The sequence below is a fragment of the Paroedura picta genome, chromosome 7, assembly GCF_049243985.1.
Source record: "Paroedura picta isolate Pp20150507F chromosome 7, Ppicta_v3.0, whole genome shotgun sequence".
NCBI classification, from domain to species: domain Eukaryota; kingdom Metazoa; phylum Chordata; class Lepidosauria; order Squamata; family Gekkonidae; genus Paroedura; species Paroedura picta.
Genome location: NC_135375.1, coordinates 47,778,443 through 47,922,621, shown reverse-complemented (window position 1 = coordinate 47,922,621; position 144,179 = coordinate 47,778,443). Strand labels below are relative to the sequence as shown.

At 40.9% G+C, this 144,179-nt stretch overlaps 2 long non-coding RNA genes across 2 annotated transcripts; one reads left to right on the top strand and one right to left on the bottom strand.

The window, feature by feature from the left end:
* Nucleotides 1-67,796: 67,796 nt before the first annotated feature.
* LOC143841784 (uncharacterized) lies at nucleotides 67,797-140,674 on the bottom strand. Its single transcript, XR_013232825.1, has 3 exons — nucleotides 140,526-140,674; nucleotides 70,163-70,276; nucleotides 67,797-68,610 (listed from the first exon to the last, which is right to left on the bottom strand). It is a non-coding gene; the product is annotated as an uncharacterized LOC143841784 (long non-coding RNA).
* LOC143841783 (uncharacterized) lies at nucleotides 97,268-120,818 on the top strand. The gene is made up of 3 exons (XR_013232824.1): nucleotides 97,268-97,355; nucleotides 115,733-115,905; nucleotides 117,581-120,818. It is a non-coding gene; the product is annotated as an uncharacterized LOC143841783 (long non-coding RNA).
* Nucleotides 140,675-144,179: the final 3,505 nt, after the last annotated feature.

Sequence of the window (144,179 nt, the reverse complement as noted above, 5' to 3'; positions counted from 1 at the left end):
ACGTGACCAACTTTGTGCTGCTGACATAGGCTTCCTATTTTCGTAACTTCTTGATGAATAACAATCCTTTCCTTAATCCCTTTGACTTTTTTTATACCAAGCAAAAGGAAGAAAGTATCTGGCCCCCAACCCTTGTGCAGTGACTCCATGCAGGAAATTCAGGGAAATGTGCTTCTTCTTTGCCTTCATCCATATAATATCTCCTTGCCAGCATCTTTAAAAAATAATGTTCCTTGGAAACTCAACCACTTTCATACTTCCCAATATTACTGTGCCAGTTCTAGAGTCAGTAGGAGATATCTGTGTAGGAATTTCCTTTAAAAGGATAGATATGGATTAACCTGAAAGCCATCCCAGGTAGGATTATCCATACAATATTAATTCATTGTTCTTTCATCCCAGAAATTCTTGATTTAAATTAATAAGGATGAATTCATAAATACATGACACAGTTAACTATCTCAAGCTGTAAAATGAGGATCCCAAAATTCAAGATTTCTGAAAAATTCCAGATCCATATATCATATCAGAATTGAGAATCAGGATTTTTTAAAAATACCCCTTCCCCCCAAAATCAGGCCCAATAGACTCAAACAAACAAACAATGCCATTTTTACACACCCTTATTACGAAGCTGACTATTGCTGTTAGAGCTAACAATATTGACAGCACTAAACTGCCCCTGCCAAGTGAAACATGGAAGTCATCCATGAGGGCTACAAGGACAATCTCAGTCCCAAATGCAGGCCTAAAACTGAACTGAAATGGATTGAGAGCTGATGTCTCATCAAGAGGTATCTCATTGAATCCAGAGGCCACAAGCTATTAGCATAGTTCCTTTTATTGGGATCCCAAGAGGCAGGTAAAACCACTTGATATAGTTCATTTACATAGGTCACACACTTCACTTGGGGGCCTGGCCCAGAAGCCAACCTGCCTCCATGGTATAACCATGACCCATTATGCACGGGGGTTTTAGCGCACATTCAGGGTGGAATGGCGGCGACTAAAATCACTGATAACGCACGGAGCCGGCTGCAACCGGCCGCAGCTTCGGTGCATGCCGCCGAAAAAGCTGCGTCAGTGAAACGCGGAAGAAAGCGCAGCTTCCGGGTGACCGGGGCGCAACCAGAAGCGGCGCCCGGATCGCCGCATGCATAATCGGTTACTCTGAGTTTTGCCGCCGTCGTGCCCCGCCCCGTACATAACCGGTATGCGTCGCGTCTTCCCCCTCCACGTTTTCCATGTGACCTGAAATCGCCGTTTTGGCGGCCGTGCATAATGGGCCTAAGTGAGACTTGATGTCTCACTTCAAGTTCATGTCACTTACCCTTCTCCTATGTTGCTGGCACTGCCCTTTGGAGCTCTCACCAATGGATGCCCTCACTGCATTCCAAGGAGCTCTCTAGCAACTGAGCTTCCTCTCCCCATGCCCTTTCTGATTCCATCTCCTTTTTTTGTCCATGCTCATTGACTCACTTTACTACTGGTAAGGGAAGAATTCATAGACAGGTGATTGACCTCTCACTATATCTCACACTTCATCTTGAAACCTTAAATTGGGGATGTTGCACATCTGATCCACTTTTGCAATCATAGGATAGTCACAAAACAGGCCTGATTGATACCAGTCAGAAATATGATTCTTATTGGATAAAATTAGTATACCAAATTTCCCCCAGAAACCTGCTGTCATCTGCCAATCTCTTCTGCAGTTTGAAACTGCCATGCATGAATTACCCCTTATTTTTGATTAGCTGGAACAGATTTGCTCATTATCTGTAAACCCCTCCGCAGTAATAATGCAGTAAGGGCAATGTGGGAGGAGAAAGGGGCAAGGCAAGTCCAGGATAAAAACTCGAAGGGGCCAATCGGGAGCTGCAAAGTGGCTCCCGATTGACCCCTCCGAATGTCAGTCCGGGAGGTGAGGGGGTCGGGGGAAGAGCCTTCACAGCTGGGAAAGGAGCAGGGAAAGGAGCATCAAAGAAACGGTGGCACTGCTCCTTTCACCGCGCCGAAGCTGGGACATCGGGGGGGGGAGGGAAAGGCTTTGGCGCGGCAAAACCAGCAGGCCCGCCGCATCGGAGACGCAGAGGGCCTGCTCCTTTTGCCATCCCGAAGCCAGGGGGGAAGGCAGTGGGGCTGGCACAGTGGAAGGGGCCTACTAGGAGCCCAGCAAGGCTGCCGGGGCTAGCAGGGCCCAGGCTAGTGCCCATTGTATTACCTCTAGTCATAAATAATATGCATTTGGGATTGTATTGTTCTTTCAGTTTAGCTCAGCATGCAATGTGAATCTATGGATAACCTGGTACCAGGGACAGGAGAAAAGTTTCTAGTTTGAGGTGCTCATAGAGAAGGCACACTAATTTATGCAAACAAGCAAAAGCAATAATAAACAAAGACATACTATGGAGAGAAGAAGCACAGGAGAACTGAGGAAAAGAGCATAAACCTGAAACAGTGTGTGTCAAAAGGAAGAATGCCACATTATTCTCTGTGGAGTGGCAAATCTGCAGCGACAAAGAATAACGGAATATTTGAATTTCCTTACTGAATATTGAATTGCAAAATGTAATTAAATGTGTGTTTTGTATGAATGAAAGAAGTAGCTGTTATTCGAGCTAAGAGTGAAATAAGAAAGAAAATGCTATGTGTAGAAATAGAGAGAAAATTTGAGAAAACAACCATCTTATCTCTAAAATTCTGTTGAGGATACTTCCAGAGGGTTTGTATAATTAAAGTGAGAAATGCAGTATTATATAAAGAAGGCAGTTTTGGGGGTTGTGTTGGTTTGTTGCAATACTGTGATTCTAGAAAACTGCTTTTCTGACATGGTCTACATCTACAGTAATACAGATTACATATAGAAAATAATACTCTGCATATTATTTCTACTGCTGTACTAGGTTTAAATGTGGTGAAAACCTGAAAGGTTGTGCTTGTATCCATTATTAAATTTGGCTAGAGGTAATAGCTGAAACGTAATTCTTGACAATTTCAATTAAAAACTGTTCAACTCTTGATAGAACATTTTTTGTTCTCTGCAACAAGTACATGTGTTTAAAGAATGGGATTTATGTTCCCGCTGTTCATTATTTATGGCTGTAATTTAAAATTTTTCTTTCACTTTTGGTAAAGTATACTGCTTATCATTAGCACTACGTATGGCTAAGTGCACCCAAAGAGTTAGGGAGCACAAGGGTAATGTGCTTGTGGATGGCATCAGTGCTTCTACCTATGCAGGTGTGTTCACTTTCTTCTATGAGACACAAAATCTCTCTTGAGGCTGTGCAGTCAGATATGAGCTAATCGAGACCCAAACTGAAAATGGCCTATTGATTTCTATAAATAATCCAAATTTTAAAAAATGAAGTCAGCAATATTTGGAAACTTTTATTTCTGATAGTTATTTTGGCACCCGTTGTCTGGTTTAGATCCCAAAATGTTCCAAAATGGGGGTGGTTGGAGAGAGAGAGAGAGAGAGAGAGAGAGAGAGAGAGAGAGAGAGAGAAAGATATGGGAGTCACTCACTAAATCTGTAACTGATGAGAATGTTTTCTCATCAGGAGAGTTGCCACCAATGTCCAATAATACTCTAGCACAGGGGTAGTCAACTTGTGGTCCTCCAGATGTTCATGGACTACAATTCCCATGAGCCCCTGCCAGCATTTGCTGGCAGGGGCTCATGGGAATTGTAGTCCATGAACATCTGGAGGACCACAGGTTGACTACCCCTGTTCTAGCAGATCTCAAGAGGGACTCCAGAAAATGTGAGAAAGTGCCTGGAGAGAGTTTTCAAATGGCTGGCTAAGAAGCTTAAACTTATGTTCACTTTACCATTCTAAACTGGAAGTTACTCATTTTTGGCCTGATAACAGTGGGATGAGGATTTCATACTGCATTTTTTTCCTTGTTAGTGAGCTGTCTCTGAAGTGCTATGGTTATTTGAAACAATGCCACTTCCTCCCGCCCCCCTGTTTTTTTTGCCACGCAATTATGCTCAGAGGTGTTTTTTTACACATTCTAAGTTAAGCACTATAGAGAAACCCAGACAGGGTTTCTCAGTACTACAGCAGAACCACGGACATAACTTGACTCCATTGACTCAGAATATTAAACAAAGCTCCAAGGAGGCAAAAAAGGGTGTGGTGAAAGTGACATTGTAGGAAGCATTTTAAAAAGCACCACATAGTAGTGATTCAGAAATACAACAAAGGAGGTAGAAAGATAGCAATTGTCCACATACATTACATGCCTATCCACATATTGTTGAAGATGGCACTAATCAGCTGTTGGGAACACATTGGCATCCCTGCAACAGGATTTAGTCCCTGACGCACATCTCTGATAATAAGGTGACCACTTCCCAGACCGATGACATTAACATGTGCATAATCATATCTGTCATTCTGCCAATTATTCCTTTGTACATTGTTATAGTAGTGTGGGATTGATTCATGGGAAGTTATCAACATGACCAGTACATGCAAATTGGCCCTCCAGTGTAAAAGGAAATCCAGCCTATGGTTGCAGCATTTCCACATTTAATGCATATTATTTATTGTAAATATTTGTGTCTCAGTTGTGCATTTTTTAAGATGAAAAAATTGAGACAGTAATATGAATAGTAAAGTAGGAAATATGAAAGTGTTAGAGATGACATACTTAAGAGGATTGGTCATTGGAGGAACCCAAGAATAAGGAGGAGGAGGAGGAGGAGGAGAAGAAGAAGAAGAGTTGGTTCTTATATGCCACTTATCTCTACCAGAAGAAGCCTCAAAGTGGCTTACAATTGCCTTCCCTTTCCTCTCCACACAACAGACACCCTGTGAGGTAGGTGAGGCTGAGAGAGCCCTGATATTACTGCTGGGTCAGAACAGCTTTATCAGCGCTTTGGTGAGCCCAAGGTCACCCAGCTGGCTGTATGGTGGAGGAGCAGGGAATCAAACCCAGCTGGCCAAACTAGAAATAAGTACTCCTAACCACTACACTAAGCATTCAAACCAGTAATAAACAAAGCACAAAGTCACTAAGAGGGAGAAATGAGATGTGGGAACAAAATCAACATGAAGATATAAGAAACATCACTACTTGGCAGCAAAGCCCCCTCAGGCACCAGGTCATAGCAATGAGAGTTCCAAAACTCTGGTACCACGATTGTGAAAGTATCATCCTTTGAGGTAGTAGCAGTGGCAATTGGCAGTAGCAGTAGCAGTGGCAGTAATGGAGGTATTCTAATAAACCCGGACTCAAATCAAGCCCATACATTGCATGATGTTACCAGTTTAAAAAAAAAAAAAAAGGAGGGTGTGTGTGTGTGTGTGTGATTTAATGTTATACAAGTATTTATCACTAGAAAAAAGCTGGCATGGCTACTAGGTAATTGGAATACAATACATATCCACCATCTTCAACTTGAAGTGCTGCGGCTGATCTCATTTTCTATCCACTTCCAGCAGCCAAGCTTACTTTTCAGCTTCCTCTATAGTGTTTTATTTATTGTTCCATTCATGGCAGCAAAGAACCATGAGTTGTACAGTTGATTTCAATTTTCTGCTTCAGTCATTGTGCTCAAACACTGGAAATTATATAAACAAATATATTTTTACTTTATTCCATGCATTTTCAAATGCTTTCCCCCCTTTGATAGTGGCTGGTGTTAAATGATAGTACGTTCTCTCTCCCTGAGAAAATGCATTACCGGTTGGTCTTCACTTTCCATTGCTTCAGTTTCTTGCTAGTTTTAATAGCAATTTGATGCTTGAGGCTTTTAAAATACATCTATGCTTAATATCTACATTTTGCATATATTTTCACTCAAGGGGAAAAAAAACCTACAATACATTGTGTAGTTATGGTGCATTAGACACTTAACCTCTTAAGAATGAGAGCTTTAAAATTATAAATCCTTTGTATCAATAAAAGAACTGGCTCTCAGTAACAATATAGTAAAATGGAATAACTGGTGTGTGCAGGTCAATGGTCTATTCTCTATTTTTGAATGCAGAGTTGTTCAAGTGGCCAAGAATTGAAGTTTGCTATGGAATTGTTATTCGTCGATGACAAGGAATACTTGAGTGTTATTTAAAATGTTTCATTTATCTACCTGTCACATTTTTATCCCTCTCCTCCTCCAAGGAGTTCAAGGCAACATATAGGAATCTTCCTTCCCTCTGTTTTATCATCATAACTTTGTGTGATAGGTGAGACAAAGAGGGACAGACTGTCCCAAGGACATCCATTCCTTAAGCTCTGGGGAAGGATAGGCTGAGTGCCTGCAGAGACAGAGGAAACTGGCTATTTCTTTCTAGAATGCATGCAGTTGGCTGGAGAACATGTTAGAGGCAAAGGCTTCTCCTACTCTAATAAAGGGTTGGTCAAAACCAAGAGAGACATGACATTATGAAGGAAAAAAATCTGCAATCTGTGAGTGACAACTCAGTGAAAAGCAAATATCTCAGATCTCAGATCTCTCTTATTTCATGCAATTTTTATTTATTAAATTTCTATGCCTCCCTTCCCTTATGATCTCAGGGCAGTTCACAACATCTGTAAACTGTTCAAGAAGCGGTATAAATAATTTGCTAAGGCTAAGGATGGTGGGCTGAGTCCAGGATAGGAAACAGGGGCTTTGGCCCCCTGGACTGACTATCGGAAGGGACCCTCTCCAAAACAAACCAGAGTTCCATCCAGTCAGCCCAGCCAGGGGCAATCTGGAGACATCGCTGACAGACTGCTCTGACCACCGCAGGGAGAGGAGGTCAGTAGTGCTGCTAAGGGGAATGAGAACAGAGGCTTGGATAGGTTGTGCCAGCTTTTTTCACCCCAAGGCTGTCCTAACTGTCATGTCCAACTGTAAATTGCCTCAGAACACTGACATAGCTGGCAGGAGGCTGGTGAGTGCGCTCCTTCCCCCTCCCTTGAGGCCTGCTGCAAAGGAGGAGGCTGCAGTGGTAAATTGATGTTATAATGATTATCAAGATATAACCAAGTGTGTGTAGGGATGTTCTATGGGCCTCAGGCCTGGTGAAACAAAAAGCAAAGACTTACCATCAGCCGCCATTGATGTGGCGTAGGATCGGGCAGCAAGAAGACATGTGGGGGGGGGGGAGGTTGTATGGTGGCAGGATGGGCGCTGTGTGAGAGCATCGTGTCCACAGCGTTGGCGCCTGGACGTGGGCTTGTGGCACTTTAAAATGTGCCATGTGGAGGAGCACTACCTCTTGCACCAGGATCACCGTCTGAGCAGTTTCCTTCCCACACATCCTGATTTGTTGGCTGTTGAGTTTGTCTGTATGGCCACTGGATATCTATATATTGCATTTTGTCTCCCTCTCCCATGCTGTGCCAACACTCCTGGGAAGTAATAATAAAGCTGTGGCCTTGTTTAAGCCTGGAGAAAAGGAGGTTGAGAGGGGACATGATAGCCCTCTTTAAGTATTTGAAAGGTTGTCACTTGGAGGTGGGCAGGATGCTGTTTCTGTTGGCTGCAGAGGAGAGGACACGCAGTAATGGGTTTAAACTACAAGTACAACGATATAGGCTAGATATCAGGGGAAAAAATTCACAGTCAGAGTAGTTCAACAGTGGAATAGGCTGCCTAAGGAGGTGGTGAGCTCCCCCTCACTGGCAGTCTTCAAGCAAAGGTTGGATACACACTTTTCTTGGATTCTTTAGGATGCTTTGGGCTGATCCTGTGTTGAGCAGGGGGTTGGCCTGTATGTCCCCTTCTACCTCTATGATTCTGTGATTCTGTGAAATGTTTGCATGTCTTCCTTGAGCCCAAAATGGGGTTATGTAAGCTGCCTTGAGCCTTTGGGGGGAGGTGGGGTATAATTGCAACAACAACAACAACAACAACAATAATAATAATAAAAATGCCCTACTGCAAGTCAATGCTGCCTTGCAGGCCCTGAAGAACTGCTTTAGGTACCACATGGCACTGATCTTGCTTGGAAGGGTGTTCCACCAGACCAGAGCTAGGGCTGAAAAGGCCCTGGCTCTGGTTGATGCCATCTTTATTTCTCTATTGAAATGTACTAGACAAGCTCTGTGGTACCCCACTGCTCACATCCCCCCAATCTGATGAAATATCATTGACAACTACTCTCTGGATGTGATTTTCTAACCAGTTCCCTATCCACCTAACAATCTAAAAACTCAGTCTGCAGTCCTCCAGTTAACCCATCAAAACATCATGGGGAAACTTGTTAAAAGCTTTTTCTGACACACATGAGATTACACTCTGAGTACTGAACTTAATGATAGTGAAGAGTGGTGACTTTAGGAATTTGTCTCCAAAAAGGCAAAAGAATAAAATTTACACATTACAGATCCCACTCAACCATTGAGCTATACATTATAGAGAGTTCTATATTTCTATATAGAGTGTATTATTATAATCTTGACCTCTGAGGAAGACCCGGAAGGGTCAAAACACGTTTGGTCCTTGGTGCTGTTAGTTCGGCATAGTTTTTAAGAAGTTTTTATTCTGTTTTTAATTGTGCACCATAATAAACAACCAACAAGTTTTACATTATTTTTATTGGTCAGTTCAACTTTTGAGTTCCTACCTGTTAAGGTTGGGTTTTGTTCCTTTTTTGGTTTAGCGAAACTTGTTAAAAGCCTTTCTGAAATCCAGGTAAACAATAGCAACTGAATTTTCAGAATTTAGTAAGACAGTAATTTGGTCAAAGAATGAAACCAAGTTGGTCTGGCAGGACCTGTTGGAGACAAATCCATGTTAGCTTTTATTCTTCTAAAATTAGAAGGGAAAAAAAGAACCTTTAAGCCAAAAGATATTGCTTTAATTTTTTTTCACATTAAAATTATGGCTTGTTTAAATCTATAAAATTTTGCCTAAAATGTAAAAAAAAATGTTGAATTATTTAACATTATATCAAAAATAATTTAAATTTGTTTGTTTTTTTTAATGGAGGAAGGGGGCTCAGTCCACAAAGGCAAAAAATACTCATGAAAATCATAATGTGGCCCTGAGAGGAATCCCAACACTGTTCTTCTTCAAGTTTTCTACTATTTAACAAAATCATTCCAGTCCCCTAAAGTTTCTCATACCTATTCTAGACATCTCACTGGGATTACTACCTCTGCATGGGCCATAGTACTTTAGAGAAACTACCCAGAAAGAGCACTTAATAGTTATCAGGCTGGAGCACAATTGTGCTTTTTAGTGTGAAGGCTGAGATTTATAATAAAACAATGGGACGAGAGTGAAAGAAAAAAATCAATCACAGAAAATACAGTGCTCATATTAATCTCTTTGGAAGTATACAAGAAATAAATTATCTGTGCATTCTACTGAAAAGCTTATATTGGTTTGAGATCTCTCTGTTGATCATTAGCATCAGATATCTGTAGGCCTGGTTACAAATGAACTGTGTAGGTTAAAACAAAAGGGGAAAATGTGGCTTTGTTGAAGCAGTGAAATAACAATGTAGACTGCAAAGATGCTTGGATAAATAAGTACAATTTATTTACCCTGACGCTTTGCTTCTTTCATCTGATTAGAAAAAGAAAAGATGCTGATTTCAAAATGAAATCCTTTTATCTTTGCATCTCTAGCAATATAAAACATATCTTTATTATAGCAATAATGCTGAGCAATGATAAAGACATACAACCCATAATGAATACAAATGAAAGGTAATAGTTAGCTAAATAATTTGTGTTCTATAGATGTATGAATCCCTAATTTAAAAACTCAGCAAAACCAAATGGAATATCAATTGAAATAACTTAGAGCAAAAAAGATCCAGTTTGATGAATTGGGCTACATTAAAGAGGTTTCACTGCGTTTTACCCGTCGGCCATAGAAGAGATAGAACTTTCATGTTAAAAAAGTAATATTTTTATTCTCAGAAAAATGAAAAATTAGAGACCACTTCTTGAGGGAAAAACTTTGCACTAAAAACATTGGTTCCTTTAGAGACAATTTCAACATAAAGGCTTTCATACTAAGCTAAGGGAAATGAATTCAGAAGTTCATTTTCCATGGCACTCTAAGGAGGCAGAAACAAAATAAAACTCATACTAAGCCCTTGGCATTTCTGTCTCTTTTGGTTTGGGAACCTAAGAGGTTGAATACCCTTTGCTGTTCATCTCACATGACTAAAGAAGTAATTAAGAACATTGCGTGTCTTTTTCATATTCAACCCATTTACATTTTTAAAGAATATCTAGGAAGAACTATATCCTCTTTCATTCCTCAGTAGTGATTCGTAGTGTATATATTTAATACAACACTCATGGACATGAAAGGCTTTCTTTAGTAGTAAGCCATTTTTTCATGGAACTTCATTTTTTCACCATTGAAATGAATAGGTGTATGCTAGGTGTATCTTGTAAATGATTAGTGTGCCCAGCATATAAAACACATATATTTATTCAACCTCTTTCATTTTGTACAAGCCAAAATTTTGTGATTTTTATTTAAAGGTCACACACAGATAAGCACATACAAACCTACTCTTATGTAATTTATATCAAAGTCACTCTTTCTCTGTGAAATTATGACTGAGACTCAAAGGTCTCCTTGACCCATTATGCATAAACTGGGAAAGGAGGGCCATCACCAGCATGCCAGTGGCACTAATCCCAGTTTACACATGATGCCAGCACCCCCCAGGCCCCCTCCCTGCCCTGACCCACATTAGGGCCTCTGATTGCCCAGGGCAAGGGAACACAGATCCTTCTGCATTCCCCATCTTGCACAGTGGCCAGCTAAGGCTCAGCCAGGACAGCCCGGTGCATATGAGAAGAGCTGGGCCTTTGACACAAAATACCCTGTTGGGCTCCACAGTGCTGTGGAGCCATATGGGGCATTTCTACATGCCCACAATGGTGGGAAAACAGCATGCCTCTATCCCACCATGCTGTGGAGGGACCCCTGTGCCCCCCATACCCCTGCTGCCACCATCATCATGAAACATGGTGTAACTTTTCCACAACCGAGTTGTGCATGTGCATGCACAACTCTAGGGCCGACCATGTGTGCCAGGGAATGTTGTCCCTCATGCATACACAGGAAGCGGCAGGGCATGCTGCCCCACCGCTAGGAACAGCATCCTGGTGCAACCGGCCACGTTCATAATCTGTCCTTTAGGCACATTAAAAGTCTGTGCTTGTGCAGTAGAATTTATCCTTTGAATTAATATTGTTTTGAAAACTCCTAGGCTTAGAATATGAAAATTATCAGCTTGTCAAGTTCACATTCAATACAGGTGAGTGTTAGTTCTTCAGTTTGATATTCAATATGAAGGGCTTTGGTGAAAAGAAGAAAATGTTTTCCTCCTCCTTTCCATGTCTGTGACCAGAATACTAGATAAAGGGATGGGAAGAAGGTGACAGATGATCTCCATATCACAATCCACACCAGGGCAGCAGTAGGAATAATAGAGCTTTGCTAGAGGTTTGAGGAATTCATAGGAAAGAGTTCTGCAGTGTTGCTTGTATATTTTCAGAACTTTTCTAATCTGAGCCAGGTGAAAGTCATCCATTATCACTTTAAATAACTAGGGTCCCCTGTCATATTGCTTTTGTAGATCTCCTCACTTTCAGAAAAAAGTTTGCCATGTAGCACTAGAAAACTGCTGTTTGACAAACTCCATTGGGTGTGTCTATTTACACAGTGCTTTGTCTCCACAGTTATTTTTCTTTTTACCTCACTGAATTCATAGCCACTATTCACAATATTGGCATGGCATTCTTGTATTTGCTAAAAAATTTGGTTCAGGCATTCAAGGTGGGAATCCTTACTGTGATTGCTGGTTTGGGACCATTCCTGGTTTGGGACTAAAATCTCTCTGTGTGTGGGTTTCCCCCAGGTTCTAGAAATTTAGGATCATTATTTTCAAAGGAGAGCCATCCTGAATCAATCTGAAAGTTATTCCCTGTCATGTAAGGAGATCATAGTCTGACGAAGAGTGCTTATGGTAGGGGTATGGGGTGTGGGGAATCCAAGGGTTAAGCCACAATATATGTTTACATGTCTTTGGGTTCACCTCTTTGACCAGAGTCACAAATCACCTCTAAGAAAGTCTGTTTAAAAGCCACCTCTAAGAAAGTCTGTTTAAAAGCCATAGAAACTGATTTTACTGACAACAAGCTGTACGGACAAATGGAGAAGGTTCTTTCTTGCTGTCCATGAAGCCCTGCATACTGGCTATGAAGAAATCAAATACAGTGTAAGACTAGTCCCCACCCTCCAAAAAAAAGGGAAAAAAAGAGGGTGTTGTTTTATATTTGCATACAAGTTATATTGTGTGTGTGGGGGGGGGGTTGTCTGATATATAATTTTTTTTTAGCAGAGATTATCTTATATTCGGGGTTGCCTTCCTTTTGAGTAAATAGGGTATGTATTGTCCATATGTGAAGTGATTCGGAAAGGTATCTGTGGATGTGGATCAGCCATTCTGAATCACAGTAAGTTTCTGAATAATGAGTCAGAAAAGAAGAGCTGAAAGACAAAACAATTTTGATTTATGTTCAACAATTGGAGAACAAATTTCACCTGCAGACTTAGCACCACCTGTCTTTTTGAAGCCTTGTGGACTATATGACTGGAGAAAAGCTTGGAAGGATGGATGATTTTGAAACTTCATTGTTCTTCTTTATAGTAATCAAGGACCCCCTTTCCTTCTATTTCTATATTCTATAGTAGTACTTTTAAACTCTATAATGGATACTATAGAAATACATAATGGCCATTTTCAAACTGCCTTTGCATTCCATTTTAGTAACTAGCTGCTAATGGATTTTTTTCTAAATCAATTAAAAGTCCAGTGGCAATTTGAAGACCAACAAATATTTATTTAAGGTATGAGCTTTCATGTGCATGCACACTTCCTCAGATACAATATTCAGACAGATCTATTTAGTAGCCCACTTGCATTGGGTTAACAACAAATGGTTAAGCTGTTTTATAGGGAAACCTCTTTCTAATGGCTGTTGCACTTCTTCCCTTTGTTGTGTTTCTGATGCACTGTGGAGTGCTGTTTAAAATGTCCATAGTACTTCCTACAGTGCTGCTTTTTTCCCACCTTTTTTTCTTCTGAGGACTTTTTTTTAACATTCCAAGTTGTGACAATGGAGTCAAGCCATCTCAGTAATGCCACTATAACACTGATGTGCTTTATTGGTTTAGCACTATAGCACTCAACTTAGAACATTTTTTAAAAGAACAACAACAAACACTGATGATCATGTAGTGAAAAAGTGTGTGTGTGTGTGTGGGGGGGGTGGCAGTGTTTGAAATGACCCTCGTGCTTCATGGATGGCTTATTAACAGAAGGCAATTCATTCTACTCAAAATCAAACCAACAACAAATGACATCCAGTTTAGAATTGTAATGTGAAAATCTTCAATATTTTCCATTTTAAACAGACAGTTTCTTGTCAGGCTGCCTAGCAGCAAGTTATGTGTCTTATGTGCATAGTCTGACTGCATGCAAATCCTCCAGCTGTGTTTATTAGTAGGTAGCAGTTTGTTATGTTGTCAAGGTGCCAGCCTGTATTATGACTGGCACCTTTGATGTAAAAGTGGAATGATTGCTTTTAGAATCAGGAAACTCTTAGCTGGTTATCTATTACTGTGTGTTTTATTTTTATTTTTAAGCAGTTTAAATAAATGTGTTTTGCCTAAAAATTCCTACAAATGCGTTCAGGTATAATCTTTGCTTACTGAAACTGCCTTATACTGCATTGGCCCATTGCTTTATTCGGGCTTGCATTGTCAGCACAGATTGGAAATGGGTGTGACTTAGTGAGAGAGCAGATTATTCTAGCCAGCAAACTTTTATAAAAAAAAAAGAAGAAAGACCTTTTCCCCACACCGAGATCCTCTCACAATCAGAGTAGACAATACTGAGGCAGTGGCCTGACCTAGTAAAGACAGCTTCATATATTTACTTGATCAGAAGCAAGTCATCACCATTTCACTTAGAGATTTCTCCCAGCTTTGTGACCTAAGATACTACTATGTGAAGGTGCTTGTGACTGACGTGTGACCCAAATGTATGCACCCTCCCATGTGCTGTCCCACTAAACCATGGTTCCTGCAGCAAAGAAATATATTTGTCACAGTACACATGTGGTTTATAATATGGTATTTTTATGTATGCATGTGACATCATGTGACTTATGATTAGTAAACTTAGTAAAGAGGTTTCAAGGCACTTAGCTTCCCAGACATTATGAGAATTAGCAGCCAGGACTCACCCCAGCTGCCATTGATGTAGTGGGAGGCAACCAAGGATGATGTTGGTAAGCAGGGGCCTCTGGAGAAGACATGGCCCTGCAGCAGGCGTGGGAGGTGGAGTGCTGGAGTGTGTGTGCCTATAAAGCCACCATGTGCTTCTGCCTCAGCTGCCTCAGCTGCCCTCCCTTCCACCTGGTGTTTGGGATTTGTTAGATCACATTTTAGGAGGTTATATTATTATCACAGTTGCGGTTTAAGCTTGGTTGGAGCCTGTTGTCAAGGGTTCCAGTTTGCACACTGGAATACCTGGGGGCTGGGCATCTCCTTAAAGATATTGGCAGTGATACAAGTCTGGCTTATCCGGCTGGAAGGCCAGGGACTGATAGCCAAGCAACCTAGGGGCACCAAAGTGAGGTGGATGCCTGGTGGGCCCTGATATGGTCACTTCCCTTTGATGGAATCCAGATGCATAGGGCCCGCTCTCCTGGCTGGGATGAAGTGGGCCTCAGAGCCTCCTTGGACCCTTGGGTAAAAAGCCAGATGGCTGAGTGGTCAAGCTCCATACCGCACTAGGGTTCTCTTTGGGAGGCATACAATAAATGGCTGTGGTGATGTTTATGCCAAAAAGTGAGTCAAGTCATTATTGACAAACTGTCACCCTGCTAATCAATGGTCTTCACCCTACCATTCCACACCAATATTTTTTACTCAAATACAAATGACACCATGATAAAAAATGAACATTTTGTTTTCCATGAGTGTATGCTATAGTGATGGACTGTTAAGAATTAATGCCTAACAGAGTCTGAGAACCTCTGAGCGACAGACTATTCAAATGGAATTCTGTTGAGAGCCAGTCAAAGAATGATATTTGGGAACTAACAGTTGAAGCAGAGACAGGTAAATACACAATGGACTGGGAAGAAGATCAAGACAGTGATTGGATCAAACAGGATCCTCATTAAAGCAGAGAGAGAGAGAGAGAGAGAGAGAGAGAGAGAGAGAGAGAGAGAGAGAGAGAGAAATAGCTTCTAATAAAGAAAAGTGATCTCTGCCCAGAAGAAGCTTCTGGAAAAGAGGAGTGACTCCTGGTTTGTGTATATAGATTTTGGGAACTTGGTTATATGTTTCTGCCTTCTAAACTTTATGTATCAATGAAATTTAGAAACTGAAAAGAAAGCCTTTCTCCTCAAAGTTTTAAAGATCTTGCTTCCTAGCAAGAAACACTTCCTTGTTGGCAACAAGTTATCTTTGTGTGACTACACAGTTTGTGTGACTACAAAGGTACCTCAGTTTTATTATTTGTTCACCTTATCCATACTGAATGTGATTGCACCTGACCTTTTCTCCTCCAATTTAAATAAAACATTTTGTTTAGTTTGAACTTTCACAAGCCTCTCATGTGCCATTTCAAAAGCAGAATATAAGAAGATGATTTTGTCTCAGCCCTCAGTTCCCTGGCCCGGCAAAGACAGACAGACAGATAGATAGCAGCTGGGTGGGAAAGCCATGGACAAACTAATAAGAAGAAAATAGATTAAAGGGCTGCTCAGCAAGAAACAGAAGGGAAAATCCTGCATGCACGGAAGGGAAGAGGGTGAGATCATCATAGCTGTCATGTCAGAAAGAAACTTTTTTAAAAATCTCAAGTTACTTTGTTTTATATACTTCACATCAAGATGCCAATTCAAATAGAACTAAAGGGGTATCCTTATTCATACATGAAGAACCTAATTAGAAACCACTCACTTGCTTGCCTTCTCAATATCTGTTTTGTGTTTTTCTCAGACTGTTGTCTTTTCTAATAACCTTTTTCTGTTCTTTTGTCTCCTTTACATTCACAGGATGTCTCAGTCCAAACAAGCTTCAGCCACTCTCATTATTGGCTGGTGAAGTGATTCCTTAGCCTCCCTGATAAGGCAACATCATCAGCATACCTGAGATTACAGCATCTGCTTCCCTTCATTTAAATTCTACCATTGTAACCACCCGGATCAACATGCGTTTCCATTCCAGTGTAAATTCCTAGCAGATGCAGGCCACCAACCCACCATGTCTAACTTCTTTCCAGAGGCTAAATCACTTTGTGGCTCTCTTTTTTTGGCTGGAACTGTTACTTCCATATGACATTTAAAGCAGAACAGCAGGTGACAATATTTTAAAAATAATGAGAGACAGATTGTTTTAGGAATTTTGTGGTATCTCTCTAAGGTTTAAACACAGGTGGTGGTTTTATATTCTTCTTCCTCTTTTCATAATTAATATCAGATGTTTAAAAATGCTTGTATTTTTCATAAGCATAGACTTGTCAATGAAAACATTTGTTTCTAAAATGACTGAGGTCTGTTACAGGGTAATGTTTATTAAAATAGTTCTATAGTACCTTTTTGAAATGTTAACAATCACAGTTTCCTTCCTCCAAGGAGATTAGGGCAGCATGCAGTGTTTGTTTTCTGCCCCTCCGGTTTATCCTTACAACAACTCTGTAAGGAAGGAAAATCCAAGAAAATGTTGCCCAAGTGGGTTTTATGACTGTAAAGATTTTTCTCGCAAAAGCTTTCAATAGAGTACCTCTAAGCAGTCTGCATGTCAGCAACCTTAAACACATGAAAAGCAATAAAAAGCACAGGGGATTATAAAAGGGTTCTAAATGTGAACAAAGTTTGGCACATGGCATTCTCTGGGAGTTTCCCAGTGAACAAATGGAGAAGGTGTTTTCATGAAATGTTACAGAAAGGACCTCCTATGATGTGAGTAGAAAGAGCAAGATCTCCGAAGCAGACCTCAGTAATAAATTGCTTGTGTACGGAAAGCAGCTGAACTAGCATTACCACTAAAAGGCAATTAATACTATCTACCAACTCCTAGAATACACACGTCGTATACTACATATTTTCTTTCTGTAATTCTAATGAATCTTTTTGTTGTGAAAGAGTGAGTAGTGTGTGTGTGTGTGTGTGTGTGTGAGAGAGAGAGAGCACTAAAAGCAATGATAGTTTATCCCTTTATCCATCTACATCACTGAACAATTTATTTTAAACAATCACTTCCATTGATTTTGAAGCCAGAGATTCAAAACACCATCAGTTAATTACATCTTGTTTTTGAACTATTGTGTTTGCTTGGACTTAAATTATTTCTGTTTTGTTTTCTGCTGCTGTGTCTCATAAAATAACAGGACTAACAACATATTAATTATTAATCAACAAATCAATAACAGTGGAAATATATTGTCAGGCTATTACTCTGTCAATGCTTTTTTTTTTTTACAGAGTGCCATAAGAAGAAACAAAACAAAAATATAAGCAGCTTGCAATGAGTTTCAATGATAATGCAGGCAGCCAAAGAAAGAAAGGGAAAAGTAGTGCCCAGTGGAAGATGAGGATGTAGAAATGAAGAAATACTAATTCAAAAACTACTTTAGAAATCAGCAACTGATCAAATGAGAAATTGTATTTCAATATGAAGCTCCTGAGTTAGGGATTATGAACAATTTAAATACTGTCTCTCCCCCTTTTTCACAAGGACACTGTATCTTTTTGTAGTTCAGTATTAAATGTTAATATATTAAATAAATATTAATTTCATAGAATCATAGAATCATAGAGTTGGAAGGGGCCATACAGGCCATCTAGTCCAACCCCCTGTTCAACGCAGGATCAGCCCAAAGCATCCTAAAGCATCCAAGAAAAGTGTGTATCCAACCTTTGCTTGAGACTGCCAGTGAGGGGAAGCTTACCACCTCCTTAGGCAGCCTATTCCACTGCTGAACTACTCTGACTGTGAAATATTTTTTCCTTATATCTAGCCTATATTGTTGTACTTGTAGTTTAAACCAATTACTGTGTGTCCTTTAATTTAAATTATTCAAATGCTGTCTTAAATAAAACTGTTTTCAGCCACTTCCTGAAATGAAGGGGCCAGGTGCACTTCCATTGGGTAATTGTTCCATAATTGTGGTGCTACCACCAAAATGGCCCTTTTTTGTATGACTACCAGATGAACTTCTAGGTGGACTGGTCAGGGCAGAGTTGACCTTGGAAATATATTTTTGAATGCCACCTTTTATTGAATCATGAGTCTTGATACTTTGATACTTTTAAAAATTAGTCTAGTTCCTGATTTGGGGGAAAGGGACTTTAGAGAGGCATGCTTTGTGTTACAACTTTTTGGGGGAAATTTCTGGCATTGCCCGCTCACTTGTCCACCTATTCGTTGCTCCAGGCTATTCTCCATTAAAAAAAAAATTCCCATCCCCGGGAACAAGGGAGGCAGGTGTGAGGGTGGGACGTTTGAGTTGGAGATAGCACTTCTTCGCCTCCATACCTTTCTTTGGCTGGTGTCCTGCTGGTTGTCCACTGGGGGATAGCGCTTTTTAGAAGAATGAATCCACTTTATGTGATTCCCCAGCTAGTGCTTTAAAATGGCTGATGTAGTGAGCAGTTGGCTGGCCAGACGCGGGAGGTTGATGACATCATGTGGAACAGCCAGAAAATAGCATCTTCATAAGGTAAGCATTTCACTGTACGTATTGCATGCAGAAAAGCCCCAAGTATTAAATATTGTATTGATACAAATTCCACCATTTGAAATGTTATATATTCCCAATGACGATGTTCCTTGCATGTACCATGAAAAAATTCCATTCTATACTACCCTGAGCCACATGGGAGGGCAGTGTATAAATAAAAGAAAAGAAAAGAAAAGAAAAGAAAAGAAAAGAAAAGAAAAGAAAAGAAAAGAAAAGAAAAGAAAAGAAAAGAAAAGAAAAGAAAAGTGGCCTCTGATGAACATGCACAGTGAGTGGTGCTTTTTATTATGCAGACAATATTGTTAGCTCACATTGCTCATGCCTGCTTCCATGGACAGTTTAGCAGTTGGTCTTCCTGAGGGTAGACATGTCACTGTTCAGTTACCTAGTCCTGGACTTTGAAGTGAGAGCATACTTGTGCCTGCAACTTCTCTCAGACTGTGCTGGGAAGTTGAAGTGATATGCTTGGTACCAACTTGGTGTAGTGGTAAAAATTGGTGGCTTCTAATCTAGCGAGCTGGATTTGATCCCCCCTCTTCCACAAGCAGCCAGTTGGGTGACCTTAGCCTAGTCATGGTTCCTTTAGGTCTCTCAGAGCAATCTCTCTGAGTTCTTTCAGCCTCATCTACTTCACAGGGTGTCTGTTGTAGTGAGAGGAAGTAAAAACTGCTTTGAGACTCTTTTGGGTAGCAAAAATCAGGGTATAAAAAGCAATTTTTCTTCTTCCCAAAATTAAAAGGAAACTGGAAAACAGCAGTGCCCTTAACCAGATGGATTGGCATGAAAATGCCCCACCAAATGCCCCACCAAATGCCCTCCCCAATATAATTTGGAATTTACCTGCACCAAAATACCTCTACAGAACCCTGATAGGAGTGCAACACAGGGACCGTTTACACACTGGGAACTTCACTGCTCCAGCTCCTGTACAGGAGCACAAATCAGAGGTGAATGAGTTGCACCGGGCCAAATGCTCCCCTTTGCGGGTGCAGGAAGGAGTAGGGCAACCATCCATGACTAAAACTCCAGCCTGCAACCTGGCATGAAACCTCCAGTGCATAAACGGTCAGGGTGATATTGGCAAGTTTACTCACTGAGTCATCAGCCACCACAAACCAAAACTACATGCTGAAATGAAAACAGCAGCACAAAACTGTTTTTCCTCTTGATGGAGATGAAAGGGTAGAGTATGAGAGCATGACCCATGTGCCCAAAAGAAATTAATAGAACTTACAAGAGCACCCTAAACAATGCAGTGAATTTGCTCTGAAACATTCTTCTTTACAGGGGTGAGGGGTGGGAAAGTGCATGCCTCTGATGAAAGGCAGCTGCAAAATCTAGGCTAAGGATCCTGCAGTGAGGCAGTGATGGTTGGTGGGTACTACTCCTGCTGAGAGAAGGGCCAGGTTGGACACAGTCCCCTGCCCCTCAGTTTCTTAGGGCACCCCTAGGAAAATAGCCTGTAAGGTGTCTCTGAGTTTTCCCTCAGGTGACAAGGGAAACATGTAATTGTGTACACCGCTGGATTTAGTCCCCTAGTTGGTAGACTGGGTGGATAGGTGTTATTGACCAACTGGTGGTTTGCCAGATACTGGAATCATGTCCAATGCTGCACTGGTGCTCCTATTATTATACTTTTTAAAAAGGGTGTCATTGTTCTCCTGCATGTCAACATAATCTACTGATTATTCTTCTCTTTGTTGTCACTCTCTCCCCTTCAATCTGAAATTAATACCAACAAACACATCAAAATCAAAGGACAGTGACGAGGAAAGGGGCATTCCCAAACAATTAAAAATGGTAGGTGCGGGGGAAGAACCTGATTGCATGCATTTCTGCATTGGGTGGTGTCATGGCCCGTCACCAGATGGTGCCTCTGCACCAATGCCAGAGCCTGTTCTGCCAGATCCCTCAGAGGAGGAAGATGAGGAGTTGGGGCAAAGCAGCAGGATGCTGGTTAAAGAGGCAAGCCCTAATAGGGACACACAACCAGGTCCTAGTGAGGCAGGCATCATGCCCTCTGTGCCAGCAGCACCTCAGCCTGCAGCAACACCCCTTCGCAGTCCAGACTCATCCCCAGAGCGCAGGAGGGAATGCAGAAGAGCGGAGTTGAAAGTGCGCTGTCAAAGTCCTCGGCTTAGGGCAAGGGAGGAAGCTAAGTGGGGCCCAGGTGGGGCTGATTCAATGGACAGAGACTGAGTACCAGGTGCAACCACTTAGCCTGTCAGCTCAGCCTGCATTTAAGCACAGCAAAAGTGCTTCTCAGTGTGGGTACAACTTGTGCACAAGCCCACCCATTGCCTTGACCTGGTTCTGGATTACCTACACCTCAGCAAAGCTCTGCCTGACTGATTCCCGGCTTGATGACCCTTAATACAATGACTGACTATGAATAGGTATTGTGGACTTGATTTATTCCTGAATGACTCTCTGGCATCGGCCTTGGTGTGATTAACAACTCCCCCTTCGGTTCTTCTTTGAACGTTGGCTGTCAAGGCTTTGGATAAGACCTAGACTGGACTTTTGACTGCTCTCTGGTATGTACTCTGAACTTGGTTGACTCGGCAAGCATGCATTCCTCTGGACTAACCCTGTGTGTGCCCGGCTAGGGCAGCATAGGTAGCCTTGAATTATACCCATTAGATCCTACCTTAAAAAATTGATAACCGGTATTCTGGTGATTCCTTCGCTGTGGGGCAAGTGAGGGGACAATTTAGGACTGCATCCTAAATTTCAATGTGGAAATGGACAAAAATCTTGACAAATTAAAAATGCAAACCTAAATTATATTCTTAGTAAAGAACCAATCTCTTAGGGATTCATGAGCAGGCTGTATCTTTGGGATCCTTGTAATATGTTGTATTTTCCCCACATCCTACTTGTCATAAAGATGGGCATTTTATTACTGTACAACATGTCATCATTTTTAATAGGAAAATTCTCTGCTCATAACTTATGCTGCACCTTAAAAGACTTAAACCAGCCCTTTCTAGGTTAGCATTTCAAGATTTCATTGGCAAGCCAAACACCTATAATGACTGTGCTTTCATTTGATGAACGTGATGTTCTTCCAACTCACCATAATTACATCGTTCTCAGAGGAAGCAATTTTAATGTTCTCAGAGGAAGCAATTTTAACATAGTAAACAAAAGAAAACTTGCAGTTACAACATACAAGTACTAATACTGTAGCCTTTTAGTCCTTTGACGTTTTCCGTTGTCATGGGTACATTACTGTGCAGGTGCATAAAGGATTAAACATAGTTATCAGCTTTTTCATATTTTTTTCAGACAGTTCAACAGTCAGTCTCGACATCTATCAACAGGTTCAAATTGCAAGGCTGGACAATAGTGAAATATCTAAATGTTGCCAAGACTGGATAACTCATCAGTTAAACATCCTTAGACTAAATACAGCCTTAGAAACATTTTATAAGAGTTATTTGTAGATTAGAGTCAGTGATGAGGTTTTATCCTTCTTTAATGAAAGGAAAATGTCACAAAGATCTTTCAGAAAGTTTTTTAAGCTTGGTATTAGCAATGTTGTTATAGGATTGACAAAATAATGTGTTTTTCCCCCTCCTGATTTTAGGTAGCACGTTCTCTTATTCCTCATTGAAAAGCAAAACAGTTTAAGGTAAAGAGTATTCAAAACATTTTGTGAACTATCTCCAGTGAACTATTGGTGAACAAAACTTTGACAGAAGGACTACGAAGTCTAGGTGCTCCAAGGACTTCTTTAATTTTAAGAGACTGCAAAGAAGGGTTTAAACTTCTCTTAAGGCACTACTTCAGTGTCAGGAGAAATTCCAGCTGGTGAGATTTTAATATCTGAAAGTTCACTCAGAGTCCTGAGGGCCTCTCATTATTTTTAATAGACAACATTGCTTACTTACATTACATAAGACTTCATACAGCTGAGTCCTTTATACAGGAGAACAATGGAATCAAAGTGTTTCACAAACATAGACATGTAAAGAAAATTACCACCATATGCTATACATTGACCTGTCAACTTCCTGAAGAGGGTATGGGATCCCCCATCCCAGTTCTTGTTTCCTATCTGCACAACATTAAATGGGGGGGGGGGATAACAAAAAAAATCACCATCAAGCTGACAACATAAGAAACTCCAAAGCAGCTGATGATTCCTAGAAGGGGTGTTATGTCATGTCTAAGATTTCTCCAGAAGTAACGTCATACCATTGTTGATGGTATTCCCTCCCACACAAACACATCTCTGTGTCACAGAACTCCCACTCATTGCCAGGTCATTGAGGTCTATTTGCTAGCTCAAAATGTAGCTTTGGATTGGACAGAAATATATCTTGTCCATCTTTTAAAATTTATACTGGCTCCTAGTTTGCTGTTGTTCTGCTTAGTCCCCCCAAACCCAAAATGTTTTGATACCAGGGTATGAAAGCTTACATGTTGTTATATCAATCATTTTATTGATTGATTGGTTTGATTTGATTTCTCTTCTGCTGCTCCTGGCCCAGCTGGCCTGCAGGGGCTCACCACCATTAATAGCTGTACAAATTCAATAACAAAGCAATAAAACATCATTCTACATTATTATTTATATACTGCCGTTTCTGAAGGCTCCAGAAGGCTTATGTATTACATTATGTATTATTCTACATTTCTCTACATAAAAGAGCATTGGGTGCTTATACTAATAAATACATCTCAAACACTCCAGAATCATCATCTGATTGTTATAATGTGCAGCAAAGACTCACTGTAGTTGCCGGTTGACGCTGCAGAGTGCTGGCTGGAGGCGGACGTGACTATTCCAGCGGTCCAGGTGTGCTACATGCCTGCAGCACGCACAGTGTAAAAGAGAGAGGTAGGACCAGGGCATCTATAAAGGCACCACATGTGTGGGTCCCAGCCTCTTTTCCAGGATGCCATGGAGCATCTTCCCACCCACCCACCCTATGTCAATGTTTGAGGTGGATGTTTCTCTATTAATATTTTGTCACAGTTGCGGGTTCGCATGGGATGGAGCCTGTTGGCAGGGAGTCCAGTGTGCAATCAGACTCTCTGGGGTTCAGGGCCTCCATAAGAGGTGGCATGTAAACGAGTACAGCATACCTGAATGGGAGGACATGGGCTTGTTTTGTCAGGTGGCCTGTGGACAGCCAGATGAGGTGGTTGCCTGTTGGCTCCCTCGCATAAGTCACTTCCCTTAGGGTGGACTTCAGTAGGCAAGGGGATCTGCTCTCCCGGCTAGGAATGGTGTGGATCCCACGGTGCCTCCAGATTCAGTGGGTTGTGGTGCATTCTGCTGACTGCTAGGTCAGGCTCCCTCTCCCATGCTGCACCAACGCTCCCATGGGGAGTTATAAAAGCTATGGCCTTGTTTATCCCATCATTGTTGTGTCACATCTTATTCCAGCCCCAAATGCTCTCCACTCACTTAAGATTTACTTCACAAATTCTGCTCTGTTCTCATCAGAATAGAAAGAACAGTGAGTGCCAGTGGTGTGGCCTTAGTTGTGGGATCCCCTTTGCACAATTATTTGCTAGGGGATGAGCATGTGCTTCAGGTGCAAGGGAAAAACATTTCCACAGGCTCTTCCACAATGTCTTTGTCTTTTGGCATGACATTGTTCAACCATAAACAGATACGCAAGCTGTGATTTTCCAGTATCTTCCTCTTTCTGCAGCCGACGGATTCCGGACATTTTATCCCAAGGGGTTAGCAGACTATTTTGAAGAGCGCAGGAATCTGCCATGAAAGGGGAAACTTACAGAAAAAGTAACTTATTTTACTGCAAATGCTATTATTTCATTGCAGGAGTTGCATGGCTGAGTACATTTTTAATATTTTTCTCTTCTTTTTCTGCTAATATTTATTATACAATCCACTTTTTTAAAAAAGTGTTCTAAATTGTTTTTTTAAAATCTTTAATTATTGTGTTATTTTAGCCATGTTCTGTTCTTATTTTCTGGTCCATTCATTCCTTCATGCTATTGATATGTTATTATCATATAGTTTTTAAATGGTTCTTGGAAATTGCCTGAGGAGTCTTACTAATGAGTTGGGGTATAAATGGCATGAATATATAAAGTCAAACTTCTTTGTCTTCCTTGTTTGTATTTGAAAAAAACTACCCCCAAAAAATCTTTCTGTATCCAAATGAAACAAGTCCCATTGTATGTGTATTATAATTTGGACCATATTCTGTTTCGGAATTGTTCCAGAACATTTTTTGTTCCGGTGGTTTCTTCTGGTTTGGTCATTCTCTTTTTTAAAATTGCATTTGAGTTAGTGGGAGCGTATGTATGTGTTCTTGCAAAAGCCAACAATTTGGGGAAATTTCATAGTGTCAGATATTCAATGGTTGTTCTTCTAGATTGATTTATTCCAGCTCTATAATAAAATATTTACTGTTGGAATTGTTATTGATATATTGTTGTTACTGTTATTAATGTATAATGTTCTATGTATCCCACAATGTTCCCATTTAAACCGCCCTGGGCCATATGGGAGGGTGGTACATAAATTTAATAAAATAAAATAACATAAAATAAAATAAATAAAAACCCGTTTAAGCATTAAACTCTAAAGCATATTTTCTGTTATTTTGTGAATTCTGCTATTAAATCAGTCACTTTGCTATAGAATTGGAGACTCTCCTGTGTTCTATTGAGTTTGTAATGCCACAAGAAAGGTAGTAATGTGGTGAAAGTCCCTCAACATTATCCACTTTTTGTTATTTGTAGTGAAGAGATTTTTTCTATTATATTACTACAAGCTATTCTATTGTATTACTACTATTATATTACTCCTTTCTGGAGAAAATTATTGAATATTTTTGTTTAAAAAACCACATTGTGAGACTGTAGCAGACTTGTTCCAAGTCTGTGATATCTTCTGTTTTGTCTTTCTCATTTCTGATTCTGATACATCATACATACTAGCAGGGCTTATCCACCATCCTGTGGTGAACCCTGGACATATGACTTAATTTCAGCACTGTCACCAGACCATAGAGAATTATCCCATTGACATTGTTATTAATCATGGGAAAGAATATCAGTAAAGATTCCAGGTTTCATAGATATTGTTGCTTGCTTGACAATAGCACCAGTAAAAAAAATATAGAGTACTAGAGTGAATGAACAAGCCATTAAATGTTATCAGCTGCCTCTCTAAATATTTATCTTTGTTATAGGTTTTGCACAGATGGAAAACTTTCATTTGTGGCAGCAGAACTGCCAGACGTTACACAAGGTTTTGTTTATTCTGTAAACAACATATTGCATATTGGTTAGAGGAAATAAAAGAAGGGAACATTTCACTTCATAGCCATGCTAAAGGGGGGGAAAACCATTCAAAACAGAAGATTTGCTTTCTGCCTTTGGTACTCAAATTAACCAGTTTTCCTTTTCAAGCTTAAACTGACGTCATTTGCAGTCATTTTCATGTAACATTTTAAAAATCAGCTATATTTTAGTGACTTCAATACACACCTCATTGTTCAATTTTTAAGGAGCAGAGGTGGCTGAGACCATGCATGCTTATTTAGAACTGGGACATGGAATACTGGTTGCAGTCTGAACTGGCTTTATGATATCAGCATGTAGCTACATTTGACTGGACTACACAGTGTTGTGATTTAAGGGGACAACTTAGGGCCAAGGTATATGATATTATTTTTTCATGAGCTGCATATATTATCCGCAAAAGAAGGCAGAGACTTACCACAGCTGCTGATTGATGGGCAGTGGAGCAAGTGCCAGTTGGAAGAGGCGTGAACAGGGAGCATGCTGGTTGGCACGCTTGCAAGGAGCAGAGAGGCAGGGTATAAAAAGTGCCACATGCACTTGCCAGGCCTCTTTCACTCCTGGAGCGGCTGCGATGGAGAGCTTTTCCCTCCCTCCTACCCACCCTGTTTAATGTTGTTAAGGTTATTTGCAGTTCAAATGTTACAGTTGTGTTGAATTGCTAATAGTTCTTTTATCATCACAGCATGTGGGATGGCATAGGGGTAGCCTGAGTTTTTGGGAGGACTGGCCTGCATCCCAGACTCCCAGGTTGTGGCTTCCGTAAGAGGCAGCTGGGTGCAAATGGCCTACCCTTGTGGGAAAAAGCTTGGGGTTCATGCAACCGGGTGGCCCAAGGTAGCCCAATGGCAGGTATGTGCCCCTAGTGGTACCTTGGGTGGGACACTTCCCTTGATAGGGACCCTAGTGGCCAAGGAGTCTGTGTCTCCAGTTGGGAGACAGGGGGATTCCTTGGTGGGCTACTAGGGTTGGGAAACAAGAGGACATGGTGAGCTGACCACATCACTGGACTCCTCCTGATGCCATGGCAACACTCTTGGGTTGAAATAAAGCTGTGGCCAGTTATGCCAAAATATAAACAAAGTGTGATAGTCTTTCTTGGGCCATTAATGTCCGCCTGCCTGTCAATCCAGCACTCTTCCCAAGGTCATACAGCAGCTACAGGAAAGGTTACTTTTAAAACCCGCAGAAGCCCAATTGGGCTCACGACAATCTCAGTGGGAGGTGGGGCTCCTGTCTCCCTTCCATGCCTTTTTCCTGACTTGAAAACACCTGAGTCATTTGCATAAGTTTGGAGCTGCACATAGAGTATTCCAAGTATCATTCTTTAAGTGACAAATTCCATATGGAGGGATAATTTTGCAGGTTAATGGAATTGAGTTAAAAGCAATTAGGTGATGAAATCAACCTACAGAAAAGGAGGCAAAATAATATTAACTTTTTTATCCTGGAGGAGAGAAGATGGTATAAGAATGGAGAGGAATGTGAAGTAACAGTGTGTTCCATGTACTGAGCGATGATGTATTCCAATGGATTGGATCTGATACACTACCAATGTGAGGTACTAACAGAAGTTGATTTCCCCCCATTTCCTCACAATAACATGTGATTTAATGAAGAAATAAAGTAATCATTGGGATTTGGGCATGAGAGCTAAAGAGATCAATTTCATTTGCTTCCACCATGTTGCATCACTCTTGGTCAGTAGTTTTTTGCATATGAAAATGCCCTCAAATAGTTGTTGTTCATAGGTGGTTACTGGTAGAAAAAAAGATAGAAAAAGTTTAATCAATCTATCTAGATGGCCTGTATGGCCCCTTCCAACTTTATGATTCTATCTAATCTATCTAATCTATCATGTTTAAACTCCTATACCGCACACTCCCAAAGAACTGGCTTGGAGTGGTTTACAAAAAAAGAAGAGTCACATAATAACCAATAAAACATATTGTAAAAAACCCTTAAAACAGATCACACACAAAAAGATGGCAGTATTCAGCTGACTAAATATAAATCCCATCCTGTGCCTCGGAGCACCGAACTTGGTGTGGATGGTTAAAAATGGCTAGTAGTCAGAATAGTATGGTATGAGCTCCCAGCACTGTCTAATACCATGCAAGAAGAAGAGGAGGCTAGGAAGGATGGGGAGACCCGGTCACATACTCTGGGGGCCTTACATGGCCTCAACCGAACACTTGGTGGAAGAGCTCCATTTTGCAGGTCCTGTGGAACTCAGGGCCTGCAACTCATCCACCAGGGATCTCATTCCACCAGGTAGGGGCCAGGACCAAAAAGGCCTTGGACTTGGTCGAGGTCAGACATGCTTCCTGAGGCCCTAGGCCCTTCAGCAAATTCATTTATTCTTATTTCTTATGCTGGCTATGTGATATACATCCAGAGAAAATAAAAGAGTTTGAGCTCTGTGCTGTTTTAGCAATATTTTAGTCACTCTCCATTTCACATATGTTTGACCCACTACCAACAGCAAGAAATAACATTATATATGATGGAAATGCTTAACAACAGATATCACCCAGGTTGCTTTTTACTTTAAATATATGAAATATAAAATTACCACCATGATCTTGAAAATTCATCACTAAATGACTGGTTGAATATTGTCCAGCTAGCCTGTGGTGGCTTACAACAAATATAAAATACAATAAAAACAATAGAACACAACCTTAACATCCCCTCCCACCCTCCTCAATCACCCCACTCTGAACCCCAACCACATGGATAAAGGCATGGTTTGATATTAATATAGAGACAGGCATGCATTTCCTGAGGACTCAAGGGGGACATTAATCAAAGATATTTGTGTGGCATTCCAAAGTTCCTTACATCCTGACCATGAGTAATTGTTCCAAGTTCATAGGACTACAACTGAGACTATAACTCTAAAAATTTAGATTGCTCTGGAAATCCATAATTAAGAGCCCAGAGAAGGCACATATCCGGGCAAATGGCAGCAGGTCTAAGTCATGTCTGCCTCCGAAATTAACTTAATGACCTATACTCATACACGGATAGATTCAAATGAGTAGCCGTGTTGGTGCTACCGTGTTGGTAGCACAATAAAATCAGAGTCCAGTGGCACCTTTAAGACAAACAAAAATTTATTCAAGGCGTGAGCTTTCGAGTGCAAGTACTCTTCCTCAGACTGTGATCTTCTTACATGACAGGGAATATATAGCAAAAATCGATTCTGTTACATCAGTAGACTGTGTCACAATCAATTACAGCCAATGATAATCCTTTGTAAAAACAGCCAACCAATCCCCTAGAATTCAGTGTACTTTACAAAGAGAAACCAAAATGCTTCTATTAGAGATCAAAGGCTATCACCTCCCCATATGTTGCTTGCTCCATACAACTGTGAGACATTCCTCCCAGGGAATTGCCTTGGCATAGTGACCACCAATCAGAGTGTAACCCAAATTTCAATAGACAGATGGAACCTGAAATTTTAGGCATTGTCCTTCCCTGAATTAACCTTCCATGTCCTGTCACAGCAGATAACAATGGAACTAAATGGCTTTTAGTAGATGGCTACCTATAAATTGCTGGTGTAATGTTCCTGCCCCAGGAACAGATTATATATGGCAAGGGCCACACAAAACCACTGCCAGAGTGCTGTGGCAGAACAGCGTGCTCTACCATTTATGGGGGACACATGGGGGAGGCAGTAAAGAGTGCAAGCTGGTACACTGCTTTCTGCATACCTGTAGGAGACACATTTCTGTGACGGACTAGCTCTGCACTGAAATGTGTCCCTCAAGGGAACACTGCTGCAGCAGAATGCTTCTTCTGCAGGGGAGGGTGTCATTTTATAGGAAGGTGGAATTGAGTGAGACCACGATCCCACCTTCCTGAAAAATAGCACCCAAAGCCCCATATTTGGTCTCCCCCAGTCACCATAGCAAAAGGAAGGTCAGGCCTTCCAGGCCTAGCTCTTCCTCTGTGCATGGGCCTGCTCCAGCCTAGCCCCCGATGGCAGCCATGTCAAAAAAGTGAATGCTGAAAAATCAGCCATCGGAGGCCCTACAGTGGATTGGGGTTGGAAGAGTAACAACCTCCCCTGTTGTTTCAGATCATAGTGTCCAAGAAAGCTCTGGATTGGACCACCACACCACCCTGTGAGAGAAAACACAAGAGAAATATGAAGGGGAGGAAAGGAACAAAGGTCCCTGGCTTATATGTGGAGAAACAATTATGAGGATATATTTAGTTTATGTATGCTAATATATAGGTTTGGTTCATCTTGACCAGTGGTCTCCATTCTTTTAGATACAGAGAGCCCTGCTCAGTTGTCATTCTCTGCTTCTACCGTTATTCCAGAAAACTCTTTCAACTACAGCTAGGTTTCACGTCAGAATGAGGAAAGTACAAATATGTACTTTTTGTGTCTTTTTCTTTACTTTTCATGTATTGTCACATTGATTATTTTCATTTATCCCATCTTATTACTGGAGTACGTTATTCATGTATTGCTCTTCAGGCATTTTGACACAATCCATAGCATTTATATGAAAACGGCTCTAAAAATAATGTGAAAATTAAAGGTGAATATTTAGCACAGGAAACAGAAAATGGCATGAAAATCAAAGCTCATGGGTTTCATATGCACAATGGAGAAGTGGAAATTAAGAAAGAAAGAAAGAAAGAAAGAAAGAAAGAAAGAAAGAAAGAAAGAAAGTTCTGATTACTTAAGCCTAAAGCTTCAAATTAACAATATGTTTTTGTGTCAGGAAAAAGTCTTGAAGAACAAAGAGACAAAAAAAAGAGAAAAGAAAAAGCATGGTTCTTTGTATGCTGGATTTTTGACTGCTCAGCCGTGAAAATGCCATGTGTTTGTTCCCAGTGAAGCAAACACATGATACGACCTCATTGATGGCTCAATTAAGTGATAATGATGTTGCAACAATTTATCATTGTATCTGTGACAACTGTTGCTAGTTCATATTGAAATCCCTCCCCCCAAAAAAGCAATTAGTGAATAAAACAGATATCTTTGTTTCTAAAGCAAGTTGCCATGCAACAGAAACAACAGAATTTGGCTTTTTCATTGGTTCATATGAAATGGTTATATCTTGTCATCTAAAAAACATGTAACAAAGTAGGAGTTTTGTAAAAAAAAATCAGCCAGGTCTGGCCAACTACAGACAATTATGTAGTACTATTGTTTCACAGACACATTGGGTCAGTGTTCAGATACCAGGACCATTTCCAAATTTGACATATACCTTATTTCTGCCTCGCTTTGCATTTTTATTGGATGCTGCACATTGACCCTGTGCTTTCCACATCTGAACTTTCTTCCCCTTGTTTCTCAAGCTGAAAATTTCCATGTGGACTGCTGAAGAATAAAAAGAAACAGCTGGGAGGCAAGGAGTAGTTGTCCCAGCCTCTCAGCTGTTTCCCACAATTTTTCTACAGTCCCTTTGAGCCAGACTGCAGAAGATGAGCAGTCTCCCCACTTCACAGCTGTTTCCCTCAAATTTCCCATGTCCTGAAAGTGTCCAACGTTTTTGGAAGTTAAAAAAAAGCATTTCTGGAAGTTCCTGGATAAATTAAGAAGGAAAAGATCTTTTTTTTTAATAACTTGCTGTTCACTATCCAAAGGACTTTCAAAGTCACTTACAAACACTTTTCCGTTCCTTTCCCCACAACAGACACCCTGTGAGACAGGTGGGGCTGAGAGAGCTTTAACAGAACTGTCCTGGAAGAACAGCCCTAAGAGAACTGTGACTGGTCCAAGATCATCCAGGTGGCTGCATGTGGAGGAGTGGAGAAACAACCCCAGTTCTCCAGATTAGAGTCTGCCACTCTTAACCACTACACCCTGCTGTCATATTAAGGATGCCGAAATATACCCCAAAATATCAATACAGTATTTCTGTACCCCCCAAGTTGTAACACAATGACTTCAGGTCATGTCAGTGAGGAAGTGAAGACAGGATGCTGTGGCATGGTAACCATGCTATGATATGTTCTAGTTCCCTGAACATTAGGGTCCATTCCGCATGACTTTAATATAGCACTAGTCTTGCATTTTGTTTTCGCCACTAAAACTACGTTCCACATCACATCGTGAGCAATCTGCAACACTCCTGCAACACTAGTGCGAAAATCGCTTCGTTGTAGCGATTTCCAGGGAATCCAGAAAAGTGGATTCACCCTCAGAAAATCGCTACACTCCTGCCAACAACCTGCAACACTTGCGAAAAAGACGTGTGCGTTCTCAATGTAGCAGTTGCAACAAAGTTCCTCCCCCTGGCTCTCTCCTCCGAACTTCCGTCGAAGCGGCCATTTTTTTTCCTCGGAGCGAGCGGGGAAAGCAACGAACCGGCGAGGCTTCATTCACCCAGCGAGGCTTCTCCAGCTACAAGTCCCTCCACAGAAGTGCTTTAAAGCTCCCCTAAGTCCACAAGCACAACACAGCCCCCTGTTTACTAGTTCCCTTAAATTTTGCCCAAAAATCGCGCCCGTGCTGGGGGGTTTCCACATGGGGGAGCGTGGTAATGATGACTCGCCAGCTCACACACCAGCTAGATGGATCTCTACGTTAGGAAGAATCAAGGCATATACGTTGAAATGTTTTTTGTTTTTTTTTAACTGAACTATGCTTAAAGGGAAAGGGGCTTTTCGGGAGCATGATAACAACCGCCTGTTGGCTGTTCATTTGATTGACGGCCAGGGGCGGGAACAAGCACAGAAAAAAATCGCTTTCTTTCTAGCGATTCCTGTGAGACCGGAAATCTGTGGGGAACGAATGAAATGCTACTGGATTCCACTATAAATGAAGGTATGCAGAACGCCAAGATTCCACTATTTAAAATAGTGTTATTGCTTTGTGAAACCAATTGGCAACATTGGTCCTTGTGCGGAATGGGCCTAGGATATACCGGATGAAATGCATTTGTCATGCTGAAGCCATCTTTCATAAGGAAGGTGAACAACCTTTTTTAAAAATGAACACCAAGTTGTTTTGTGATTCTTCTCAATATATAATTGTTGTCATAAAAAAACACTGGATTCGTTACAAGGAGAAAAACTAGCAAGGTGGAAGTGTTGTGTCTCAAACAATACATACTTCTAACTTTAGCTTGTTGAAGAGACTTTTCATTAAATAAAATTTAAGTAGGGAGAATTGTAGAACATGCCATCATGACTACATTCATCCTCACCCAAGAACTAGCCTGAGCAGTCAGTTATTCTGAGGTTTAATTTGGCAATTTGCATTTATGAAAACCTAGGCAGATTGTGAGTGGGTGGGCAGGAAGGGTTATGCCAGTGTTTACTTCTTGTGGCCCTTTCTTGCAAGCCAGGGAATTCCCAATTGCCACTTGGTGGTTGGGAGGCAAATATCCTCTGGTTTTCTTGGAGAGGGGCATCACCTGAACATGAAATTGGGGTCACTATAGGTGGGCAGGTAGTCTTGAGTTTCCTGCATTGTGAAGGGAGTTGGACTAGATGCCCCTGGAAATCCCTTACAACTACATGATTCTATGATTATTAATTGGGGTATAGTGGAAAGTAAGGAAATAATCCCTTCAATAATGAAAGATTCTAGTTCTGCTGTATCTCTAGGAAGCAGGGTGAAGCAGCTAGAGCAGCAGCCCCCAACCTTTCTAAGGCTGGGGACCACCTGTGGGGGTAGGGGGAGAGGGCGGCCCGGGGCGCTGCACATGCATGGCAGCTCTGCACAAATGTGCATGTGTAGAGCTGTCGTGCGTGTGTGTTTGCGCCCCGCAGGGGTCACAAATGCTCATGTGCAGCAGCTCTGCGCAAACACTCATGCATGGAGCTGCCGCACATGTGCATTTGTGCCTGCCAGCAGGATGCATGCACGGAGCTGCCATACACGTGTATATGCGCCTTCCGGCGCCTGCCGGGGGTGCAAACACATGTGTGGCAACTCTGTGCATGTCTGTTTGGGCCCGCCAGAATGCCAGCGGCCACGTCTCCCTCTTCCCCCCCACTGCAGTGAGAAGCTTGCCAGGCCGCGAGCGAATCATCCGCCAAAGCGGCTGATTCACTCAAGGCTCAGTGAGCTTCTAGCTGTGGGGAGGGGGGGAGGGTGGCACGGCCAGCAGCCTGGTTCCAAAGCTTTCCAGGCTACGGCCCAGAGGTTGGCAACCCCCGAGCAAGAGTACTGGTCTGGGATTTGTGAGACCTTAGTTCAAATCCCTGCTTGACCATAGAAGCTTGGATCAGTCACACTATTTCACAGTCTAAAGCAGCGGTCCCCAACCTTCTAGTAGTCGGGGACCGCCTCTGAGGGTTGGAGAGAGCCGGCGGCCCGGCCGCCTCTGCCGCTCGCAAATGCGCGCGTGCAATTGTTGCGCATGTGCGTTTTCGCCACTAGGTGGTGCTAACGCGCACGCGCAGAGCTGCCGTGCATGCGTGTTTTCACCAGCAGGGGGCGCAAACACGCATGCACAGCAGCTCCGCGTGTGCACGTTTGTGTCGCTGGCGTGCCGGAGGCCGTGCCTGCTTCTTCGCTGCGGGGGGGAGGAAGGCGCGGCCGCTGGTGGCCCGGTACTATGGCCTTTGTGGCCTGATACCGGGCCGCAGACCGGGGGTTGAGGACCCCTGGTCTAAAGTACCTCACAGAATTGTTCTTGTTAGGAAAGAATTAAGAAGAGAGAATAAATTTATAAGACACAAGTATCCATGAGGAATAAAAAGACATATAAATCAATAAATAGTCTAACAAACAAACAATAGCATATTCAATAACTCAACAATTGTTCCCTACAGAAATTTATTTTGTATCATAAATTTTCATAGTCCACTGATGAGACTATGAAGATCATCTTAGTGTTGGTAACTGCATCTGTAAAAAATTCTGCAGGTCATGCTTTTTAGTAGGGCTGTCCTTTCATCAGCTGAAATTAAACAATGCCAGAAAATCATAACAGTTTTGTTGTCAGACAAAACTCCTGCAATTGAACTTATACATTCTTTTGTATCCTGAAAAATACAATTTCTTTGAGCAATGAAGTTCAAACCATGATAAAGAACTTGGGGGCATATTACTTTTACAGACTTACATTTTGCATGTTATAATTCATCATTCACATTGAGATTCAGACTACTCCTTAAGTTTCGGCTCTAACAGATGTGGTGTTCTATTTCTAGACACTCAATTTTCTTTTGCTGTTGTTTCATTCAGATCTACTTTTTAGACATCTAAAACTAGGATGGACATTATATTTGGAATAGGTTCACTGGTAAAAAAAATAGGAAGACCTTTCTTTCTTTTGGCTTGGCTCATTCCTCTTATTTTCTAACTCTTTCGTAATGAAAGAGCTGCCAGATGAAAGCATTACTTAGTGGGTTTTTTTGTACGGAAGGTCAGCAAATGTATTGCTGGCACTTACCATAGATCTTTTCAATAATCAGATAAATGGAGAAAAAATTCACGTTATTTAAATAGAAGAGATGAAGATTTAGCCATAGTGCAATTCAGGAGACATATTGCAAAGGTGCTTTGGCCATTGAAAATGCTGACCTCATGTGCCATGGGTATAATTAGAAACTGTTTACAGATGGCATGAAATACTGAACAAAACTGGTATTTTTTTGTATTTTTCATACCTCCAAAGACAGATTCACAGTTCAATCCTAAGAGATGGGCACAACCAACAAAAGGAGCTGGCTGACCTCCACACTGGCACACTTGAGTTATGCAAGTAAAAGGGTTGTTCATGATGACACAAGGAATGACTGCTGGTGAGTGCAGTTCCACCAGCATACCTACTCCACAGCTATATGGCAGACTGTTGGAGTAAACCACTGCATCATCATAAATGTGGGTGTGGCACTAATTCAGTGGCTCCCAAAGTTTTGAGTGTGGGAATACCTCCCAGAACAGGAGCAAAGTTGCACCAGCCAAAATAGTGGCATAGCCCATTGGCAGCCATTATAACCCCAAATTCAGTCCTCTCACACAGCTGAAGTCATGCCCAAATAGCACAAGATATTAAGTGTGCACCCAGACAAAACCCCCCTCCATGCCAGCTGCAGCCCCCTTCAACATTTAATCACTCCCCCACCCTACAAATTGATCGAGGAGGCAACTTCACAAAGGCAAGACACACTGCACAGAGTGCTGTCTGACAGGGTGAGTGCACACACAGCTCATTGATGGACAGAACATAGAATGGGTACTTTGCATTGCTGGCTGAGCACTTGGTAGAGTCACACCACAGGAAGGGCAAATTTTATACTACATGGGTGACCTCTCCCAGATGTTGGCACCAACAGGCAAACCAGCTCCTCCACTGGGATCTCAAGGGGCAGCCATGCATCCTACTCCCAACCCTTATTCCCCTGGCCAACAATAGTAGCCATGAATTGCAATGGATATGGCATATCCCCTTCTGAAACCTGGCAGCCAAAAAGACCAGCAACACTTCCTTAAATGCGCATGGAGCCAACAGTTGGTGAGTAGGTATGTTGGGCCCCACCCACGATAGCTTCTGGGGAAAAGCTTCTGGGGAACAGTAAAAGCTGTGCACTGTCCTGCTTACATTGCAAGTTATCAACACCCCTCTTGCACCAACCTATGTGTTGTTCAATTTGACATACTGCACCAACCCCTCTTCCTTATAGCTGATGACATTGTGCCTCTCCCATTATAAAAGGGTTCTGGCAGGACACTGATTTAAGTAAAGAGGTTGAGAAACTAACACCCAGGGGGCTGCCACGTTGCATAGGGTTGCGAGACAGGAGGCTACCATCACTTCATGGAAGCCTTGCAGGATTGATGATGGTCCTTAGAATGTTTATGGCTTCTCCAGCAACTGTGTTCCTCCATATACAGGCAGAGGCATCACCTCAACCTCCCAGCCCAAACACTACCATGTGGTCTCTACACAGCATATACCCTGGAAGCACCCTGACACATCAAACCCCTGGTCATTCATCCATCCATCAAGAAGTCATCCCTAACGGCAAAGGACAGAGAGGGCTAGCACTCAGAAGTGCCATAATCTTACATTAACCAATCTGTTATCTCTTGATCACTTTATTAAGATTAACTTTATTAAGATGATCTGGGACCAAGGGACCAAGCCCTATGAAGATAGGTTGAGGGACTTGGGAATGTTCAGCCTGGAGAAAAGGAGGTTGAGAGGGGACATAATAGCCCTCTTTGTATTTGAAAGGTTGTCATTTGGAGGAAGGCAGGATGCTGTTCCCATTGGCTGCAGAGGAGAGGACACGCAGTAATGGGTTTAAACTACAAGTGCAATGATATAGGCTAGATATCAGGAAAAGAAATTTCACCGTCAGAGTAGTTCAGCAGTGGAATAGGCTGCCTAAGGAGGTGGTGAGCTCCCCCTCACTGGCAGTCTTCAAGCAAAGGTTGGATACACACTTTTCTTGGATGCTTTAGGATGCTTTGGGCTGATCCTGTGTTGAGCAGGGGGTTGGACTAGAAGGCCTGTATGGACCCTTCCAACTCTATGATTCTATGATTCTAACCAGTGTGCATGTCTTCAGTGTTGGGGTTTGTGGGAGAAGGGAGTGCCTAGACAATGGTGAGGAAACAACATGAACCTGGAAGACACTACAGGGGTGGCAACCTGATCCTGACAAGAATACAACCATAGAAGCAGACACTGATGGATAAGTGGGAAAGGCAACTGTTCAGGCTACAAGAACCATAGCCACATATCACACAGGCACAAATAGTTGCTCACCTCACTCACCATGTTTCCACACGAGGACAGGGAGAGGCATCATGGAATGCCAACAGTGGTATCTCCTAGAGTGACCCTGAATGAGATGACTGCCCACAGGGGCTTGCCAAGGTTTGATAAACAGTAATGGACCCACTGTTGGTATAAAGAACTGGTGCCACAGTAAGTAAAGGTAAAGGTATCCCCTGTGCAAGCACCGGGACATGTCTGACCCTTGGGGTGACGCCCTCTATCATTTTCATGGCAGACTCAATACGGGGTAGTTTGCCAGTGCCTTCCCCAGTCATAACCGTTTACCCCCCCCCCCCCCAGCAAGCTGGGTACTCATTTTACCGACCTCGGAAGGATGGAAGGCTGAGTCAACCTTGAGCCGGCTGCTGGGATTGAACTCCCAGCCTCATGGGCTGAAGTTCTGCCCATGCAGGTCTGCTGCCTTACCACCCTGCACCACAAGAGGCTAGTGCTCCACTAATAATTACAAGGGGTGTCAAGCAGAAATGACCCATTTCAGAGTGCATGCATAGCCCTCTAGGGCTATCTGGATTTCAGTATGCAAATGAAGAGCTCCATCAACAAACAACAGCTGCTCCATATAACATCATCTGTTCAAGGCACATTTATTTTTATTTATTTTTATTAAATTTAAATACCGCCATTCCCAGCAAGCTGCCTCGCGGTGGTTCACAATAAAATATTTCATAAAACAAAATGTAATCATAAAACATTGTAAAATAAATCCCCACCCCCATATCCTCAAAAACCACAAGCTCCATGGTGATAACAATTCCTCAATGTTTCCGGTCTTCCATCCAGTATTGGTTTCCATCAAGATTAGGGATGGTAGAACGGGGGTACTTGACCAGTATCTTGGGTCCAGTCTAATACCAGGCTCAGGGCAGTGAGATTGATATGCACATGGGCCTTTCTGATGTCCCTTCAGCAGCATAGCAACCATGATGGTAAATGCTGTTGCCGCTGGTGGCCAGCCTGATTCTTGAAATGTACAACCATCCCAGGGCCCTCAGAGCTATGAACATCTATCCTTTGTGAGTTGGATGCATGGGGCCTGCACATTGCAAGGATATGTCATCTGCATGAATATATGGTCCCTTCCATACACACCCCTTTCTCCATTGTGTGTGCAAAAGTCGCAAGTCAGCTGTGTGGCCAGATGTACAGCTGGCACAAAGCCTAACCATCTCACTTGGTGGAAATTCCCAGCTCTGTAATTAGCTGCAACTGAGCAACCAGTTAAGAAATGAATTAGGAGGCAATGAAATGCATATTTCATTCCCCAGCCCAGAACTGTCAGTTCAGGGTCAGTAAGTTGTTCTGTCTCCTCTAGGATCTCTAGATCCACAAGAGTAACACTGGCACAAGTGTAGAGGGGATTTATAGTCCCAATTTATAGTCAGCTCACCTCTGAGTTCAGCACTGGAAATAAGATTCCAAAGACATCACAGGGTCCATGAAGATGCCTGGTGGGCACAGGAGGCTGTAAAAGTGGTGATGAGGGCTATGTGGGTACAGTCCATGGCTTGCATTGAGAAAGCTGGCAAATATCACAAATTTGGCACTGATGGGTCCCCTTCATCAGTGGAGGAGCTCACATGCTCCTAAAGGTGGCCAAGTATGATATACAGAAAGCTTTCTTGCAGCAACTAGTTGAAGACTTTATGGAATGATCAAGTGGTCAGAAACCTTTGAGAGAGCAGGATCTTCTACAACAGTGATCCCCAACCTTTTTATTACCGGGGACCAGTCAACACTTGACAATTTTACTGAGGTCCGTGGAGGTAGACTTTTGCCAAGGGACATCACTGTCTCCTGAGCCCCTGCTCCACTTGCTTTCCCGCCAGAGCCCCTGACTTCCTGCCGCTCACTGGGGGGCACTGCTAGCATCAGCTGCACAGTGCCATGCCGAGGGGGAGCTCCAACCATTACAGCCGCTGGAGAGCACCAAAGGTGAGCCGGTGGCAGAGTGGCAGGGCAGCCCCCGAGGCAGCAGTCGGGGAGGAGGACAAGGAGGAGCCACGGCCCGGTACTGACTGATCCATGGACCGGTACCGGTCCCCATACCGGGAGTCGGGGACCACTGTTCTACAAGACAGGGTTGGAATAGGGAGCAGAGATTTTGAAAAGCAGCCCTATTGAGGAAAAACTGATTCTGCAAGGTGATGTCCAACAGCCAAAGGAATCTGATGTGAGCTTGGTACCAATAAATTCAGTGCCTCATCTGCTATCACTGTGCCACCCAGATGTGGATGAGATATGGCTGACAAGGTCAGGAGGGAGAATCATCCTATTCCTGAAAAGCCAGGCCCAGCGGAGAGAGGGAGAGCACTGATGAAAGTCAAGGGCCTTGCACCAATGTGTGGTCTAGTGCCTCAAATGTCGATACTTGTTCCCACTCTCAACATCTAGTTGCTTTGCACTCACAGTCCCCTCCTGCTGGGTGATAGCCATGGTAGGAACATGGGACTGGGATAAAAAAGGGGATCAGTGCCTTACCATGGAGGGAAAAGCCATGTCCACATTCTGTGAGTGGCATTGTAGTTGCCACATCTGGTATCAGGAAAGGCTGTCACCAGCTGAGAAGGCACTGATTCAGAGGCTGATGGTGGAGAATCTAAGCTTTGCACTTGCTACTGCAACAAGAGGTTCTGCTATTTCTTGGCACAGTGCCTTCTGTTGGAGAAGAGTCAGCTTCTATATGCGAATCATGATCTATCTTTTCTGGGATGCAGACCCATATAGTACCTCTCTTGGCAAAAACATAAAATTAAAACTAATAAACTTTGATGATTATCCCATGTGATAAATGGCTTAAGGCTTAAAGACAAAGGAAAGGATATATGAAATATTTGCAATTTTTTAAAAACATTGAGACTGGCTGCATAATTGTCTTTGTATACCTTTACCAAATCTTGCAATAATTTATTCTGTTCACTTTGCAAATAGCTGTCACTACCATACAGATGTAAAAGGTAGGCACTATAGGCATTGTTAGTCATTGAAAGGATGTATCCAATTGCACAGGTGTAAAGAGAAGATGAATGTAATTCTGTGCTTTACAAACAGCTAAGATGAATGACTGAATCTTGACCCCGGGGAACATGTATGTCTTCTCTTGTAAATGAGATGATTTAGTTTGCAGATTGGACAAAGGCAGATGCAATCTGTGACCTAGTTGTTGTTTATGCACTAAGGCATGACCTGGTCTTGTAACATAAGCAGCTACTTATCAGGTACAAAATTCCTTTGAAATGAAGCTGTATCCAAGATAATTTTCAGTGAAAATGCCAAGGTGGCCTAATCAAGAGTTCACCATGCATGTAAGGGAACTTAAAAGAGGAAGCAACTTACAATTATGTATAGAATTTTTCAAGATACATGGCTGACATTGTCATGCATACATTTTGCTATTATACTTGCAGGCTTTTAATATTTTAATTCAAAATGTAAACTATAAATTATCTCTGATTTCTTTGCCATAGACACCTGGTCTATTCAGGTACTAACGGTTTTCACTAAATCTTGTATAAAATATGGACAGTTCAAGAGGAAGTCAAGTTTAATTGGGTCTTAAGTCTCATTGAGCCCTATGGGAGAGAGGCAGTTTCAAAATATAATAAGAAGAAAAAATGGTAAAACTAGCTAAAGAACCTTGCATGCACATGAAAGCTTATACCTTGCATAAAACTTCATTGTTCTTAAAGATGCCACTGGACTCCATCTTTGTTCTGTTGCTTCAGACCACCATGGCTACTCACCTGAATCTGTCAGTCCTGAATTTTGTTTTCTTTGGTATGCCCCCTCAATGAATTTGTTTGTAATGGACAGCATGTTAATTAAACAGTATTAACAACTTTACAGATCCGTTATGGTAATATATTGCTCATCCAGTTTTTCAGACAAAATCAAGTGAACTGAGAAGCTTTCTGTGTATCAACTGTAAATTATACTTAGCTGAGCTAATAAAAATTTATTGTCATGAAACTGTTTTCTGCTTCACGAATGAGAGACAGAAATGTAAATTATTGTAAGCATCCCATGTCTGGCCAAAGATGTCTGACTAAATGATTGAAAAAATAAACAAAATATTCCTTTGGGACACATACTGTGATCACTATAACCACCATGGTTGTGAACATTAGCAGGAGATAAAATATGGAAGATAACAGGAGACCTCAGCTTACATATACAGTTCCATTTTTATTCATGGATGTTAGCCAGTGGGGAGAAATACCTTATTTTCCCTGAAGACTTATCTTAACTAATTCAATTTACATACTTCCTAAAATGTAGGACTTATTTATAATCATGACCATGCTATTAAAATATTTGAGATTAAACTTACTTACTTACTTACTTACTCACTCACTCACTCACTCACTCACTCATTCATTCATTCATTCATTCATTCATTCATTCATTCATTCATTCATTCATTCATTCATTCATTCATTTTCTGCCACTCCCTAAGCGGCTCGTGGTGGGTCACAATGTCTTAAAACCCCATTAAAACTCCCATTAAAAGACTTAAAATCCATCACAACATGGTGGGAAAAAATTCCCTTCCTACCCCCGTTACTAAAGGGGGTAGAGAAGGAGGTCCAATGATGTTCAAAAGCCAAGGGGGGAGCAGTAGTTGTACCTTGCCGACTCCAGCCTCAACCATGGACCTGGCAGAAGAGCTCCATTTTGCAGGCCCTGCGGAACACTGGAAGATCCCACAGGGCCCACAGCTCACCCAGGAGCTCATTACACCAGGTAGGGGCCAGGACCGAAAAGGCCCTGGCCCTGGTTGAGGCCCGGCACACTTCCCTAGGGCCAAGAATGACCAGTAGATACTCACCCACAGAGTGCAGAGCCCTGCAGGGGGCAGAGGGTGATAGGTGGTCCCTCAGGTATGTGGGTCCCAGCCCGCGTAAAGCCTTGAAGGTTAAAACCAAAAGCTTGAACCAGATCTGGGCAGCAACTGGCAACCAATGCAGCTGCCTCAGCACAGGCTGGATATGGGTCCTCCAAGATGTACCAGTGAGGACCCTAGCAGCTGAATTTTGCACTAGCTGAAGTTTCTGGATCAAGGACAAGGGTAGGCCTGTGTAGAGTGAGTTACAGAAATCTATTCTGGAGGTGACCGTCACATGGATCACTGTGACCAAGTGTTCGGGGGACAGGTAGGGCACTAGTAGTTGGGCTTGGCACAGATGGAAGAATGCCTGGCCAGCTACTTTCTTGACCTGTGCCTCCATAATCAGGGAGGCATCAATGGTCACACCCAAATTCCTGGCTTGGGATGCGATGTTAAGTTGCGCCCCTGCCAGGGTGGGTAAGCACACTTCCTGGTCCCGTCCCCTACTTCCCAGCTGCAGGACCTCTGTCTTGGAGGGGTTGAGTTTAAGGTGACTCTGCTTGAACCATTTTGTCACTGCTTCCAAACATCTGGCAAATGGTTCCAGGGGAAAGTCTGGGCAGCCATTCATAAGGAGATAGAGCTGGGTGTCATCAGCATACTGATGGTAATCCAGCCCAAGACCCTGCACCAGCTGGGCCAGAGGGTGCATGAAAATGTTAAATAATTTGGGGGAGAGAACCGCGCCTTGTGGGACCCCACAAGGGAGTCTGTAGGGGTGCAAGAACTCATCCCCCACCTGTAGGGGTGCGAGGGCAGAGAGGACACTTAGGGTGATCTCATCTATAGCAGCTGTCAGGCAGGACTGCCAGCCTTTTACTAACACCACCAGTGAGTCGCATCGGGTCCCACAGAGTGTTCCGGAAACCAATTGGATCCACGAGTCTCCATGGGCAGGCAAAAATGCACCCGCCGCCCAACTGGGGAGGGGGTGGTATCCTGAGCTGGGCCTGCAGGGCATAGTGGTCTGACCATGGCACAGCCAAAGCTGGATCCAGATCCACCTCTATCCTGACAATGCAAATCAAGTCAAGCGTGTAGCCGGTGTGATGAGTAACAAATTGTGAGAGCCCTAGTGTCACCAGGGATGACAGCTGGTCCCCACCAAATCCTGAAGAGGGCACATCTGCATGGACATTGAAGTCACCCAGGATTAAAAGCCTAGGGAACTGCAATGCCCAGGTGGCCATTGCCTCCAGCAGGCGGGGCAGGGCATGTGGCAGCATGTTGGGAGGACAGTATACCAGCCAGTTGGCCAAGCTCTCAACCGAGTCCCACCCAATACCAACACACTCCACTACACCAATTTCCGGCACCAGGAAAACCCTGTAGGTGAAAGCCTCCCAGAGCAGAATTGCTACCCCCTCCCCTCTTGTGGGTCCAAGATTGCTGTAGGACCAAGTAACCTGGGGGGCCAGTTCTTTCAAGGCCACCCACTCACCTTCCCTCCCCCAGGTCTCGGTCACGCAAGCAAGGTCAGCCTCCGACTACGAAAAAGTGCTGCAGAGTGGAGGCCTTGTTCTTAATCAACCTTGCATTGCACAGGACCAAGATTGGACCCTCCCTAGCCTCCACCTTCACATCCCTGGGGATGGGACAGAGATCGAGATCGAGCACACTCAGGGCTGGATCTTATACAGGACACCAGTGCTCCCACCCCTTCTCTTGTCCAACCTCCTCCCCCATCCATAGTGCCCCTGGCCAATGATCATTGGAATCTTGGCCCCAGCATCTGTCCCCCCTCCCAGCCTACCCTCCTTCTCCATATACCCCTCAAGAGAGGATGCTAACCCTAACTAATGTGCTAAGTCCCTACTCCTCCCAACCCCCTAACCCTCCCAACCCCATTGTCTCTGTCACCACCCTACCCCCTACCCCCACCCCTATTCTAGCAGCTGGAGAGGTAAGGCCACACTGCAGGGGCAAGATCCCACCTGTCCCAGGGGTTCTCTCTGCCATCCCTCCCAATTCAACTGAACCTAGCCCACAATTATCATTCCTCTCTCGGTGATAGTCACTAACACCTTCCTTCCACCTCAAGAGAGGTCCCAGGTCTCCAGCAGGCAGGAACAAAAAGAAGAAAAAGTTTGGGATGATATTCAGTACTATGCCACCAGATGGTGCCATAGAGGCAAACACTAAAATCAGAGACCCAGCTCTGGTTGATATTCCAGTCGCCTTTGTGTGGCACCCAAGAGACCCAACTCTCCTCTCCTTCATTCTCGGCTTGAGATCTTAAAGCGTCAGCACCACCATCTTCCCTGTCCTCCAAGTCACTCTCCAACTGGAGAAGAAGCCACTCAGGACTCCGCCGATCGTACTCCGCCAACCAGGAGGGCCTCTCACTGTCCGCGGGATGAAATCCCCACCACAGCAGCAGACAACCACAGGTTGACCAAAGTTATATGTCATAACGTCTTAAGGAAAAGTTAAATTAGTCAAAGAATCACGAAATTATGACCTAGCTTTGTTTTATTTAATGTTGGTCCTATATAGATGGCAATTCAATGGACGTTTTAACTGAACGAAGGACCAAATTTCTTGAGGAAAAAAATAAAGCACTTAATTTCCATGCTGTGGTGATAACTATTCTACAAAAAAATAGTTTTAAAATAATCTAGGAAGCAATCTTTTGATATACTTATTGAATTATATATGTTTAGTAATATTGTACTGACTTACATTCAGAATACACAGTACCACAATTCGTAGGCATGCTACAAACCATCTTATGGAAACCCCAGGAAAGGATCTTCCAGGCAAGTAAGAAGCAGAGATGGTTGGTATTGCCTTCCTCTACAAAGTCTTCTTTGGTAGTTTCCTTTCCAAGTATCAACCCTACTTAACATCTGAGATCTGATTAATTGGGCTATACCATTCTGCCTTCCTTCCTTTATCACAAAAGAATGAGATAAATCATTAATTCTTAAGGTGGGAAATTAGTTGCTTCTTTTATATACAAATTCCAGGGGAAAAGATATTAGTTTGAGAAAGTATGTAACTTGCTTGGCCTATAAGTTTCTGACACACAGGCTTACAAAACTAATATTTTATTTGTTTTTAAAATAATTAATACATAATGCAAATTTTAAAAACACACAACACCAAGAAGAAGGGGTAGTAAGGCTATACCAGATTAAATGGAAAAGTCTTCACCCACAGGCTGAAGACAATGATGGAGCAGGATTGACAAATTTCCCTTGGGAATGAATTCCACAATTTTATGCTACAATAATGTACAACGGATTTCTTAGGGGATACCATGTGACTGCTTTTGGAGATGAGACATCAATTATTTGCAGGTGTTCAGAAATCTATTATCAGGAATTGCAATTTATTCTAGTTGCAGCAAACCCTTAATATTGTAACATGTAAACAAGCTAACTTTTTGAATTCTCAGTCAATTATGAACAAGGGACACACTCTATCACGCACTGTTGCTATGCAACCATCAGTGTAAGCCCCACTGAAATGGAAAGAAGATGATTCTTCACTAGAGTGCATGGTGGATTTTACCCAGCTGCAAACTGCCAGTTTCCATTAAACTTTTACTAACAATAATTCTGCTTCTATACAGTTCATTCAGGAAATTTTGTTAGGATAGCAGTGGGAGTTGTGTTTCTGAAAGTGCTGCATGAACTTTGTCTGTATCTTTGTTCTCTTACAGAATAAAATGCAATATAAGTAAGATCCCAGAGTGGACTCTTTGTACTGCTAAATAATAGATTACACAAATTCTTTCCCTTTTAAAATAATTATCTGTGAATAAATGCAGATTTCATTTATCCAATCCACTCTATATTTGAAACTACTTCCAAGTGTTTTAGGTGAGAGGATTTCTTGCCTATTTTCATAATTTTCTAGAAAATGGAGTTTGGACAGAACTTGCTAATTATAGAGCACTTTCTTTTGGGGCTTGAGTGCTTAATATTGACAATAAATGTGAAAAGAACATTTTAAAAGGTATGATCAACACAATTTCATTTTTGAAAGTAGTCTGGAATTATATCTTAATATTTTAAAACAAACCACATAAACATTGTAATATGTAGATTTTAACATAAATGTTAACATTTGAAATAGGAAAACAGTGGCAATTCTTTCAGATAAAGATTCTAACAATGTTAATTACATATAAGCTGCAGCTAAACATACATATTTTCACAAGTTATCTAAGAAAAATGAGCTTTCTCTGAAATCTCTTTCTTTTTGAGAGACTCACAATCCTGTTCCATAGAATGGGAACTGCTATTTGCTTAAAGCTCAGTTTAAAAGTAGTAATGAGGCGGGACTGGGCTAAGGAAGTAGTCTTCCACCAAATTCATTCTAGATATCTCAGATCCCATTTTCTCTTGCATAGCTTCTCTGTACCAGGGGGCCTGCTAGACGAGGGTTACAGAGAGGTTGTCAGGAAGCAATCACATCAATGGTGACCAATATATGGTTATGCTAGTCATCAACCAATTCATCTAGTGACCTGCCACGAGGCATCGGGTTACACAGAGCACTCAGGAATCCATCCTGGTCTACATATGGAGGACATGGTATACCAAGTCGGGCCTTTTGGACGTAATGTTTGGGCATAATGTTGCAGTGTTTGGATGCTGTGACACAGTTTACTAATGTAACAGGATTAACCTTTGCTTATATATTCCTACTGTTATGACGGTCAGTTCTTAGTCTGACGAAGAATGCTTGCACTTGAAAGCTCATGCCTTGAATAAATCTTTATTGGTCTTAAAGGTGCTACTGGACTCTGATTTTATAGCCCTAGTGATGTCATGGATGACACTAGGTCAGGGAAGGGTGGAGCCCAGGAATGACAGAGGTCAGGGAGGAGTGGGAGAAGAATTTCTATGTCCAAGTTACTCTTTTCTTCTCATGACGCACTTTGAAATTCCAATCACATAGATATGCAACATACTCTGTTTGTCAGGACAATTTCACTTGTATGGACTGGGTACCAAACACTGACATGTATATATACCCTCCCACTGATAGTATCTATTATTCCACTAAGTGAATCATTCCTATTCACATTTCTGAGGGCTAAGGAGCAAAATCAGGGATGTAGTGGAATGGAAATTTTTGTTTAGCAAGATAAATGCTGTCATTCTAATAAACGATTCTTTGGAGACAAACCAAGAGATGAGAACTCCTCTCTGTTCATAATGCTAATTAAAGAGGAGTAACTCAAGCACTGTGAAAATAAAACTGATTAAATCAAATGCAAAATGTCACTTTTCAAGGTATTGAGTACAAATCACACCAAATACACTCTAGCCAATCAGTAGAGTCGGCACATTATTCTTTAGGTTGGTGAACTTGGCTCTGAGGGTTGCTTGTGACTCTTATATATTAAATACATATGGGAAATTGAATTCAAGAAGAGGGAATTCTCTGTGCAAGATAGAGAAAAATACACTCTAAGTTTAATTAAAAGAAAGCAGTGAACCTTCAGGCTCAGAGACCTATTTTTAACAAGGTTATTCTTTTTGCAGGTATTCTGCAGAAAGAGAGTTGAGTGAAACCTTGGCTCTGAAAGCAGGGCAAATGCAAGGGGGTGGGTTTCCGTGAGGTTTTTTTTTTAATTGATATGGTTACCTTTCCATTTTTCCTTTACATAAAATATCGCTGGTTTCATTTTATTGCACATTTTTGCAGTTCTATTTTTAGGGAAAGGTTGGTGGCTACTTGACAGCTAAACAGGAGACTACTTCCTCCCCTCTGACCTATTGCAATTTTTTACAGTCAGCTGAGTGAACACTTTTAGCATTACGTCAGAAAATGACCCTCCTCCCATCACAAGTGTACAATTTCCTGCCTTTGGAGACTTGCCAAACCCAAATTTTATGTAGGCTATCTTTGAAAGACTTTAATATTATCTTTCAGGTTGAAATGTTTAGCAGAATGACCCACTTGCCCCAATACAACACCAGCCTACTAAATTAGTTGGTATTCTATAATTTCCCAACAGAGACACTTTATATTTAAAATGTCCTACCCCTTTCTGTTGTAGGTGCCATGCCAAACTATTTCTTTTTACCCAGATTTTTAAGGATGTTTTTATTATCTGTTTGTATGCTCGGCAACTGCCCCCCACTCATCAATCTACCACAGCTGATAATTGTTGCAAGGAAAAAGGATTCCATCCCAGGATGTGATGTATTGTCTCGATAATGTTCTAGGAGTCTTCCCAATCTCTGAGGTTTCCAACATAGAGACTGAAGGAGTTCCTATAGAGTTACATTATTTCCAGGATTCAATGTAGCCTTGGCAACTCTAAGGGCATTTCCGCATACAGCAAAAAATAGTGTTACGCCAGCTGAATATAGCACTAAATATCATCACATCTGGCCATTCCTTACCTTCTTGCTATATCGCTGTAGTCTACTGCCTTTTTATGCTTCTTACCCTCCACAAGCACTGCTGAAAATAATGGAAGAAAACAACACAGTTTATCCATGACTCTCTTCCACCTGTCAATCAAGCCAGGCAGCCTATGTGGATATGTGGAGTGCATATGTGGAGTTACATTTTTTTCCTTTACAGCAAACTAGGTTAGGAAGCGAGCTAGTGACTTTCTCATAGGCCAGATCTCCTTGGTCCAAGTCAAACATTCTATCTACTCCATCAACCTTAACGGCATATTTCACAGGGCAGATTTCACATAACTTAGGTTACTGTTACAAACTTGAGTCTTTAGAAGGAGATTAACTTCAGATTCAGGTAAAGAAAATTAGTGTACATAAATGTAGTCCCTTCTCACAACTTAAAAACAGCTGAAATAAACTTTAAAAATCCAAGCTAAACTCAAGAACTCAGTGGTAGCCTGAGACCGGCAATAGCCTTTCAGCCTGATCAGTCTGTAATATGGAATGATAGTACAAGTTTAATTTATTGATTGATTTTAATAGTTATTGTATCAAATAAACACTTCAAATACAAAAAGATAATCCTTTCATGTGCTATTAGGCACATACATTGTCAAGTATATAAGTTTGGTCTGAGGTCTCAACTCCATGTCTTGTGGTACAATCAGTCAAGAGTTGAAGGCTGTCTTCAAATCACAATGGTGGATGCATGGAGAAGGGGCTTCAGCCTTCCCTTCCTGTAACACATACAGTAAATACTGAGACAGCACTTGTTGCCACTTGGTTTCTGGATCAAATTTTAAAGCCCTAAATGGTCTGAGTCTGAGACTATAATACTTAGGCCCATTCCACACAGGTTTAATGTAGCAGGAGTGTGGCAAATCGTAATCGCTACTAAAATGCAGATGCACAACGTTGTACACAATCTGCCACACTCCTGAAACAGTCCCGCTAGAAGCGCTTCGTTGTAGCACTTCCAGGGAAATCCCAAAAAGTGGATTCACCCTCTGGAAAGTACTACACTCTTGCAACCAATCTGCAACACTAGCGAAAAAGTTCTGTGTGTTACCATTGTTGCAGTTTCAGCAAAGTCCCTCCCCCTGGCTCTCTCCTCTGATCTTCCGGCGAAGCGATCACCATTTTTTTTTTCTCGGAGCGAACGGAGATCAACAAACCTGCGAGCCTTCATTCACCCAGCGAGGCTTCTCCAGCTGCAGTCCCTCTACAGAGCTGCTTTAAGTCACCAAGCACAACACAGCCCCGTCTACAAGTTCCCTTTATTTTCGCCGAAAACCGCGCCCGTGCACGGGGGGGGGGGTTGACTCGGGGGAGCGTGGCAATGATGAAATGGCAGCTCACACACCAGCTGCCAGCTAGATGGGTCTCTACATTAGGAGGAAGCAAGGAATCAAGGCATATTCGTTGCAACATGTTCTTAAAGGCAAAGGGGCTTTTCCGGAGCATGGTAACAACCGCCCATTGGCTGCTTCTTTGATTGATGGCCAGGGGTGGGACAAAGCGCGGCAAATATCGCTTCCTTTCTAGCGATTTTTGCCGAGACCAGAAACCTGTGGGAAACGATTGAAATGCACCTGGATTCCACTACAAAGGCAGATATACGTTACGCCGAATTCCACTATTTAAAATTCTGCTTTCTCTTTCCGAAACCAATTTGCCACATTGATCCTGGTGCGGAATGGCTCCCTTTCCCACTACAATCCCCCATGTTGCCTATGTCCTTAATCACATGTCATGCTTAGCCTTCAAATGGTTCACTTCTATCAGGTCCTTCTCTGTTATGGCCCCATCCTAGTGGAATGGTTTATCAGATTATACACATGCCTTATGGGACTTTGTTAGCTTCTTAGCAAGGTAGGTCTTTTTCAGTAGGCTTTTAGTTAGTTGTTATGCATGTTGTGCAGTTCTTGTTTCCAACAAATCATTGTATTGTTGTTTTTGTTGGATGCTGCCATGTTCATTGGGGTATTTATATTGCTGGTTTTTAACTGTGGTATATTATTATCATTTGTTTAATAAGACTGTTCACTGAATTGTGTTTACATTGATATCAACCACCCAAGCCTCACTTGTCGATGGAGTGGTTCAGTATAAATTTGGTATCAAATTGAAATATAATTTGTCCTAATGGTGGAACTTGTAAAATTCAGTGCTATTCAAATGCATATACAAAATATATAATCAATCAGCTAAATTGCCATACACCAACACAAATTATTTTGTTCACTTTTTCATTCACACTCTTCAGACCTAGTGGGAAAAAAAACATATTGTTTATTTGTACCAACTCTGTATAGCATGATTTTCTGAATGCAGGCCAGTCCATGAACTATATTTATTTAGTTTCTGTTAACCTAGGACAGGCTTTTTCAACAGAGGTTTTGTGAAACCTTGGGATTTTGCTGATTGGGTTTAAGTTAATTATTATTTTTTAAAAACATTGGGTGATATGACTATAGTTATGTCAACCTCCCACATCCCCAAATAGCCAACAATGAGTGTAGAGAGTGAAGAAAGGGGAAGACCCCCAGTCATAACAATCCTTGCTGGCCAAGGCTCATTGCACGTGGTAGTAACTGAAGTCCAGAGAGGTAAGTACTCTCATATTAACTGTGTTGGAAGGGTGGCAGGAGGTGTCAGAGCAGTGGATGCCTACCCAACCTGAAGGAGCTGGGAGAAGGAGAGAAGTCTACTGGGCTGTTTCTGGCCTGGTAGAGGCAATGGAGCCTGATGTCACATCTGATGCAAGTGTGATGTCACTTCTGGTGATATGTCACTTTTGGGGGTGTGGCAGGGAGTTGTGGCCTGCTGATATCACTTCCAGGGTTTCTTGAAGCCTGAAGGATGTTTCAAGGGTTTCTCAATGGTAGAAAGGTTGAGAAAGGCTGACCTAGGTTCTCACCTGAAGTTGGTTTATGTAACACAGTGAGTCTTAACTATGATTTACCAGGAGGTATTAATCTAGACTTAATCCTGGCTCTTTACCCTTGCAACCTCTCTAAATACTGAGTCACCTGGCCAGAGTAAAAATGATGAAACCAGCATTTGTTGAGAAAAAACAGCTCAACAGCTTATTGACAAGCTGACTCCTGGTTTCACTAACTAACAATGTAGTTAAAATAAATCATGCTTTCACATTATCTCTAAACTGCTGCGTAATTACACACTAATTTGCTAATCTAGGTATCAAATGTGACTATTGAAATGAGAATTCCACATTCTTATTTAATTTCCTTGCTGTCTTTTCTTATCAGGTGCTTTTGGAGAAATTTCTATTCATATGCTTGTCTTGCTTTAAAAGCTGGTTTAGTCACGGAAACAGAGTTATTGTTGATTGTCTCCCTGTGGCAATAGCTGCACGTCAAGCATCCATGCTGACTTTGTTAGTTCTCTCAGCAATCTTTGATGTTTTGGGCTGTTGCCTATGGTACCTTGCGGGATGATTCGCATTCATCTTTCCTTTGCTTAGAACTCACAAGAGGTGCTAACAAGAGTTCTCTATGTAGTATTCTTTCTTCTTACTTCTTTTGTATTTGCGTGCACTCAGTAGGAGATAGTAAATACATGACCTGTCAGTATTTTCTGCTTGCTATTTGTTCCCTCTAGTTGCAATAGTAGAACTGGCAGAGGCCCAAGCACTCTGATCACTAAGAAGCAGCCTGAATCTTCCAGTGAAACACATTTTACCTATATTGTCATATTACAGAATTAGCAAGATGTACCCAATGTCACACTCAACAAGACTAAATGAAGGTGTAGAGGACCACTTAAGTGAAATTCACTGCAGGAAAATGACATTAGAGATGGTAGGATCTCACTCTTTTTCAGGATTCACTAACAATATGCATTTTAGTTTTTAATAGGAATACAAGCAATGGGACAGTCCCGTGGCTAGGCTGGTTGATACAAATAGGGAAGGTTGCATGAACACTTTAAACAGCCTCACCTCATGGTGAAGCCAGACATTTGCTGGTTAAACATTATCCCTTTCTTTCACAAAGGTGTGTGCTTTAGAGCAAATAGAATCATTTTGGACTCATCTCAGATGAACTTGAATAAGAGGACACCTGTGTACTCTCTCACAGGTCTCAGATGAAGAGGAAAGGTGTCTGTCATCTAGACCTTCGCATCTTTCATGAGCCTGCTCCTCTCAAACTCAGAAAGTGTCAGCTTGTCTTCTCTGACTCTATGAAAGGACTGTTCATCCTTGTGACAGCACCCTAAAGCCTCCACCTCCTGGAAGTCCCATGGGATCTGAGTAATTCCTGTGGGAAATTTTAGCCATCCTGACATCTCAGGTCAAATATGTATATTTCATTTTGATGTTGGCTGTCATTAAACTGAGTGAAAAGCTTTGAGGGTTGTTTGCATTTTCTTTTATTTATTTCTTTTTTGGTTCTCTTTCATTGTTTTAGTTGTTTAATTTTTCAGAAAATGGAAACATGGTTTCAAGAATTAAATCAATGATCAATTTGAAATATTACATAAAATATGTAATATTTTGCCTGGTTGACCAGGCAAACCTCACAAAGGCCAGGGATCTCCAATCATGCATACCCTCAGAGCACAAAGCCCTGTGGGAGCATAGGGGATTAAACAGTCCTTCAAATACATTGGGCCCAGCCCGTGAATGGCCTTAAATGTCAAAGACAGAACCTTGTACTTGATCCGGTATTCAACTGGTATCTAATGCAGCTGCCTTAGCACTGGCTGGATATGGGCTCTCCAAAGTATTCCAGTGAGAACCCTAGTAGCTGCATTTTGCACCAGCTGGACTTGCTGGGTCAAGGACAAAGGAAGGCCCACGTAGAGTGAATGACAGAATGACATCTGGAGATGACCTTGAATGGATCACTGTGACGAGGTGTTCCTGAAACAGATAGGGCACTAGAAGCCATGTTTGGTGAAGATGGAAGAATGCCAGCTGGGCTACCTTGGTGACATGAACCTCAATTCACAAGGAGGCATCCAGAATCACCTTGAAATTCCTGGCTGTGTCATCCAACTCACAAGGGTGTAGCCTTTACGGACTTGCTGGGTGGCCATAGCCAACTAAAAACAAAACAAACAATACTAGTCCTAGCTATAGACAGAAGGATCTGGACACAATCCTGTCCACAAGAAGTTTCCTATAGAATGGTGATCCCATTCCTTCCAGTCGAGCTGTGCCTGAAGGGAGGGGGGAATGCTCTCGATGGAACACGGGTCTCTTTTCATGGAATACACTTAAGGAGAATAAAACCATCTGTCCTGTCATCTTGGGTATAAATATAATTATTAATAATGGTGATATTCTTACACTAGCCACTGGTTATAAACATTTCTGTAATCCTTACACCCCCTTCAAGGATCGCTGCCTTGTTGTGGCAAGGGGGCTTGCGTAGTTCAGTGAAGCTATGAGCTATGCCGTGCAGGGCCACCCAAGACGGACAGGTCATAGCTGAGAGCTCTGACAAAAGGTGATCCACTGGAGAAGGCAATGGCAAACCACTCCAGTATCTTTGCCATGAAAACTCTATGGACAGTTCCAATAGGCATAACGATATGACGCTGGAAGATGAGCCCCTCAGGTCGGAAGGTGTCCAATATGCTACTGGGGATGAGCAGACGGCTAGTACGAGTAGCGCCAGAATGAATGAAGCGGCTGGGCCAAAGCCGAAAGGACGCTCAGTTGTGGAAGTAACTGGTGGCGAAAAGACAGTCCGATGCTGTAAAGATTTTTATTCCATAGGAACCTGGAACGTCAGATCCATGAATCAAGGCAAGCTGGACGTGGTTAAACAAGAAATGAGAAGACTGAACATCGACATTTTAGGAATCAGTGAACTAAAATGGACAGGAATGGGTGAATTTAATTCAGATGACCATCAGGTATACTACTGTGGACAAGAATCTCGCAGAAGAAATGGAGTAGCATTCATAATCAATAAGAGAGTAGGAAAAGCAGTCTTGGGATACAATCCCCAAAATGACAGAATGATCTCAGTTCGAATCCAAGGCAAACCATTCAACATCACAGTGATCCAGGTCTACGCCCCAACCACTGCTGCTGAAGAGGATGAAGTTGATCAGTTCTATGAAGCCCTACAACACCTTCTAGAAGCAACGCCCAAAAATGATGTGCTTATCATCATGGGGGATTGGAATGCTAAAGTAGGAAGCCAAAAGATAACCGGGATAACAGGCAAGTTTGGCCTTGGAGTACAAAATGAAGCAGGGCACAGGCTGGTAGAATTTTGTCAAGAGAATACAATGGTCATAGCAAACACTCTTTTTCAGCAACCCAAGAGACGACTCTACACATGGACATCACCAGACGATCAACACAGAAATCAGATTGACTATGTGCTCTGCAGCCAAAGATGGAAAAGTTCTATCCAGTCAATAAAAACAAGACCAGGAGCTGATTGTGGTTCAGATCATGAGCTTCTTGTTGCAAAATTTAGGCTTAAATTGAAGAAAGTAGGGAAAAGCACTAGGCCACTCAGGTATGAACTAAATCATATCCCTGACGAATACACAGTGGAGGAGACAAATAGATTTAAGGAATTAGATCTGATAGACAGAGTGCCTGAAGAACTATGGACGGAGGTTCGCAACATTGTACAAGAGGTAGCAACTAAAACCATCCCAAAGAAAAAGAAATGCAAGAAATCAAAATGGCTGTCTGAGGAAGCTTTACAAATAGCTAAGGAGAGAAGGGAAGTGAAAGGCAAGGGAGAAAGAGAAAGATACACCCAATTGAATGCAGAATTCCAGAGAAAAGCTAGAAGAGATAAGAATGCCTTCTTAAATGAACAGTGCAAACAAATAGAAGAAAACAATAGAATGGGGAGGACCAGAGATCTTTTCAAGAAAATTGGAGATATGAAGAGAACGTTTCATGCAAAGATGGGTATGATAAGGGACCAAAATGGTAGGGACCTCACAGAAGCAGAAGAGATCAAACAAAGGTGGCAAAGTTATACAGAAGAACTATACAAGAGCGAGCTTAACATCCCTGATGACCACAATGGGGTAGTTACTGACCTGGAGCCAGACATCCTGGAATGTGAAGTCAAATGGGCCTTAGGAAGTCTGAGCAACAATAAAGCTAGTGGTAGTGACAGCATTCCAGTTGAACTATTCAAAATCTTAAAGGACGATGCAGTAAAAGTGCTACACTCAATATGCCAGCAAATTTGGAAAACTCAACAATGGCCACAGGATTGGAAAAGGTCAGTTTACATTCCAATCCCAAAGAAGGGCAATGCCAAAGAATGTTCAAACTACCGCACCATCGCACTAATTTCTCATGCTAGCAAAGTTATGCTCAAAATCCTACAAGCTAGGATCCAGCAATATGTGGACCGAGAACTTCCAGAAGTACAGGCAGGATTTCGAAGAGGCAGAGGAACTAGAGATCAAATTGCCAACATACGCTGGATCATGGAGAAAGCTAGGGAGTATCAGAAGAACGTCTACTTCTGCTTCATTGACTATGCTAAAGCCTTTGATTGTGTGGAGCACAACAAATTGTGGCAAGTTCTTAAAGAGATGGGAATACCAGAGCATCTTATTTGTCTCTTGAGAAATTTATATGCAGGTCAAGAAGCAACAGTGAGAACTGAACATGGAATCACTGACTGGTTCAAAATTGAGAAAGGAGTTCGGCAAGGCTGTATACTGTCGCCTTGCCTATTTAACTTGTATGCAGAGCACATCATGAGAAATGCGGGATTAGAGGAGTCACAAATTGGGATCAAGATTGCAGGGAGAAATATCAACAACCTCAGATATGCAGATGATACCACTCTAATGGCAGAAAGTGAAGAGGAACTAAAGAGCCTGTTGATGCGGGTGAAGGAGGAGAGTGCCAAAGTTGGCTTGAAACTCAACATCAAGAAAACAAAGATCATGGCATCCGGCCCTCTCAATTCCTGGCAAAAAAAGGGGAAGAAATGGAGATAGTGACAGATTTTATTTTCCTGGGCTCCAAGATCACTGCAGATGGGGACTGCAGCAAAGAAATTAAAAGATGCTTGCTCCTGGGGAGGAAAGCTATGGCAAATCTAGACAGCATCCTAAAAAGCAGAGACATCACCCTGCCAACAAAAGTGCGTTTAGTCAAGGCTATGGTCTTCCCAGTTGCAATGTATGGCTGCGAAAGTTGGACCATAAGGAAGGCCGAGCGTCAAAGAATTGAGGCTTTTGAACTCTGGTGCTGGAGAAGACTCTTGCGAGTCCCTTGGACTGCAAGGCGAACAAACCGGTCAGTCCTAGAGGAGATCAGCCCTGACTGCTCTTTAGAAGGCTAGATCCTGAAGATGAAACTCAAATATTTTGGCCACCTCATGAGAAGGAAGGACTCCCTGGAGAAGAGCCTAATGCTGGGAGAGATCGAGGGCAAAAGAAGAAGGGGACGACAGAGAATGAGGTGGATGGATGGAGTCACTGAAGCAGTAGGTGCAAACTTAAATGGACTCCGGGGAATGGTAGAGGACAGGAAGGCCTGGAGGATAATTGTCCATGGGGTCGCGATGGGTCGGACACGACTTCGCACATAACAAACAAAAATCCTTACACTGGTATTGACTTGATTTTCATTCCCTTGTGATGAGGAACAGATTACTGGATATGGGATGAGTCAGATTTTAGTTCTATATACTTTTTTTGTTCTTTTGTGTTTAAAGAGGAAAATGGCATGGAGAGCTTAGCAAAATTATTTCTATCTAGCAGAGAATAGAATGAATATGTGCTAGCCAAGTGATTTTTTTTTACTTTGATTTGTGCTAATCTTGGGATTTCATAGAGCATAGTGACTTCTGAGACAATACCATCTCCTATTTTCCCTAAGAGCTCCTATTACTTAAACCATTATGCTCACATTTTGTAAAATACGTAATTATTTAAACATGGCTATTTTGGACCTAAATATTTTAATGTCAAAATACACATGTTCAGTGAATAGTTCTCATTCTGCTAGAAGTTTAAGGAGATAGAGCCAAGATAATTGGACTACTTTTGCATAGAAATGTGATTTGCAGGTCCATGCCCAATCTGATTGTCTGAATGCATTGGGTGGCCCTTAACAGTCATGACCTATAACTTAATTTTTTTCTGAAGGAGCAGTTTATTTTGGATGAAATAGCATAATAAATGAAAAGCTAGGTCAAGCCACAAGTAACAGTTTCAGAATACAAAAAAGAAGATGATGTTATTGCGCCCATTAATTCCACAGTGTGATGCTCATGGAAATGGTATATCTGCTTGGATAATGTTGTATTTTTATTCCTTGCTCCAAGGTCTTATTATACTAAAAAGTGTTGAATGTCATGAATTATGAAAAATCATTTAGTGATTTTGTGTTCGAACAGAAAAAGAAAGTGAAAAAACATCATGATCTATGCTTTTTCAGAACTCATTTTCATGTTTAGCCTCTTACAAAGGCAAGGAGCATAATGTACTCTAGTACCATTGTCTAGGTGTCTCCACTTAAAAAAAAAAGGCACTCTCATCCTATTTGAAGAATTCTTTAGCCAGCTATGGAAGTAAACAAACAATGAGATGTAGCTGCTGCAAAAACTGTGCTGTAAAGGTGCCTTGGCATGAAATTAGGAAGGTCACGGTATGGCTCTGGCAGCAAGAGCTCATCATGAATGCATATGCATTATGTAGACAGACTGCAGTTGGTTACAAATGGTTAGTGGAGGTGAACAGAGCAGCCTCAGACACGGTAAGAAGGGGCCTAAACAACACAGGACAAAGAACGATTGGCAAAGCATTCTGCTGATCTGATCAAGTGGGCTTAGTTCAAGCTGTGTTCTGCCACACAAAGCAAAACAGCAGCTTGAATTACAGGCAAAAGTCCAAAAAGTGGGCAGAGTGTCCAGGTTTTCTTTGCCTAAAATATGCCATTCAGATATGCTTTTGATTAGAGCAACTATGTGGAGCACAGTGGATATTCTGCATTTCAGATGTCTCACCTTTGGGATATCCTATGACTTTGCTCCATTAAACAAAGTTATATTAACAAGCCAGGAGACAAGGGGGGAAATGACTCTTTTTTCCTTCTTTTGACCCAAGAAATGTTGTTTTATGCAATATTTCTGAGAGTTACAGCAGGAAATTGGAGGACTTGGTTCTAATAATGTGTAAGTGGAAATATAATAGACTTAGTGCAGTTGCTTGCACAAGATCTCATGAAACAGCCAGTGCTTTTCTCTGTACATATTATAGCATCCAGAAATTAGTTGTACAAGTTCTTGCACAAGCAGATCTACGTGTGGGGATAAAATAAATGTGTATCCATGCATTTCCACTAGCACAAGAGCTCTAGCCCAGGAGGAAATTATGCAAAGGATCCAATCCAATGTTTCCAGCATCTGACCAGAGACCTGGAATCCCCCTAGAAAAAATCTTTTTTATTGTATTAGAGCTGTCCTGTGACCTCTGACATAACATAGAGATAAATTTTGCTTATGGTGGATAATATATTCCGTGCTTTAGACAACTTGACTTGCATCTTGAATCAGTATGTGAAAGCTAGCCTTCCTTGTCTGCCCATAAGTTACCCAAACTAGATGTTTGATTGAAGACTTTAGCTAGGGAGCAGGGTAGCAATGGGATCTCCACCAGGGTATACTAGACTTATTCCCTTTTAGCACTTTCACAATGAACCAGTTTGGGCTAAAATGTAAGTGTTTCTTATTAAGAAAGTATTCAAACAGCTGCTTACAAACTTGTACACCAAAACAAAGAGGGGCCACCAATTGATGACGTGGCTGGGGCTGCCAAACGGGAACGCGATGATCCCGGGAGGCCATAGGCATGCATGGCGCAGCAGGGTAGGGCAGGGCCAGAGGGTGTCTATTTAAGGTGCCACGTGGAGCCAGCCTGTCAACCCTGCCCAGGACGCCATTGGGGCAGCTTCCCACCATCCCTCCTGGTTATTAATTTTTGCATATTATTTCTTGGAGTTATTTCTACATTTTACTTATTGTCACAGCTACAGATTAAGGAGCACAAGGAGGAGCCCATTTGGCAGGAAGCCAGCATGTTCACAGGACTCCCTGAGGTGTTGGGGGTCTCATTAAGAGAGTGGCTGATCCTGTTGGGTGGCCATGGGCTCGAGGCCAAGCAACTGAAGGGCCTAAATGAGATGGGCGTCCGTTGGGTCCTGGTAAGGTTGCTTCCCAGGTAGAGAGACCCTGAGGCAAGTGACTGAACTTCCCAGTTGGGAAAAGGCAGTCCCAGGGCACCTCAGGGCATTTGCAAATCTCTGCATTTACATTTCAAAATTCTAAAGTGACATAGAAAGAACTTGTCAGGTTATTCCACAAGATGCCATTCCCAATTGCCAGAGGTTTAGACAATGGGTGACAACTTTTCTGTGGGAAAGGACCAGTTCTTGGGATGAGACTCAGATCAATTCTTCTCCAGTAAACTCTTTAGCCTTTGCAAAATTATGTCTTTATAAGATCAAGCAAAGCCCAGCTGCTTATGACTTTAACTATGATCCTTTTTAATTGGATATACTAGTGGTGCAGAGATAACAGCATTACACAGTGCTGTCCTAAATGCTTGTGTCCAGAGAGATATAAGATCTTCTCTTTTAAAAGTGAAGTCAGGCAAAAGAAACCTAGTGACTCACATAAGCTATTTGGCTTGAGGGTCACAGCCTGCGTTTGTTCTACCATCTGCAGAACCCACGTGGATGATGGTAATTTCAGTGTTTCTGATGTCTACTGTGGAGAGCTAGCACAGCTGCTGCAGCTTTGTATATTAAGATTTGTACTATTTTTATTACTGTTGGAATAAACCAAAAAAGAAACATGGGTGTCTGTCATTCCATCTGTTCCTCCATCTGTACTAGCAGCATGTAAAGGACACCTAAGAACCCCAGCAAAGCTACAGAGAGGCAGCAAAACAAGTGCAACTAAGTAAACTAGCAGATGTGATTCAGTAGCAATCTATCCACCATTTGACTGTTACAACTACTGCAAATGCCAGTTCTTTCTCATGCCATGGAAATTCCTGCTATTTTGCTAATAGAGATTAATTAGTAGGCAAAACACACATATTATGGCCTGGATCCGAATAAATCTGAATAATAAGCAAAAGGGGACATCACACCAGTCCAAAAGGCATAAAGCTGACATGTTCTTGTTGAATACAATTAAAAAACTATCATTTCTGCAAAATAGTCTTGAACATCTAAGCTTCATACTATTGGACTGGTATAAGGTCACCTTTTGCTTGCAAATGAGGAATAGGGTACTCAGGTTCTGGCTCTTAGGTCTTCTTGAGTAAGATGCTTAATGGAATAATATTCTAAAGGAAGCAGTAGTTGTGCACTCACCTAAGATGTCACAAAATCTGCTTGTTTCTATTCTGCAAGTATACGCTATCTCAAAGCCGTATTATCTATGGGACATACCATATATTTCTTGGAAGGTATTTTTTATCAAGCCAGAACACAAAATCTGGATATAGAAAACTGCTGTTTTTAATAGAGCACTTATCATGATTGACATTTACATCCTAAATATGGTGGCTCTCATTTGATCTCTCTGAACAGCAAATAAATGATAGTTATACACTTGTAAATTAATTGCAACAGAAATGGTATGTGAACCTGAAGAGCTTTAAGTATTCAGATGAGAAAGTGAGACAAGCATAATATTAGACCAAAAGAACATGTTTTGAAGAAATTATTGATGCTATTTCCAATAATATACTCCCGGTGCAACAGTAAAGACATTTCTTATATGTCTCCTTTTGATTAAACTTTGCCAAAAAACAATGAGTACCATGGCTGTTGTTCTATCAGGATTTGCTGCAAGTCTTTTGGCAGGAGGCAGAGCTGCTCATTGAGTATATAAAATACCAACGAGTAGCTTGCAATATTGGTAAAGGAACAGCAAAAGAAAAAATTTACAAGACAAATAGTTTGGTATTAGTGTACAGGCTGTGTTGGAAGCTTTAGACAATACCTTGCGAAATGTCACCATTGTCATAATCATACCGGAAAGGGACTGTCAAAAAACTAGTCCAGCTGTTTCAAGAGGAACTAAAACGGATGTGTTCTGAATGATGATCTTGAAGCTACTGTAACTTCAGACTATGTAAGATGCAAGGATATACGTAGTTATTCCAAAAATTCTTATAATGCCTACTGAGTTCGCTTTGCAGTTTAAGATGCTTCAATTTCCCATTCAATTAAGATTTGCAAAGAATACCAGCAAAGCTCAAGGACAATGGCCAAAAATCATTAGCATCGATTTGCAACCCCTGTTTTGCACTTAGGCAATTTGATATAAGATGCTGAAAAGTAGGAGAAAGAAGGAACCCACCCATTTATTTCAGTTTCTAATCTGTGAACTTTTCCTTGGTTTTCCCAGCCTTTAGGAACAACCCAGAGGAACTTAAAAAGAAGATTCAACTCCATTGGAACTCCATAAATATGCACGACTACAGTCCAATGAACACTTACTGGGGCATAAGGCAACTGAATATGGGAGGATTTTATTTTGAATATTAATGGTTGAGGCTGGGATCAGCGAGGAAGATCGATGCCCCCCCCCGGGTGTAAGTAACAGATTGAGTTATTGACCTTCCTCACCCCTCCAGTAGTAGGGAAGGGTGGGGTGGGGTTCCGCCATGTTCATAATTTGTATGTCTTTTAATGGGGGGTTTAATTGGGTTTTATATTGGACATTGTAACCCACCATAAGCCAGCTTCAGAAGTGGCAGAAAATAAAATAAAATAAAATAAAATAAAATAAAATAAAATAAAATAAAATAAAATAAAATAAAATAAAATAAAATAAAATAAAATAAAAATAATAATATTGTAGAATTACATAGTTAAGGACCCAAGAAGTCTATTGGGACTTTTTGGACAGGGATTAGCTAAATGGCTTTTTAACACAGTACAAACACAGTACAGGGTTAAGGTACAGGTTTCAGAAGTTCAAGTACCAACCCAGAATGGCAAATCCAAAGAACACAGGCCGTGTCATAGTCCACAAGGTCAAAAACATTGCAGACTAGAACAAATCACAGACAAACAGTGTCATACGGTCTCACCACTTTCTGGCTATTTTTATCAGGAAACTTCTGCTGAGTTATTCAGGGGCAACATATCAGCTTGCTATATCATCCAACTACAGGTGCAAGTCATCAATGGCTTTGTGACCTCTGTGGCTTTCCACCCCAATCCTGTGTTCATCCAAGCAGAAGCTGATCAGTGCTGAGCTAGTAGCCATGTGCTATGGTACTGGTCAGTACCTTTCTCTGGGCTTGCCTTCTCTGATGCTGCAAGGGCTCTGGTGACCCTGAGGTTGGCAGCATTAGTTCCTGGGCTGATAGTTTGAGGATGGAGAATGCAGGCTTCTGCCTGAGACTATATCTCTGCACCTGACAAAGTCTCCTTCTTTGGTGGGTTTTTCTGCAGCATTCAAAGAATGGGGCTGGCTCCCCCTTCTCCTCCTTTGAGGACACATCAGCAGGCAGACCCATGCCACATATCCAGAAAAATGAGACTTTGTAAATGTAAAAATACACTCCCTCTATTTTTATTAAAAAGCAGCCTGATAAGGTCTGAGTACCTTCATTGCTCAGGGAAAGTGGAGAGCAGTGTCATTGAAAGAAAGGGAAAGAAAAATTACCTGTTCCAATCCGCAGGAATTTATAGTATCCTGAAGTGAGCTATTTAGGTGTGAGGGTGTGAATTTATTATTTCTTCCCCTCCCTGTGATTTTTCTCAGGTTTCCAATGTACATTTTTTATTAAAGAGTTAACAGCCTAAAGACAAGGTTGTGGAAAAGAAAAACAGGCAAAAGGGTGAGTTTATGGTATTTCCAATTTAGTATTCTATAAGAAAACTATCAAAAGCTACTCCAGAGATCCTTGATTACATGTTGCATTCAAAGGCTACTATATTAAGCAATATATGGAACAGCTCAATTCAAATTCTGACTTTTGGTTTGATTACAATTCGTATACAGTCAAAACAAAGCTTCATCAGCTTTTGCTACTAATAAATTCAAGTAGCAAGTGAATTCATAATTATTTTAATAATTTCTCTCTCCCCCTCCTATCTGTTTTTCCTTTGCATGGTATCTGGCAAAGATGATTCAAACTAAAAAGCTTCTTAATTTTTAGAATTTGTTTTAGAAGTCCATCAGCGCATGTAATCTAAACAGAATAAATTCAGAGACCACTTGAAGATGTTTATGCTGCATTTTATGAAATAGACTGGGAAGATTGTATTCCAACTAGAATATTTACTGTGAGTTTACTGAGAAATATCAGAATGATCCGCATGGCTATATCGGCCTGGTTATGCCCTTCCATTGCACTTACATATTTCCTCTTTCCCAACCCAGAAAACTCCAGAAGGGGGAGGAAGTTGGCCACATACAAGAAAGAAATGGGGGGAAAAGGGGATAAGGCTGGATGTGATAGAGTTTGCTGAAGGAGAAGGATCAATATATCAGTTAAATGTAGCTTCTTTTCACACATTAAGTTTTTTAACCATGTACATGTTGTGCAGATGTTTAACCTATGACATGTGCTAGACATAAATATGGATATGTTCCAGAGAATTTGTAGTTGGTCAGGAATCACTGCTTTAGCACCCCTCCCTTTTAAATACCCACAGTTGTTACTTGTAATGCATGGCCATTTGGACTACATTTCTCAGAACATTATAGGCCCATCTATATTGGTTAAGTGAGACCTAAAGCACTGAAGACTGAATTCACAATAAGGCACACTGTTTCAAAGAAAGGAGGAGCACATCTTACTAGTTGTGTTTGTAATGTGCCTGCAGGATGTGATTAGCATAGCTGAATGCTCATCACATTGTTTGTTTGTGTTTAGACTGCTTACATATGTTTGATTGTGCAAAAAAGTTGATTGCATATGAATAATCTCATTTTGCTTTGTGACTGGCTTCTTCCCAGCCACTAGCATGTCCCCATCTGCTGTTCACCACATTCTTTAAAACACATATGTATGTCTTTATTTTAGCATACTTTTTTGTTGCCTTATGAAAACAAGAAGCTCAAACAATAGTATTTGACTAATTCTGGAAATACTGTAACAGATTCATGAAGAATAGTTCCATCAAGTGTTATTCACTGGAGTTACTGAAGAGAGACTCCATGGTACACCTGTCAATAGGAGAGCAAGGAGGCACTGTAAGGAGAAAGCCTCTGTGCTCAATTTTCTGGCTGTCTCTGGAAACGGATTGGTCATTGTGTGGACTAGCATGTTGTACCCTGACTAGATGGACCACTGATCTGATTCAAAAGAACACCTGTTATGTTCTTATGAATTGCAGTTTTCTATTCAGCTACTATTGGGAGTGTGAAACTACTTTAGAGGAAAATGATTGGTTATAGCTCAAATTACTTAACAAAAACATGGCAGCGAAAGAGTGGGTGATGAAATAAACTGAAATAAACTGAAGGTCAAAATAGAGTGCTTGTAGTGTACAAATAAATGTACTGAATTGTTGTTGTTGTTGTTTTTACAGCTGTTAACCATAGCTCCCAATTCAGATTATCAAATTGTTTGGAATCGCATTGACTCTTAATAATAGAAATCATATGTTTTCTGTATAATAACAATTGTGGATAGCAACCCTCAAGCATCTCTTCTGAACAAAAATTGACATGGCAGAAACACTGAGCAATTTTTTTGTTTGTTGTTCATTGACTACTGTGGAACTCTTAGAAGCCATTTAAAGGAAAATGTACTTCTTTCAAATTACATAAAATGGAAAAAATCAAATAATTGCAAAGCAGCATACAATCTTCAAAGACATTTCATAATTTAAAGAAGTAGTATCTGGAAAAAAACAAGAAATGCTAAATTGTACATGTTTTTATAAGCACTAGAGTATCTTAAATGACTTTTAACATGCATAAATGGAACATGATAAGTAAAAGGTGTCTGCAAATGTATATTGAGTTGTACTTGTGGTGATTGGCTAAATTGAACAGTCCAATTTATGAATATTCTGAACTGTCCAGAAGTTGATGGTATCAGATTTTTCACAGGATAATGAAGCATGAAGAAGGTTAGGAGACATTGTATGCTATGGTGGAAAGGACTGTAGCATGACAAGAGTTATTGACAAGAGTTTTTCTCTACAGTCAGACTGCAAGTCAGTCTTGTTCAGGAAGGCCTTCTGATCTCATTTTTTAGCTCTCCTGGAACTCATCCACCGATTCACTTCTCTATATTTTATTGATTATTTATGAATGATCAGTGTCTGATTTTATTGCAATTGCAATTATTGCCTTCAGGAAAGGATGAAATAGAAATCTAATAAATAAACGGGCCAACTGATTGATTGGCTAAAGGAAGTAGGACATAGCAGAACATGAACTTGGGAGAACTTGGAAGTAAAAACCCATGAACAGCAAAGAGATGCAACTGAAAAAGGAGGAGTGGAAGAAATTGTAGGAGGGCGGCAAAACTTCATAGCAAACAAGTAGGAGGAACAATATTTTCTTTCTGGCAGGAAAGAAGTGGGCAGTTGAGAAGACAGGATGCTAGGGACAATTCGCTCCAGAACCTAAATGGAATGCTAGTAGATGTATTTCCTCTAAATTTTCTGCAAATATTGGAGTTCCAAATTATCTTGTCTTGTTTCCAAGACATTGTTTTTGAGTCGTTATTTCAATGTCTGTGGAATGTTCTAATATTGGTCTATAATCCTCCAGTGCTTTATTTGTCCCCCCCACCCCATACCCACTGATTGGCTCATGAACATTGACAAAACACTACAGAAAAGCCATCTTGCTTGATTTGATTTTATGTGTCACATTATTGGCCCATTATGCACGGCCGCCGAAACGGCGATTTTGGGTCACATGGAAAATGCGGAGGGGGAAGACGCGATGCGCACCGGTTATGCATGGGGCGGGGCGCGGCGGCGGCAAAACCCAGAGTAACCGATTATGCACGCGGCGATCTGGGCGCCGCTTCTGGTTGCGCCCCGGTCACCCGGAAGCTGCGCTTTCTTTCGCGTTTCACTGACGCGGCTTTTTCGGCGGCATGCACCGAAGCTGCGGCCAGTCGCAGTCGGCTCCGTGCGTTATCGGTGATTTTAGTCGCCGCCATTCCACCCCGAATGTGCGTTATTTCCCCCGTGCATAATGGGTCATTGAGGTTCCTTTGTGGGGAAATAATACCCCGCCTCCCCCCGAAGGCTCGAGGCGGCTTACATAAACCCGTCCCCTAAAACCATAAAATGACAATAAAAACCAATGATTTACAATAATTGTAACAGCGATGGCGTAGCCTACTCATTTGCTCTCCGCATCCTCATCTACGGTGGGGGTGACGCTTTCTACCGCCAGTTTGTGAGGGGGGGGGCTGATCTTCTTTCCGCCCGGCCTCAGTTATAAGCCTGGCGGAAGAGCTCCGTCTTACAGGTAATTCCTGCAGGGCCCTCAGCTCTTCCGGGAGCTCATTCCACCAGGTTGGGGCCAGGACCGAAAAGGCCCTGGCTCTAGTCGAGGCCAGGCGGGCTTCCTTGGGGCCGGGAACGACCAATTAATGTGCCTATGTGCCATCAGTAATGCAGAGGAAGAAAAAGTGGTATATACATGCTTCGGTTCCCACTTTCATGTTTTTTCACATTATCCTAGTGACACCAGTAGAAGGAAAACCACTACATAGGGCTAACCTATGGACTAATAAAGGAATGAGGGACATTTCTCGCGCTTAGTAGACAGATCCATACGCCAAACCTAGGCATGGCTGTTTTTTCTTTAAAATTAAAAATGTAACTGAATTTTGTGATTCACTTCATGAGTTCATGATTATGCTGTTTTTGTGGTTTCACTGTGCTCAAGATAAAAATCTAAAATCACCCAGTATCAATTCAAGAGAAAAAATGACATCAAAATTCATTATTGTTGTTCAGAGCTTGGGTGTTTAAAAATAGTTCCAACTGAGTCATGATTTTTCATGCTAATACTAACAAGCTTTTTCCATTTCATTTGGCAAATTTTGTAGTTACGAGATGGCCATTCCCTTGTTAAAGTAATGACTTACTAAGGTGAGATGTATGTTAACTGATGTTTTCTAATGATCACTTATTAGTAGAAAATAATGCCCTGACAACGTGGTCTAAGACAAACCCCGGCTGGCTTCCATATCAAGCAAAACTCATTTGTTAGCAAGATGTGCTTATATATTAAACCATATTTCTTATTAATAAGGTTCTTTCTGAAACAAAATCTGATATTGCTTTTTTTTAACCAAGAATATGTTAGTTAACTATATGTTTCATGAAATAATTAAAAAAGGTAAATGGACATGATTAAACTGGATTATACACTTTCCATTTTTGTCTTGATAAAAATGCTACTGGATGAATCCAGCGACGGGCTTCCATAGACATAGGGATCTCCATTCATGAAACACAGCCTTTGTGGAGCTTCCTTTCTATGACTGCTGCAACTGCTTCCCAGATCTTGCTCCTTTCTCCCAGGGGTTCCTTTCTCCCAGGGGCAAGATTTTGGGGCCATTTCTAATTGCTGTGGGAAAGAAGAGTCATGAAATTCATACTGTGCAGGCATAAGTTTTTGTGCTCATGGAAATGCTCCTTTGGTTTCACTCCATTGTGGGAATCACAATCCAGCAAAAAAGCTAAGGACTTTCATGTTCTATGAAAAAGGTTAAGTGCCTGCTTAAATATCTCTTTGATAATAATGGCTCTTGAAAGTAATTTGGCTTGTTTGTGTCCTTTGTACTTAGATCAATATGCTGTTCTACAGTGATCCTTCTTTCTCCTCTTTAAAATGAGGCATGCTTCAATAGATAACACAGAAAACTATTTTATAGTAGAATGCCAAAAACCCACAGTGACAAACAGATGGTCACCACTGGTAAATGTATAAATATTGCTATGAATTTGCTGATTTGATTGACATCTATGGGTCAATTATTATGGTTTCTACTACAGAGGTAAGCAAACTATTTCAGACATTGCTTAAATGTTTTCCTCATTTTGAAACTGAGTCTTTTAAAATACTTTGTCCATCTAGGCTGCATAAACAGCACCAATTATACTCAATTTCTGTAATCAAGCAGGTTATATAAACTGATATATGATGACCATGTTAGATAAAGCCAGTTCTAAAGTTAAACAATGGATCTAGGTTTCCCACTTTTGAGCTGCAACTTTTGGAATTATCCACAATATATTCTATGGGCCTCTGAGGGTGATCTTTGCTAGAATGAATGAGGGAAATATAATGCTTTAAATATAGACCCAAAGGGAAAATCTATTGTGGTTAAAACCACAGGCTTTGCCTCATTTGAGGAATAAATTACACATATATTTTGTTAGGTTATTCTGAGCTATAACATTTATATTCATTATTTAGTCATTGTTCATGCTTTTCTTTAGAAGTCCTTAGTCTGTGTCATATCTGTATTGTGATTTGTCTATATTTTGACAACTGTCTCTATGAATCAACCAGTGAAGAGAGGACAGTGTCACAGATGATAAATGTGAATGAAGATGATCAAGTGACCTGAGAAATGAAGCTTAAAATATTAAATGTGGTTTCTGTTCAGGAATCAAAATTGATGGCCTCTTTCTTTTACTATATGATACTAGTACATTTTTACTTAGATGTCTCAGAGTTAAGATGAACTTTTAAAGCAAAAATATGTGACATTAGCATGCATATGACAAGACTTAATCATCGCCGTGTAAATGATTCCCAGGTGACTAAAGAAAGTAGGCATTTTCCATTTAAAGTTACTTCTCTCAACTTTCTGAGTGGGAATGCCATAGACATGTGCTAATATTTCACTTCAGGATTCCATAATTAATAATTAGTAAATTCTACATCAGTCAAGGAAATGATACTGAACCCTCATCTTCTTTATAACCCAAAAGTTACTGACAAATTTTATTAATCCAATATAAAAGTTTGTGTCCATCTTCAACTGAAATTAACCATTTGAGAATTTGCTTTAAAGCCATTTTACTTTGGAGGCAATTCACTGTCTGTGAGCTCTGTATCTGAAGTATACAGACAACTGTAGCTGATGGCAGAAGCTTTAAGATGTCCTTACCCATCTTGGTAGTTGCTGGTTCCTTTAGGGAGGAGGAACAAGTAATCAAAGTGCAGGAAAATTGCTGAAACCTTTTTGGTCTGCTTCTCAGTTGTTCATATAAGACTGGATTTGCTGTAGAAGATTAGTAAGGTGAGTTGTGGCACTGCTGAAATTTTGTTTGACATTTTATCAGTGCTCAAAGATGTCACAGCCAGTACTTTCAGAGCAAAACTATGTTACCCTTTTATTCATGTATTCTCATGGGACAGTGCCTTATAGAGAGGAAGGGTTCCTGCCTTATCCCCAAAGAGTATTCTCATGTGAACACTATGTGCATGGAACAGAGCATGAAGTTACTGAACAGGAGCCCAGATTTAAGCAAAGTCAGGCTTTGAAATAGTCAAGCAGCACAATCTTTAATTGTTTTTCCCGGGAATAAACTTTACTGTAGCAGCTTTGAGAACCAGTTGGTGTAGTGGTTAGCAGTGAGGATTTCTAATCTGGCAAGCTGGGCTTGATTCTGCGCTCCCCTATATGCAGCCAGCTGAGTGACCCTGGGCTCGCCACAACACTGATAAAGCTGTTCTGACTGAGCAGTAATATCAGGGCTCTCTCAGCCTCACTACCTCACAAGGTGTGAGAGAGAAAAGGGATGGCGAATGTAAGCTGCTTTCAGACTTTTCAGGGAGAGAAAAGCAGCATATAAGAACCAACTCTTCTCCAGATTCTGAGTAGATCGGCTCAAGATTGTTCTCAAAAGATCTATTTAGAGACGTGAAGGGTGTTTTTGCCCATTGTTTTATTTAATTCTGAATGATTCATTGTGCACACAATGTTTTTAGTTTCCATGCTTTCATCATTTAAGTGATGACTGCTGTGCAATTAAGAACTGAACTACAGAATAGAAGGATAAACAGAGTTTCACCAGCAGTGTTGATGTTGTTCATTCTTATTCGAGAAGGGTGATGAGAGAAACATGAGATGGAAGAGCTAAAAACAAAGTGGTGTAGAAATGCAGTGTCAGGCTGTTTTCTAGTCAACCCCGCTCCCCCCAAGCTAGACAAAGAATGTTCTCATTAGGCTGGCAAGACCTCGTTAACTTTAACAAGGCAGTACAGGTGCTAGTGGAAGCAGACTTTAGACCAATATCTGTACATCCAAGCAGACAACAATTGGAGAAGTGAAAATTTGACTCATTTGTGTGTGTCTTTTATTTGTGCACAACAAGGCTCCAGCGTCTGATGCTTTTTAGGTAGATGGAGGCATTTTGATCATGCCCCACAGTGAGTGCTAATGAAGCATTCTGCACACATTGAGCATGATTTTTATTTGTGCACTATCCCTGTTAATAACAGCATCTAATTAAGGCACCCATTAAAAGTCCATAATGTTAATTTAATGGAAAAATTCCAATAGAACTCCATTAGACTCCCTGTTAGCTTAACATTATACAACTTTAACAAATGCCTTAATTAGATGTTGTTACTGGAAAAAAAGAATATCATACAATGAAAATTAGCCTTTATTTAAAATTGAAAGTAGTATTGCCTATCACTACTGCTTCATTTATCATGAATTATGGACCCCTGGGGCATTTGTAAAAGTTCAGTGATTGGTCATCTTGTATCTAGTTGGCAAACATGATTCAGTTCACTTGCGTAGAAGGGTAGCTTTCACAACTGACTTGCAGGAGGGTATTATGAGCTGTAATAAGATGTGAATCACCAATATTTGGTATATTACCTCCCCACAGGAGCGTTGGCACAGCATGGGAGAGGGAGATTGACCTAGCAGTCAGTGGACTGCGCCAACACTCCATGGAATCCAGAGACACCCTGGGGACCCACACCATTCCCAGCTGGAAGATCAGATCCCCTTGACAACTGAAGTCCACCCCTAAGCCTGTCATACTAGAAAAAGATGTAATGTTTATACCCTGTTGCATATTGCATGTATTTACCAGATCACTATCTTCTACAGATGATTAAGGAAGACCACTGTATGTAGAAAATAATGATGACAGCATGAGGTGGGCCTCAGTGAAAAACCTCAGTTGATATGGTGGTAGAAAGTGATGACCATTTGTTCCTATGCGTCCCAACCAGCTGATGTGAAGATAATCACCTCCCACACCTCCTGAATCATAAACAATGACCAAGGTGAGTCTTGTCCATGCTTCTTTCAGGTGCTTTTCAAATGGGCTCTTTAACCCATTTAGCTTCTGAATAGATTGTTTAAAAGATTTCACTCATCTCAAGGATAAAGTATAACAACAACAAAAAGTCATTAGATCAAAACAAGTTTTGGAGAACTTGAATGAAGGCTTCATTAGCTGCAGGAGGTCAGCATTTAATCCTTCAGGTGTGCATAACCTTTAAAAAGCTATTTGCCTTCCGAAACCAAAGCTGGTTAAATACCTGAAAGAGACCTGAATCAGCGTCTCTGTACAGAACCACAAGATTAACCAGATGGAACTTCAAGGGCACCATTGTAATCGGGACATGACACTGGAATAGATCAGGTGAATGGAGTATAGGAAAAATAAGGAAGCAATGAGGTGAGAGATAGATTGTAGTTGTTAAAATGGTAAACACATTTGTACAGAAGACATCTGTGGACAGAGAAACTTTCAACATTTTTGAAATGAAGTAAGAGGGGAAAATGCATGCTGACCTGTAATATTTTTGTTACTGCTTCTTGTTAATGTCTGTCTGGATACCTAGGGTACTAATTTTCTATCAGTACCATACTGAAAGTACACTGGCTAAACAAATTGCTTTCCTCTTCAGTACAGTAGAAAAGCTAATGGTAAGACATACTGAACTATTGTACTCCTTCCCAATCTCTTATTTTGGGGTTTTATGGTAAATCTTTGGTAAGCAGGTTCTGTATTTAGACACTACATCTAGACTGTCCCTGATATGGTTGCCTTTCCTCCCCTTGTTAGTTCTATGGCCCATTTAGATGCTGTCTTCAGACCCACCATGATAGACACTTGTGCATGATAGACACTTTTCTGCAACATGGTACTTTGACAGGAATTCTACAATTTCAGCTAGCATATCTGTTGAGAATGTGAAGAGAGTCACAGACTATCTAGTGCCTTTAGCATTAATCGTGACCCCGAAACTTTGACACTACCTTATATAAGTCTTTTAATCAAAATCTTTAAAGAAAATCTTTATAGGACATTCAAAAGCAGGAATTTTCATCTAGCAAGTTAGTAAGAAAAGATGCCCATCAGCAGCATAGCTTTTCACTCCCTCACAGCAATTCTTCCATTTTGATTAGTGTTGCCGCATTCCCTGTTTTCAGTCTTAGAAAGCTGCATGCTCCTCCTTTCCCATCTTAGTACATTGTGCTGATCATCTATTGTTTTAAAAAGAACAAAAAAGGAAAGGGGAAAATGAAAGCATAGCTGTTCGTCCTGGAAGAAGGGAGCGCTACATCTTTGAAGTATATATGAGACAGGATACTATTAGGAATATATCAAGGGAACAGCATGAGTATACCTCAAAGGGGGGGAAATGCTGTTTTTTCCCCCTCCATTGTCTGTAATCTCTCTGCTTTCAATTTACAATACTACAGTTGTCTACAGAAAAATATCAGATAAGCAAAGATGTGCTCGTGAGACATTTGATAATCAGTTACTTATCATGCCTCAAATAACCATAATATCAAAAACAATATCTACTTTTATGATAGTGTAAAAGCCTTTCAAATGTAGCAGGACAGTGGATGTGGTGGCCAAACGAAATTTCATTCCTATTGATCCTGGGGGCCCTTTGGGTGAATTAACAGAAACCTGCATTTCAGTCATGCTGTCATTCTTGCAGCTACACTCCTCTGTCACTGTCTTTGAAAGAAATGTTTTTTGAAGATCCCCCTGTTATTGCTGGCTGTCAAAATGAGCAAACCAGTCCAAGAACTCTAATAAATGTCTCAATTATGTCCTGGTCTTCGTGTTGGGGCTCTGCAAACCTTTCCTCATAAAAGCTAAGTTGTCAGGGACATTCTTTTGAGGACAGACAGGTCTTATCATATTGGTGCAAAGCCCAGAACTGAAGCAATTACTGACTCTTGAAAACTGGATGTAAGTGTGTGGAATTTGCAGTTGCACATGTCCATATCATGGCTATAAAATAAAATTTTGTAGTTCTGTGGGAAGGAAAGGATTATAGTCAAAGAATCCTGGTTTTGATAAAGGAGTGGAAAATGGGCTACTAGACTACTACTGTGCTCTTTTATAGAACTGTCAGACTTTCATCTCTCTTTCAAAATGTTTTAAATGTATTTTATCTCTTCCATTCAATCATGTTCAGAAGTACAAATGGGAGGTTACGTGGAATTATACATAGTAAAGTGTACAAAATATGAATGAATCTATGGGTAGAAATAGTTCTTCTTAGAATTCAAAACAATGAAAAATTGAGCCAAAAGTCAAGAACAGCTAAAGAAATATATAGAGTCTTAAGGATTCACTATTGACTATTGATTCACTCTCTCAGCAGGTGAAGCCCACCCCTTTGGGGTAGGAAAAGGATTCTGCCACAGAGATTGACTTGCTGGCAGGGATGGCACTGAGTGGAAGAAGACATCACAAGAGGGACTAGGCATGTGTGTCACATGTGCTGCAAAATCAGCACCTTAATAGGATGGGAAAAACCACTCCCAGCCTGGTTCTAAACTAGTCATTTAAAGCACTATTCAAGGTGGAGTTATACTCTTCTAGTACATTGAGCTTTATAAACCATCCATATGATCTGGTCAATTTGACCAATTCTTTTCTAGAATTCTAGTGCTTTTCCCCATCATTTTGGCAGTGGTGCCTACCATTTGTTTCCTTCTTAAACCACTGTTGCGGTGCCAAATATTCCTGTCAGGAATTATTGAGGTTTCCCAGGATGACTATCCCTTTTGAAAGATGGCTCTTTATTCTCCTTATCCTCTAATTCCTTTTCTTTTTTTCCTCAGGACTTGTCAGTTTACTCATGAAGAAATATGTGGTTATCAGTTCTTTTAAGGAAGAAAAAGTTGTTGTTTTTTAAATACAGCAAGCCAAATCATTTTATTTTTGGTTTTGCTATGATTTTGCAATAGTGCTATAATGTGAAGGGCCACTTTTCTCATACCATCCAGCCCATCGGTTAAGAACTGCCACCTAAGCCTTGTTCTCTGTACCCTTGCCTTCTGAAGTGCGGTGGGTGACAACTTAAAATGCAAAGCATTTTCAATGAGACCTAGCTGGTGCACATGCTTCTGATAGATATTATATTAAACAAATTCTTATCCTAACCTTATTTATTTATTTTTGGATTTATATACAGCCGCTAGCCAACAGGTCTTGTAGCGGTTCACAGTAAAACATTAAAATTACAATTAAAACCTCATAGTCCCCATTTTACAAAAATACAGACAACCATGGCATTCTACCTATTAACCCCACCTTGTTCAATCAGAGGCCATAAGAGAGGGAGAAAGACTGGTGGATCTTGGGGATCCAAGATGGAACCCAGGCTCTACCCTGGCCTCAACGATATGCCTGGAGGATGAGCTCCATCTTGCAGGACCTGCGGAAAGCTGGTAATTCCCGCAGGGCCCTCAGCTCTTCCAGCAACTCATTCCACCAAGTTGGGGCCAAGACTGAAAAGGTCCTGGCCCAGGTCAAGGCCAGGCGGACCTCCCGGGGGCCCGGGACAACCAGTAAGTTCATAACCACAGAGTGAAGGGTCCTGTGGTGGGCATAAACAAGCAAGCAGCCCCACAGGTAGGCAGGACCCAGCCCACATATGGCCTTAAAGGTTAGTACCAGCACCTTAAACTTGACCCGGAAACAGACTGGTTACCAATGTAGATGATGAAGTACCAGCTGAATATGGGCCCTCCAAGGTGTCCTAGTGAGGACCCTGGCGGGCGCATTTTATACCAGCTGTAACTCTCAGATCAAAGTCAAGGGTAGGCCTGTGTAAAGTGAGTTACAGTGGTCTAGTCTGGAAGTGATCATTGCATGGATCACAGTGGCCAGGTGTTCTGAGGACAGGTAGGGTGCTAGTAGCCGGGCTTGGTGAACATGGAAAAAAGCCATCAGGACTACTTTTGTGACCTGAGACTCCATTGAAAGAGAGGCATCAAAGGTCACTCCCAAATTCCTGGCCACTGGTGCTGATGTTAATTGCACCTTGTCCAGGCATGGGAGATGCGCTTCCTGGTCCTATCCTCTTCTTCCCAGCCACAGGAACTCCGTCTTGGAGGGGTTGAATTTCAGGCGACTCTGCCTGGGCCATCTAGCCACTGCTTCCAAACAACTGGCAAGTGTATCTGGGGGGGGGAGTCCAGCTGGCTGTCCATTAGGAGGTAGAGCTGGGTGTCATCCACATATTGGTGACATCCCAGCCTATAGCCCCGGACCAGCTGGGCCAGAGGCTGCATATAAATGTTGAAAAGCATGGGGGAGAGTATCTCCCCCTGCAAAACTCCACAAGGGAACTGATCCATGAGGATGGATTGCATGATAACTATAAATGGAATCTATGGAATCTCTATGTCAATTCTGCTAGACAACCCCCCCCCCAAAAAAAAAAACCAAAAACCAAAAAAACACACACACAAAATGAGCAAGCAGAAAATAAAGTCTGGAAACAGCTTTTCTTCTTTTAAAAGGGACTCAAAATTTCCCTTCAAACGGGCAAGTAAGCACACAGGTATTTTGAAAGTTTCAGAAACCATAGTTATGTTACTAGGAGTTGTTGTGGGACTGAATGTTTCTCCTTTCAAGACCAATATGGGTGAAGGAACATCTGCTTAGAAAGGAAACTTAAAAAAAATCCCTATGTTAGAATCATAGAGTTGTCAGGGGTCATACAGGCCATTTAGTCCAACCCCCTGCTCAATGCAGTATCAGCCTAAAACATCCATGATAAGTATCTGTCCAGCTGCTTCCTAAAGACTACTAGTGGGGAGGAGCTCACTAATTCCTTAGGCATAACTAGCTGGCACATGTTCTATACATTATTTAAACCCAGGGCTGTGAGATGATTAGAGTGAGTGTGGAGGAAGACTCGCGACAAGGCAGCAAGAACATCTTATTGCATGCTTATGAAGGCGTATGAGATGGCATGAAGGTGGCTAAACATGAGTTTTTTGCCGCCTCAGTTGTATCCCACCCAGCTCTCACCCAGAACAGTTATATAGGGTACTTTGGTCTCTTATTACTCTTGAGAAAGGGCATTAAAATGTTAGTCAATTGGAACTTGGCTGTGAGGCATTAATGAGCTTTTTCATGGAGAAAGTCTTGTCACTCCACCACGATCTTCCTGCCACAATTGATACAGAAAGGGAACTGGAGGCCCCTTGGCCATCTTGGGGATATTTATTTGATGGCTTCAGGTGGCTCTCAGAGACTAACGTTGCTGGGGTCAGTGAGGATGACCACTTGCACCCTTGATCGCTGTCTGTGTTGGCTGCTCAAGATGGGTGACTAGCAGATAGTCCCCCAGTATCTGTCCAGCTGCTTCCTAAAGACTACTCGTGGGGAGGAGCTCACTAATTCCTTAGGCATAACTAACTGGCACATGTTCTATACATTATTTAAACCCAGGGCTGTGAGATGACTAGAGTGAGTGTGGGAGAAATTGTCAACCACTCCCTAACTACCAGAGAGTTCCCCAGAGGTGCTGGAGGAGGTGGGTTTGCCCTTTGCTGAAAAAGTCATTGCTGGATCTGTGGGAACTGGCCAGCTACCGCCCGGTCTCACATCTTGCATTTCTGGATAAGGTAGTTGAAAGGGCCACTGTAGACCACTCCTGGTATTCTTGGAGGAAACTTCAGCACTCAATCCATACCAGTTGGTCTTCCATACTGGCCATGCAGTAGTCCTGGTCGCTTTGATGGATGACCTCCGGCACCAGCTGTATTGGGGTGGCTTGGTCATCCTCATGATGTTAGATTTGTCAGCTGAGTTTGACAATGAGTTGTTGGCCTGCCATCTTGCCAGGGCTAAAATTTGGGGGACAGCCCTTCAGTGGGTGTGCTCTTTTCCCCAGACCCGGACACAGAGTGGCGGAGAAGAGTTGTCACATACCTTTCAACTCCCTAGTGGAGTTCCTCAGGGAGCAGTTCTCTATCCCATATTATATAACATCTTTATGTGTTCTCTAACCCAGCTGGTCTGGAGCTTTGTGCTGGGTTGTCACCAATATGCAAATGATACCCAGATCTATCTCCTGGTGGACCACCACCCAGAGTTCCACCCAAATACATTCACCAGATATTTGGAAGCCCTAGTTGGATGATTAGAGCAGAGTTGCCTGAAACTCAACCCCACCAAGATGGAGGTTTTATGGCTGGGCAGGAAGGCAACAGATTTGGAAGCATGCCTCCTCTCTCTGCTTGGGATGCAAATTAATATCTCACTCTCAGCTAGGAATTTGGGAGTGATTTTGGATGTCTCATCTATGGAGGTCCAGGTCATGGGAGTAGCACTCATAGCATCTTCCAAACGTCACCAAGCTACTAGCACCCTATCTGTCCTTGGACTGCTTGCTTGCAGTCATCCATGCAATGGTCACCTTCAGATTAGACTTCTGTAACTCACTCTACACAGGCCTACCCTTGTCCTTGACCTGGAAACTGCAGCTGGTGCAGAATACAGCTGCTAGGGTCCTCATAGAAATATCTTGGAGGAACCACACCAACCTGTGCTGAGGCAGCTGCGTTGGTTGCCAGTTGTGACTCAGATCAAATTCAAAGCTTTGATATTAACCCTTAAGGTTAATATTAACCCTTAAGGTCATCCACGGTCTGGGCCTCACATATCTATCAGCTTATCAGGACCATCTATCAGCTTATCCCCCCCCCCCAGGGCTTTACACTCTGAATCTGTTGGAGATCCCTAGCCCAAGGGAGGTTTGCCTGGCCTCAACCAGGGCCAGGGCTTCTTTGTTCCTGGCCCCTACCTGGGAGAGCTGCAGGCCATGTGGGAGCTTTCACAAAATGGAGTTCTTCTACCAGGTTTTTGGTTGAGGCCAGAAGAAAGAAGATCCAGGCCCCCACTGTGGTCATCAAGCTTTTCCTCGGAAGATCCCCCCAGAGGCCTAGTACTAGAAGGTCTGTTGAGCCAGGGGCCAGAGAGAGTTTTCCATCATCATGGGGGCTGTATCTTGGGGATTTTAATAATTTTAATGATTTTAATTATTTAGGGGGGGTTAATTGTTGAAAGTTGTTAACTCCTATGAGTCACTTTGGGAATGGTGGTATAGAAATCTAAATCTAAATTTAAATAAAGGTTTTTAGCCAAGAGGAACTACTCCCTGTTATCAGAGTGTGTTTTATTAAATAAGCATGTCTGTATGTTTGCTCCATAATTTTTTTGCACTCCCCATCAAACAAATAAAGCATTTTTAATGGAAACAGAACATCATCACTCAGTACCTCAACCATGTACCATCCACAGACATCTTTAGTTGTATGCTGTGCAGCTTTAGCTTGATTGAGAATGTCCCATTTAATCAGTCCAGGTGGTTCTTTTAAAAAGGTTTCTGACCCATTTGTAGGATATGTACTAATGAAACTGTCAGGAGAATATAAAAATGAAATGCGCAGCCTGCACGTTTCAGTACAACAGGGACATGTTGCAGCTGGTATTGCTCATCAAGAGCAATACAAGATATGGAGTATGGCTAGAAATCAGACCTCTGTGGATATCAGCCATGACAATTAAGTGCACTTCCATTGTCAGAAGCAGCATACCACTGAGCACCAGGAGTTACAAACAGGAGGCATGGAACTTGTAAGAATTGCAAAGGCATTTAGCTGAACACAGTTAGTGACAGGAGTATAAGAGTAGAATGACCTATCAAGTTATGCACCAACAACTGTTTTTATGTAATCCCACTTTGGACTATAAAACAAATATACAAGGAGAAACAATCAGTTACTGATTTAAAACATTTCTAACTAGGTCATTGAAAACTATATGATTTGAAAGGGGTGTCTATTCCAGTTATTGAAACTGAGCCCAAACACTTTTGACCCCTCCAGTTTTAATGAGACACAGACTCTATGAATCCAAATCCAACTCAAAATGGGATTCACTTTTTGCTCCCTTAAACTAGTCAGCCTCTTCTGCCCATCAATTGCTCCCAAAGAAATAAGAAATTGAATAACTGGCAGTAACCTGCAATTATGTAGGCCCATCTCTTCATCACTTTCAGCATTTTGGAAGGCACAGAAAACTCTAGGCACACCACCTATGTGAATTATATGAGCGAATGTGGCAGTGGCACAACTGGCCAATATTTACAATAGATATATTATCGGATGAAATATTCAAGTCTTCAATTAGAGCCCTGTAATTATGCCCCAAATACAGTCAACGGAAGGAAAAAGAAGAAATGTGAAATGTGTTGGAAAGACTCTTGAGGCAAAAGTGTAGAAGGGGGAAATTGCATTTCAAAGTAATTTATAGCTAGCGATAAAGCCAATATTGAAGGAAGAACAGGCTAGAAGAATTTGGAAGTTACGGACTACATAATGTGATGTTAGTACTATTAGGAAAATTTCAAAGGCTTAAGGCAAATGTAAATGCACTGGCTTAAATTTACAGTTTAAATTTCTGGGGAGACAAGATGAGATAAGGTGATGCTAAAAGCCAGGAGACTCTTCAGTACTTTTATGTCTATAGTAACCTTGAGTTGCAGGCATTGTACTGGCTTTTGGTAGGTGACTAGGGGATATTAAATGTTAACTATGATTAATACTGAATTCTGGCAATTAAAAAAAGGATTCTTCTCTTTTTTTAGTACACATGCCCTCCCTTGTGTATATGCGGGCTGTAAATACAAAGGGAGTAAAAGTTAAGGTTGTAATTAAAGTGTCTATTCAGTTTTATCCAAACTTGAAAAAATACCTCAAAATACCTCACCAGTTTTTTTTGGGGGGGCGCGGGGGTATTTTTAAAAGCTGAATACAGAAGAGAGAATCTGGCAAACTATGAGTATAGCTGATACCAAAAAAAAAAAAAAGAAGAAGAAGCTGATTTCTGGGGGGCTTTTCCAGGTATATTTAGCTGTACTGAACAGCTGGTGGTAGACATGTTTAAAGGGCTGCAGAGAGACTTTCAGTTTTCCTCTAAGGCTCTTTCTAACCTTTTGCTTTAGTTTCCAGGGAAACAGGAGGAAAGGGGAAGGGGCATCTCTTCAGCCCAATGGCAAAAGTACCTTAAGGGGAGCTGTAGTGCTTTTATCAACGTACACATACCTATCAATAACATCGAAGCTGGAAAAAAAAACACAATGAACAGAACATAAAGGTGTAGCAAATTGTGCTAAAAGAATGTTCTAAAAGAAATAGAACAATGGATAAATCTATTGAATTGTTCCACTTTGATCAGATAATGCAGAATTCCAAATTCCAAGGAAAACATTAAAAGAATGTTGAAGATATCTCAATGAAAAAAAATATTTTTGAGAGTATTCAAAAGGTTCTATTGGATGGCTACATGAGATGATTTTTCAGACCTGAGATATTTCCTGGAGAGTAAACTGTGCCCATTAATTTTTACAACATTTATGCATGGTTCTAGTCAACATTATCCCATTAGGCAATGTCTAACCACTGTAGACTAATCAAGGTATTACATTGTAGCTCTGTAGTCCAGCCCCCCCTCCTTACACACACACATCCTTTGTATAGCTGAGCCCTTGTGAAGCATCCCCTCCAAAAAGGATTGGGACTATAGGAGTCAAAGAGAAATCAACTATTATCCCCTGCGCCATTGTCATGACCAATACTGATGCCTGGACTGCTGTTAGTTGAGGAGGGGGAAATCATATTTTCTTTTTCTCCTTTGTCCTTAACCAAGATAAAAGCAAAGCAGGAGCAGCTTGACTGCAGCACAGAGAGTATATCCTCTTCCCCTACATTGGGGCCCTCCTATGGCTGTTTTGTAAGTATGAACAACACATTGGGGGATCCAGTCACCCATCTCTTAACAAACGTCATAGTTCGGCTCAGCAACATTTTAAACATACTGTGTGAGATGTACAAATGAGCTACAACAGTAAATACAGATTCTACTAAAATTAATAACTTCCCAGAACTTGGGTTTTGTTTTACTGCACTGTTACTAAATATTTTGCTAGTGAAAGCTGATACAGCTTCTGGAGGAGACTAATTTTAAAAGGTTACTACTTAAATAGATTTAAGTAGTATAGTGCCTCCCCCCCCTTCCTTGGACATCCTTTTTTCCCCAAATGTGGAATTAATGTGATTCTCCAAGAAAGCTTCAATTTGTCACAGCATGGCTCAAAGGTGTTATTTTCTGGATTTTAGACATTGACTGAAAGAGGTATACTCCCACCCCCACCTTCAAATCTCAGTGTAGTTCTGTTGTACATATAGCAGTGATTTTGTAAACAGAAAACCAGTGAACTTCTATTGACTTTTCAGTGAAGAAAGTAAGAAGACATAAAAATAGTGTCAAGGTTGTAAGATCTACTGTACACATAGACATTGCAAGTCTTGGGGAACAAGCACAGGAGTACCGGCAAGCAGTTTTTATCAGTTGTGGAATTACTTCCATTAGAGATATTATAGCATTTCACTAGATTTGCCCTTCTTTTATCAGTTTGCATTAATGCTCATTTTATAGCCCAGATAAGGGAAGTCAGAGCAAGTGAAAAAAGATGGTTTACAAATGAAAAATGATGAATTTACCTAAAACAACCAGCATGAAGTCTCATTCCACATGTGCCTGCCCATGAGATAAATGGCCCAACAAAAGCCTGGCTGTATGTATTCCAACCACTGAAGTGAAACAAGTGCTTTCAGAGACTCTCTCTCTCTCTCTCTCTCTCTCTCTCTCTCTCTCTCTCTCTCTCTCTCTCTGAAACTGAGAGCCAGTTTGGTGTAGTGGTTAGGAGTGCGGACTTCTAATCTGGCATGCCAGGTTCAATTCTGCACTCCCCCACATGCAGCCAGCGGGGTGACCTTGGGCTTGCCATGGTGCTGATAAAACTGTTCTGACCGGGCAGTGATATCAGTGCTCTCTCAGCCTCACCCACCTCACAGGGTGTCTGTTGTGGGGAGAGGAAAGGGAAGGTGACTGTAAGCCGCTTTGAGCCTCCTTCGGGTAGGGAAAAGCAGCATATAAGAACCAACTCTTCTTCTTCTTTATAGTCCTGCCCATAGATGTTGGCCTAACCCTAAGTTTTTAGGCACCAAAGAAAACTGGTTCATCAATATTTTAATTTTGTCTTTTACTGCCTTAATTCTGGTAATTTTAAAAATTAAAATAAAAAAAATTAAATTAAAAAAGTAAAAATTGTTCTGCCTTGTTTATTAAAAATACTTGCTGTACTCAAAGTAGAGGCAAGTCAGTGGAGGCAGCCTAGAGTATCATATGAATGATACTTGTCAGAAGTCTAGCACTACATATACTACTACACCACAGAAACATGAATCAGATTTCCCAAATTCCTATTTGGACCCTAAAAACAAGATACTAATCCCATTTTGCTCAAGATGGGAGGGGGAGTGGATCAGCAGCAACCACTTGTAAATTCTTCTTTTAATCCCCCCCACACACATACACACCATTGGCTGAGTGTCAGGAACCAGGCAAAAGACACCCTACAGGAAATCCATTAAGCCAGACCTCGAGACTACCGACTGGTGAAGTCTAAAAGGAAGCTTTATTCAAAGTTCAGCTGAAAAGGCACTACAGGCAGAGTTCATTGAAACAAACGTCTTGGCAGAGACACAGAACAGTGATACGAAAGGAGCTGTTTTTTTGTACCCCACATTTTACTACCTGCAGGAATCTCAAAGCACCTTACAATCACCTACCCTTCCTCTTTACACAAGACACCCTATGAGGTAGGCGAGGCTGAGAGAGTTATGAGAGGGCTGTGACTAGCCCCAGAGCACCCAGCTGGCTGCATGTTGGGGAATGCGGAATCAAATCAAGTTCTCCAGATTAGAGGCCACAATTCTTAACTGCCTCTTGATAGATAGTGGGGACTGTGTTGCCAGGAAGGCTAATTAGAGTCAAGATGCATAATATATACCTAAGACTGGATTAAGGAAATTGTCAAGACCTGTGAAAAGCAGTAAATTAGCATATAGCATAGTAAAAGAGTTTATAAACAGATGGGAGAAGTAAATGATGTTAGCATGTGTAGTGAGATAAGAAACCAATATAGCAGTTAGGCCCCGTGGGTTCCATTATTCTGAGTGTTGTAATAACTAGTAACTCATCAATCTCCCACTCCAATCTGTTTCCTTTGCAATAAGACAGCTTCTTTGATGCCACCATTGAATGTCCTGTGCTCCTACAGTTTTCTTAGTTTTGTCATTCGTGATGTCAGATTTGTGTTCATTAATTCTTTAGATCCAGCAATGCACAAATGAAAACATAAATAGACTTAGTGAAACTCTGCTTAAGGATGGGAATGAACCCCATCAACTTACATGTAAACTGAACTGTGTTCATGTCCAAAACAGGTGAACCATGGGTGCAACCTTTTCCTGTGGCTCAGTTGCTTTGGGTTCTAACTATCTGAGCCATGGAAGCAGGCTACAACAGTGGCTCAGTTGTTTCTGATCCAAACAACTGAGCTGCAGAAGTCTAACTAAACAGCTAAGCCACAGGGGCAGCCTGTTTAAAGGGGCTTTGCTTTGGAGGGATTTACTTTCGCACCTTAATGATACGCAGACACATGAGATTTCTTTGGCAAGGGAAATGGCCACAGCCTTTTATTAATTGAGAGTGGCTAAGCCCGGAAGCGGACACGTCTACTTGTAGTCCTCCGACTACAAGTAAGACCCAGTTAACACAGGCCTCCTTCGACGGGTGAGCCAGGCTTGCACGCCTGCTCCTCCCCGGAAACCAGCCTGGTGCACAGGGGAAGTGGTGCCCAAAGCAACCCTGCCGGGTGTTTTTTGCTTCTGATAGGTTTTGCCTGCCACCCGGAAATGCGAGCTCCACAATAGGCTCTGCATCCGCACAGCCCCTTAAGGGGGGCCCCCCACCTACTAGGGATGCCAGCAACTAGACAACTCCGCTTCCGGCTACCATCCGCCACAGATTTAGGCCGAATTAGGCCGCAGCTCCGATGCTCCTACACTCCCGGCGTGAAGCTTTCTTCCCTCGCGCCGAAAGGGGAAAGAGGCAGAGCTCGCTGGGACAGCTCTGTATAAAGCCACTCCCAGCCTCTCCCACAGCTCCGATGATCTGTCGCTCTGCCTCTGGGGATTCTGGGACTTGTAGTCCCCTTCCCCCCGGGGAGCGTTCTTCGGCGCTTGTCTCCTGCGGCAGCAAAGGCACCTTTGCCTAGGACTCAGGTGCACTTCTTAGACCTCCAGCACTGTCCAAGAAAGTCCCTTTAAAATGTTGAGCCATGTAAACTGGTAGCCTGATCCCATGGCTCAGAGGTTTAGAGCCCAAAACAACTTTTCTGGGCATGCAGATCATGAACCCAGTGTGTTTCATATAGAAGCCCATCTCTAAGTCTATTATATTTTCATTTGTGTATTTCTGGATCCAAGCCTATATGGGTAGCAGATTTAAAAATGTCAAATACTGAGCTATCACTACTGAACAATCAGTTTTTAATGCAGAATTTCAGACAGGAAAAGTATGACTTACTATATATTAAGGAAATTGAGAAGAACAAAGATAATTAGATGACCAAGAGAGTCAATTATTATTAGAAATATTAGCAATTTGTATTCATTCACTAAGACCATTGTTAAAGCTTAGTACCAAACTGTCACTCATATTGGCTACCTATCAAAACTTCTTTATTGTACATGTCAAACTGACCCACTGAGAAGGGAGATTTATTGGAATTTCTTATGCAGAATCTTGTTGTGGGCTGAACTATACATTTAATATTGAGTTATCTTTTTAGCAGTAATCCTGCACATGACTGAAAATCCATGATTAAAGTTCTTGTCCTCAGAACTTAGTTCATAATCTTAAAGTTCCAGCAACCTCATGACTGGCAGAAGAACATTGTTTTTTTTTTTCTTTTGTCTGTGTGTATCCTATTAGAAGCTTTCCTCTAAGCAACAAAATATTCTCAAGCATCCCTGCAGCTTTACGTTTCAGTAACCTGTGCCTTAATGGGACTTCTACTGAATAACAAGAGTTCTCCTTCACATTTCCAACAGTGCCCTTCAGTTCTTCTCTTTGCCCTATGTAGAAAACTGAAAGGCATTGATGGCATTTAATGACATATACGATATTAGAAGATCATCAAGTGAATTAGCCTGCATCAAAGTTTGTGAAGGTTCATGTTGGTTCTTAAGTTCATGAACATTGCTTCATGAACCATGATCTGGCCAAAATTACTAATGAACTTTCATTTGTTAGCCAGTTCATCCTCATACCTGCTTGCACAAGAATCTGTGTACACTGAGCACTTACATTCCTATTTATTATAATGCTCATAAATTGAGATCTTGCACAAATATGTATGTATTTATAAATTTTAAATTCACACTTCCACCCAATCAGAAAGAACAAAAGAATGGAGGAATGTAAGTTTTTCCATGAAAATTTTCTGGTATGATATTGAATGTCTTCGGTCTTGAAGCTTTCCCCTCAAGAGTTGGAATGTACTTGTCACATATTAAAATGATAAAAATCACTTATGATAGCATAACTAAAAGCACTCATCACAACATTCTTTGGAATGTGACTGTCTTAACACTGAATTCTCTACTAATAAATTAAAAAATGATTGAAGATGTTAATTAAACTGGGCAACAACGCTCTGTATAAGCTTTGTGAAAGATTTAACCCAAGGACATGTGTTACTGCAAACACATATCTAGATTTCTCATCACTTGCAACAATTGATGACCCTCAGCTAAATCTGTTTATGGTTGAACTGATACTGAGGAAATACTGAAGTATATTGTACAATGTCACGCCTTAACACATGATTGATCGGTAGTCCAGAACAAGCTTTCTCAACCAGGGTTTCATGAAACTCTGATGGCCCTGGAAGGGTTTATCAAATGGGGAGGAGTTAAGTAATTTTATATATTTTAAAAATTTGTTAAACATTCAGTCATGTCAGCATGCCACTCCTCCTCCCAAAATGATAAATTATGGGCATGGAGGGGGTAGGAAGGGGAGAGGCCCCAACTGGGTGCGTTCACAGCTATGCTTCCAAGCCATATTCTGTATGATCAAACCACTTCTGGGGTTTCTCATAGCCTCAATTATGTTTCAGGGATTTCAAATCATAAAAAGGTTGAAAAAGACTGCTCTAGAATGTGTGACCTTAGACATTATTATTCATGCTTTAATCCTTCCCACCCCGAAATGGAAAATCATACTAGAAGAACCCACAAATATAATCAGAGAAGCCTCTTTCCCCACACCAATCTTATAGAATGTGAATGCAAAGCCTCAACCCCTAAGAACAAATAACTCACAGAAAGTACTTGTTATTATATAGAAAAAGAAAGTTCTCCTCAACCACTTGAGATAATGCAAAGGGTAGAAAAAAGTAGAGATGCTATAAACAGACATACTAATTAGAACAAAGCTATGTTGTGACAAGATGAACTAATTGGATGAAGTCCCTAACAAGCATATATTGTCTGGATCAGGAAAATAGAACAAGACAAGAAGAAATCAAGATACTGTTACAGGAGAAATGTTCCATATACTGACATATTGGAAAAAGAGGATTCATATTTGTGATTCATTTTTGTTCAGGTAAAATCTGATTAATAACTATATAACAGAACAACTCTAATGGTGGTGAGTCCTTTTAGTCTACATGACTTGATCTCCATGCCACCACAACATATGGCTAGACAAATTCTAGAGTCGACTATTGCAGTACATGGGGAATCCTTTCTGAAGGAGAGGAAATTTGAAACTGGTCTGGAATATAGTAGTCAAAAAGCTTCAGACTGCAGAAATCATCTTAAACTTGTTCCTAAAGAACAGCACTACCTACATGTTGCCCCCTTCAAGGATCGCTGCCTTGTTGTGGCAAGGGGGCTTGCGTAGTTCAGTGAAGCTATGAGCTATGCCGTGCAGGGCCACCCAAGACGGACAGGTCATAGCTGAGAGCTCTGACAAAAGGTGATCCACTGGAGAAGGCAATGGCAAACCACTCCAGTATCTTTGCCATGAAAACTCTATGGACAGTTCCAATAGGCATAACGATATGACGCTGGAAGATGAGCCCCTCAGGTCGGAAGGTGTCCAATATGCTACTGGGGATGAGCAGACGGCTAGTACGAGTAGCGCCAGAATGAATGAAGCGGCTGGGCCAAAGCCGAAAGGACGCTCAGTTGTGGAAGTAACTGGTGGCGAAAAGACAGTCCGATGCTGTAAAGATTTTTATTCCATAGGAACCTGGAACGTCAGATCCATGAATCAAGGCAAGCTGGACGTGGTTAAACAAGAAATGAGAAGACTGAACATCGACATTTTAGGAATCAGTGAACTAAAATGGACAGGAATGGGTGAATTTAATTCAGATGACCATCAGGTATATTACTGTGGACAAGAATCTCGCAGAAGAAATGGAGTAGCATTCATAATCAATAAGAGAGTAGGAAAAGCAGTCTTGGGATACAATCCCCAAAATGACAGAATGATCTCAGTTCGAATCCAAGGCAAACCATTCAACATCACAGTGATCCAGGTCTACGCCCCAACCACTGCTGCTGAAGAGGATGAAGTTGATCAGTTCTATGAAGCCCTACAACACCTTCTAGAAGCAACGCCCAAAAATGATGTGCTTATCATCATGGGGGATTGGAATGCTAAAGTAGGAAGCCAAAAGATAACCGGGATAACAGGCAAGTTTGGCCTTGGAGTACAAAATGAAGCAGGGCACAGGCTGGTAGAATTTTGTCAAGAGAATACAATGGTCATAGCAAACACTCTTTTCCAGCAACCCAAGAGACGACTCTACACATGGACATCACCAGACGGTCAACACAGAAATCAGATTGACTATGTGCTCTGCAGCCAAAGATGGAAAAGTTCTATCCAGTCAATAAAAACAAGACCAGGAGCTGATTGTGGTTCAGATCATGAGCTTCTTGTTGCAAAATTTAGGCTTAAATTGAAGAAAGTAGGGAAAAGCACTAGGCCACTCAGGTATGAACTAAATCATATCCCTGACGAATACACAGTGGAGGTGACAAATAGATTTAAGGAATTAGATCTGATAGACAGAGTGCCTGAAGAACTATGGACGGAGGTTCGCAACATTGTACAAGAGGTAGCAACTAAAACAATCCCAAAGAAAAAGAAATGCAAGAAATCAAAATGGCTGTCTGAGGAAGCTTTACAAATAGCTAAGGAGAGAAGGGAAGTGAAAGGCAAGGGAGAAAGAGAAAGATACACCCAATTGAATGCAGAATTCCAGAGAAAAGCTAGAAGAGATAAGAATGCCTTCTTAAATGAACAGTGCAAACAAATAGAAGAAAACAATAGAATGGGGAGGACCAGAGATCTTTTCAAGAAAATTGGAGATATGAAGAGAACGTTTCATGCAAAGATGGGTATGATAAGGGACCAAAATGGTAGGGACCTCACAGAAGCAGAAGAGATCAAACAAAGGTGGCAAAATTATACAGAAGAACTATACAAGAGCGAGCTTAACATCCCTGATGACCACAATGGGGTAGTTACTGACCTGGAGCCAGACATCCTGGAATGCGAAGTCAAATGGGCCTTAGGAAGTCTGAGCAACAATAAAGCTAGTGGTAGTGACAGCATTCCAGTTGAACTATTCAAAATCTTAAAGGACGATGCAGTAAAAGTGCTACACTCAATATGCCAGCAAATTTGGAAAACTCAACAATGGCCACAGGATTGGAAAAGGTCAGTTTACATTCCAATCCCAAAGAAGGGCAATGCCAAAGAATGTTCAAACTACCGCACCATCGCACTAATTTCTCATGCTAGCAAAGTTATGCTCAAAATCCTACAAGCTAGGATCCAGCAATATGTGGACCGAGAACTTCCAGAAGTACAGGCAGGATTTCGAAGAGGCAGAGGAACTAGAGATCAAATTGCCAACATACGCTGGATCATGGAGAAAGCTAGGGAGTACCAGAAGAACGTCTACTTCTGCTTCATTGACTATGCTAAAGCCTTTGATTGTGTGGAACACAACAAATTGTGGCAAGTTCTTAAAGAGATGGGAATACCAGAGCATCTTATTTGTCTCTTGAGAAATTTATATGCAGGTCAAGAAGCAACAGTGAGAACTGAACATGGAAGCACTGACTGGTTCAAAATTGAGAAAGGAGTTCGGCAAGGCTGTATACTGTCGCCTTGCCTATTTAACTTGTATGCAGAGCACATCATGAGAAATGCGGGATTAGAGGAGTCACAAATTGGGATCAAGATTGCAGGGAGAATTATCAACAACCTCAGATATGCAGATGATACCACTCTAATGGCAGAAAGTGAAGAGGAACTAAAGAGCCTGTTGATGCGGGTGAAGGAGGAGAGTGCCAAAGTTGGCTTGAAACTCAACATCAAGAAAACAAAGATCATGGCATCCGGCCCTCTCAATTCCTGGCAAATAGAAGGGGAAGAAATGGAGATAGTGACAGATTTTATTTTCCTGGGCTCCAAGATCACTGCAGATGGGGACTGCAGCAAAGAAATTAAAAGACGCTTGCTCCTGGGGAGGAAAGCTATGGCAAATCTAGACAGCATCCTAAAAAGCAGAGACATCACCCTGCCAACAAAAGTGCGTTTAGTCAAGGCTATGGTCTTCCCAGTTGCAATGTATGGCTGCGAAAGTTGGACCATAAGGAAGGCCGAGCGTCAAAGAATTGAGGCTTTTGAACTCTGGTGCTGGAGAAGACTCTTGCGAGTCCCTTGGACTGCAAGGCGAACAAACCAGTCAGTCCTAGAGGAGATCAGCCCTGACTGCTCTTTAGAAGGCCAGATCCTGAAGATGAAACTCAAATATTTTGGCCACCTCATGAGAAGGAAGGACTCCCTGGAGAAGAGCCTAATGCTGGGAGAGATCGAGGGCAAAAGAAGAAGGGGACGACAGAGAATGAGGTGGATGGATGGAGTCACTGAAGCAGTAGGTGCAAACTTAAATGGACTCCGGGGAATGGTAGAGGACAGGAAGGCCTGGAGGATCATTGTCCATGGGGTCGCGATGGGTCGGACACGACTTCGCACATAACAACAACAACCTACATGTTCCTTTCTAGCCACAGTTGGAAGTGCTGTCACTGACCTTTAAAAATCTCTACTTGGCTTGAGTTAAAGTATCATTCCTTTCTTCTCTATATACTCCCATGTGCTTTTAAGATCTTCAGGGAATAAGACATTCTCAGAGTTAACCAATTTTCCCTAAGAACTCACAGATCTACCTTTCAGCAACTACTATGAAATAACCAAAATGTGTCTTTTATATCTGGCTTTTTTAGACCATACTAGAGGCAAAGCCCGTTGAAACCAGGGAAACAATGGGCACTACGATGCATACCTGCACTTTGGCCTTCATGTGGGCTGACTACATGGCAAAATCATGGTAAGGGGAAGAAAGACAGACAAAACACAGAGGCCAAACTGGGTCCCAGGGGGCTGGCGGGCAGCCTTTAGTCTTTTTCCTGTCCCCCAGACCCTTGAAGTACTGCTTCCAAACCACAAGGAACATTCCTAACCCAGGGATCACTAACCTCAATGTGTGGCCTGGAAATCTCTTGGAACTGGAGGTCATCTGCAGAATATAGAGATCAGCTCCTGGGGGGAAATGTCTGTTTTGGAGGGGGGGCTCTGCAATGACAACTCATCTCTGGGTTCCTAGAGATGAAACAGCTGTTTTGGAGGAGGGAACTCTCTGACACTGTGCCCCCATGTAAGGGCAACTTACTGGCAGCATGGCATGCTCTAAGGCTGGCTCCTCTTCTACCCAGCAAATTTCTGAAACCAGCAGGAAGTTGGAAGTGGAGAGCTGACCACTTGTTAAGCCCTTCATGGAAAAGGTAGGTTTTGAGGAAGGGTGGGAAAAATTGGGATTACACGTGTGTTTTAGAAATCATAAGATATATAAAGGAAGGAACATAATTAATATTGATACTGATTTTAATGGTATTTTGTGAAATTTCATTGTGTTTTTTTATATAAATTATTTTTAATGATCATAAGAGTTGAAAGACCATGTAAAGAATAGATTTGCATCACTAAATCAAAGGATAAAGATTAACAAAACAGGACAAAATAAAAACAAGACCTGAGCAAGGCTGTTAGATAGAACATTTTGGAGGTTATTAATTCATAGGATTATCATTAATTGGCGGTGACCAGTTAGCATCTCTCTCTCTCTCTCACACACACACACACACACACACACACACACACACCAGCTGTAAAGTGGGATATAATGTTTAAACTTAATAAATTAATTCCAAGTGATTAGTAAATACTTCTGGAATTAATTCCTTAAATAATAATACAGGCAAAGAAAATCACATTATGATGGATGTTTTCCTATTGCCTATTACTATTCTAGGAGCCTGACCTTTGTCCCTGTGGGGACTAAGTATATTTTTCTCCTGCCATTCTTAGAATCATCAAAATATCCATAATTAGAGATAACATGTTCAATGGAATGGACCTCATGACCCAATCAATGTTCCTTTGGGGAAGCCTCGGTATCTGGATTATGTTGTTTAAATTGGTAAACGTATCTAAACTTCTGGCGTAAATCTGTTTAACTTCCAACACTGCAGCTTAACTTTTTTTGTGAACTGGTCTGACTGTTTGTACTGGCATTCAGTCTGTATAAAGGCATTAAACAGAATGGATCTTTTAAATCAAAAGTTTGTACATTCTGATTTAGTATCATTTGTAGAGCTTTGCTTTAGTCTATGTGGAATTGCAACTTTAAGAGATAAATGCCTCGGAGCTATATTTGATTAGTTTATTTGCTTTTGCTACAGATTTATATATATTTGTACATATTTTAAATGAACTTGGATTTTTATTCCTGTTAGAATTTGATGTTTAAACTAAGATTGTTCTTAATTAAATAGTGAAAATGGAAGTGGTTGATCACAGCTGTAATGTTTTTCAAGGTGGCACTTTAAAACCCTAAACATAAAAAAGCATGATTGCTGTGTTGCTTTTCTAGTTCTGTTTTGTTGTTGTTTAAAAATACAAGAGACTTGTTTGGAATAAGCCTAATGTAGAAGAAAGCAATTATTTTGATTTCACAGGTAATAGCTAATATATAAAGCAATTTCACTTATATCTGAATATGTTTATGTGGATAATGCGATGTGAAAGTAGGTTATACCAGACATTCTTCTTAAACAAAATCCATCTTCATTAAAAAAAAATCCCTTTTTTACTTGGGAAGAAAACAAACATGAATATCTTGCAATACAGTTCAAAATATATCTACTGTCCACCAACTGGTGTTCAAAAAAGGATGGCAGGTTTACTCAAACACTGTTATATAGCAGATGCTTTATAATATATGTAAAACATTTCTTCTATAATCTTAAACACTTGTTATATTATCAAAATAATAAAATGTGCAGAAAAACTGGGTCAGGTTTTAGGCATAAGAAAATATATAGAACACTTCTTACTGAAGAGTCGATGTCATGATGACTTCTGAATATGGACATGGGTAAAGATATATTAGATATAGTTGCAAGTAAGCTAACTGAGCTGATAGAGGACCCAGAGTGAATTTTTGCCCCTACATTTAATAACCCTGGGTTGGGGAAGGTGGCTTACTTAATTGTGGTGACATGCAGCTGCAGAGTATGTGGTCACATGTCCTAGCAAACACACATGATTGGTCAACTAGGTCATGCTAACTGCTGACAGTCTGGCATAAAGGAAGATCACTCATTCTAGCTGGTACTATTTATCTCGATCCTGTCTTCGACATCCCTGGACCAGGTTGGGCTTTGCATTACTGCAAGACCTGTCTTTGGACTGCAAACTTTGAAACTTTGTCTGGACTTTGTGTTTCAGTTTGGTCTGGAAACATCTGGATTAGAGAACCAAATCTTGTATGTATATTTTATGTTAGCTATTTATATTTTATTATTTTCTTCCTTCCTGTGTACTGCTTATTCATTATACTAAATATATCTACAGTCAGTCAGATGTCTTTGACAAAATGGCCTTGATCTGGCTGTGCAATGTCCTAGCAGTGCAAAGGTATATGCCAATCAAGTTCTTTAAATGTCCTTCAGTTATGTGATTGGTGTTTTCAATGTCCAAAGATTTGGTCATCCCTGACTTGATAGCAACCATGCTTGACCCAGTCATGAAAACCATGTGCACAGCTGTGGATATGAAAGCTTCACAAAGCTGCATATATGGAATAATTATGTTCAATCAACTGCTGGACTGTATTTCACTCGCAAAGGGATTATCAGGTAAGCTGTTCAGAAGTATCTGATCTATAGAATTATACTACTTTATTTTGCAATTAGAATGCTTTCCTGCAGCCAACCCCCATCTTTTGGTTTGTAATTTTTGAGTTGATTCTTTTTACTTAAGTGTGTCTATGTGCCTCTGGTGTTTGCCTATGACTCCAGATGCTACAATTTCTTGTGATCTCTTCTCCGATAGATGCCACTAACTGTTAACTGCATAGGCACAAAAACAAAGCATTACAATATATTGATGTTGTTGATCTATAGGACAGATCCAACTGCATAGGAAAATTAATAGCAAATAATTCCAAGTTTCACAACACATTGTGAACCTCGGGCATTATTTTTAGTTTTTAGTATTTGTAATTTTTGTCCATTTTAATAGAGTTTTAATGGGGTTTTTAACTAGACATCTGTAACCTGCCATGAGCCTACTTCAGAGTGGCAGGTAATAAATTAAATAACAACAACAACAGTTCTCAGATTAGGCAAAAGTGGCACAAGCTTCAACAATGTAGTCTTAGGATTTAACCAACTAATGTGCCCAGTACAAAACTGCTGAGCATAGTGCTGAGCTTCAGACAAACTTTATCAATCAACACTCAAGGCTTTTCTGTATGCCATAAATGTAGTGTCATGCTTACCCCATAAAGACACTATATTCCGGTAGCTCCACATGATGTCACTAACCTCCCACATCTGGCAAGGAAACTGCTTGCTACACCTGCCATTTTAAAGCACTAGCTGGGGAATCTCAGAAAGTGGATTCACCAACCTAAAAAGCGCTATCACACGATGGACAACCAGCAGGCCACCAGCCAAAGAAATGTATTTATTTGTTTGTTTGTTTATTAAATATATATCCCGCCACTCACTGGAGATTTGTGGTGGGTTACAAAATACAAATACAATACATTAAATCCCCCAGTAAAATCATCCTTAAAACTAAGAAGCTAAAACCCCACTAACCACAATCCAAGACATATCGCAATGGAAAAAAGATCAAAAATCTCTACTATTATCCACTGGGGGGTGGACATGGAGAGATCATAGAATCATAGAATAATAGAGTTGGAAGGGGCCATACAGGCTATCTAGTCAAACCCCCTGCTCAACGCAGGATCAGGCCTAAGCATCCTAAAGCAACCAAGAAAAGTGTGTATCTAACCTTTGCTTGAAGACTGCCAGTGAGGGGGAGCTCACCACTTCCTTAGGCAGCCTATTCCACTGCTGAACTACTCTGACTGTGAAAATTTTTTTGCTGATATCTAGCCTATATCGTTGTACTTGAAGTTTAAACCCATTACCACGTGTCCTCTCCTCTGCAGCCAACAGAAACAGCATCCTGCCCTCCTCCAAGTGACAACCTTTCAAATACTTAAAGAGGGCTATCATGTCCCCTCTCAACCTCCTTTTCTCCAGGCTGAACATTCCCAAGTCACTCAACCTATCTTCATAGGGCTTGGTCCCTTGGCCCCAGATCATCTTCGTTGCTCTCCTCTGTACCCTTTCAATTTTATCTACGTCCTTCTTGAAGTGAGGCCTCCAGAACTGCACACAGTACTCCAGGTGTGGTCTGACCAGTGCCGTATACAATGGGACTATGACATCTTGTGATTTTGATGTGATGCCCCTGTTGATACAGCCCAAAATGGCATTTGCCTTTTTTACCGCTGCATCACACTGCCTGCTCATATTTAGTTTACAATCCACAAGTACCCCAAGGTCTCGTTCACACATAGTGTTACCTAGAAGTGTATCCCCCATCCAGATGATTATAAGCTGCCCACAGAGTGACCCATAAGGCATGGAGGCAGAGTGCTACATCCACATCCAATGCCCACCCTCATACCCACCTCCCTCTGCCTTCTTCCAGGAATTTCTTTTTTTAAGGTAAACTACCTGGAGCAACAAATAGGTGGACACGTGCCTTGGTGAGCCTGCAGATACACAGAAGCAATTTATAATCAGGTTCCCATTTCATACAGGCTACAATTTAACTGTAGCTGACATTTTTAGACTTAGTGGTTGGCATTGGAGAATGTTTATTGAAGATGCCAACCTCTGAAGATGCCAACCATGGTTACTGGCAAAACATCAGAGGCTAAAACTACCAGAACACAGCCACACAGCCAAGAAAACCCACAACAACCAGTTGACTCCAGCTATGAAAGCCTTTGACAATTCATTGAAACTCTAAATATTCTTCAGAATTTCTGAATAATAATAATAACAACAGTATACTGTATTTTAAGATTTTTCTCCAGTTTTCATGGAGAGTATTTTAGTAAGACATCTGAAAAAGAATAATAATAAGCTGAAATATATAATTAGGTTTTAATTAGCTTTGTGTTGGCTGATGAGAAGTGAAAACAGCCCAACAAATGAAGGTTACTAAAGTGTTAAAAAAAACCTGGCATTGTTTGGTAATTATGTATATTGATTATGATTATTTTAAGGCATCATTGGGTTGATAGGATAAGAAAAGACCTAGTTGTCTTCCCATTTGCTCCTTTTATTTCTCTCAAGATAGATGAGTTAATAAACAGGGAACAAGCATTCTCATAAATTCAACATCAGTAATATTTGTCACCTTCAAAATTGCTTAGATGAGAAGAACATCCTTTATGTGAATACACAAGAGAGAAGTCAGCTGACTTGATCTGGAATCTGAACTTGTCTAATGATTAATACAGTGATAATGTTAAAGGAAGCAGCAACATTCTGTGAAAACTCAGGAAAAAGAAAGCAGAGGCTTCTTTCTGCCCTTCTGCCATTCATCTCTTGATCTCAGGTAGGAAAATATATTTTGCTTTATAATTGGCATATATTCCTCAGTGACTTTTTCTACTGCTGCTCTGGCACAAGTATTTAGAAAATAAATGCAGGTTGCCTGACAATTTTTTAAAGTTACAATCTAACTCTAAGAGCCAGCTTGATATAGTAGATAAAAGTGGTGACCTCTAATCTGGAGAACCAGGTTTGATTCACCACTCCTCCACTTGCATCATCTAGATCAGTGGTCCCCAACCTTTTTATCACCAGGGACCACTCAACACCTTTTACTGAGGCCCGGTGGGGGGGTAGTTTACTCCTCTACTCTCAACCACTGCCCTAGCGCTCTCTGATCGCTAGGGTAATGTTTAAACATCCCTTCAAAATAAGATACAGACACGCCACAACAATGAAGTGTGTTGTAAAGGGCCGGGGGGGGGGAGAGATGGCGTCCTTTGTGGCCCACCTCCAATTAGTCGAAGGACCACATGTGGTCCGTAGCCCACAGGTTGGGGATCGCTAATCTAGATGACTTTGAACCAATTAGAGTTCACTCAAAGTTGTCTCAGTCTCATCTTCCTCACAGGGTGTCTGTGATGGGGAGAGGAAGGGTAAGGGTAGGCAGTTGTAAGCCACTCTGAGACTTCTTTGGGCTGTAAAATGTGGGGTACAAAAATGCCAGCCCCTTTTCTTCTTTGAAAAAAAAATCAGGGCATATTTCATTCGAAACTTAGGATAGTTTGTTTAATATTGTTATTTCCATTGGTTTCAATAGAAAATACACTTATATCCTTAATTTTCCACCTGTATCCAATGAAAATTCCATCCTAAATTTCAGAGAGAACAGAGGGGCTCTTCACAACAAGGAAAGACACACTATATTTATGATTCAATGTGATAAGGATACTAATGGCTTCTCATCACAAATAACTTGCAAATCCAACCAATAGGCTTAAAGTAAATGTTGTGTTGTCTCAAAGTAGTTTTGAAAGCAACTAGGATAATGTTGTCAAGAATATTAGTGGCACTGTGCAGAAGATATAACCATGTATAATTAATTTACAGAGACGGCACATCCAAATTATGTGTTATCTATACTCGTACTGGTGTCAGCACACTGTCCATGGGACTAGGAATACTACTTTTCAAGAACTTCTGACTCCAGGGAGACAGTTTATGTAGCCCAAGTCAAAATGAGGTTTATTGTGTTGGCCATAGGCCATCACAAAACCAGAAGAAAAAGAAGAAAGTAAATTAATAAATAAAAATGCTAAAAATATGAATATCCAAAACATTCTATAACACTTTAGGACACAAAACATGTATCTCCAAAACATTCTAAGACAGCTACCTCCATCAAAATTAAACAAAAACAGACTTAAAATAAACTCTAAATCAGATGGTCACTTTTAAAGGATATATTTGCTCTTATTTTTCTTCTGGCAAAAGCAAAGAGTGCCACTCTATAAAAAAGCAGAAGGCTCTAAGTCTGGTAGCAGGTAGATTATTTTGTCCAAATTGCAAGGAGAGATTAGGGAGGTTAGAATTGTATTGAGGAATTTATCCCTGGGATCTGAAAATAAGGAACAAGCCAAAATGTAGTGGGAAAGATTTCCCATGAATACCGATAAGTTATACCATAGGTTGTTTAAGGTAATGGTCACTGAGAACTCTTTTGGCATGGTTTGGAAGCAAAATGCTGTAAATGCTGTTCTAAGTTTGGGTGTAGTGATATATATCAATTAACATATGGTCTTTCTTTATTAATTTGAACCATTGGCCAAATATAGCTTAGAATCATAGAACCATAGAGTTGGAAGGGGCCATGCAGGCCATCTAGTCCAACCCCCTGCTCAATGCAGGATCAGCCCTAAGCATCCTAAAGCATCCAAGAAAAGTGTGTATTCAACCTTTGCTTGAAGACTGCCAGTGAGGGGGAGCTCACCACCTCCTTAGGCAGCCTATTCCACTGCTGAACTACTCTGACTGTGAATTCCCCCCCCCCCGATATCTAGCCTATGTTGTTGTACTTGTAGTTTAAACCCATTATCATTCAACCCAGCTTGAATGATTGAGGTGATGTCAATTAAAGGATTCCCTATGTACACCCATTCCCTCGTGTCAAGATTATGCCCTGCCGATTGGAGGTCATCTAGAATGGTATAATGAGAGGAGATATTACCCCCCAAAAAACAGATCATGCTTTAACCTGAACTAGCAGTAGAGTAGATAATATAGTTAACTGGGCCCAACTCTCTAGGTTTAGGAGCCTACATTTCCCATATAGTTTTGATGCCATATTGGGTGGTAGTTATTGGGATTGGTTTTGTCCCAACAGCATAAGCATTTACAGTTTATACAAGCATGGGCTGACATTGGGCTGAACAGCAAACATACTTACCTCATGCCTCCCACTATGTGTATTGCATGAACATGTTTGTGCTGTGTGTACAGGACTAATATGAATCAATATAAAGGTAACTCAATAGCAGAGGTATTTTTAGCTAACAGTTCTATAAAGCAAAGAGAAGTAATGTCAGATTAAAATAAACCTAAAATTAGGTCAAAGAGGCAATACCTAGAATCAAAATCCATGTACATGGACAAATGTCTAAGTCAGATCAGTACTTTATCAAGCTCAATATTCCCTGCTTTTAATGGTGACAGTTCTTCAGTATCTCAGCTAAAGGCCATTAACATAACCTACCACTTGATCATGGAGAAGATCTGGAGATGCTAGGGTTTGAACCTGGGACCTCTGCTGTTGAGAAATAAAGGAGAATGGCAATGCATAAATGATAAAAGGTAGGAGAACTAAACTTAGGGTTGCCAGTTCTGGGTTAAAAAATACCTGGTGTTTTAGGGAGTGGAGACTAGGGAGGGTATGAGGTGGGGAGGGACCACACTTCAAAGAGTTCACACTTCAAAGCAGCCGTTTTCTCCAAGAAACTGATTTCTGGAAATCAGCTGAAATTCTAGAAGACCTCCAGACTCCACCTGGTGGTTGGCAATCCTAGCTGAGCTAGAAAGATGATGGCTACCAGACAGCAGAGATAATTCAGCAGTGATTAACCTGGCCAGAGTACTTCAAAGTTAGTATAAATCCAAGCAACTGCTTCCATTTCAGTGTTGTTCTACAAAAATATATTGTCAGAAGATCTAGAACCATTATTTTTCTTTTTGCAATATGAAACAATAACCCTCCTAATGCACATAACACAAAACCCCTAAAGAGCTGTTTTGGACTAGCTTTTCTGTCATTCAAATAATAGATGCAGAAGTTCATGTATTCCAACAATACTTATTATCTGTCTGCTTATGTATAATGGAAATACTGTTATGGTCTTAATGTGAATACTTCAAGCTGTCCTGTAGAACTAGCACGGTATTTTGTCACCATGATGCATTGCTTCAACAAGGGAAATGTAATTACCTGTTTTTGAGTTTTAGAGAGTTTCTATTTTTTATTCAGAGTTTGCCTTATTCTAAATCATGCTGATTTTCAGGTGAATGTTCACTTTTTTATTAAATAAAAGACAAAATGTGCTTCATCATAAATTAGAAGGGATTCAGAGATATTGTTTCTATCACTGCCTTTGTCCACAACACTTGAAAGAATGTTTGTTATTTTATGAAGCCTGAAAAAAATCAAATTCAGCTCCAGGGAGCCTAAAACCAGCCATAAAAGAGAATAAAGTTTGGAAATCTCATTCTCTCTAAATATTGACTTGGCCAGTACTTCTGTGGGAATTTAAGGCCTAAAATTATAAGACCTACTTCTACAGATAATTATTGTTTTAAATTCCTCTGAGGAGAGATGCAGTGTCCAAATGTCTTTGTCCCTTGGGAATTAACTAATAAGTTTTCACTTTTGTTTTCTCTTCCCAATTCTGAAACAAATAGCCAGTCAGAAAAAAAATATATGCTGTCACATTTTTAGGAATCACAGCAGAAAACTGTAGGTGCTCCTAGCTAGCTCAGGTTACATGCCACTGTTCATATAACCACATGTTGTGGTAAAATGAGGGCCCTTAAAGAGGGCTATCATGTCCCCTCTCAACCTCCTTTTCTCCAGGCTGGCAAATACTCCAGAAGATAGAAACAGAGTTCAACGAGATCTGAACACAATGGAAAAATGGGCAAATGAGAACAAGATGCAATTTAATAAAGATACATGTAAAGTTCTGCATCTGGGTCAGAAAAATGACAAGCATGCCTACTGGATGGGGGATACACTTCTAGGTAACACTGTGTGTGAAAAAGACCTTGGAGTATTTGTGGATTGTAAACTAAATATGAGCAGGCAGTGTGATGCAGCGGTAAAAAAGGCAAATGCCATTTTGGGCTGTATCAACAGGGGCATCACATCAAAATCACAAGATGTCATAGTCCCATTGTATACGGCACTGGTCGGACCACACCTGGAGTACTGTGTTCAGTTCTGGAGGCCTCACTTCAAGAAGGACGTAGATAAAATTGAAAGGGTACAGAGGAGAGCGACAAAGATGATCTGGGGCCAAGGGACCAAGCCCTATGACTTGGGAATGTTCAGCCCTCTATGATTAAGCTAGGGTTGCAGCCTCCAGGTGATACCCGGAGTTCAGATAATACTGACCACTTCCTTTGGAGAAAATGGCTGAATTCTATGGCATTATACCCCAATGAGGTCCCACCCTTCCCCAAATTCCATTCTCCCCCAAGTCCACCACTATCCAGGAATTTCCCAACCTGGAGTTGGAAACCCTTGATAAAACCAAGATGTATGTATTTAGGACTATGGGATAATAAGCCAACCTCAAAAAATGATTTCAGATCATGGTTTGATAGACACAAATTGACAATGGTTAGTAGAACAGCCGGCATTTAGTCAATCAGACAAGCCATTATTAAATTACATCCTGTTTTGCCTGATGTTTGAAGTGAGCCACTCGGTATCATAACTTGAACATAATTCTAATGTTTTCCATTGTTCAGATCATGCCTGTACAATCTTAAAGAGGCTGGTGGTGTGAACTAGGAAAAAACATGTTTAGGCTATAGCCATGACAGCTTTTCCTGGGAAATTCCTTTCTGTTTAGATGAGATGGCTACTATCTCAAACATTTTTCCCTATGATCATGTAACTATATACTCAGTCACATGGAGGACTTTAGCTGGACTCAAAGAGCAATCCTAAATATAAATCCTTTGTTAATCAATGGAACTTATTCCCACGAAATATTTGTTAGGTTTGCAGCCTTAGTGGAGTGCTCTAGAAGTGGGACATTCTATTTAGGAGTGCACTGCAAATATGCAGAATGGTTTTCAAAGACCCATCTCAACTTGAAAACTGTACTTTGTCACTGCCTTTATCCATAACTAGAAATATAGCCCATTGCAGTCTGAAATGCAATGGGCGCTAGCAGCCCCCAGGAGTGAGAGTGGGTATGTGGGGGGACTACCTGCAGTCCTTGCTGGAGTCCTGGGCTTTCGGCGGCGGCAGCCTGACGTTTGAGTCAGGTTGTTATGGGGTTGTTATGTATGAAGGCTGAATTTTACTTTATATGTATGTTCAATTGTCTGTGATGTGATTAAGAGTATGACTTGAAAATTTCCAAGAATATGCCTTGTAAAATTAACTAAAGGGGGGGGGGCAAAATATGACCTAATGAAACTGTGCCTGTTCTTGAAACATTGAAATCTCTTAATAAGTAGAAATCTTCATCTGGTTTGTGGGTGGCTTTCTTATCATAAGGACCAGCCATTTAATTATCAGATATGTTGTTGTTGTTGTTGTTATGTGCGAAGTCGTGTCCGACCCATCGCGACCCCATGGACAATGATCCTCCAGGCCTTCCTGTCCTCTACCATTCCCCGGAGTCCATTTAAGTTTGCACCTACTGCTTCAGTGACTCCATCCATCCACCTCATTCTCTGTCGTCCCCTTCTTCTTTTGCCCTCGATCTCTCCCAGCATTAGGCTCTTCTCCAGGGAGTCCTTCCTTCTCATGAGGTGGCCAAAATATTTGAGTTTCATCTTCAGGATCTGGCCTTCTAAAGAGCAGTCAGGGCTGATCTCCTCTAGGACTGACTGGTTTGTTCGCCTTGCAGTCCAAGGGACTCGCAAGAGTCTTCTCCAGCACCAGAGTTCAAAAGCCTCAATTCTTTGACGCTCGGCCTTCCTTATGGTCCAACTTTCACAGCCATACATTGTAACTGGGAAGACCGTAGCCTTGACTAAACGCACTTTTGTTGGCAGGGTGATGTCTCTGCTTTTTAGGATGCTGTCTAGATTTGCCATAGCTTTCCTCCCCAGGAGCAAGCGTCTTTTAATTTCTTTGCTGCAGTCCCCATCTGCAGTGATCTTGGAGCCCAGGAAAATTATCAGATATAGTGATAAAGAATCATGAGGGTGGTAGGGAATTTGGATTCTTTCTGAGGCTTCATCTGGAAATTTTTCCACTCTCTTTTTTGTTTTAATGGACACTGAATTGTTCTCAACATTCCACAAGCATTTTCAGTACTTATCAAGCCATTTTCAAGGCTCCCCCCACCCTTTGATCTATCTACAAAGCCATATGTGGGTAGCTCCATTATACAGCTTTAGTAATCCACAAAAAAAAACAACTACTGTTTAATTAGATATCGTGGTAATTGCCTTTTATCAAAACAATGAGTGATACCTGTTGTTTATCAAATTGAAAGTTATCTTACTCTTCATTCAGTACTTCAACACGAACTCTATATTGCTGTTAACTGAGCTTAACAGGGCTTAAAGAGCAGCTGCTATGTCTCATTCACCCCATGGAAATGCCGCACTGGTTTAGGGGGTATTTTTTATTTTTATTTTTGCCAAAGGAAACAAAGAAATCCTTGTCCCAATTCTCTTCCTACCTTGTTCTTTCTGGCATCCACTGTGTTTGCCTGCAGCTGGAGAGCAGGGACAGCAGCCAATGCTAGAGAGGTGATTGCAGAACAAATAAGGAACAACGACAACAGCTCGCTGCTGTTTGGTGGGAAAACTGGTCAAATGACACATCAGAAGTTGCTGGAGTCCTGGTCTTGTGGCGGCGGCGGCCTGACATGGCGAGAGGCGCAAAGCGCCTCTCGCCGCGTCAGGCCGCCGTGCAGAGAGCCCCCGGCAGCCGTGCTCTGCGCGACTTCCAGGGGTTCCCTCGGGCGGCGGCCTGACGCGGTGAGAGGTGCGAAGCGCCTCTTGCCGCGTCCAGCCAGGAGCAACTGCGAGCAACTGCAAGCTTCGCGCCTGCCGATTGGTCCCTCCGATTGTCTGTCATGAGGAAGGGTCCAATCTGGACCCTTCCTCATCCCGGACACATCCTGCCACAGAAACCCTTACTGTTTTATTTAGTCCGTGGCGCCCGCGGCACCACGGGCGGTGTACAGATACTTGAAATAACATTTTCAAAAATCAAGCCATCACTTAGTGGGGTGTATCTAGTATGTGTACAAGAACAGTAGATTTTTCAGTTTTGGCTTTTGAAGAATACCTTGATTTTTTAAAGGCATGAATCATGTTCTAGCTTCAGTGGAATCCTTATTAAAACCCAAAACATTGATTTCAAACTTGAATTAAAAAAAAAAAACCCTTCCTGGTGATCTTCTTACCCATGAAATTACATCTCACTAGAGTTTTGTGCTAGCACAAAGTTTCAAACCCTTGTAATTTCCTCTGCTGAAAAACAGCTACAGAGGAAAGAGAGATGTTAGCAAGATAAAGGAGCCTTAAATTAACTACACTGATGAGCATTGCTATCTTGTTGGTCAAAAAAAAAAAGACTGCTATGGAACTCTGCTAGTTTCACTGGAAATTAAAAAAAAAAAAAACCTCAAGGAGTTAAGGCAAATATCAATTTATTGAGCATTTCAAGTGTGTTACATTGTTGTGAGGGAAAAATTAAATTTGAGTATAGGTATTTGGAAGGTTTTAAAGAGATAACTTATCTCTGAGTCACATAGCTACCTAATAATTAGTTATGCATAAAATAGAGATTAAGGGTATCCTGCAGCTGAATACAGAATCCCTTCTTGATGCGAGATTGAAATTAACTTGCATTTATTACTCTGGTAAGGTTCTCATCTGTGGAAATTGTATTACTGTTAGGATGTTGAGACTATTTAAAGGATAAAGAGAAATCCCTTAATGTGTCTTTTCTTTGTCATAGTAGTGGAGATACATGTTCTACTAAGTTTGTTTTTCTGCGGATAACGTCACTGATTTTATTCAGAAGTTTTAATCAGTACTATTTTGGGAATGGGAATTTTTTTCCAGTATAACTGATATTTTTTTTCCTTTTTAAAAAAGAGGGATTGCTTTTTCATTCCTCTTTGAAATTAATGCATCCTTTTGTAACTTTAGCCCTTGCAGTTCTTTTATGTTACACATCACATGGTGGTAGGAAAGACTGGGGAGATGTAACCTGCCTCTGAGCATTTACAGAGTGAAATTCTGATTTTTTTTTCACAAACTTCCTTTCTGGCCCTGAATTTCAGGGAGATTTCAGTGGGATTTCATGGAGAAATTGGGTAACGGGAAGGAAGAGCATACAAATCTAGTTCTAAATATTATATATAAAATATATATATATAAAGCACATGTCTAATGAAAGGTGTTACATATGTTATAACATTATATCTTTATTCCACATTCTCCCTCACATGCTAGTCTTCCATTTGTCCACATAGCTGATAGACTGCTGTATAGAATTTAAGCATGGTATGTATTGGTCTTTTTAAGTAAGACTTCTCATGAGTTTCATAGGGAAGTAGAAAAGCTAACTAGAGGCATGGAAAAGAAGATAAGAACAATAGAAAAGCTCTGCTGGATCAGACAAGAGGTTGCCTTACAGAGTGTCCAACCAGAGTCCTATCTGCACTGGGCTTTTTTCCTTCTTACCAGTTTGAATTTAAAAGAGTAATCTGCACCTGATACATTTCCACTTTGTTGTCAATTGGGTTAATTATTCATTTTGCAGCTTCCCGACTCTACTCTAGAGTGTCATCACTTTTCCCCAGGATATCTGAGAGCAGATATTATCAGCTTAATTGGAGAAAAGTGTTCTGAAAGCCCATTCTTCCTCCATGTAGAGGTTTGGGATTTTTCTCTGCCCGCCCCCCTCCTAGCCTGAAGGCTCCATTGCTCTTCCTAGAAGCTGCCACCTCCACTTACCCCCTCCCCCACTCGCTATCAACCAGCCACCTGTTGCTCCTTCAGAACTTCCTCCTCCCACTATTTGCTCTGGTTGTAGACTGGGGGGAGCACAAAAGGCAAGAAATAATGTTCTCACAGTTGGCTGGAGCTTCATGCAACCCCCACTTCTCCCCCCCCCGTAATCTAGCTAAAAGGTGACTACAACTCCTGGTACATAGTCACACACCGCTCTATTAAGCAGGAAGAAGACAGGAGGCAGACAATTGGAAGTACAGAAGAAAGTGTCTTAGTGAAAACTGTTTCAAGTTGAAAGAAAGCATGAATGCAGATCTGTTTCAAAATCTGGGTTAAGATTGATCAGAATTTGGCAGGATTAACAGCATAAAAGAAAGAAAGTGAAGACAGTACCCAGGTCCTATGGACAGTCAACAGGTTATACAACCTAGATCTTCTCCTGATATGGGCTCCTGGGTCTGTGATTCAGTCCATGGGTAGTAGCCATTAATAGACTTCTCTTTCATCTTTATTCCTCTGGCAGCAAAGAATATGTTTTAATCACTCTCTGTATAAAATAGTATGCCCTTTTGTCTATTCTGTCCCTATTCCTTATAAATTTCATCAAATGACCTCAAGTTTTAGTTTTTGGGGAAAGGGAAAAAAATGTCCATTTGTCAGTTCTATCCACCCATGTATAATTTTATAAACCTCTGTTGTTGTTGGTGGTGGTGGTGTTATTTCCCACCACTCCTGAACTGGCTTATGGCAGGTCACAGTTGTCCATCACTAAAACCCCAATAAATCCCCATTAAAACATACAGGACATAAAACATGACAAACAGCAGCACAAGAACATGGCAGTATCCCCTCTACCCCAGACATCTAATAATTGGGTGGAAAGAGGGGGCCATCGATAACTCATAGTCTAATGTTGCCTAGCACCAGGAGAAGCCCATGGCCTCACTGCCATGGCCTCACCGCCATGACCTCAACCATCTACCTGTGGGAAGAGCTCCATTTTTCAAGCCCTGCAGAATGCCAGAAGCTCCCATAGAGCCCACATCTCGACCAGGAGCTCATTCCACCAGGTAGGGGCCAGGACCAAAAAGTCCCTGCCCCTGGTTGAGACCAGGAGTGCTTCTCTGGGGCTGGGACTTACCAACAACTGGGTACCCACAGTGGGAGACGTAGGGTGACAGGCGGTCCCTCAGATATGTTTATAGATAATGAAACCAAATATGCATGGAGCATGGTCCTTTTTCACATCTAAAGACACATCTAAAGAGATAGTTCAGAGGTCTTCAGAGCCACTGAAATCAGTCCAGGTTTTCAGCAAAGCAGATGTCAAAATAAAGGTACCTACAGGTCCATAAAACCAGTTCACTGCTTCTGCCACCCAAAGAGATATTACAATATTAACATTATCATCTTAGTCGAGCTAAATCAAAATAAATGATCATCCTTGAAATAATCATTACAACCATTAGAGGAACATTTGAAAAAGATATTAAAATGAGAAGTATTAAATATTAACAGGTTTTCAGACCAGAAGGTACTCACTCAAGGGGTTTGAATTGTCTGCCAGACAATGAGAATTGGAACTAATTAAGCAGAAAATTAGTTCAAAGGTACTGAAGTAGACAGCTATAATTGGGTGATGGGTGATGAGTGGTGATGCACCCTTAAATATGACACTGAAATTTTCTCACTGGGTGAATGCAGTGGAACAAGAACACTTGTTGCTTAACTTTGCTGGAGGATAAAAACTTTCCTAGAGGATTATTCCTTAATAATCATTATACTTTTATATATTTGGAATGTGTAAATTCAGCTCTCTTAAAGAACTAGTCTGAAATACATTCATGGTTCTACTAGGAACACCATTGTTCCTACCCATTTAGCTTATGGAAACCAGGAGGCACTATGACCTAGGTATGGCTAATTTCCAAAGAATGGGAGGGAGCACACAATGGGAGAAAAAAAAAAAGAAGAGTAGGTGTCACCACTCAAAAAAGGCATTGAGCTTCTTTGCCATCTCCCAACTTCCTTTAGCAATCCATTTTTTCCTTTGTCATCCAAAGGTCCCACTATTTCTCTGGCTGGTTTCCTGATCTGGATTATATTACAAAAAATGATTGTCTTGATACTTTTGGCAACCCACCCTCTAAAATCTCTAATGATTGACTAACATATCTTTTGTCAGAAACTGTGATCTCTCCTGCTCAATGCATTGAGGCAAAAACTCTTTACTTGTTATAGCTTTTGTTTTACTTTCAGCTTCCCTCATTTTTGGAACGTTCTCTCTTTTGAAATCAAATGTGTTAGACTTTAGGCATAACTTTCCATTGACCTGAATGCTGGCCACTCAAACCCCTGTCCTTTCACCTACAGTCTCCTTGAGTCCCAGTTCCTGCCTCACCTTGCCTCCAGAGCTCTCTTTCTCAGAACTGTCTTTCCTGTCATCCCCTCTCTTTCTGTCTTTAGTGAAGGCAGTTGGCATCTTCACTCCCTTTTCCACCTTGCAGGGTCCTCTGCTCACCACTGCTTATTATGTTTGTTTCTGTGCCTTCCCTGTGATGCTTCCTCCTCTCACTTCTGTCTTGTCCTCTCATTATTGTCCCCCTTCTGCCTCCCTTTTAAGCTCCTCTATTTGTAAGTTGATCTCTACTCTCCTGATGGCAACAGCACATCACTTCTAGCCTGATCTTCACTTCTTCTGGTAGGACCAGAAGAAGAGCACAGTTGCCATGGTGGCCCCACAGAATTGCTCTCCAGTCTAGTTGTGGGACTGGCTGTCCTGCCACAGTAGGTTCAAATATCCCACTTTTCTCTACCTTAAGGAGTACCAAAACATCAGGCCATGGTGATCCATATGACGATCACCTCCAGAACTGAATTTTGTAACTCGCTTTATGTGGGCCTACACATTATAACTGAAAACATGCTGTCAGACTTCACAATATAATACGATTTGAATCCTTGTCTTCTACCTAGTTTTCCTGTTTGCTAGAGTTTTGTTTATAAGCTAGAACGTATAAAAATCACTTACCTACTTACATATCATTTAGTATTTTCACTGAGGTATGGACAACAGAATATTCTGGTCTGGTATTGTGTGTCCTTAAAATCAATATATAGCTGCAAGATCTACATTGCATGCATGCATATGATACTTGCTGGAATGTTGCTATTTATCACTTGCTATTCTCCTGCTTAAAATGCCTGGTCAGAGAGCAAATGACCCATCAACTCTTTTTCTTTCTTTTAGTTGCTAAGGATGTATTCTTTGTGCCAAGTACTATGAATCTGTAATAGGATGAGAAATGAGGTCAGCAGTTTTTGCTTTGACTTCTTTATCCAGGCCATTACTATATGCAGGGTGCCGGTCTAGAAGTAATGCAAAATGTGCAAAATAAACTGTCCATTCCACAAAGCAGAGTATAAAACTAACTGGTTCCACCAACTTTATGGGACTGACAGGTACCAAACTTGTATTTTCTGATCATACTTCAGGAAAAGAAGGGCTAAAAATCCGATAAATCAGTAGTAGTTTATAAAATTAGGAAATATGGAAACCAGGAACTTCAATAAATATTCTCCCTTAACATTCCTCTTGCCCTAAAGCATAAACTATTTCAATGATGAGGAAACAAAACCTTATGACGTTTTTATATGTAACACCAGAAAACTGACATTTTTTCATTGGTTATTCATAATTAATATGAGTTACATTTTATCTAGAGGCAAAGGTTCCCCATTCCTGTGAATAGACTATCTTTAACATTTGTTAGACAGCTGTATCATTAAAACAATCCAAATCATAATAGATATTCTCATTTGATGGCTTTCAGTAATATATCCATAGTTGCTTGTGATAACTAGGTTTCAAAAAGAAAATTTATTTACTTGCACTCAACTCATAGTGGCATTGGACACTAAATACACGATCTCTTTTGACATTGCTATAAGAAATTGATACAGAAGTGTGTATTTTTTATTCATTTTTGTGCACGGTCTGAAGACCTGTTATTTTGTCCTGCCTATTTTCTTTGGTGATTTTTTAAAGTGGTTGATTATTTCTTTTATAGCATTTTAACACCATCTAAGTGCCATTAATGTAAAAGCAGGCATCAATTTTGATGACAATATTTCTATTGAATGCAATTAGTGTTCCACAAATAGCAGCAAACAATAAAAATAAATTTGAACTTCAGATTAAGGATTGCTATGAAATGTGGCTATGAAATTGCTATTGAAATGAGGCTGGTTTTTTTTGTCTCCGGGGATAATGCAAAACTAGTCTGATAGAAGCATTTTCCAGATCTGTCCCAAGAAACATTCTTCACACCCCATAATGTACTCTTTGATTGTTTGCATTCTACATTAACTTCTACTTTATGGAATGCAGATTTAATCCATCAAGGTGAGCCTGCTGAAGAGGGCATGGCAAAACCTTGCTCCAGTTGTCCTGTAGATGTAACAACATGGTATTTGTAAAGTGGTTGTTCAAGGGTGTTATAATGGGAGCTAAGGACATTTCAGTACATCCATCAGATACCTTGGTCTCCTTGGATGTCAGCACAATATATAAAACTATCCATTATCTTCTGTCCTAAGATTGACTTCTCCTGATGGTGACAGGGTAGGTGAGAACTTTCCCAGCAAGAAGGATAACATCTGTTGTGTCCTCTATCTCTGTGGAGCAGGTTCCCTGTTGTTCACAGACCCCCTTCTTTGTTTATCTTAAGAACACAATAAAAGCTATACTATGAATATATTGCTAATCAGAGTTCCCCCTAAACTGTGCACATAAGTAGCCATCCATTAACACAGGAAGCCCTTCTCAGCGGCACCCTGGATCTCTACAGGTCTTGCACTGCCCATTGGTCATTTTAAGATTACAGGAGTTATACTCAGGTTGTGAACTGCTCCACTCAGTAGGGGGAGAGATATAGGTGAAACATTGGATGCTAGTGATTGGTTTTTTTTTAATTGAATCTATGTTAGGTTGATCACATTTTTTTGAAAAAAACTATATTATCTTGGTCAGTGAAAATGGTGACATTATAGCAATGGCCTGAATTTATCATTATGCTTATATTCCAAAATATGTATGTTTGATTAGATATGAAATTGCCATCCTCATGAAAATCGAGTCTTACATTAAGTCTGGACAACCTGTAAACTTTTTTTCTTGCTTCTCTAAAAATGTAGAATTCCAGAGGAGATAATTAATGTATAGATAGATGTTACTGAATATTTGACTTTTGCCCTCCTCAGCATTCCATTTTCATTTATTCAGGAAAGACACTGATGTTTTTCACTCCTTTCTTAAAGCTGAACATGGAATTAAAGTACAGTGTGATTTGATGCCATTAAACAAAGTTGTGAAATGCTATACACAAACATACCGAGTGATGACAGATTGCAGAAGTTATATGTAAACAATAACATTTTCCATGTCTTTTGTTAAACTGCAGAAAAAGTGCTGATGGTAAGACCTAGGAGTATTAAATTCAACATTAAATTAGTGCCAGTTAAGAGGCTACCTCAATTCAAGACTTGCTGCTACTCAGCGGGACCCTTTAAGCATATCATGCATTCTTTCAGGAGAATTGTAAACAAGTGTGAAGCATTCTGTCACAGCAGGTTCACCCTATGCATGTAACAGCTGCCAGTCAAAGAGACTTTACTCGGCAACTCTGCTGTCACTGGATATGAAATCAGGCATTCTTTTTGACATAAAACATCAGAGCTCTTAAGAAAGTACAGATAAATGAACATGAACTAGGTAATGTGACAGGTTTGCAAAAACAGGTAGAATATCAAAAGAGCCGTTTTCAGAAGGAAACATTCTACAGGACATCCAACCTCTATTGAAAGACAGATACATTTAAATGGCTGCTTTTGTGGTTTTTATTTTTTTTCTCAATTTTAATAACAGATTTATGTGGAAGCTACCAAGCATCTATAGTAGCACTAACATTGCTTTCCATGACATTGCCTTCTGGGTACCAGTTAACCATATCCAGCTAACTCCACCACAGCATTTCTAAGTACGCCGTCTTGCATTTATACGTGTTCTGAAACTGTTAATACCTGTTGACTGGCAGGCACCTGTTGACTGGCAGGATGTGGGCCACAACTCCAGATTGGTGTTATCAAGGCCACAGCCTTATTTTGATACCACACCACGCCTCCAGCCAGAGGTTGGCACCCTAGCATGAGAAAAGACCCAACCCCACACAGCCATCCAGTTGCTCTATGTCTGGCTCTAGGGACGCCCTGGAAACCTCCACCTCCCAGCTGGGAAGGCAGGCACCTTGCCCCTAGAGTCCTCCATGGGGAAGTGGGCATGACCAAGGGATTTCCATCTCATTCAGCCAGCCCACCTGGTTCTGAGTCCCTGGCCTTCTCAGCCAGTTTGGCCATGTCCATTAGCAAGCCGATCTCAATAAGAGAGCCGCAGTACATAGACTGGAGCCCTGAACCATGGGTCTTATTCATGCCTTTTACCACAGCTGTGATGAAAAACCAATTTATAACAGCATCCCAAACAGTAAGTAGCCTGAACATAGGAAGGGAGGGCGAGAAGCTGTCACGGCAGCGATCTACAGTATAATGGTAGAACCCCACCATGTGTGCTTTATAAAGACACCTGTGGCTTTGCCCACATATTCCACCAGCATTCATGCCAAGGAGGTGCGCACTACACAGTGAGCCTACACCTGCCATGCTTGTTCTGTGGCTCCACCATCTATGTCATCAACTGTCGGCTGCAGTAAGTCACAGCCACATTTTAGTAGGCATAGGGGGAAGAATCACTACAGAGGCAGCCTGGGCCTGATAGCTGGAGAAAGGCTGCCAAGCTGCTTGTCCTGTGCATTGTCTCCTGGCTAACAGAACAGCTGACCAGGGTCTTGCAATGCATTAGAATCCTTTGTGAATCTCTGGAACCCATTTTAAGTCTCCATAAATCTTTGTAGAACTCCTTAACAGTGCTCTGAAAGCTTACCAAGACTTCCAAGGCCTCCCTAAAATAATTGTTAAAATGAACCCTTACCCTAAATTCTATCCTAAGAATGCATAACCTGTAGAAATCCCAGATCCAAAATCAAAATGGAAATTTGTGCAGAGAACATCTCTGCAGGCCTGATATCTGAAAAGGTACTTTCACAAGTGATAATTATTGCAAATGATTATACACATTTCATGATGCAAAGTATCTATCAGAGCTCTAGAAGTACCATACACTATGAATAAAAGGTAAAGGTAAAGGTATCCCTGTGCAAGCACCGAGTCATGTCTGACTCTTGGGGTGATGCCCTCCAGCATTTTCATGGCAGACTCAATACAGGGTGGCCTTGCCAGTGCCTTCCCCAGTCATTACTGTTTTACCCCCCAGCAAGCTGGGTACTCATTTTACCAACCTCGGAAGGATGGAAGGCTGAGTCAACCTTGAGCCGGCTGCTGGGATCAAACACCCAACCTCATGGACAGACAGCTTCAGACAGCATTTCTGCTGCTTATGACTCTGCACCACAAGGGGCTACATACCCGATGAATAATTGCTTACTAAAGGGAGCTGCAGAATCCATAGTCTCCATTCTTTTTAGTTTGGAATCAGATACCATACCATGACAAGCAGATACTAAATGCCTAATTCTTGGGATCATAATGCAAATGTTATAATGCTCATTGGCTAGGAAGATCATGTAAAATAATCATGGCAATTCTTTAAGTGGATTGCAAAGATGGCAGGCTATTGACACACTAAATACTCTCCCAATGATTACAAAACATTAAACCCACACCAAAGATATAGCAATATATACTAATATATTTCAATGGTGGGCTGCACTACTAAAGCCCAATTTTTGGATACTATGAAGTTGGGTAAGTCCATGCTTGTTCCATAGGCAACCAGCAACTATACTAACTAGGCATGTGCAAGGGGGCCCAGATTTGGACCGTTTTGGATCTGAATCGGGCAGATTTGAACCATTTCGGATTTGCTTTGGGCCGATTCGGATCGATCCGAATCAATTTGGAGCCATCCGAATCAATTTGGAGCCATCCGAATTGATTCGGAGCCAATGCAAGTCAATGGAGCCATTGACTTGCATTGGAAATCCTTCCCCTGCCTTTCCTGGGGGCTGGGGGAGAGGGGGCATAAGTTACACCCTTGAAACTTCTCAGGGAGCTCAAGGAGGGTCTTCCCTGACTCCCCTGCAAGTTTCAAGAAGATTGGACCAAGGGGTCCCATCCTAGGGGCTCCCAAAGAGGCTGTCACCATTCCCCATAGACTTTAAAGGTGGGAAAAATTAATTTCAGCAGGAAATAAACCAGGAAATTGGCAATTAACCTGCTGAAATTAATTTTCCCACCTTTAAAGTCCATGGGGAATGGTGTCAGCCTCTTTGGGAGCCATCCCCTTGGTCCATTCTTCTTGAAATTTGCAGGGGAGCTCAGGGAGGATCTTGCAGGGGAGTCAGGGAATACCCTCCCTGAACTCCCCCTCTTCCCAAAATGGCCAATGATGGGCCTGGACAAGGTAGGAAAGAGAGGAACCTTGGGTGCTTCCCAACAATATTCTTCATGATCACACTCTTACCATAGAAGGTAGCCCTGTAATAGAAGAGTGCCTCATACAGAAACACTTTCATGCACAGAAGTCCGTGATTGGACTTTGAGCAAGTTGGTGCTCATAGAAACCAGCCTGGCAGAGACTGACTATGGAGTCAGTAGGACCCACTAGCAAACCTAGGAAAGCTAGGACAGATCTCCATTTTGTTTAGGTTTTACAAGCAAGCATTTTGTCTTTTTCTGCCTCTTACATCCTGACAACTGCACAACTGTCTCAGTGCTCAGCCCCATCCTCTTTACCAGATGCACCATAAAGCCATCACCAGGTTCAGAATGTTGTTGCTCAGCACCAAAGGTTCTCCCTCATGAGCCTCATCCTGCCAGTGATGGTCTGCTCAGGCCATAACCTCCAACCAGTCTAGTGTTTTAGGATGCTCACCACATGGCAGCTGGCTGGCAAAAGCTGCATTACAAGGAGAGATCAAAATATATGCAGTGTATCAATCTTCCATACATTCTAACATGTATTTAAATATCTGAATAAGTGATGCATGCAAAACTATTCTAAAACTGCATCCTTCTGTGATTCATGTTATATTTCAAATGACATTTTAAAGCTCTGACTTATATGCTTATTTTCAAGAATTTCTATGTTTATTTTTGCAGATACCATTTATAGCCGTGCCTTGCAAAGGTATGAATTCCACAGTACGAAACTGATCTTTTCCCAACCCCATCCTATGAGAATATGGTAAATGGTTTACGTATCTAACAACTGTGGAAAGGACTTGTGGGTGGGTGCCCTGGAACCCACTCCATCGGGTTCCATCTTTAGAGAAGTAAGATGTAAACTTGTATTTTCCAATTGACTTTCAACTGCTAAGAGCTGGCTCTCTTGCCACTTAATTTTAGTCCTTTTATTCTATGTTATTTTTCCCTACTATGATATTTATATTATTATGTTTTTGCTGTGTTATCTTATTTCAATTTGCTGCTTTGGAACACTGTGAAATGTGAAATATAAGCATTTAATAACAAATGAATAAATTTCACACTTCCAGCTTCTATGTAGTACTGTTAAACATCATTTGACATAGACATTTTTATTGAAATAGTAGATTGAATACTTGCTATTTAAAAAAACAAAATCTTATAAATCATCAAATGCTATACTGCAAGATTAAATCATTCTTGTCAACAGTATATGAAGTTATAATTTTGTTCATTATACAAAGGGATGGCGCAAACACATGGTGCTCTGAGCTCTTCGGAGAAAGAGTAAGCACAAAAAGTTAATGTAAAACCTAGCTTAGAAATCACTAGGTATTGAGTTGTAATACCTTCTCTCCTCGCTGTACTTAATTCATGGTATGTTCACTTTGATCATGAGAACAGACAAGGCCTAGCATTGACTGTTGTCTAAGTAGTAGCCCGTGAATCACACCATGTCTGAAAACAAGCTCATAGCCATGTTTCTGTAATCCAAGATAGGACTGGGGCTGTGTGAGTCATGGAGTGTAACTATTAATCTGTTTCTAAAAGAGACATTGTCACCCTTGCAAAAGCTATTGCCTCTGTGCATGTTCCTCATTACAGCGGTTAGTAATTAATCTAGATATATGACCAAACCCAAGCATTTATCTCTGTGCATCACCTTCTTTCATCAGGGTCACTTGGATGCTGAGAGGCCTAACTTCTTTGTTGTGGTCTTTCACACAAACAATTTAGAAGGATAATTGTGAAACAAAGCCATGCAAACTATCTGAGAGAGAATTATTTACATCAGCAGGGACTTGACTTATATTGGAAGATGTTTTAAAAAGCTATAAAAATCCAAGTTTTTTCATTAGGGTATTCATTTGTCATAAATTCAAGTGGGTAGTCATGTTGGTCTGAAGCAGCAGAACAAATTTGGAATCCAGTTGCACCTCCCACTGTATCTGAGGAAGTCTGCATGCATATGAAAGCTCACGCCTTGAATAAAACTTTGTCGATCTTAAAGGTGCCACTGGACTCAAAATTATTATTTTTTAATTGACAACAAAGTAACTATTTTCTAAATTATGTTCTGTAAAGGATCAAAAATGACTGATGGTCAAAAATCAGAACTCTAGCTGGGCAAAGTAGTAACAACATCCTAAAACATCCATTGATTTAGTAGACTTCAGTGAACTTAGTGTTTAGGAGGTCTTATTTTTCTGTTTATTATTTGTATATTGGATTATTTATATGATGCATTTCTGAAACTAAAAGATACTCAAGATGGATTACAAAAGTAAAACATATTATTATATATAATAATTTTAAAAATCTAATCCTAATAAAAATTAGAAAATATAATCCTCCAAAATGACATTATGTCTGAAGACTTTTCCGAACATTTGATAGAAAGCCCATCAGAGGTGAAATGTCCATAGAGATGAAACTCATGTAAAAATACAGGTACAATTTTTTCTGGCCCTTCACATCCCCTTGAACGTGCTGGAATATAATTTTTTCATGTCTCCTACACAGAAAAGAGCTGCCCAGCAAAGAGCTGCCTAAAGAAGTGGCCTCTACAGAAAAAAAAATGGCCCATCCTCAATGTGCCCCTAAGAAGCTTGAAGGGGCCTTTAAAACCCTTGAAGCTGGGCTCAGTGTGGCTCCTGGCAACAGGCAGTGACCAGGGCCAATGTGAATGTGGGGAAAGGAGAGTCAGTCAATCGGAGGGAGAGCCCTCTAGGGTCTGGCCTTCATGTGTTGTAAGAATTCTGAGGAGGAATCCCTCTGGTTGGGGTTGACTTGAATATTCCTTGCCAAAGATTTTAATGTTGGACCTATTTTGGCAGGCTGAAAAAAGCTGAGGGAGGGATAAGAGCAAATCTAGCATTGGTCTCAGAGCTATTGTGGTGTAACAAATAACAGCTGCCTCTAACCTGGAGACCTGGGTTTGATCCCCACAGGCAGCAAGCCTGGTGACCTTAGGATAATCCCAGTTTTCTTAGAGCTCTTTCATCCCCACCTCCATAACAGGGTATCTGTTATGGGGAGAGGAAGGGAAGGCAATAGTAAACTGATTTGAGACACCTGAGGTCCACTGGGTGACTGCGGGCCATTCCCTGTTTTCTCATAGCTCTCTCAGCCCCACATTCCTCCACCAGTCATTACCATTTTACCCCCCAGCAAGCTGGGTACTCATTTTACCAACCTCAGAAAGATGGAAGGCTGAGTCAACCTTGAGCTGGCTGATGGGATTGAACTCCCAGCCTCATGGTCAGACCTTCAGACAGCATATCGGCTGCCTTACCACCCTGTGCCACAAGAGGCTCTGATACAACCCTAGTTTTATATAAATAGGTTTTCTGAGTGCTAATAGTGTAACTCTCTGTGCATTAATAATTTGATGCATACATGTTTTATTATGGCTGTAATACGTAACACATTGTTACAAAACCAATGGTGTAACTTCTGGGATCATCATGATAATTACAATACAATATTATGCAAATTTTCTGTAGTCTAAGCATACTGAAATCGATGGTCTTAGACTGAGTTAATAAATGGTACTGAATTATTAAATACTGTTCTCCCAAGACATTCCAGATACAATGTTTTGGAGCTCTCCAAGATGGTTCAGAGGTATCCTTGTTATGTCTTTGTATACAAAGACCTCCCTCATAGACATGTTGGACATAAATATATAGTGAATCATCCTGGAAATGTTTTTGATACCTGTCATTCAATAAAATATGCACCATATTCAGGTGTCAAAAAAAGGATACCCATATTCTGACAGGTGTCTCCATTTGGAAACAATTCTGAATATCTTTTGTCTGGTATCTTAACATGGCATAAACTTAGATAGATGCTATTATATTAGTCATAGGAGGAATTAGATAGACATACTACTATCTCAGATTTCTGCATGGTAATTAAAAACAACTAGTCAAAAACTACCCACTATACAGTGGGCCTCTATGCAAGCTAATGATACAATTGTTAGAGCAGTCAAATCTTAGCCTTGGCAGAATTCTTCAAATTTCTTGGCTCATCCTGATATCCTTGGTATGGAACTCTTTCCAGCCAGAACTTAGAAAACATGTTGCTGATTAAAGAACTGGAGAGCACTACAACAGGATCCAGTCCTGAAATTTCTGAAGAATCAAACTTAAGGCTTCTGCAAACTTCACACTACCTGAAGTCCCTAACTGAACCATACCAAATTCCAAAAAATGCCATCCATGAGATATTGTCTGAAATAACTATGTATCCATGCATATCTGTCCATTTTGCTGGGAAGTGAGAGAAAAAAACATTTCCTTTGATGTTAAATAAATCCTGTTTAAAGGAGCTCATCTTTACAAAACTCACTAATATTTGCTCTTTCAGGTAAATGTAGTGATTTTCAGATAAATGACTTTTGAAATGTTATTAGCAGCTTATGTAAGTAGCCTACATTTGAAACTGCAACACAGTTATCTACATTGTCCTAGCTAAAGAATGATAACTGGATCATATCACATCACATCTTTCTTTGATCTGTAGGGTGCTAATAATTTGCATGGCCCACACTGAAAAACTGCTGTTTGTATATCACATTATCTCAGAGACACAGTTTTCTCTGTCATCCATTAGTTTGCTGTCTGGAATGAATGTCCTCTCTTCACAGGAAAGTTTGTAATTTGTTTTTAAAGTTTAAAAGTAACTTTTCTGACAGACCTAGGCACAGCGTTAACCACAAATGAATGCTAAGGATATTAATAGGTAGCCTAATTCTGATAATACATTCTGGTCATGATTGCTTATTATTTTCAATGTCATCACAAAGAAACCTAGGAAAATGGACAGAAATATAAGAAGCACATAGTTTATGAAGCTAAAAAGCCATTACCATTCAGATGTTGAAAAACATCATGGTTTCGGAACAAGTTAGAAGAACGTACTAAAACCTCTGCTGCCCAATGCTAAGAAAAGAAATGAATGAGAATATGGTTAAGAAGAAATAAAGGCTTGCCCAATGATTTATGCTATTTGAACAACCTGAAACGCAACCCTGGCTTCAGCATTGCTGAAATACTGGGCAAAATTGAGCGTTGTCTGAAACTGTTTCCACATACCTTGTTTTAACCTCACTATGGATTTCATTTGGATGCTGCTTGTCAACTAGCCTTTCTGCATTTGGGCTTTTCTCTCCTCATTTTCCTGGCTAAAATTTGCAACATGCTTTCCAGAAAAGGCAGCCTCCCATCCCCCCCTTTCTTCAAGAGTTCTTCTTTCTCCAAGAGTTCCTAGAAATAAATCTGGAATCTCCACCTGTCTCCAAGCAGCCTTAAAAATAAGTCTAAAGTTTCTACCTTTCTCCAAACATCCCTACAAAGAATCTACCATCTCTATCTTTCCTCAAGCATTCCTACAAATAATTATACAGTCATAAAAAGAAGGTGAAAGATTCTGTATTCCTCCAAGGATCTATCTCTATAGATGAGTCCACAATCTCTATTAGGGTTGTGCAAGGGGGGCCTGATTCGGTTCAATTTGGGTATGGATGAACCCGACTTGGACCAATTTGGGGCGATTCAGATCGATCCAAATCGATTTGGATCTATTTGGAACCGTCCAAATCGATTCGGAGTCAATGCAAGTTAATGGAGCCATTGACTTGCATTGGAAATCCTTCCCTTGCCTTTCCCGGGGGCTGGGAGAAAGGGGTGTAAGTTGCACCCCTGAAACTTCTTGTGGAGCTAAGGGAGGGTCTTCCCTGACGCCCCTGCAAGTTTCAAGAAGATTGGACCAAGGGGTCCAAATCTAGGGGCTCCCAAAGAGGGTACCCCTATCCTCTCTATTGGATATAATGGAGAGATGGATTCTTTGGTTTTAACTTAGATTGGACCAGAGATTGGACTGTTCCCAAAGAGGGTGACACCATTTCCCATAGACTTTAATGGTGGGAAAAATAATTTCAGCAGGTTACTTAACCAGGAAACTGGCAATTAACCTGCTGAAATTATTTTTCCCACCATTAAAGTCTATGGGAAATGGTGTCACCCTCTTTGGGAGCCCCTAGGATGGGCCCCCTTGGGTCCAATCTTCTTGAAACTTGCAGGGGAGCTCAGAGAGTGTCTTCCCGGAGTGCCCTACAAGTTTCAGGAAGATTATAGAAGTCTATGAGGAAGCAACTTACACCCCTTCCCCCAACCCCCAGGAAAGGCGGAAATAAGCAGCCAGGAGGCTGCAGCAGCCACGAGGCTGCCAACGGCTTGGAGATTTGGCTGAATCAATTCAATTTGGCCGTATTTCAGCCAAATATCTTCAATTTGGCCATTTTGAAACCAGCAGAGGTCCGATTTGGACCGTTTTTGTCTCGGAAACATCCAAATTGGCCCTGATTCGGCCGTTTCCAAGCCGAAACCTAATCTCTATACATCTTCAAACCTCCTCTCAGATAAGTCCACAGTTTCTCTCTTTCTCCCAGCATCCCTTCTTACTAGTCTACAATCTCTCCAGGCATCCCATTGAAATAGGCTACTAAACCCGTATCTCTCTTCCAGTATAACCTTCCAGAAATCTTCCACATTTATCCTCCTCCCAGCATACTCACCCAGCACTATATCAAGCCTATCTATCTCTCCCAGCTCACCTACCCAGAAGTCTACTGCACCTGTCTATCTCCCAGCTCACATTCAAACAAGCCTACAAATACCATCTACCTCCCAATATTCCCACCCAGAAACATCTATAGGTGTGATGTGGAAAGGTATATGGGTGACCACCTCTCAGCATATGACATGGAGAGATGTGTGGGTGAACACCTCCCATGGGTAAACAGGAGGAGGAGTGGCCCACACCCAGAAGCCATGTCCACAGTGAGTTGACGCACTCAGGGGGCTCCTCTTTGAATTTTGTATCTTTAGCAGACTGAGAGACAGCTTGCCACATAACAAACCCAAAAAAATCAAACTAGTCTGCAAACATCATGAGGTCTGTGGAAGTTCAGGGTACATGGCTGCACCCAGCCTGTAAACCCCAATGGACCTCCATTTTTCAAGTTCACATTCACCTCTAGTCTATACTATTTCATATCCTCTGTCTAGTTGTGGTAATCCTATTGAATCTCTAGTAGGATTATTTTTATCTGTAGGAATATTAGTCTGAAAATGCAGCTGTATTATACTGCAGAAGCATATCAGGGACCCTGAGCCTAGGAAGCATTTCTATCTTCATAAACTGAAAGAGTCTCCTAATTAGCAAAGCAAGTTTATGAAATACATTGATTTTACACCATTTAAGCTCCTCTAGAGCACCCATTAAAATTCAACTAGCAGCACTAATGTAAAAAGCCAAGCACATCCTCAGCTAAAATATTGTTATAGCCTAAATATATGTCTATATACTTTCCTTGAAATCCAAATAGCATGCCTATTATGCATCCCAAATTACTGGGTTACTTGGCAGCATCTTGAGCTGGACTTGTACAGAATGACTCTAAGTATCATGTTTGTTCTAACATAAATCTTGTTGGTCATTATATCATTTACTGTTCATTATATTGAGAGAGACACTGCAGAAATGTTTAATATTGTTAGTTCAGCTTGGCTGACTTCTTTAGTGACACTGATTCTATAGAGCAGTTGGCAAAATCGATGTATAAAGAACCATTTGTATTAAATTATACTTGTATGATTGAATCAGCGCTGCATAGTTTTCTCCAGTTAATTGATCTGCTCCAATGTAACCAATTAACATGATGCAGGAAACTTATATCAAAACTAACCAATAAAAACAAGCTGGTATGATCAGTTCAAGTGGGACCAAAGACCCCAAATCCATTAGTTTGTTTAAAAGCTCAAAAACCACATGGAGTTGCACTTATTACTCTTGACATAATTAAAGATTGTGTGTTTAAAATAAGCAATAATTAAAAGGTTGCTCGTGTTTAGCAAGCCTTCTGTCATTCTACAAATTGATTTTGAACCTCAGTTTGGCTATGGTCCATTGAGTATGTATGAGTAATCCTACCTCTGCTGGGTATATTGCGTTTTGTGATTTTTTTAAAAAAAAGATTCTAATTATTAGCATCATGACTTTACAGGTTTTAGGTTCCGTGTTTTGCTGATGTGGGGCCGGGAAGGTTCTTTGGGGAAACAAACAAATAAACAAACCTTCCCTATATATGTGCTTACTATGATATGAACTATAGCACATTTTTTTTACAATCAGACCTTTAGATTCCCATTTCCTTTGCAAACACAAATTTTGCCAGAGAAGTATCTTTTTAACCACTAAACAGCTCCCATTTATTAACTGAAGAGCACCATGGGAGAGCATCATTAACTTTTTTGATTTTAAAAGGAAATTCAATCACCAAATTATTCTCTTAGATGAAATTAACATGATTTACAAGGTTTCTAAGCAGCCTAATAACACTGTGCAGTTTCCTGTTCTCACAATACATGCATTCAAGTCCTTGTAAACAAGTTAGATCATTTGTTCTACTAAATAAGCCTCTGAAGATTCTGTTTGGTGCCTGGACACGTATTTTGAAGTTTTGATCATCTTAATTTAAGTACAGAGTTCCTTTAATGGGGATGTACATTACAGAGTACAGTTATAAAGTTCCCTGAGCTGGCAATCAGAAATTTCACATGAGATAGAAGAGAGCCAGCAAGTGGAGATGGAGGGTATAAAAGGCAATGCATGTATTCCTGTTAAAGATGTTTAGACTTCATTTTAGTACAGGAGGCAAGTAGAAGTATGATAAAGGCTTCATAGAAATATTGGACCTTGAAGGAATTTGAAGGACATGAGATAAATGGTATCCTAGGATACAATTATAGGCAAAAGGGACAGTAGTGAGCTGAGGTTTGAGTCATTTGAGAAAGTACAAAAGGCTAAGAATGGTGAAGCAGAAGGAGCAAATGCTATGGGCAGGAAAGCATCAATAGGCAGTCATTCCTAAAAGCAGGGAGAAAAGGGGAGGCAGGACAATTGATTAGATAAAGGCCACAGAACAAAAAGAACTTCTGGCGAGTAAAAATGTTCATGATTGTGGTTACTGGTTCTTGAGTAGTCACACTCACAGTCAAAGAGGGAATACAAGTCACCCTTCAAGGGCCACTTCTGAGTGTCTGAAAATGTCCGTTTATGGCAGGGTTAAATCCAAATTTCAAGATTATGCTGGGTCTATTGAAATGGTGAAATTTTGTATGGTTTTTGTTAAAATGTGACTAGAATTTATGGTCGATAATTTGTCAAATATCTGAATATGGACAAAAATTGATGACAATGTTTTAAGGGCAATCTTACAAATACTTGAAATAAATAAATATTGTAGAGAAAAATAATGATGCTGTCTGTTCATGATCCGAAGATTCAAGTCGATTTTTTGCAATTCTTTGGCTGCTATGTATTTCCTTTGTTATGTTGATCGCTTTGAAGTGTTGAATTTCCCTCATAAATTATTATGAGATAATTCAATTAAATATCTAGAAGATGTATCTATTTACAAAAAAGCAAATATTACAAAAACTCTATAGGATTTCAGAGCTTTCTCCCAGAAGCCATTCTTTCAAACCTCAGAGCTCACAGTTACAGCAAATCACATAGCATTTGTTCCTCATCATATGCCACTAGGGATGGGTGCAAACCAAACCATGAAGCAAAGTTTGTGACAAATTGTGCCTTGTGGTTCTAGAACTGAAGTTCATGGTCACAAACCTTCACAAACTTTCAAGGCAGCTCATGGGGTTTGTGCTGGTTTCTGGCCAGACCAGAAAGCAGAGATTTAAAGGGAATGGTCCCTGCTGCATAGGTGTCGGAGGCTTTTTAAAGGGACTGCACAAGGATGCCAGAAAATGGGGAGCAACCTATCATGGGTTAGACACTCTTTCAACTGTTACCTGGTGATACAGAGGAACCTGGTCATTCACCCACTCTCCCCATCACCTGAGGATGGCCCCTAGATCTCCCATTGCGACTCACCTAGGGCCACCAGCAAAGAAGGGGCAACTAGCTGACTCAACTGGTGAAGGCAGCTGCTTTTAGCCACACTGTGGCAGTAGAGTTGTGACCCTAAGCAATGGCAGCAGTACAGTGGCCAAGCCCACCTCAGGAGCCCATGGCAGGGGAGGTGGTACCAGGGTGAAGGAGGCTGCTCCAGACTGGGGATCACAGGGACTGGATGGCCTACTTCCTGCTGCCACTACCACTACCACTAGAAGATGCCCAACCCATGTGATCCTCTTACCAGCTTCCTCTCTGTTGGTGCCACCTCCTCCACCCATGCTTTTTGTTCCTAGACTGGGCCCAGATTCTGTAATTTTACCACAGCACCTTGGCTATGGTTTTGCTGCTGTTTTGTGAGGCTCATTGTTGTTGTCTCCTCTATCAACTTACTCAGTTGGTCATACCTTCTCTGATGACAGCCTCCTACTTTACCAACCTCCTGGGTGAGTTCCTAATGGGAGGTTTGAGAGACAACTACATGTGATGTGAAAGGTGAATGAGCCTCTAGGTTCTCCCGGATTACAAAGTGTTGACACAGTGCCTCCCCCCCCCCCAGACAGGCTGCTCCCCATTTACTAGATTTCTCATGTAGAACCTTTAAACTTTAAACTGACTGCACAAGAAGGCTCAAAGCAGCAGAGTGCCTGGGAGCACTCCAGCCACTCAGTTGTTTTTGCTGCTTTCTGAAAACCTGATTTAAAGGGGCTGTAGTCCTTTTGCAGTTATGTTTCATACTACAGTGTGGAACTCTAGCAGGAGGATTGGAAGGTTTAGGAAGACAGTAGCTGCCTTGGATTAAGGATGTACAGACCAAAAAAATCAGGGTTTTTTTTTACTTTGGATATCAGAGAGCTGAAAATATCAGTATTCCAGCTGGGTATTTGGATCCAGTTTGGTATTTTGCTCCATGGTTTATTTTGTTGCTGTTTTGAGATTCCAATATTTTCAGTTCCATTATTCCGTATGAGGGAGATTTCTAGGGAACAGGATGGAATGTTTTTAAAGCTACAGACACTAAAACTGCAGTAGAGCTGTATCTATGCTTTAAATAACTTTCAATTTTCAAGTGAATTGAACCTTTAGCCCCCAGAATGAGCCATTCTCCACTGATTCCTGAAGGGGAAATGTTTTTAAAATGTAAAACCAGAGAAGCCACAACAATGTACAACCCAAAAATTGCCCAAGTCAAACCAAATGGGAATGCTTTTGCAAGCCTAGCAAATGTAAAATCACAGAATCCAGCCAATGTACAACTTGAAAATCTACAGCAATTTCAAACCTCAAAATTCATTGCAGAAAGCAAATCTGGCATGAAGCAACTTAAAGAAACAAATACAATTTTGCAAAGTCAACAAAAACAATTTAAAAGGGCAGAATCTTAGACAACCTGGCAAGCCACTACCAAACTTGGAAAAACACAAACACTCTTAAAAGGAATGGGGGAGATAGAACAGTCCTCAGAGATTTCAAACACTGGCTCCTGATACACCAGGGTATCTAAGGCAAGGCAGGAAACCTTGCAAAAGTCTGCCCAAAAAGTTGGTTTGTTTTTTATTTCCGCATGTGAAACCATTTTCACGCTGAAAACCCACTGTAGTGTTTTTGATTCTGTATAGCACTCTCTCCTCATAACGGCAACTAACTTTGCAATGACTTTCCTTCTATGATGGCATGGGGTATGCCCCTTTTGGTCTCCACCCTAGTACCACAGTTCACCAATGGGTGAAGGGACAGCTCCTTGCCCACTAATGGCAGATCAAGGTGCCCCTTGTTTGGCACAGACCCTCCCACCTCCACTATTACAACATTACACCAGCCAACTGCAGGGATACTGAGGCTGCAGGGACCCCATGAAGCCACCCAGAAAAAGCAAGCTGCGCTTCCAGCTTCCTTCTCTGGATCCTGTAGAGCATGGGTGCTATCACTCCCTCATTCCCTACCCCATCAGCCAGTCACAGTGTGCACCCTGGCTTTCGTCAAGGCTCCCCACTCCTTTGCATGCACCTTCCTTTCTCTTTCCCTCTCTTTCTCCACACCTTATGAATAGGATCAGCTGGCATGCATACAGGGCTCGGGAGCTGCAGAGCCACATTCAGGCATGCTCTGTCAGCTGATCTTCTCGGGATGGAAAGAACCATCAAGAGAGGGGGGATAGGGAGGCCAGGGAAGGAAAGGGAAAGGAGACAAATGGATCCTACCATCACAAAGCCAGTTAAAAATAGATGAGTGGGTGGAGGAAGGAACAGCTTGAGTTTAAAGTCACATTCACTGGTCTGGCAAGCACCCACCCCAGTCCCCAAGTGCAGGTAGGTAGATGTTCATGGAATTCTTCTTTGATCAAGGTGAAATTGGTTAGAAACTGACTCCAAATTACTTAAAAGAGGGAAAGAAACATTGTATTCCAGGGAGAAATTGAGTAAATAGGAATGAAGAGAATATTTCTTAACAACACCCATGGAAGTATCCTCTGTTTTTACCCATTATTTTTAACCAGCCTTTTTGTCTTCTTTATAGGCTAAGTAAAATCTATTGTTTGCTGATATTATGCCAAGGATCCATTCCATGGAAGAAAGTCTGGGTTTATCATACCTCTAGATAGCTTACAAACCTTTTGGCTATTTCTGTTCAGAGACCACCTGGTATCAAAAAGTACTATTATTATAAAAGGATGTAGAAGGTCCTCTGAGTCCTCCTCTTTAAAGTACTAAACCTTTTCTGGCCCAGACTGATGGCAGCCTAATCCAGGATCTTGCAGAGTTTTGAGTAAACAGAAAGAGAATGTAAGCAGCACAGGGGAAGGGGGGGAGTGCTAGGCTTTGCTAGCAAACACAGCTTTGGTTAAACCTCTCCAAATAGTTTTCCCTGCTCGGTGTGTCTCTCTTACTATGAACGTAATGGAACCAGTTGATTGTGGGCTTTGCTACATAACTTGGAAATCAAAATATTTTTCTTTTGGGAGGATCAATCAGCTATTTCAGCCTATTAATGCTATTATTTGTGTACAGAATTAATTATGCCAGTGACATTCAAAGCCACAGCTGTCTTGAAAGGCACAATTATGATTTAACTTTCCTATATTTAGAAACAGATTATTAGAGAGTGAGTTGCATGACACAACAGCTCTCCACTAAACACCTGCAAACTGTTATGCAAAAACAGTGACATATGCCTAAAAATTCCGACAGTGAAAATAAAATATGAAATCCCTTGCAGGCCTGATTTAAACCCAGTGAATCTAAGGCCATTGTGTTTTAAGCCCATCCATTCTGCATTTATTTCACTGGAATAGCATAAATCCAGGTGCCTCAGCTAATGTCATGGATCAATCTGTAAAATTAACATTTTCTTTAGAACCACACATATGTTGTCCTGTGCCATGGCTAAGAGGTTTAGATACCTATAATAAATGTTGATAAAAATCAAAGCAATATAAATGCTAATGAACTGTATTTGGAGTTATGCCACACTCCCTACACATAATAAATAACAGGAGTAAAGAATGAGCTTTTGGGTGTGCTTATTGTGGAGAAGATACACAAGACATCTATGTAGATCTATAACAAGATTTCTTTTTCAGTAGAAATCAAAATTCTTGCAAACATATCTGAGCAAAGTAACATGTATAATCCTGAATTATGAGCAATTATGTCTGAAAACCCATGAAGGACAAGAACAATTCCACATGAATGGAAGAGAGAAGAAAACACAGTTGATCTTTGGAAAGGGAGGAAGAAAGTCGATGGCTTATTTATCTAATGGCTTCTTGTTTTGTGCAGTGGTTTTCAATTGTAAAATGTCTTCAGCAGGAAACTGAAGAGGTGGCACAGAAATATTCTAAACAAACAGACAAAATGGTTAGTTTGAGTGCAAAGCCTGGGAAATTAAAATGCATTATAATTAGTTATAAAGCATATAAAGAAGGGGAAAGACTTCAGTGAAATAGAAGCATGGTTTTATCTCCTCCTGCTGGGTTGAAATGAAACATAAGATGAGAGTTTACCAAATCTGTCACCTGCAGTAGTAAGAGACATTTTTGAGAGTTTTTGGGATCTCATATTGTGTGTCATAACTGTAGACTGCTAAGCAAAGCCATCCCGAATAAGAAAGCCAGAAGGTTGCATACATCCTGCTGTGCTCATGGAGGCACAAGAATCTACTGCAAAAGTCTGTCCAAAAGCTTCTGCCTGGGGTGCACGTGCAATTTTCTGTCTGCCTGTGGATAGGTTTTACAGTCCATCTCAGATGTAAAGCCAAGCTGACAGCGTTTTTACTTTTATATCTATAAAGCAGGGTCCATTGAAGTCAATGGCTTTGGAAAGGTGTGACTGCTGAGGATGGCAGTGCTCCACAGGTTCCATGCAATGGTTGTTTTTGCTGCTGAAATATACCATTTGAACAGAAATGAGAAAGACGTAAAAGATAATCTCCATCTCCATCTCACAACCTGCTCTGAAGCTAGTCTAAAAGGCATCTACTAAACAGATGAGTCACACAGGAAGACCTGGAGTGGCTCTGCAACTGTTGTCCATAGCATCTGGCCCAGAAAGGACAAATGAGAGGGGCCATGGTTGCTTTAGTATGGATGCAAGGGAAATATTGATGTTATCCTTATATAATTTAGGAATGTAAAAGTGGTGGCTTTCATAGATCCCCAGATCCTGTTGACATCCCTCATGGTAAGTGGCTTGAAATAATAAACAAGATGTGTTCTGGACATTTCTAAGACTAAATTCCAAGTTCAGACTCTAGGGCTGATTCTGCATGTACTTCGTTTATTCTGCTATGGATCCTGCTGAATTCAGATTGATTTGAACTCTATCCCCATGAACTCTATCCCCCCTCCCCATTGAAACAGAAAGTGTTCTGCACACAGGGAAGCTCAAAGGGGGGGGAGCCAAGCGCAATGGGAGGCTCTTTCTTTTCTTGAATGAGAGGCAGGGGAGAAGATTGGAGACAGCAGAGGAGGGGGGATAAATCCAATAGGATAATCTCTGCCAAGAGAAGTTAGGGCTTCTGGAGCTTCTGCTGAGAGAAGTTAGGACTTCTGGAACTTCTGCTGAGAGAAGTTAGGGTTTCCCCTTTAAGGGAAGCCTTGCAACCTGGGAACCAGGAACTTACACCCTGGCCAATCAGGGCTTTTCTACAGCATTGTAGGCTTGGCAGCAAGTTATTTTGGGGAAAGCAGACAGCTGCACACTTAATCATGCTGATTTTTCAAATATTGAGGGTTATATCCACTCCAGGATATCTTGGGGGAAAGGTAGGGTCACTCCGGATCAATAATGCTTGTTGTAGAGGGAAAATTTAAACCCCCCAAAATCAATATGGAAATCACATTTAGTGTAGATGGCAGGGATCGAATTGACCTGGAATTGGAATAAAAGCTCCGTGCAGATTCAGCCTAGCTGTTTTACTGCAGACTGACATGACTGACATGGCTACCCTTTGAAACTGTGGACAGTTTTAGAGTCTCAACTATATTACATTCAGAGAGCCCAGCCAGCCTGGGCAGCACCCAGGACCCTGACAATAGATATTCTCTGAAACAACCTAATCATCAGACTGCAAGTCAAGTGCCAAAATGCATTGAACAACTGAACCAGGCATGAGCTAGGAGTTGCAATGGTATCACAGAACAGGATTTCTTTGTTAGTCACGATCATCTTATAGTTCCCCCAGTGAGCAATATGACTAATTTTTATTCAGATTCCATTCTAGCTTTCCACCAGTTCTCCCAGGACATTATGAAATCAAATCAGATCCAGAAACTAGCTGTTCTCTATGGGTGGGCCATTTTAACTCATATTTCCACCCTTCCAGAATGCCACAGGCTAAACGTTCAGCCTCCAAACGAAATCTTCTCCCAAAGTCTCAGTGCAAAGCATTAAGCAAAATTGTATCCTTCTAAGTTCATTTACTTCAGTAGATTTAGAAGGTATAACTTTTAAGGGATTGCATTGTAATTGTTCATACAAGTCAGCGAGGCAAAGCATTAGTATTTTATTATTTTATTTTTAAAAATCACCACTAAATATCTTTGGAGAAATCTTCACAGAAAATACTGGAATGACATAGGTTGATTAAGATATCATACAGATGGCCTGTGAAAATGAATGACAATTTCATGGCAATTTCGAATGAAATATCTAGAACTATCCCAAAGGAGAAAACAATACAGGCATTAATTGAACACTGCTGGCCTCTCAGTTACTTCTGGTGGGTTTTGTGCATGTGTGAAACTGTTTTCAAACACAACAATTGTTTGGGTTGGATCATAACCATAGGTTTTACATTGCATTGATATACACATGTTATGTGCAGTCATTTAGATCGACAGAAACCTATCATGGTATGAAATTATCCACACAAATGTTGCATCTTTTAATGCTATGATAAAGCATAAAGGAAAATTACCTCACTTTGTTTGTAGACTGAGGCTTCTGCAAAACAAAAAGGATGCCAGTGAGTGTATTTCAGCAAGTTCATTTGCTTACACAAATTAGACATCATTAGTATGTTTCATCCATAAGTTATCCTTAATTACCTGAAGAATATTCCATTTACTTCTTCAATTTATGGCTTCATAAAAAAAGAAGTTGTAGAAGAAACATTTTCCTAATTTGCATGTGCTAATTAGGAGAATATTAATTGCTTATTTTACAATCGCTAATTTGATTGGGGGGGCTAAGACAAGACACTATTTTCAATTAGTTAAACTAAATTGTTACTGAGCAAAGTAGATTTTAATGTTTCTTTGAAATCTATTAAGAGAACATTTAGCTATATAAACGGGATCTTTGTACATTGTTCTGACCTCTCTAACAACATATGCTCAATTTTGTCTCCATTTTCCCCTTTAGTAGAAGAACTTTGTGATTAGTATCACTGGCAAGTTCTTCTCTGTCTGCTAATGAAATATATTGGGTGTTCCTTTTAATTCCCAGAATGGGAACTCACACATATTCAAATATCGCAGGCAAACTCTTTATAAACTCTTCTAATTGGTTAGGAATAGTGTTTGAAAATCTCAAGTAATTTGCCATTATTATAATGAATAGCATAAACTGTAATTTTTCATAGTAATTAACTTGTGTCAGCACCATTATTTTTCATTAATTATAAATGAAAAAGAATGAAAGAACACTCAGAGAAACAGATGTGTGAAATTGTCTCTGAAGTTCCATTCTAGGCTTTCCACCTTTTTCTCTTCAATAAACTGTACAAAATAAGGAACCCAGTTATGCAGGTATACAGATGGTGCTAGCTATCTAGGACAGAATATGCATTTAATATGACTGCTGTGTGTGAAGTCCACTGTTTAAGAAAAAATACCATTGTTACTGGAACCAGAGGTATGTAGTAAATATTGAGTGGAACTTAGTTGTGGAAAGTCAGGTAAAAACAACCCAACAGGAAAGCTTTCTATTTGTTTAGATGGCAAAATAACACTATCTAATTTTATCAGGCTTGTAAGCCGAGGGTAAGTTTCATTAAAGCCAACAAAGGTGAACTATACCTTTAAAATAATATGAACACACCTCCAAGTAAAATTTTAACATTAATTTGTTTACAGTTTGTTTCATTTGTTTGTTTAATTTGTTTACAGTTCTGCATTTCCTGAGGGTCTTAAACTGAGAGGAATCTTTAAGTGGACTTTTAAATGAAATTAAGCTGTGGAGGTTTGACCTCTTTTTTATTTCTGTAAAATCTAGGATGTAACTGCCTGTTTAATGAACGCAAAATGTTTCTAGGCCATTTTTCAATTGAAGTATTGTCATGTTACTGCATATCTTCTAAGGCAGAATGCTCTTGGGAACATGGATTTTATTTCTAATCTTTATGTGTGTTTGGTACACTATGGCCCAGATGCTATTTTGAAGAAACAAAAGCACCCCTTCACTATCAACATGCTTAATGCAATACTACTTTTGCTTGTGTTCCTAAGGAAATCACTATGCTGGAATCTGTGAGATTGAGTTTATAATGTTTTAAAGCAGCTGGGGGACTAATTAGAAATGTAAATGAGACAGGAGTCATTGATTTGAAATTTTCTGTTCCCTAGGGCAGGGGTAGTCAACCTGTGGTCCTCCAGATGCCCATGGACTACAATTCCCATGAGCCCCCGCAGCATTGGCAGGGGCTCATGGGAATTGTAGTCCATGGCTATCTGGAGGACCACAGGTTGACTACCCCTGCCCTAGGGTTACTAATTTTCTACTGGGGCCTAAAGATATCTCAAAACTGATCTCCAGACTACAAAGAGTACCTCCCTATATCTCCACGAATTCCTCAACAGAGAATCAGGCGCCCCGCTCTCCTTAATTCATACAAGTCCAATATGGACAAAAGACAAGCATCCATACTATACTCGACTACCTCCATGACTAACAGTAGCTTAGCTTGGATGACAATTTCTGATAAGATAACAGAGTAGATTAATACTACTTTTCAATCAGCACAATGAATCCAATATAAACTGGGGGATTTTCTTTTTTTAATCTCAGGCCCAAACTGTGCAAGGTATGTTGCCATGAGTTAGGTCACGGTTCTCCTTTCCTGTCTTACACTCATTCCAGCCACTTCCCTATAACATTTCCCTGAATTTAAACAGCAATGGGGGTAATTATTGCTCCATTAGAGGGACTATACTACAGTAATCAGGGCACACATAGCCCTCCCCCTCCAGTGGAACAATTAATCTTCCACTAGGCCATTATTGGTAAGGAAAATAGCACAAATTCCTTTTCTGCAGGTTCAGGTTACTCATGATTTTCTTGGGAGTCACCTCGTAATCACTGGCATTAGTTAGGGGCTAGTTCTTCCACACATCTACCCTCCTGTGCATTTTCACACTTGTGGAGTATTTATATTTTCTTCTGTATGTGCCTTAAATAATAAGGGTTTTCAAGGGAGATGCTACTATTATCAGTGGTATCATAGGAGACATCACAGAAAGCCCTTTAAAAAAACACTGACTTTTTTAAATTAAGAAAAACAGTAGATGTACAAAAATAGGAAATGAAAAATGGGTTATACAACATAATTACATTTGTTGAAAACATTTGTTGAAAACATTTGTTGAAAACAAATGTGTATTAAAAATATATAGGATAGAGGTTATTTTTATCTTTCACTCCTTCATTATTTTTAAGGTATTTATCTATAAAAATACAATAGTTGTTATTTCTGTTGGGGTACAATTAAATATGTTTTCCTCTTGTTTTATCATTACTACACATTCAATATAGCATATAACTTTGACATATTCATTTGAATCTTTAATAGATAAGTAGTACATCAAGGTGTAAAAGAAAATCTATTATATATCTCATATCAAGAATTCATTTGTTTTCAAGGTATTACTTTTGGAACAGATTTTAATTCTACTTCTATTTAGTTACCATAAAGTTATATATGATATTTTCTCACTTAGTTTGTCACCTGCTAGCATAATATACATAATACACACTCCATGTCTCCTCAAATTTTGTAATAGACCTGTTTCTCAAGTTATTAATTTTGCCATAACTGCACATTCAACAAGTATATTTTCCCATTCTTCTAAATGTGAACAGATGTCAAGTTTCCATTTTGTTGTATAACTAGTTCTAGATGCTTTCATCATGTATTTTGGGTAATTTTTTAGGCAGAACATCTATTAGCACACCCTTGGCTTGAATTCAAGCTTTAATATGTTTTGCATTTTTAAAATTTCTTTCCAATATCTTTCTTTTTCACAAGTCAACCACATATGAAATTGTAATTCCGATTATAATTACAATATTTGTAAAATATTCTTATTCTTTCTTCCAAAGCAAACTTTTAAATATAATTCAGTGAAAAAAAATACTATTGTTCCTTTAATTTATAATCAGTTCCAACAAAAGATTCCTCGCAGAGCTAAGAACCATTCATTCTGCCACACTAACATCCTCTCCACTCAAATTGCACTGCATTCCTTCATTCCTTTCAGCAGAAACAGGATCCGGAGAAATGCCTTTTCCGTTCACCCCAATAGAACAAAGCCATTTAATCACACTGTCTGTTGCCTGCTAGTTTTAAGGCCATCTGGAAATAATATTTACGTTCCGAGGATACTATAGTCCATGGGGGCCAAAATACTCAAGTGGCCAAATGTTTGTCCTGAATGGAGATGCAACATGAATGAACAAACTTATGTATGGCTATACAAATTTAGATTCATGTATTCACTCATATGCACAAATTCTGCATTTGGCTCATTAACGTGAAATAGCCACTTAGTTTCAGCTCCGTTGCTTTCTAATTTAGGGACACTGAATGAGAATAGGGTAATTAAAGAGAATCCTGTAATTACAAACTACTCTAAATGCAACCCAGGCTGTAGGAAGATTTTTTTTTACCTTGTTAAATATAGCTGTACATTGGTAAAATAAGGAGCTGTTCTGGGGATCTTGTAGGGTGAAGAAGATGGATAAAGAAGATTTTACATATGAATGAATACATAAACCAATAAATAAAGTATTGCTATAGTTTCATATCCTTGTTAACACTTTTGTGAAATGATGGATTTCAGAAATCTTTCAGAGATTTCCATGACTGTATTGGAGACAGTATTTACTAACAGACAAAACAAGTGTGGATGCGTGAGATGCATGGGGGATACCTCTTTCCCCTCTTGCTTGCTTACCCTAAGCTCCCCTGGAACCAACAACTGCCCTCAGTTTGGGCTGTTAACCCACCCCTAGGCAAGCTCATTGGGATGGGGATTCTCACTTACTGGTCTGCAACCTCCCTCCCCCTCTTTTTTGCTGTCCTGCCTGCCTGTTCACCATTTCCCTTTTATGTCCTCCTCCCTACTGTTCTGCCCATTCCTTTCCCCAGTGCTTTCCCCACTCTGTCTACTTTTATGTCTGCCCTTTCCTGCTCCCCTCCCTATTCACCACGACTACAGTTCAGCCTGTTGAGCTGCTTACCCTTTTCTCTTCTGCCTGCATAGCTGCTGTCCATCACTCATTCATTAGAACAGGGGTGGCCAAACTGTGGCTCTCCAGATGTCCATGGACTACAATGACTATGGGCCCCTGCCAATTGATCATTCTGGCTTGGCTCATGGTGTTTGTAGTCCATGGACATCTGGAGAGCCACCATTTGGTCACTCCTGCATTAGAGGTTCCCATTCCGCTTCCCCACATGCAACTCTGCCACTTGGCTGGTGTAGGAGAATAGAGTGTTCTCAGCCAATCACTTTTGGAGATGAGCCGCAAACAACTTCCTCTTCATTTGCTCCCTCTTTTGTGGTGGTGGGACCCTTTCACCCACAGGAAAAAGGATGTCTGGGGGCACTTTGTTCAAGGACCTGTGGAATTTGAATGACTGATCCTATATGCCTGAAAATGTTTAATGTTTGCAGCCAGAACCTTTCCCCCTCAATAGAATTGAGCCTGTGCTGAGAGGCATCTATTTGGAGGGGATCTGTAAAATCAAACTTCATGGTCTAATTCACTTTAAGCATGGGGGTTCCTTAGAATAGAGGGAAGACTATGTTCCATGAAGATTTGGTGCCATAATACTTATAAACAGCTGCCCCAGACACACACACACCCCAATAGAAATCCTCTTGAAAATAGCAATCCTAAAGCTTTGGAACCCAAAAATTACACTGATATGAATTCCTAACCAATAATTTACTATGAAATCAATTATGAATCCTGGATATGAAAGTATCAAGATTTTTTCTTGATGTACATCCCTATTACCAGCAACTCCTGGGCTACCTCCTTCACAGTCAGAGAGGCAGTGGCAGCAGGGGTGCTGTTGGAGCTGACTGTCCCAGCTTCTACATTGTGGTCTTATCCTCCCTCCCTCTTCCCCTGCACAGAAAGTATTCTTGCCTTGGGAAGATCTAAGCTCCTTCCTTCTATGGCTTGTATCTTCTCACATTTTTCTACAAGCTTGGGAGTCCCACAATTTAAAATAAATATCTGTTTTCTGTCAACATGTCCTAGATTTAGGAATGGGCTATATTAAATCTATGTGTGTATTGACTATTAGTATATTGGGAATGCTTATAAGAGAAAGACTAATCCATATCAGTCTGTCCTCTGTGTGAATACCTCTTGAGATCTGGCATCATGTCTGCCCTTTCCAATTCACTGTGTACACATTTGCTATTGCTTTCCCCAGTATCTCATCTGTAACAAGTTAAATCTGGTATGTCTCATAAATTAAATATGAAAAGAGATGCTTAGGGAGAAGAAAACAGGAGGAGGATTATGAATTGAAGCAGGATGCCTATGAATTATGTCTAGTTTCATAATTTCCCTCAGAATTTTATTTTGAGGAACACAGCAGCAGAAGCTGCAATTTAAAGGATGACAGGCTAATTCTTATCTTTCCTAACCATTGTCTTGCAACAAGCTGGCTGTTAGGAATGGCAGCTAAATCCAATGTATGAGATTTCAAAATAAAACCAGGATCAAATCCTGTACCACATGACTCCCAATGATCACTCTGTGTTCCTCACCATTTTTATCCATCACAAACAACATCCTGTGTCCATACAGAAACTTGTGTAATCTCACAATTTATTAACCCAGGAGGTCAAGGCTGCACAGTGTCCAAGATTTGTAAATTGGAAGATCATAAAAATTATAATTTTTATCACTAATTTAGCACCACCAAATGCCCAAGTTCTCAATTAGCACTTTTGTGAATGCTAAAATCACTTATACAGTCTGAAATTGTGCTCTAAGAAGCAGATTTGGAACAGAGGAAATTCCTTGTCTGGTTATTGTATTGTGGTCAAAAGATGACCTTCAGATTGAATCAGCCTGATTGGAGAGATATGAAGAGGTATGGAGTGAGAGTCCTTCCCAACTGATCCATTCCTCATGGGGAAAATTTACAGCCACCTATACTTTTCCCCTTTGAGAGGGTAAAAATTAGCTTGGATATAGTATCCAAAATCAGCTGGAAAATGTTATGAGGAAGGGTGAAAGCATTACATATCTGTTTTTCCATCAGGCAATTCTACTGCCTGTGAAAGCAACCCTAAATAAGCATTTGAGTTTAAAAAAAAATCAGGAAAACAATCACAGAATGTGTAGTTTTGTACAAAGTGTTTGACAAAACAAGATATGGGACTTGTATTTTTGTCACAAAATCTCGATAAAAGAACATACTTCTATTGGCTGGATTCTTATCACAGAACTCAAAAGGCTCTGACATATTGAGAGATGAATTTTTTTGTTGAGAGAGAAAAATAGAATGAATTCTTTTTTTGAACGAACTAGTCATTCACTCATCACAGTCACGATTTTCTGTGTCAAACAACAATGTAATTTACACCAGGAATAGGCAACTATTTCAGCCCAAGTGCCAAACTCCTTACAAGTCCTTACAAGTAAAGGCTTTGATGTGCCTGCAAACAAAAGGAGTGCATAAAAGAGCGATAAGCTATTAGGTTAATGCTGTTAAAACAAAGTCTTTACTCAGTTTCTTCCAAACATCCAACTATCTGTTTCATTTGCTTCCTTTAGGAATTGAGTCAGTTTTTAATCATTTTTACTTCAGACGAACGAAAGGGGTTTCTCTAGTATATCAGAATTTTACTCTGTAAACACTCAGAACAGTCAATGTGTTCTCAAGCCTTCATATCAGCCTATCAAATCATAACCCTGTGATGGGTGTGGTGTTATGTGGCTTCAGATCAGGGGATCCCTCATACTTACTCTTGCAAGCTTACCTTTCCTGGTTCTTTCTTGGTCCCACACCCCTGATATATGGCTAATACAGCCTGAGAACCTACCACCATGACACACCTGAATGCTGTTCCTGCCCAGACTCTCCTAATTTAGGAGAAAGCATCTCATTATCCAACCTGTGTTCATTGTAGCCCCAATTATCTGCAGGTGATCCAACACCTTCCAGGGCCCCTCCTAACAATAGCTGCATGGTTGCATCCTCTGCATCCATTGACCTCCTCCAGTATCCAAGCAACTGTTCTTCTTTGATTTTTTCCTTGAGGCTCCTGATTGCTCCTACTTTGATGCTGCCACCAAGTTCCAGCACTAGTGGCTTCCTGCCACTCACCACTAATGGTGCTTCCATCTCACCACTAATGAGCATAACTGTCACTTTCAGCTTCTCTATGGCACCTCCAAGCATCTCCAGACACAAGGATGCCTCTCAGACCTCAGAGCTTGCTGCCTTCACTGCCAAAATACCTTCCACCCCCTCTACATCCCTGGCCTCAGCTGATGACCATGTGAATGTGTCCATCTCTGCACACTCCAGGACTTATGCTGTTGCATCTGTCACTGTGCCACTCTTCTCCCCTCTTACAGGTAAGAGGTCAGGGATCTGAGCTCTGTCACCCCAGCAGCATTACCCACTGGCCTAGCAGTTGTCTCTTCCAGCCAAAGTTCCAGAGGCTCCCACCCGCCACCTGGAATTTGTAGGGTTCCAATCCTGGCCATATAACATAAAACACCTGGAACAACTATAGTTCCAAAAGGATGTACTGATTTCTATACAGAGTAAATAAGCAATGAAACACAAACCCCTATTTTAAAAGAAAATAAGAGGAATCAATTTTAGCAATTATGGTTTTAATGGGGTTTTATTGTAAGGATTTTCTTTTTGTGTGACCCACCGCAAGCCAATGTGACATAACGCTATGACAAGTGGACAACCACTGATATATTTTATATAAATCATTTGCAATATATGAAGAAACTAATTACAATATTTAAACAAATGTGGGTCCATTTAAATTACTGAGTCAGTCACATGTTCATTCATTTGCACTTCTGACTTTAAGTGAGACCATTTGACTGTGTCAAAAACACCAGTTGGAGAAATACAGAAGAAATTTGGCTCTAGGCTTTTGTAAAACTAACAAACTATGACTTTTATCACTGGCCCTATGAGTTGCTTATCAATGACCATATCATGCAAGCATTTTATCTAAGGGCCAAACTAGACTCCAACGTGTGTGCACAGATACCCTTTTAGAATGGGACTGAGCTATTTGGAAATGCTACGAGGGCTTGATTCTCATCAGACCTGAAGTATACTGGCACCTGATGATCTTGTTCCCCATATCTCATGCTTTTCAAATGCTAATACCTGTGAAAAAGCAAATGGGGGAATCAAGATCACCTTGTACTGTGGGCCTTGCTACATTTTTAAATGGCCAAGTTCAGCTCTAAAACACAGACCTGTGGATGGCTTATCATCAAGTTTTCCCCTCAGATACTATTTTGCAGTCTTCAGGATTGCCTGACATTTTGCAGTGTTTGAGGAGCTGGTAACTCATGGCATTTCAAACAAGTTAGCTTTGCTACTGCACTTTCAGTCTCCTGTGAAGACCACTGCTTATATGTAGTCTATTATCCCACCTTTTTAGCTAATGCACACTATGCAACAGATATCATAGCTTGTGTCTCCTGTCTCTGCTCATATGGTTCACTGGATTCAAATTGTTCTTCCTTACCTGCTCTCCCTCTGTCAACCTCTCCATTCTGTTGCCTATAGCAGTAAACAAGGCTATGCTGTTTCCACTGAAGAAGGCACATTCAGCCTGGCTCTGTGTTAGGAGTTTTGCTTTGTGGGGGATAGAAGTGAAGAGGAAGAAAGAGAATCCCACTGGAACAGGAAGAAAGCCCAGTGCTAGTTACCACAAGCTGGCATAATCAGTGCTGACTGAATTTACTATTTGGTAGCTACTCTTTAACTTGCACTTCCTGTAGTTAGCAACAAAGGTCATCTTTCTGCTTCCATCTGACGGTAGTTATATCTTCTCCTGGGCCACTTTCCCTTTATAGTTAGAGCAGCCTCCTATTGCTATTTCTTTACTGTCTCCTTTTCCCTTTTTCATATTGCATGAAAGTTCTAGGAACCTGTAGTCATAGTAATTGTGGCTAGGGACTGAGCCATCTCCTTTCTGGTTGCTTTGAAGAAAGGTGCTTTAAAAAAATCATGACATTAGATTAGAGATTATGTGAAATCTGCTGTGAAGAAATTCAATGGTTGACCTTATCATGTCCAAAGGTAGCAATTCTGTATGAGCTGAACTCTCAGTCTGTTGAGTTCATGCTGAGAAGCCATGAATGCCTGCTGAACTAGTCTTGTATTGGGGTAAAATATTGGGGTTGTCCCAAAACTGCCCATGTGCAAAGACACTGCTGATTCAGACTCATCCATGGCTATTAGTACTTAACCAAACAACGAAGGATAGGATTTTATTGACACACAGCATTTACTGATAATGGATGTATATAATTTGTGAATGAGCTAATTGTCTACTTCAGTCATTGCCTCCTGAGCAGAACACTTAAGCAGCAGGGCTGAGGAGGTAGTAGACCTCAATCAGGCTCCATGAGAACCAGTAAGCTCAAAAGGCCAATTGTGCTGTACTGTGTGATTAGAAAAGAATAGAGAAGCAACCTGTTGAACACCCTCAAGCAGACTGATAAGCAATTGAGCATCAAAAAACATGATGTCACTGTTCACATCTGGGGAACAGGACATGTGCCAATCTGGTAGCTGTTCAAATATTCCAAAAATAGATAATGCTGGCATGTAGAGTATTATTTAAAAAAAAAAAAAAACCTTCCCCAGGCAGGGGTGATTCTGACAAGGCCTTGTCTCTACCTAGATAGCTCCACATCCTGAAGTGCAAGACAGAGGAATGAAAGAATGGCAGTGAAGGAGGAAGGATATCATAAAGAAAGAATTTGGGGTTACCAATCACATTGCTGATTCCTCCTCTGCACCATATTTGACAATTGTACTGTCAGCTCATGCGTAAGAGGAATGCAATGAGGAATAGATCGGGAAGTGAAAATAGCCCTGGAGCAAACCAAGCTGAATGTCCTCTGTAGTATCACAATCCAGTATTCAGGAACATTCATCTCAGTAGGAGAAGAATGAGAGCCATTCTGCACAACGAGGAAAATACCGTGATCAGCACTGTATGGTCCAGCGCTCTTTTTTGTAGCGTCTTACTGTCATTTCACACCTGATGTTTTCCCGATTACACTGCTATCACTACAAATCGGCAGATGTAGTGACAGCAGTGTTGGGAGGGGGAGGGAGGTTGATGGCGTCGTCTGAAACCCTGAATTTAAAGCATCTGCAGCAGGTATTGATTGCACTGGATTTCCCTTGTGCAGAGTGAACCCCAGCATAAGCTCACCCATTTCATTATCCCCCAGACTAGCAGCATGGCAGGAGAATGCAATTGATGAGACAATGTCAATGCTGCTGAAGACTATATAGGAATTGATGAAGGAATTGATCCTCATTACATATTAGTTGGTAAGACTTGGTACTTTATAATTTTCATTTCGATAGGTAAACAACAATTATCTTGGTTAATACTTCTTTTTTAATTTGTAGGAAACGTATTAGAACAATGGAATTTGATAAATTTAAGTATGTACTTAAAATAGTAATAGGAGGTATGTATTGTTTGATATTGGGGTAACCAATTCATAAATTGAGGAAAAATATGTTCTTGTCTAGATTTAGGAAATAAGCATTGACAAAAAATGTATTAATTTTATACTCAGGAAACAACCACTGATGAAAATGCTACACTGAAAATGGTACAAACCTAGAGTCTGTTTTGGGTATTTGACTATTATGAAAAAGAGACAAGATACATTGTAGTTCCATTTACATTCACTGTTATATTGTATAACTGTTTGTTATAGGTTCCTTTTCTGCTGCTATATTGCTGCTGAAGGTTCTGAGACAAGTGAGGAACTGGCAGAGTTATTGGAGCTCAGATCTTGTTGCTCCTGTATGCCAGTGGCCCTCAAGAACAGGGCACACTGGGGGAATTTCCCTGCAAGTGGATCAGCACAGTATCACATTGGAAGTTAATACATGATGTAATCACCCCACGGGGAAAAGGTGGGATGAAAGTGTGGAAGTTCAATGAGTGAATGAACAGAGTCAATACAAGAAGGGAAAAGTGTCATTGAGTCGCAGCCAACTTTTGTTGACTCTGCAGAGTTTTCAAGACGAGATGAACAGAAGTGGTTTGTCATTGCCTGCCTGTGCACAGCCCTTCTCCACTTCCTTGGATGTCTCCCATCCAGAACTCACCAGGGCCAACCTTCCTTAACTTCCAAGGTCTGGTGAGACAGGGCTAGCTCTGGCCATTTAAATCAATAGGTGAGATGGAAATATGGAAAATTGATAGTTTGGACTGACCACCACCTCCATTTTCAGTAAAAAAAAAAAAAGTGAACAAATCAAGTCAATACAAGAAAGGATAAAGTCACTATGGGTTGTATTTAATATTATAGTCTGGTATTGCAGTTCTTCTTACTACAGAGAAAGCAAAAACTAGAAAAATAAAACTTTTATCAGTTATTTTCACTGTTCTTTTTAATCCTAAAAATAAGCACATAGCACCACTCACCTGAAGATTTTGTTAAAGAAAGACATGGTAAGTGCATATTTAAAGCAAAGATGCTGAAAAAATAGTGACTAAAAATAATGTCAAAAATAAGTTAAGTGACAACTTATGTTTCCTCCACTGAAGAAAATCTGAATAGGCCTTTAAAAACATCTCTAGACTGTACAGCAGGTGGCTGGCATTTATAACAACGTTCTTGAAATAACTCTGATTTAGATAATTTCATCACTTAGTTTCTCAAAATAGGATTCCCCTTGCCCCCAGCATGTTCTGCAGCTGTAGTTCTGTTCATTACATCAAATGAGTGATAGTTCACATGACCAGAGTTGACGAGGCAGTTATCAAGCTCTCTGCTTAATAAGTTTGCTCCCTTGGATGAAGACAGAAACCTTCAGCCTGGGATAACTGATGCATGCTGGAGACGGAGGATAAACAAATTATCACGATAGGTGCAATGTCCATAAATAAGAAGTCGCATTCCAGAAATGATATTTTGACTGCCGATAAAAGCTTTCAACTTCCATCTAGTGGCTCAGAGGACCAGGTAAAAGGTATCCAAGCAATTTTGATGTAATGATTGTTTATTTTCTTTGTTGTGTTCTACTTGTTGGCATAAATGGATGGCTCTTGGAAGGAACAATTGCTTCTCAACTACCTGTGGCTCCTTATCTTTTCAAATGCCATGTAATTACTCTGTGTTTTACCCTCTGTCATCTC